Consider the following 144,179-nt stretch of genomic DNA (forward strand, 5'->3'; position numbering starts at 1 on the left):
GAGGCAACAAATTGTAGATATTTACGATGAATCACAGAAAAGGCGAGGATATGATAAAATTTCAAACAAAAAATTTTTCAAACAAAAATTTCGAAACAAAAATTTTCAAACAAAAAATTCAAATGAAAAATTTCAAACCAAATTTTCTTCTAAGCAGTTCCGGTTCTTCACTAATGAGTGCACAAACTTAAAAATTTGAAACCAAAATTTTCCAAACAAAAATTTCAAAACAAAAATGTTCAAACAAAAAATTTTTAAACAGAAAAATATGGAACAATTTTTAAAAAACTAAAATTTCGAACAAAAAATTCACTTTCGAAACAAAAAATAAAAAATTCAAACAAAAAAATTTCAAACAAAATTTGGAAACAAAAATTTCAAAACAAAAAATATTAGAAGCAAAAAGTTTCAAACAAACGTTTTTCAAACAAAAAATTTTGAAACAAAAATTTCAAACAATTTTTTTCTCAAACCAAAATTTCGAAACAAATGGTTTCAAACTAAAAATTTCAAACGAAAAAATTTCAAACCAAAGTGTCAAGAAATTTTCAAAAAAAATTTCAAAAAAGTTTTCAAAAAAATTTCAAAACAAAAATTTTCAAATTAAAAATATCAAACGAAAAATGTCAAACCAAAGTTTCAAACAAAAAAATTTCAAACAAAAATTTCAAAAACTTAAATGTTAAACAAAACGAAACTGAATGCGGCAAAGATTTGAAAATCATTAACCAATCAGATTGCACGAAAGAGAGTTATCAGCCAATCAGATTACACGAAAAATAGTGATCAGCCAATCAAATTGCATCAACAATAACTTTGCCAGTGTCAGATTACATTACCTTCTGACTAAATTTCAGTGTTGTAGCATGTATTCTCTTAAGACTATAAGTCATAAGATTCAATAAGGTTAGCTATCAGATTTCTAAAGCTCAAGGTCAAATCAATCACCATAAATGATCTTAGACTATGAGCTGTGACTAAAGTTCAAAGTATTGTTTCAAATGTCGCGCCTTATGTTAAAGTTCTGTTTATCACAATTCCCAAATTTAAAGAATACTTCTCTCGATATACCTAAGTCTTAGAATTAATCATATCATTATATGTTCAATAAGGTCAATAATGTCCGTCAATTGTTTACCTGAGTAGAACCAACTGTTTTCTACAAGTGTGTACTTAAACTTACGAAGTACCACAACAAAGGAAATGAATCCCTGTACACTACCTCATCAAGGTCAATCACGTGGTACATCGTATTGCTTACGTTTATATTTGGTCCATAGCCTGGAATAATCAAAACCAATGACGCAATTTCATTTGACAATTCTCAAATTATCCTACAAAGTTTAAATGTACTAGACTCCTAATCCCATCATAGGTCAATAACTGATCACGTGATCATACTAATATTTTACAATGATTTACCAAATGAATGAGATACTATCCAATTTTAAGAACAATTACCAATTATTGATATGACAATAAGAAGTGCACCCCTCCCAAAATTTAAGATTGGTACACAAATACACCTGTGTCTTATGAAAAAGTAATAAATCCTGTACTTATTCAATAATAAAGCCGTATCAAAAAAATAGGTCAATAACCTTTAAATTTTGAATATTTGGCCATAAGAGGAACACCAACATCTACAATGGGTCCTAGAAAACGTTTACCGAATTTTGTTATTTGATAATTCCCAAATTTAAAAGGGAACATAAACATATGAAGGTAATAAACCTCTGTACATACGCACATAACGTGTTAAATCCTTATCAAACGGGGTCAATAACCTCCGAAATTTGATTTTTGGTAGTTCTTTACCCATGAAAGGGAACGAGGTGGACCATCCAAATTTATAGTGATACATATTGAAGTCCTGTACTATGATACCAAATCCTTATATTAAACAATTTCTAAAACCGAGTGGATGAGCCAAGATACCCCTCCCAAATTTTTAAAGGGTGCATCAACGTACTCATGTCTTATGATAGGAAATGAACCCATATGCATGACCATATAACCATATAAGGTAATAGAAACTCATCAAAGAGGAGAAATTGAGCCAAAATCCAAACACGTGGTACAACATATTGCTTATGTTTATATTTTAGCAATTTTTACCCATGAAAGGGAACAAAGTGGACCACCCAAATTTATCATGACACATGTTGAGGTCAAGTACTATGATACCGAATGTTTAAATTGGAAAATTTCCAAAATTTAAGGGGGGTTGGCCATGGTACCCCTCCCAATAATTTAAAGGGGTGCATCAATGTAGCTATGTTTTATGATAGGGAATGGACCACTATACATAATCATATAACCATATAAGGTAATAGGACCTCATCGAAGGGGATACATTGGGTCAAAACAAAACACGTGGTTGTACTAAAATTTGGCAATTTTGTACCCATGAAAGGAAACGAGGTGGACCACCCAAATTTATAGTAATCTATATTAGGGTTCTATACTATAATACCAAATGTTTAAATTGGGCAATTTCCAAAATTTAAGGGGGTTGGCCATGGTACCCCTCCCTAAAAATTTAAAGGTGTGCTTCAATATATCCATGTCTTATAATAGGAAATGAACCAATATACATGACCATATAACCATATAAGGTAATAGGACCTCATCCAAGAGGATAAACTGGGCCAAAAGAACAAACACGTGGTACAACATATTGCTTACGTTTTATTTTGGCAATTTTGTACCCCTAAAAGGGAACGAGGTGGACCACCCAAATTTATCATAATACATGTTGGGGTCCAGTGCTATAATACCAAATGTTTAAATTGGGCAATTTCCAAAATTTAAGGGGTGGGCCAAGGTACCCCTCCCAAATTTTTAAAAGGGTGCACAAATATACCCATGTCTTATGAAAGGGAATGGACCCCTGTATACGCCCATATAACTATATAGGATAACACCTCATCAAAGGAGATAAATTAGGTCAAAACCCCCGAAATTTGAATTTTTGGCAATTTTTTACCCATGAAAGGGAACGACACAGACCCCCAATACTGATAGAGGTACATACTATGGTCGTAGGCTACCACACCTAATTTTTAGATTTGGCAATTTCCAAAATTTAAGGGGGTGGTCCTATGTATCCCTGCCAAAATTTAGGGGTAGGCCATGGTACCCCTGCCAAATTTGAGAGGGTTGGGTCCTATGTACCCCTAGGTCATTGACCCCGGGCCAGGGACCATGGGTTCTGAGGCAGGGACCCAGCGGCCAAAAGTGTCCTCAGATCAGGCCAATACTACTACAAGATACTGTCTCGGAAATCACTCCAGCAGGAAGTTCCATCGCCTCAAGATATTCCGCCATTGACGGCAATTTCAACTCCTAATCTACCAAGTCCACCACAGTTTCAAGACACTTACAAAGAGGACCAATTCTACTTCTCAGAAGTCGAGAACATCGCCTCGTTATGCCGATTCTTCCGATACAAACAATGAAGTTTTGAAAGATTTTCTTAATGTATTTAGAGATCTCCAAATTACGAAAATCATTTCAGTAATCAGACGCCGACTCCCACGTCTTAAAGCGACAGAAGATATTTTCATGAAAATCTCCATTCTCTGTGATATAATGGATGACATAACTGCAGATCCATAAAACTTGCATTCAGGACCAAACCCTTGTTAGGGTCACAATAATGCATTCTGATTGAATAATTAGACCGCTAATCCAGTTTCAGCATCTTTGAAACTACCCATGGTGGAACTTCATCCAACTTCACTTTAACATAACTATCGTACTCTTTCTTTAATTGCCTTGTTTATCACCATCCACTGCTCATGACGTTACCAGAACATTATTCACATCTTTAGTGCTAATCTCTAAAACATGCTAGCAAGAAACATCAACAATTACGTCACGTGAAGGTGCGACAGTCGCCCTTTGACACATCACTTTACATGCGTTCACTTCATATGCTATCTGCAGCACAAATAGGAGACAAGGGATCCGAAAGGGAACCCGGTACTTGCCACAGTGGAACCTGTCAGATACAAGAGAGAGAGAGAGATGTCGGAGGCCTGGATGTTAGTGTCAACTAGCCAAGTCGTGCGAGTTTTCACTCCGTTAAAATCGTGTTTTCCGCAAGAAAAAATAAACTTTAGGTGAAGACCTTTTTCCCTAGCAACATAAACATTACGCGAACCATTTGTAAACTAGTTAAGTGCACAGTGCTGTGATAGTCTTGTGGAGTGCATAGTTAGTATTTAGTAGGTAGTGTGTGCATGTCGCATGCTGCATGCAACAACGAACAAAGCACTTCCCACACTCACACCACGAACTGACGCTCAAAACGCAGTGATCACAGAGGGCGGACGAAAACGAAAGCGCCTTCACCTGAAAGGCTGAGCCAGCTCTAGTCCTCTCATTACAAGCAGATTCCACCGTATATCTGTGCATTGTGCTCTACGAGCATCCGGTAGGGTGCGTTGGAACAAAATGGATGTTTGAACGTTAAACGATAGTGATCCTCATAAGAATAAATACTGACTATATTGACTTACGAATCCAAGGGGAAAAGAATAATCGGCCTGTCTGAGCAAGTCTAATACGCTCGTGAACAGTGTTGTCAGACCAATACGAACTAACAAATTACTACCTACGATTCCAAAAGAGTACTGTCCAGGTCCCTTTAAGAATCACTAAGACCCGTCACTACGCGGTCCTTTTCTGAGCCAGTATACATTATACCAGTGCATATAATGTCCACGCTACCCAACAAGTGCAGGAAAACCCCCCGGGCCAGGCAAAGGAAACTAAAAAGAAGTTCAAGGGACTGCGATACACAGCACTCGGCACCGGCCCCTGCCAGCGTGTGCCCCTCCCTGCCAGCAAGCTAGACAAGTGCAGCCAAGAACTTATAGAAGACAACCTCCACAACACGGAGCTGTATGCTCCAGTTGATCCCACCGCACAAAAAGCTACCATAGCTCCCACCTGTGAAAAGTCCTCTTCTGCTGGCGACTCCAGTTCCAGCTCCCCAGTGGACCTCTCGACACTGAACATCGACGACCTGGTGGTGGTGGTGAACATGGACGACGCCACAGGCCAGGCCCCGGATCCCCTCTGGATTTCAATATCCCAGAAAGACGGCGAGACCTCCAATAGAGGGCCCCATCTCCTTCCTAATGCAGTTTAGAAACATGTTTTCCCCCCTTAATGTCAATGCCCAGAGTGATGAAAATGCAGCCTCCACGTCCCTACCAGCAGCAACAGCCAAGATCTCCCCCGATCTACATCTATAACATCACCAACAGGTTTGCTTTTGTGAAGATCTTATCTCCCCCACCAAACTGGAGCAGCGTTGCGACTATGTCAAGTTTCAATGCACTACACCGCGAGATTTCGAGAAGTTGGGCGCCTTTTGCTAGAGCCAAGGCTACTCTTATTCCACGGAACTTCCAAAAGCATCCCGACCAATTGCAGGGGTCATACGTAAGCCTCCCATACACGCTGAAACCAAGGACATTTATGAAGATCTAGTGGACCAAGAATTCTCTGTCATCTCTGTGACTCAGCTTCAAGGCAGACCTGACAGCACGGGACACTGTCCTTGCTTCCCGCTCTTTTTGGTGCGCCTCACTAAGTCAAAGGAAGGAGAAAAATCTATGATCTTCTCTATATCCTGTGCTATAGGGTGGAGGTTGAGCCCTACAAAGACCCGGACATTTTATAGTGCTTCCGCTGTGAGCGCTCCGGCACTCCCAACTGACGTGCCGAGCGGACGCTCAGTGCGTAAAATGCAGCGGCCAGCACCATAAGTCGGAATGCCCCAAAATACCCTTGAATAGCCAATCGTGTGTCACCTGCGACGGCAATCACCCCGCCAACCACCAAGAATGTGAATATATCAAAACGACCAAGAGCAGAAGAAAACAGTCCAACAGCTACACAGAACAACATGCTGCAGCACCTAACAAAAAAGCTGAAACCGCTTCCATCCCTTCAATGGCCCCCAAAGCCTAGTTCACAACCGCCAACAAGACCACCCCAACCATCAAAGGCAGCCCCTCAGCAACCGCATAAGAACAGCGACCGTGGAACCAGTGATAGTGCAACCAATGACAGTGCTAAGATTACAACAAACACCCAGCCAGTGCGACTCGCAGATACCACCGCCAAGCAATCCCGTACTAGCCAACAGACCACGCCTCCACCTGCAGAAACCAATCCAGCCAACGAACACTCGTTAGCATCCTCAATCAAAGAACTTCTAGATTTCTTAAAGGAACTAAATTTCACATCCATCATCGAGAAGCTGAAGAAAGGTCTAAGAAAGATAGTTGCACAGATACCATCACCAAAATGGCTACTGTCCTGGAAGTAGCCGCAGACCTTTTGGATGATGGGACACAATAAATTTGCTATTACCTGCAATCTGATAGTGGCGTACTGGAACGCTGCCGGGATAGCAGACCAGCGTTAGGAACTCCAGGATTTCATCACCCGAGAAAGAATAGACGTGGCCCTTATCAGCGAAACTCACCTGAAGCCCGACAAGCAATTTACTGTCAGGAACTACACAACATACCGCTCAGACTGACAAGGACCCATGGACGGTATGGCCATTCTCATAAAGTCACGCTTTGCCCACTACCCTCTCCTCACGCCGGCACTAACGTCACTTGAAACTATAGGAGTCACGGTCCACTCCCCGGATGACCCACTGCAGCTGATCTCTGCCTACAAACCTCATAATGGGCCTCCCCACCCGCCAGACCTTACTTTTCTCAGGAGACTGCGACACCGAGTGCTGGTTGGTGGAGACTTAAACAGCGAACACCCACACTGGAACTCAAGAACCTCCTCCTCTGCATTCTCCATCAGGGTCTCCGTGGCGTCGACTTTCTGCCTTCCACGCCCCGGAACCCACGCACTTCTCCCGGAATGACGGGCAGCCCGATATCTTGGACATGGTGCTTAGCGTAAACACCGCCTTGACGGACGGCCCCATGGCCATTCCGGAACTCAGCTCAGACCATATCACCATCAAGCTAACAGTGGCCCTCCGAACACATGTTCTTACAAGCCAACTACCTACACTATGACAGACTAACTGGCAGCAACACGGACCTTCTGGCAGCGTTGGTGGACCCTCGGTTCCCTTTTCGCAGCCCTGAAGATATCAACACAGCAGTAGCATCCTTAACCTCCAACATTCTCACTGCGATGGATGTGACCACTACCACCAGCAACAATCCATCACCAGCAGCAACCAGACCCGGCAGAGGCCCGCTCATCGGTACTCATCCATCTCAAACGAACAGCACGAAAACTTTGGCAGCGAACACGACACCCAGAATACAAGCGTGTATGGAACTCCATTTCCTCCAGAATAAAGAAGAGGCTCCTACGCAGGCGTCTGCAGAAGTGGAACAACACCCTACAGGAGATAGACACACCTTCACGTGACTTCTGGCGACTAGTCAGAACACTCGCTCGACCTACTGGCCAACCACGTGCGCAACCCCTCAGAGGTCCCCACGTATTGGTGTACAACCCTGAAGAACAAGCCACTCTCCTTGTGGACTACCTGGAAGGTGCTTTTCAACCCAATGATATACAACCTGACTCCGGGACGTTGGAGGCAGTTCAGCACTTCATCCACACTGCCGAACACCTTCAACTGCTGAACCACCCCCACTGGTACGCCCAAGAGAAGTGGAACAAATTGTAAAACATCTCCCGACCCATAGTGTCGCTAGACCGGGTAACATCCCACTCCAAGCGCTCAAACACGCGCCAAGGAAAGTCATAGTGCTCCTTTGCCGTTTGATCAACGCCATCTTCAACACAGGCCACTTCTCTCCAGCCTGGAAGGACGCAAGAGTCATACTCATCCCTAAGACGCTGGGCAAATCATCTCCCCATCAGTTTGTTATCTCACCTCAGCAAACTTGTGGAAAGGGTCATTCAACGGCGGCTGTAGCAGCATATCACAGACCAGGACATCCTCCCACCGCATCAATTTGATTTTCGACCAGGACACGGCACGGCAGTCCAACTGGTGCGTGTGACAGACGATATCACCCTCAGATTTAACGAACGTGGGCACACTTTAGGCCTTTTCTTGGACATAGAAAAGGATTTGACAAAGTGTGGCACGAAGGTCTCATTCATAAACTCACGTAAGCAAGTTTCCCAAACTACCTCGTGAAACTGTTACACAACTATCTGCAATCCCCCACCTCTCGATGACGGCGAAGAAGGCAACACAACGCTTTGAAGCCCTCTTTCCGCTCTTCTTGAGCTCCCAAATCACCCATGAAACCAAGCTTCACGTCTACAAGATGTGCGTCAGATCGGTACTGTTGTACGCCCACCAAGCCTGGGGCCACGTACTACACACACATCTCCGCCAGCTGCAAGTGGTTCAGAATAAAGCTGCGAGAGCAATCACAGGACACTCGTGGGACACCAGGGTGGCTCAACTTCATGAAGATCTCAACCTGGCGACGCTGAATAAGGTTAGACAACAACAATAACCTTTTTTCTGGCGCCAGGTCAGAAGTTCTGCATACCCACACATTGAGAACATCTCCACTAAAGAATCAAGAAGACATTTGTACAGGATGCCTCGACCCTGAACATCCCAGATGACCAGCACGGAGCCAGTGACAGTTGCGCCTCGAAGAACAGCTACGCCACTCAAAAATAAGCCACGCCGCAACAAACATGAAAGGCAAGGGCTCAAGCCCGTCACTTTACTAATCAACTTATTACATACTGCATGCAAGAAGAAAGAAAACACTGATCATAAATGAATTAAAAACTCCAACCAGAAGTAGGCTCTAATCTTGCAAACGATTCGAGATATTGAAAAAGTAATACAAAAAATCTCCTCTTTACGGTATCTCTTGCCGATTTTTTTTCTTATCAAGACGTCTTTCACTTGTGTCTATAAAGGAACATGTACAGATGTAAGGAATAGCAAGGACATTCATACTTATATGAGAATGATGCGCTGAGAGCCTAAGGCCGTGTCCAAAAGATACAAGTGCACATTCGAAGTACGCTTCTTTCCGGAACTGACGTCACCTAGTGTGCGTCAAAAGGTCCAAGTTCACAAGTCTGCGAGTGCATACTGCGTAGTGTGCGAGGATGTACACTAGGTTCATATACTTGTGTGCTTAATATGGCGTTTTCTCGGAAAATGATCTAATAAAATTTTAAAATGCATATTCTTAATATTTTTGTTGAAGTGAATATACTTGTGGGCTGATCTAATAATAATTTACTTGATAAATATACAGATTAGTGATTTTACAAGTGGAATATAAAAATGTTACGCAAAAAATAAACATATTTACGTTATGTTCTTTGAGTAAAAATAAACATATTTACGTTATGTTCTTTGAGTATGCAATGGAAGTGTGTAGGGAAAGCAACCAAATAGTTTCTTTAATAATGATATAAAAACATTTGTGCTTAAATATTACATGGTTTATGTAGCTTAATTGAAATAACTACACTATCAGTAATGCAGCTATTTGCACGCAAATGACAAATTTTAGTGACGTATGAATTAAAATGTTAGGCCCTAGCATAAAATAACGAATACAGTACTTAGATTATTCATTTCTCTATAGCTGCAGCTGCAAATGTTAATTCGTAGGTAGATAGGCCTATTTTTTAGTTTTAATTCTAAACAAATTCCTTTCAAAGCTACCATATTTCCTTATAAAAACATTTGTGCTTAAATATTACATGGTTTATGTAGCTTAATTGAAATAATTACACTATCAGTAATGCAGCTATTTGCACGCAAATGACAAATTTTAGTGGCGTATGAATTAAAATGTTAAGCCCTAGCATAAAATAACGAATACAGTACTTAGATTATTCATTTCTCTATAGCTGCAGCTGCAAATGTTAATTCGTAGGTAGATAGGCCTATTTTTTAGTTTTAATTCTAAACAAATTCCTTTCAAAGCTACCATATTTCCTTACACTTGAAGGATATGTAATATGCCAAGTACCGCACATTTTGCACTTTTGACACCTGCCCAAAAGTGAAATACATATCAAGAACTTCTTTCTCCACATTTATCAAAGTTTTCACAAATTCCTCTTGATAAATCTTTACTTTGGCAATTTCATTTTTTAATGCTTCGATCTTTTGTTTCCGGTTTGAAAACTTGCCTGTTGCCGTATATATGTAAGTTAGTAGCTAGGTTGGTTTCTTTCTGTACCAAAGTTTAATATTCAATTCACATAGTGTTCCCGAGCGAGCGTCAGCGAGTGAAGGCGGGTTAGAGCCTCGCAGAGCACGTTCTTTTCTGTCTTCGTTACGAATCGGTTCATTGAACGATTCATTGAATTAAATGGCCAAACCAATTGCTCTCCTCTTAATTCATATAATCCCATTACTGTGCCCACTGTGAAATGATTATAAACAAATAATTTCTTCCGTATAATTGAACATTGAGAGTCATTACATTACATACTGTATTTTTTCATGGAATCGTCTCTTAATTTTCATAAAATTCTTATTATATTAGTAGTAAGTTTTCTTTTAAAGTTATATTTGAACAAGGGGATTTGCTTCGTTACTGAACAACCTTTTTCGCAGCGGGAAACACGTAGGAGAGACAGTGGGTAAGCTATATTTCAAGAGAGATGTAGGACGCCGTAAGCGTAGTGAAGTGCACGCAAATGTTGAAGAGTATACAATGTACAGAACGCCATTTAAGCGGGCTTATAAGATAGTAACATAACATTTTTTTGTTATTTCTATCGTGTTACTTTAATTAGGGTTATTCACCTTATATGTGATCCTTATAAATTGGTATCTCATAGTGACATAATAGCTTTTTCCAGTAAATTTTGGTAGTCATATTGTTGAACTACACCACTTCTTTCCTTGTCATCCTTGTCAGAGTTAACTTTTGGTGTAGATTAAGAATATGCAGACACTATTTCGAAAATTTACGGGTAAAATATATAGATTCGCAAAATAATGAGTAACATCTAAGGAAATTCAATATTAGCGCAATATGGTAGAAATAGTCCAATCAGTATGCCTGTAGGTGAAACAATATAGTAGAACTACGACAGCTATAGTGTTATTGTTGTGCATCTACCGTACAGGAAGCAATTGTACCCAATATGAACTCTCTCCCAAAGTAGTTTTGAGCCACATTATTGTAAATAGCGCTCCCCTCGGTACCTTCGATGTTCTAAGGCTCTTGTAAGTTGCCTACTTTCACTTGCAATAAGATTCCTAAGCTACTTCGCAACAAGGTCGTCAGCGCCCTAACCACCAATGTTACTCTTCTTACGGGGGATTAATAAATATTCCCTCGCGCAAACATGTTTAATAAAAGGGAACATCGCCAATAGTTTAGTGGTTTTTATGCTGTTACGAGTTTATTGTGCACCAGGCCCGTAGCCAGCCCAAAAATTTAGGGGTGGGGCCGGCCCAATCATATACTTCATCACCATATTATAGTTGATTTGCAAGCCTACCGTGAAACTTTCTTAGGGGCCAGCCAGAGTTTGGGGGGGCCTAGCCCCCCGTTGATCTGTTGTGCACATAAGACAACACACATATATATTATATATGTACCGTATTGCCTTTACGCTCCGCTCTTGTTAATCTGCGCGCGAAATATCCGAAATGACAAATATATGCAAGTACAGCAAAGCTGAAACTGTTGGCATACATGAAAAGAACTCTTAAGTCATTTCATGGTTACCCCATATTGTCAATCTGTACTGTATATTTATCTGTAACATAACTGGAAGGTCATAGGCCTACATTTAAAAAAAAGCATGTCTATTTTTTGTAGTACGCGAAATTCTCTCTTCTTTTGTTTTCAGTGTTCCATATTCCACCTCCATTAGGCGCTGTAAGCAAGTGCGGATCAAAAGCTAATTTGACGAAGTGTACACTATTTAGTGTGCACTCCATTCGTAGACTTCGAGTGTGCATCCTCGAAGTGTGCACTATGGACTTTTGGACACGGCGTTAGTCTATATATTTAAATGCTTAGTTTATAGGTTTGTCCCCAATCCTTTCGACAATGAGATCTCGAAAACCTCAAGTGCTAGAAGCGTGCTGTTCTCGCTGGTTGGTTTTATTTTTGTGTAGATTGTCCAGTTCTAATTGAATATTTAAAAAACATGGCCATTATTTTTTATCTTTATCTTTATCTCTACCTTTATTTTTTAGGGTTACAATGGAAGTGTTGACATTTTTAGAAAAAGAGCATCATATTCTATGAGTTATACATCCCAACATAATATAGATGTATGTAGGGGTTGCATATTGTTCAGACATTTTTTTCATGACCAAATCATGATGAAAACGAAGGATAACCATTTCTCCAGGCTAAGATGAATTTTGATTATCTGGACTGTATTGCCCAACGAACATCATATATCACTGGCATTATAATTAATTGTGTATGTAATGTATTTGATTATTACATACTGCATGCAAGAAGGAGGAAAACATTGATCACACATGAATTGGAAACGCAACTGGAAGTAGATTCAATGTTGCAAACGGTGCAAGATATTTAAAAAAATAATCCAAAAAATATCCCCTTTATGGTACCCCTTGCCGATTTTTATCAAGACGTCTTTAACTTGTTTGTCTAAAGGGACACGTACAGGTATTGTGAGGAGATTCATGCTCATATGTGAATGATGCGCTATGTAGAGAGCGCAGGTTCAGCTAGTCAATTATTATAATTTAGGAGTTGTTTTGTGTTTATAAATATTGGTAGCTTTCGTACAACCTTTATTTGATTAATAATTGCATTTGTAAGATTGTAATTGGCCTAGTTATATTTCTGTTTAACGATAGGCCTGATTGAAAATTAGATTGATGTCTATTTAAGATATTTTGCAGTTTTAGCTTATCTGCTTATTTCTGGAAGCGTTGGAATTAGCCAAAGCGTCTGGAGTATCTGTCATTCCAATCTCCCCCACACCATGGGCGGAGTTATGGGGGCATTGCCCTTCCCCTCAACTTTTTGACAAAAAATAAAAATGGCACTTATAAGACGCTTCAATTCTCATTTGTGTTTACCGTGCCGCCCAACAGTCAAAAGTGTGCCCCTCAGCAGACAATTGCTAATTCCGCCCATGCCCCCCACACACATCTCATCGTTTACAACCGTTGAATGTTGGAGTTTTAAGTCATTTCAAACATTTTGCGTAGATTCTTGGATGATGCAACATCTTGGTCAAAGTTTTTCCATTTATAAGGTCGCTTCTTGCCTTGTCATTTTTATCAAAAGGCTATGACTATATGGAAATATAGTGACTGCGTTCCACAAAACTGTTATAGACGTGCTTTTCCAGTTGACGAAAGGTTCTTGGAAAGGTTCTGAAACTGGAAGTTGATAACAATAACTATATAGTTAGCTTTCTGCGAAAAAGTGGGAAAATATACGAAAAATCTATTTTTCCAGTTGTCCAGGATATTGCAACTGTAAACACAAATGATAACGAACTGAAGTTACCACAACCATTAACACATGGGAAATCAAACGTCAAATGTCGTACATATCATTTTCTGTTGATTTTCATCTATTGGATGTACGTTGAAGTTGGTAAAAAAGATCGAAACATTTAAGTATGTGTATGTCTCACTGCACCCTAATAGTGGGGTACAGTGAGGCAAATTGTCATATTTTGTTTATGAGTAAGTAGGCCATAGGTGATTAACATTAAACCAAAATAACCAATATTGTATGATAGCCAACACTCCAACCTTCTGTTCAGTATTTGTTTTATTTTAATATCTTACATGAGACAAGAGTTAATACATACGAAAAATGTGTCTCATTGTACCCCACTTTCCCCTACTTATAGAATGCGACTAATCGGCTGTCAACTGAAAGAGGTTCTATTTTCTAGGTCTATTCGATCTGTTTGACCAGCGTAGTAGGCTAGATAACCTATTTATGGAAAAGTTCTGAGTTGAAAGCAGTGATTCACATGTATCTTGAAGTAATGTTCCGTTTTGAGAAATTGAAGTGAAATCTTTCACTTCGAACCTACGTTCATGATTATGTAGGTAGATTGAAAATTAGGAGAATCTTGAAGGAATCTTGAAGGAAACGCAATAAAACCGACAACACGATGTTGTTCACCAAAAACTCACATAGCCTGGAGTCGAATTAGGGGTTCCTTGCACCAGAGGTGGATTCTATACTACTGAGTAGCCATACCTACATTGTCCGTTTTGGGAATAATGATTTGATCGAACTGTATGAGAAAAGTGAGTGCCTATGAAATACAAAGAACGATTTTTACCAAATATTTATTAACTATTTACCAAATTATGTACTAAAATAAAAATTACTGGAACAACACGTAAACGTGAAGTAACGAAAATAAACAATTTCACTATAAAGTAGCATATCATTAAAATTAGTTTATTTTTGCAAATATTAGAAAGAAACAGCTGGCCAATTTAGAATAGCTCAGGGTAGACCAAATCGACAAGCAGCATTCAATTTTGGTTGAAATAATTGAACAGAATCCAATAATCAGATTCGACCCAGTTAATTCGATTTAAGAGAATTTGAAAAAAAAAAAGTCGATTAGCCGTGCGACCAAATCGAATGAGTGAAAACGGCTGCATAGTATTCTATATGATAAACATCTAATATTCCATCACTTTTAGGACACTGTATAAGCACTACATCTTAAATCAGAAAGTCTGAAATTAATCTTTTTACCCAAAGTGTTCCTGTATTTCATGCACGGCTGTTCAGTGCATATAGTCCATTATTATATTTGGAATATTCGTAAAATATTTATCCGTCATCACCGGATTATATCTTTTACGCTATGATTATGTTGAATTACAATTTATTTACTACTACTACTACTACTACTACTACTACTACTACTACTACTACTAATAATAATAATAATAATAATAATAATAATAATAATAATAATAATAATAATAATAATAATAATAATGATGATGATAACACATGAAATTTATTTGTTGTGTAGTTAAGGCGTGGCAACACTGTCAGTCGCTTTGCATTTGTTTACTCTGTGAACAAGTGAAGTTGCTTGCTGGAAGCAGAAAATTTCGTCTGTTTTGGCCAATGGCGAACATTTGTTTGTTCATGGATTTCTGTGCCCTGCTGGAGACTGGAAAAAATATTTTGGATCTCGGACTGGAGAAAAGGTTGATTTGTGGCAATTGAGGGACTTAACCTTACAGTTAGTGGTGATGGAAGGGCTTGGAGAAGTCAGCTCAATTCCCGGTTATCCAGGTAGGGTAATATGCATATTATTGATGGCTATTTCAGCGAGTCTGTCAAATGAGCGTCATTCATGGAGCTGGAACCTGGAGTAGCCATTGTAGTAGCAGGTTGCGCGTCATGAAACAAGTATTCAGTGTTACTAGAAGATAAAAATGTGTTTTAAGTGAATTTATAGCAACTTTCTCTTATCTTTCATAAAATCAGTAATTAAATAGTGATAATAAATCGTAAAACATTGTTATTTATGCCGAATTGTGTTTTATTTATTTACGTAATAAGCAGCACGGACATCTTCCTTCCAGGGAAGAGCGTCTATTAATAACATTTATTTCTTGAACTTAGTGGAAATAATATCAATATGATGATAATCATTGTGACGATAATTAAGGCGAATGTCAAGTGCTCGTTATAAAATTAACTTCATATGTCAACATACCCTTTTAAAGTTTAAATCTTGATATAGCTCCACCCACTAGACAATATTAGATATTGTATGAAGCAATAGAAAAAAGTAAAATGCAATAATATTTATAGTACTTTGTTCGTATTGAGTATTCTACTTAGATGTCTGCACTAATAAAAGAGCTTCACTTCGTTATTGCCTATGTTTGAAGCTAAGGTGCCGATTAAGAATATGGTTACACAAAGTTCGTGGTTAAATCATTGCTTTACAAAGAAAGATCAATATATGATATTAATTTGTGCTTATGGTATCATTAAAATGAGGTAATAACGCGCATGTCAATTCAGGTAAGTAAGGGTACGTATCTCACAAGTCAGTGGTGGTGTGCTAACCTCTGATGCTGATGCAAAGATCCTTGATTCAATATCAGGCCATTTTAGTTTGTAGTGAACGATATCGTGGGTTTTTCCGAGATCTTACCCTTTTCTCCTACATTCCCATTCCATCAATTTCATAATCATTCAGTTTTATTGCTCAGCCCTCTCCTTTACCCTAAAGATCATGAAAATGGAAATTTCGTTTTAATAAATTTAGTAAAAGAGCTACCATTGTACTTTTATAATAGCGTCCAAATTACATTCCACCCGTCATCACTGAAATGCACATGGGCGTTTCCCAAATAGGTTCTCACTCTTTACAATCTCATTTGGGTAATCATGCTTGTCATTAAAATTGTCAGATTAATTCTAATGGTGGGGGACCAATACAAACCATGATATTAAATAGAACGTAATGTAACCTAACCTAACCAAAATTATACTATAGTTATATTTTTAAAAAAGTATGAATTTTTAGGAAAAAATTCTGGTCCTCCGTAATTAGAATTGTATCCGAAATGTCAATTGCGCAATTGTTGCAATAGTCAACGATGTTTCAACCTAATATGTTACAAAACTAAACTACATAAAGGTATGTACCTAATATAAGTAGAGCTATCCGAAATTGTCCTGACCTGAGGTTACGGTTTGGTGTAAGGTCGACGTTGGTAAACAACTTGTATTTTTGAGTATTAGGATTTTTTGCTTATTTGTTAAGTACTAAAAATTTTGAACTGACCGAAATTAAACTACTCAACACGAACTAGTGAGGTGTTCTGTGGCACAAACACCTTTATTCAATATTTAGTTTGGATCTATTTCATAGTACAGATTAATGGACTTGAAATAATTACAGTTCACGGCAATCATGATTAAATATTGCGATTATAAGTGATTTGATAACGTAAACGTAAAGAACAGTAATTGGAACACTGAACCAGAAGGGGTCATCTGGGGTGGTGCTCCATGGTTCGATGCCAGGTCGTGCCAGTTGTGGACAAACACTATGTGCGTGGATTTTCTCAGGGTTCTTGCGTTTTCTACTAGACTTTTCATTTCACTATTGCATTCACTATCATCATCATTTCCCTTTGCCTCGGTACATGACCGTGGGGCATTAGACACGCACATATACTTAAAAAAAATATATATATATTATATGGAAGACAATAGTAAATCTAACCATATATTTAACCCTTAACGGTTCACTATCTTTTCTGTCTGTTTCCGGCACTGCTTGCAAAACTATATATCCACAGACTACCTTCCGCGTAAAATTTACCAGAGTTGTCACCAGGAGGTAATAGCTTCTCTGGATCGCGGAAAGTATGTACACAAATAACCACAAGGAACAATACCTAAAAATAATAGTCTTCAAACGCAATAGGCAAGATCAAAACATGTGTAACCAAATGGTTACGAAAACTCGTTAAGGGTTAATATTAAAAACTAATGTTCCAAAATTCATTCGGCATTAGTGCTGTATCGCCGGACCAATTTGAAAATCGAAAAAAGTACGAAAATTTACTCCATTCTGTTATATTTGGTTCGATTATATTAACTTACGTTATATTAGGCGTGCAATATTACTATACGGATCCATAGTATAAGTAGTAGTAGGGGAGACAGGGGTTATAAGAGACACGGCCAAAAAATATCCTAAATATCAAATCAAAACTATAAAAAATAAGTAATGAAACCGTCAATACCTTTACTTTCTTACCCCACTTGTACTTATGAACTAATATGAGTTTTTATTTTATTGTGAAAAGTGAGTTACAAATGGGGAAATGATTAATATGTAACTTTGTGACTAAGGTTATGAAGATTGATGTGAAATTTTGAAAAATGCTGAAACATTGTATTTCAGGTCAATTGAGGGCATGTCTCTTATTACCCCTTTTAGAAATTTTGAAGGGGTAATAAGAGACAGCTGTCTCTTATTACTCTAGTTCAACTTTATGTTTATGTAGCGCATGTGACGAGTATGTCCTGCTAGTTTTTTGTATATAGAAAGTAAATAGGAAAATTTCTACTCTGGCAATCCAGTCAGAGTCTATGCATAGATAGTGACAGTTGAGAATATGCCTGGAATCAACTAATTTCATCATCAACTGGTGAAAGTTTGCCAGAAAAAATTGGTCCAACCAGAGCAGAATCTTGCTTAGAAATGTATTACGCTATTTACTACGATTTTGACTGTTATGTTGGAAGGGATATTGCTTTCCCAGATGAAAAACCATGTAAGATTAAATTTTTGAAAAATGAACTAAGTGGTTTCAATTGGCTGCCTACGATGATATTCAAACAATTACATCCAAATTTGTGTTTTATGAACCTATCAAACTGGATGGAAATGGGCCATTCCAGATTTCCAGAGGATAGCTCCAAAAAATTCGTTGTGTTTATAGCAAAGTGAGAAAGGACTTTTGAAACCAAAACAGAAAGATTAAGTATGACTCCTCTTCTCTTGGTAGGCCTAGGTGTGTGTTTCTTAACATTTGTTAAACTCATGCCTATATGCCAACAGTTCTTTTTGGCCTATACATTTTTCCTATGTTTGTTTAAGTGGTCCAGCCTAAGATAATTAATAAGGTCTACCTGCTATAATTATGTTATACTAAAGTTTAAATTACATTTATGAGGTTTTTAAATATTAACTTGGAGTTTACATAGGCTAGCGTAACATTTCGAAACTCGTTTCGTACATTTTTTATATATTCGTTCGACATTTTTTATATATTCGTACGTCGTAAAAGGTTTAATACTAATCTTACATATTTTTCGAAAATATAGTTTTTTACATAGGCTACATTTTACATAAAATTCAACAATAGGTTTACAACATTTTTCAATGTTCTCTTCTTGTATGATTACAATTTAATAGCTTTTTCAATCCATTTAAGTTAGCTAAAACTATTTTTCAAATGTGGTGTTTTTTTTCTTTATTGCGAATTTAGGCACTTTTTAAGTTCATTGTTCGACATTCCCCAGAAAATTTCTTGTCAGCATTCTTTTTTATTTGGTACTGTGTGTTTTGTCCATGATGTATCTAGATTACGTAAAACGCAACTATTCTTTGTTTCAATGGTTTTTAATATTTAATACTTAGGAAATTTTCCGAACAGACTATTGAATTTCATTTTTTAAATCTTGATATTTCGGGAACATAGGGCCTATGTACATATTTCAGATCTGAAAAAAGTAAATTGTTCAGAATTGTCTGAAGTTTTTTCTTAAAACACACTCATTTTCTATTCTACTTGCATGAGCAGTGAGAGCCCTGTCTCTTATTACCCCTAATGACTTTATAACTGAATTTTTCGTAATTTTTTGGCATGAAAAAGCAACTGGAAAAATGTGTTAATACATCAGCAGGTTTAATTTTTTTCGTACAATCACATATATTTTTTCCAGTTCCTCAAGAAATCAATACAAGTTCTAGATTTTTTTGTCTCGTATTACCTCGTTTGTCTCTTATTTCCCTGGCCTTCCCTATTTGTAGTTGTTGTAGAAACGGGTTAGAAGCCCCGAAGGGGTTGGTTGGGTTCTGTTCTCGACATGAAATGGGTAAATTAAAAACTTGACCAAATCTTTCTGTACATTGTACAATCTATGGATCCGTAATGTTAAAAAGTGTACCTCTCCGCGAATTAGTCCATCCGCCTCCACATACAGTGCCGCTTACAACATCAAAAATAAGCAACAAATACAACTACTTTCTTAACTTTTACTATTCCCCTTACCTGACTTTCACTCATTCTTCCTTACAAATTTAAATAAATTCTCCAATTGTCCCGGTAAATTTCCTAAAATTGGTGCGACGATACAGTACTTAACCCATTCATTCTAACGTTCTAGGACATGGCTATATTGTAATTAACCTGATTATCTATTACGCTAAAAAAAATAAACAATTACTTAGTGAGTGTATGGAACACATTTGCAGTGACAATATTATGATTTGCTGTAATGTTCCTTTAATGCTCGTTTTTAACCAATATTTCAGTTGAGTCTTATCGTGCAATTTTCATCAGGCCAGAGGGCTTAAATTATTTTCCTGTGCAGATCTTTACATACTTGTTACAAATTGGTAGTGGTACATTGTAAATAAATGAAAAACAAAAGTTCTTATAGCATCCTTATATAAGGTACAAAGGTTAAGAGCTCGTAGCTAATAAGATGTTTAAAAAAAGTCACTTCTACTGTAATAATATGTAATGATCTGCATAGGAAAATAATTTAACTTCTCTGCCCGCTAGACACAATTGAAATATTGACTAGGAAACACGCATTGAAGGAACACTACAGATGAGTCATTATATTATTGTAAAAATAAATAAATTTATTCTAACGATAATGAAACTATAATATTTTTGGTAACATTACATTAAGTAACAAGATAAGAGTTGAATATTTTAAACAACGGGTTATGTAGGGAACGCTTCATTACTCACTCTCTTTCCTCCTAATGCACTGTTGCCAAACTTCCTATTATAGACTTGGAAAAATTCAGATACGCAAATACATTTTGGCCACTACAACCACAGGAAGAAGTAATAGAAGAATCAGATACAGAAAAATCCTCAACACAGCAACCATAAATAAGCCAGCCATAACAGATGTCATAGAATCTGCTATGAAGGAAAATGAAGTTACACAAAAATTCTATCTTGGACCATCATAGTTCTCAAACTAGCATTACCTCAGGAAACGTAAACAAATCTAGAACATCCATCATTAGGGCCAACAAAGAAATCCTACAAAAACGTATCAACAACATAACCTCCAGTGGTGGACGCATTTGTGTCACATACGCTGACATAATCCAGAACAAGAACACATACAGAAAGAAAATGGTTGTTAAGGAGCAACCAGCTACCATGAACAACAACCACCAAGTAAAGAACACCAATTAAAACGTACAAACCAGCTATAATTAATATTTATCAATATTCAGGAGATAAGAGACAAAGCCACCAATATAAGCCCCGATGCCAGGATCACAAAATAGATGTTGCCGTCGTCAGCGAAACTAAACTCAACAACAAAATCTCATTCTACATTCCAGGCTACAAATACATTCGCAGTGAACTCCAAAATTCCAGTGGAGGCAAAGCTATATTCATCCACAATAGTCCATCCTATAACAAAATTCCAATACTTAAACATCCTTCTAACGATATCACCAACCCATAACAATAGTAACTCTGTACAATAAACCCAGAGATCTTATACAACTTTGCTACTCATTCCTAAATTACTTAGCAACCCTTCTTGGCCCCATGCTCATGACCGATCTGAACATCCAACATACAGTAGTTTCCTTGTGGATATCATGATAAATAACTTAAAGCACTTACTTCAATATTTAATTCAAAATAATTACATGAACATCAAGCTATCTGAACCCACAAGTCCGGCGGGACAACCTGGAGAAGATTTATATCCGAACAAAATTCTTGTCATGCCCGTGTTATATAGCGCACAGTGACAAGTGATCTGTTATCGGACCACCTCAGACTGGGGCTCACTCTTGAACTTAACAATCTCAAAAACTTAAAACATGATACTTAAAACAAATTCTGAACTTCAAAGTAGCAGATTGGGACGGATATAGGAACTACACCCACAAGAACTTACAACGTGTAATTATAAATAAAGGATACACAAACAATAGAAGAAGCTAACAATCACATAATCAAAACTCTCCAAGTAGCACCGGACAACTTCATACCAGTGGAAATAGTAAGATGTCAACGAAAAGCGCCTCCTACACCAATAATAGAGAAAATTTGACATAAAAGAATGCTACAAAGACTATAAAACAAACGCACACAGCAGAAACAAAACAGCTATTGACGTTTAGCACAAAATAAAAGGGAACATCAAGAAATTCAGGGAAGAAAATTCGCCGAATCTTGCGGGAAACTTGAAGTCCTCTTCAAGAAATACTCTAAAGCTTACTGGAAAACCATCCAAATAGAAAAAAAAAAAAAAAATGTAGACATATTAGACGGATAGCAAACCATATCCACAGAAGAATAACATAATTTTCCTCACAATGTCACACACCACGCATTGCCGAATAAATAGAAATTTTGAATAGCGCTCAACTAATCAATTTCTTCAACATCACCAAGATGGCACAGAAGCCGACCTATCAGAGCAGCACTCTGGCAACCCCACCTGCATTACTAGCAAACATCAGCACCAGCGAAGTGGGATCTACCGTAAAGAAACGTAGAAACTCTGCTTCAGGTCTGGACAAAATCACAAATCAAGCTTTGAAAAAAACATACACTGCCAGCTTGAAATCTGGATATATCCCGAGACAATAGAAAAAGGCCACCACTATTGTTACGGCTGAAACGGGTAAAGACAAGAAATGAACGGATAACTACAGGCCTATCGCTCTCACAAATACTTCTAGTGCTCGAAAGAATCATAGTTACCAGAATGCATCAATACATAGCCGAAACGCAACTCTTAAATCCACAGTAGTCTGGCTTCCACCCCGACCTCTCCCAACCTACAGTACCGTTGAGTATCGTAAATGTTATTGAAAAGACACTCAAAGGATGGGCGGCCTTCATGGACCTATCCTCTTCATTTAATAACGTTAAAAGTGATAGGCTTATGTACAAATGAACTATGATGCCACTACCAACTACTTCATCAAATGGGTTTCCCAGTTCCTCTACAACGGAATACCTGCATACGAATTGCAAACCAACAATCAGTGCCAATAGCAGTTGCCACAGCGGTGCCTCAAGGGACAACCACTGCTATATATTCTATATGTTGACGACACCGCTTACTGGACTCATAGCAATTCATTATATCCTACAAAGGTTGGAAAACAAAAAGATGCATTCAGACGATGGTGTGACAAATGGATGGTCACCCTAAATGCATCCAAAACACAAATAATAATCTTCCATCCTAATGGCGTTGGAACAAGAAAAAGATAAACACCGAACCATAAAAAATGATGCCAAAACAGTAAAACTGTTACAAAAAGCGAAATATTTAGGCATCATCCTGGATCGTTTTCTAACTCATAAACCACATAGAAGAAGGAAAGACATGGGCAGTAAAATACATACATATGATCAAGCCTCTTCTCAACAGGATGCCACTAAACCTGCCAAGAAAACTACGCCTACACAAAACCCTGCCCCCCCCCCTCATTCTTCTTTGTGGCCACATTTTATACAACGATGACATCAAACTACTGCGAAAACCTGAATATTATTTTCTGAGAATAGCATACCAAGACTTCAGAAGCAAAGCACAAGATCTATACGAAAACTCCAAACTGGATCACATACGAGAAGTCATTCTCAGAGTAAACGAAAGATATACCGGTACGAAAAATCTCCAAGTTAAATCTCTTCCACCTCAGCTTCCCTGTGAAAGATAGGCTATCAGCACAGCACCCTTGACAAGACTTAAGAACCTCCTGAACGTAATTTACGGCATAATCAATAACTTTTTCAGACATACGCACACACACACATGTGTGTATATATATAGGGTTGCCATACGTCCCTGTTTTCAATGAAAGAATTAACTGTCTCGAAAAAGGTTTTCGGGACGCCTGTGTGTCCCGGTTTTTGTTCTTCAGATTGAACAAACCAGCAAGAACTAATATATCAGCTAAAAACGTGAGGGTTTCAGAAGATCTGTGTAGCCAATTAATTTTACTAAACAAAAAACAAGTAGTTTGAAAATCACATCTATTTTTTCGTCTTATTTCGGAGGGTAAAAAAAAAAAAAAAAAAAAAAAAAAAAAGATTTTTAAAAATATTCAAGAGGGGTATATGCTTTGGCAATAATTTCTTAAATATCACTTTCAATAGAGAAGGAAGTCTTTTTCTGGTGATGGGCTTTAACTACTAGTTATTTTATACTTCAATTGGCAGCGCAGAACTGCTTTATTGTTCGAATTGTAATCAACAATGGCGATACTGATGTTAGTCGCTGCATCTTAACAGCATTTAAACTGTTTCGTCCTGTATGCCATCTTCTAAGGAACAATTTTACAATCAAGGTTTTTATCCAATGCATACATACCTTTGCAAGTGAAGTAAAATAAATTGAATGTATTTCTCCTTGTAGTGTGAAGTCAAATTTTTAGTAACTTTTAGGTCAAACTTCCGTTACAACTTACTCTAGGACAAGAAGTAGTAGTTAAACATATAAAGATACATGTTTTGTTTAATTTTCATACTGTTTTTTTCTGCCAAACTTTTGGAGAACCTGCGTAAATCTTTAAAGAGATTTATTTTTTGTTTATCGCTTTGAATTTAGCGTAAATGTATCTTTTCTTGTTAAGTGCTAAATTTGTATTTTTAGGATAGTGTTTCAGACTGAGACGATGACACAACAAAGAAAAAAAGTATCCCTTCAATCATAGATTAAGAGCAGGGTGTATCGTAATTGGTGGAATATCTAGGACATGTTAAAACACAACAAATCGGAATTCGAAATAAGGGACACAAGGCAGCTCTTCTTATGTTATCTTTTCACATTCTTTATACATCCCTTGTGGAGCTTCATTTGTATTAGCTGTGTATAGAATGAGCTGGAAGACAGGTACCGGTAATTGATTGATTCTGACCAAATTAGCAGGAACCCTTAGCCTGAAACTGGTGTCCCGGTTTTTGGTTTACTAAATCTGGCAACCCTATATACAGTATAAATATATATATATATTAAAGAAAGAAGACAAGTACACTACCTTAAAATAAAATTATACAAAAAATAATAAAAATATACTTCCAAACCCCCCCCCCTCCCATGTAAATTAACATAAATCACTCAAAATCGACAGGCATTGGCGAAACTCGAAAATCAACAAGAACATCAATAAATCCTGACATTTGGAACATTGTACTTTACGTCACAATTCGACTCCTAACCACATTACGTCTAAAGTGCTTCGCTTGGATCAAGGCAGATGAGATGTGCCTACTCGCTATTCACACATCAAAGAATAACAAATATAATTACATGACAAAGTAGCCTTTGGCTAGACGGCCATCCTCCTCCCCCCCTCAGATGGGGGTAGGTAAACTGACGACAATTCATTCATTCACTTAATAAGACGGTTGTGAGCAGCCTGTTAAGTAGTAGACGTGCAACCGTCGTGGGCCAACGTTGTTATGTCACGAAATCGCAGTGGAACAACGACCAGGGATTCGACTTCACGTTTTAGTCGGGGAAGAGGCCACGGAGACATTCGAGTCTATGAAAAAAGTCGATAATTGTTTAAGACGCGCACGAATGTTTCCGTAGTTTAAACGTTTTAAAGAAGGGCGGTTGTCGCATGAGAACGATGACAGAACAGTGGCGTATATTATAGGCTACGAAGATACCGGCGGTAGCCCTACAATATAATAAAAGAATGTTAATATAACGCGTATAAACCAATTTACGTTAGGAAGTTTATAGGTTATCTTCTTTCAATGATACAAGTGCCTCAAATGTTTCGCAAATGTGAATACATACTAAGATACGAACGTTATTCGCTTTGAATGAGTTCCACCTCGCTTTCTTACGAGATCCCATACTTTGCAACAATGCAAAAACCGAGGCTCGTGTCTGCAGCAAGAGTCATATTACTTGTTCGTATTCTCTTTTGTTCAGTTGTAGCAGTGTATTAACTGGCTGTTGGCAGATCTAGTTCTCTGAACTCATCGATTTCCATGAGTGTGGACAAATGGCATAACTAACGGGCTTGCAACGCGGGGGGGGGGGGGCAACTAAAAAGGGACGATTTAAGCTTCGAAGATTAATTTTATGATATTAAGATGTTAAAATTATGTGATGTTAAAAATATGTATATCTCACTTTTTGCCTGTGAAAATGGCAGCATCCAAGCGATTATTCAGTAAACTAAAAGTCAACAAAATATACACTGACCAGCGAAAACATTATGACCATTCGATATTTTTGAATGAAATCATTGAGCTGACGTAAGAGCTACGGGGCACAGCACAACTGCTTGCCAGACGGAGACAAGGATCGCATTCGATTAGTCAGTGTAGTGCTTGTTCGTTCAATGCAGAATGACAACGATGTATTAAGAGTTTAGTAGGGTGGTCATACGGCTGAGAACAGCATTTCGGAAACAGCGCAACTTGTCGAGTTTTCGCCCTCTGTCGTGCTTAGTGTCTTCCAATGGTGAAAGAGACAGTGAAACCAGCATCAAACCAAACCACAAGAAGAGGCGCAGCCTTACCTTATTAAAAATGTCGGACATCGTAGACTTTCGAGGTTCATACAACAAGATATAGCGAAAAAGGTGGCACAGTAGCAAACTTTAACAGATTTTAGCAGTGGACAAAGCAGGAGTATATCTGAGCACACAGTTCACCGTACATTCTTAGATATGGCTCTCTGATGTCCCACAGGTCTACTAGTGTTAATCATACGGTATAATTGATAACGACTGGAATTAATCATTGGACCGCTGAGCAATGGCACAGCGTTGCATGGTGTGATGAATCACGATACTGCCTTCATCGATGGTTGGGTCAGAATCCGTCATCTTCCAGAGGAATAGCTCCTCTAGACGTACAGTAGGAGAACGACATGCTGATAGCCGCTCTATCATGATTTGGGAACCTTCACGTGTTATTATGATGGCTAGCTACCCTCTTCTGTTACACCTTGAGTTAAAAAAGCACGTTTTGAAAGTCTCTAGACCAGTCAGAGTAAAGCATTAAGTTTTTGTTGTTGTTTCAAAATCATTAGTAGTGTTAATTATGTACGTAAAATTGGTTCAGTTATTTCCTAACACAGCGGGACATGACCATATATAAACTTTTTCTGTTTAACTGAATAACCAGTTACGTAATATTTTACATTTCTGCCACTCGTGCTCAAGTGAAATGCAATAACAATTCCATTATTTTCTTTTATACCATAGCTATGCCGAATAGTCCCACAAAGCAGTGAAAACAGGGCAAATGTAATTATCAAATGATTCAAAATCCTCCAAAATCTGCAAGGTATATACGTTGAACTTTCCACCTGACCATTTTTATTTATTTATTTATTTATTTTAAGAGGATTTTATTTAGATATATTTTCAAGTTTAAAATATTTTGTTCTGAAAAGGAGATACTACTCGAAGAAATAAATCAGGAATGAATTCTCATTCTCATCCACATCAATGAGATAAATTCCCACCCCCCACCCCACCCCAAAAAACACTATGCAGTATATTATATCCGTTGTGACAAACATAGGGTTTGCAGAGTTTTATTACTTATGAAGAGACTCTTTCTATCTGATTACGTCAACATAGTACAAATGCTTCTCTTCTACCAAAATGATTATGAACCATTACTTCTAATAACGCTTTAAGATGTTGTATTTTGCCTACTTAAGCAACACCGAGTCAATGAAGGACGGAACCTATTATTATCGTGGGGCTCAAACCCCGAACGAGACGTAAGTCCGGTGCAGTTGATTGGTGCACAAACCACCACGCAAAATCAATCCTCACAGTACAGACTATTCTCGCTATTACCCACCACTTTATCTCGTCTCCAAGAAAACTGGTTTACAGGAAATATCTTTACTTGTAAATTTAATACTATATCAGGGTGTCTACTGGTCATGAAAGTCATAAAAAAGTCATATATTTTGCTTAGTAGTCATGAAAGCCATGAAAAAGTCCTTTATTTACCCAACTGGTCATGAAAATCTGAAATCTCAGAGTATATTTTTATACTTCATACTTTTATACCTCATACTGCATGTACTGAAACAGTTGTATCAGGTCAGTAATTGTGAGAATTTCCCCCACCAGTTAGTGCTGGCGAACTGGTACTTTACTGTCTTCCTAGCTGCTCCCCATTTCATCTTCTAGTCTCTGTAATATAGTAACAACTTTTTACTGTCCAACTTTCTGATCTGCTATTTCTTTACTTCTAAGAAATGTAAATTGTGTATTTTTTGGGCCTTTAGACTTATGCAAATAATATTATTCGTGTGAGTTTGCAGATTTTAAATTTGATGATCTATTTTTTTAAACGAATTTCTTTTATAATTTGTTTTGTCTTTGGTAGAGATGCAAGGGCTCGGAAAAACCGGCTTTTTTGAAAAAAAAACGTTTTTTTTCTGCTTCGCTTTTTTGCTTGGGAAATTTTGAGCTTTTTTCAAAATTCTGCTTTAAATTGATAAAGCAGATTTTGTTTCGCTTCTCTATAACACAAAGAGTCATTTAATTAGTGATTGATGCCGATAATAATATAAAACCTCGAAAATAAACCATGAATTTCGAAAAGATATTTCAAACAATTTTACTTCTCAACATATTTACATTATGAATTCCAAAGGATTAACCAATGTATATAATAAGCATTTTTTAACCTCCTATATGGAAAAGTAAGCAGGGTTGGGAAGAAGCATGGTTGTTTTTTAAAATGCCAAAAACCCGTTTTTTGCGGGAAGTTTAAACTGGGCTTTTTCTTTTTGGTTAAACCAGGTTTTTTAGGTTTAGATATTTTGCTTTATGTATTTATATTACATATTGACAGAAATAAGTTTGTTTTACCTTGATGTTATTATGTAACAACGGGGTTATGCTGGAAGAGGTCACATAAGCTTAAAGAAGTCCGGTCAGTAAATTTCTTAAATTGGGAAACTCCCGCCCTAGCCATTGGGAAAATCCCGTCATTACCTAAATGTAAATCAATAACGGAAAAGTCCTGTTATTGCTTTGCATGTAAAATTTAAAGGTCAACGTATCATAATCAGTACGCTAAAACTGAGGTATTAAATTACAAATTTAGTACGTACATATCATTGAAAGTCCAATCCAAGCTAATGTTGGAAGCTACGTAGGCAATCGATAAATTATGCCAATTTCTATCAATATATTTAAGCAACCTTGCCTTCTTTATAAAATAAGAGGCATTCAGGCGTGCAGAAATATACAATTTGGTTTCGTTTCGTATGTTCAGGCTTAACATCCTTACGTAATACAGAGGTTATCAAAGAGAAGACTCGCTTAAAGTTACATCCGAACCGCTACTTGGTTTACGCATGAAAGAAGGTTTGTGGTTCAACCGAGAATTGAACGTGGTACACCTTGATTAAAAGGTGAAAAGGAAATAAAACTAATGCAGATTGTTTGATGTGTGGAAACGTTACCATGAAGTTCACACGATTCGCATTTTTCGTTCTTTTTATTTTTTTGGTTTAAACCAGTTGTTTATTAAAAAAAAAAAAAAAAAAACCCTGCTGGTGTAAACCAGCCAACCCTAAAAGTAAATACTTCTTTTAAAAAATACATAAACAACTAGCAAAATTCTATGTAGTATTTTTACTTCAAAATATTCCATACCCTCTTTTTGGAACAAAATAAAATTAAAATAAAACATAAGAGAAATACTTAGATTTATATGATACACTTAAAGGCTGCACATCTAGAGCTTTTGGTTCTGTATATTCTTGAAATTCTATAGTTTTATATAACCACCATCACGGTTTACTCAGTCCTCAAGTTTTCTGAATTTTTAACAAGAGAGATTCAATATATGAAGGGTATGAGGCAAGAACATGGTAACCCACAATTTTACTATTTTAAGAAATTAGAGATTTTCAGCTGCACAATCCATTTTGAAAGTCGGAAAGCTGATTTTTCACATAAGACTATACATGAAGAACTGAACGAAGCGGTATGCGTTGCTGTCCATCTGCTGCATAACTCAGCAATTGAAAATTTGTTGGTTACCATGTTCTTTACTCATACCCTTCATATCATTACGGAACTCTTCGCACCCCACCAAGAAAAAGGACTATGGAATATATTTAAGTTAAGATAAATATAACTGCACAACAAACATGACTGAGTGGAGCTTTTGCGCTTTTATCGGGAAGTTCGGGATTCAACCCAGCATTCGACCATTCCGTCTGTGAAGTAGAAATAGTGCGTGTACTGTGAGTTGGCCGACTTCCTTTCTTATTGTTAATCGTTAATTTTATTTAAACCGTTAAAATCGTTATTATTACTAATTACCAGCAGTGACGGGTTTGCGAAGGTTAGAGGGGTGGTCTTTCGGACTGAAGCCTGTTCCCCAAAATTACGGAATGTCTAAAACAAAGGAAATATCTATTAGTTATGCCTTTAGTCATAAACTTTAAGCTCCCGTCAAATAAAAATTACGAATGTTTAGAAAAACTAAACACTAGTAAGAAAAACCCCTCCCAAAACACTCTTGTAAATCCGCCACTGATTCTCAGTATAAAATGATCTTCAAGGTTGTATTCAGAAGATTATCGCTAAATATATCAACGAAACAAAATATTATGCCTGTACTCATAAACTTCAAGCTCCTCCCAAATAAAATTAGAACATTTTAGAAAACGAAACAATCAGAGAAACCCCTCCCAAAGTACTTCTCTCAATCCGCTGATTATTTGTGTAAATTAGTATTCAAGATTGTATCCGGAAAATTATTGCTAAATCGTTGCACAGCTACAGTATAACAGAAATGTGGAAGTACAGTTTGACGGATATATTGAAAAACGTACGCTTTGACGTATATATAGAAAATCATAAGTTTAACTTTTGCGCTAGAAGCTAGAGTACTAAGCTCTTGGAAATGAAACACGGATGACAAACTATAATGATCTAGAGAAAAAAAAAAAATGTCGATAACTCAAAAGTTATAGCCTCAAAAATTATCCTCAAATACTACATTCTTCATGTTAGCTTTATTTCGTAAAACATGTGCTCCATCCATCTTGATGGTGAATTTCAGAGCGAAATATGGCATAGAATTCTTATCTAACTATAGCTAAGATATCTAATCATAGGTCATGGAATTCTTATCTAACTATAGAATATACTATAAGAAAGCTATTTAGAAAGAAAAATCATAAAAATGAAAAAAGCCAAAATTTCCAAAATTCTCGTTTTTTTCCCAAAAAAGCCGGCTTTTTATGTGAAAAAAACCATCGATTCAAAAAAGCCGGCTTTTTTGCATCTCTAGACTTTGGGCAGTCTCTGAATGCTTAATTTCAGACAAATTTCTGCTAGATGGATAATTATACTCAGAATTAAAACTTCAAATACAGTATAGAGTGATTCACTGGTAAGAGCAGGCCCGTATTTAGGTAAGTGCTATTCTGTGCTCGAGCACAAGGCGGCAGAATTTCAGATTCTTTCTTTAAGATTCACAATAAGTGATATTTAAGACTAGCAACCCGCATAGTTCCGATGCACCACTGATGGTAGGAGTTTATTATTACTAATGGTAAATTTTTATCGCCATGGTCATGAAAATTTGAACAAAAAGGTCATGAAAAGTCATGAAAAAGTCATGAATTTACTTTCTGGTATTCCAGTAGACACCCTGTATATATGCTTGTTCATTTTTGGCAGAATCACTTTGTCTTCTGTTCGTATTGTGCTCGTTGGAAGAGGTATAAAATTACTTACCTTCATCTCCATATCAAAGTGCTTGGTCTCTTTCTTTCTTCCTCTCTCTCTCTCGCTCGGTCTCTGGTTATATATATTTCTCATTTGGTTATATAATAGTCTTACTTACGTTGGTCAGTGAAAACTTCAAGTAAATCCTGAGCTTAGTAAGTAAATAAAACTACTAAAACTCCACAAAAATGGAGGGACCGCATTGTCGAGTAATGCTAGTGTTCATGTCTATATTCAAGGCAGAAAATGCATCTCATTCCCTTCCACCCAAAAAAAAATAAGTAAATATTTGCTGGACAAGATGGCGTGTACAATCTCTCTAATATAAGTCCTTGTTTTGGTCGAAGGGGTCCAAAAAATGTACTTACTCTTTCTAATTAAATAATTTCTAAACAAAACTACTTACACTCATTAATCTAATATGTAGTGTAGTGTAAAGTATTAAATTGGTTGTGGTTGGGAACTGGCGATTTATGCCGCGCATGCACAGGTGGTTGGTAGTGAAATTAGCCAGACATATTAGCCAGTGCAGCAGAAGACAGTCGAATAGCAACAACGGCTAAGGTTCACTTATAGTTTGTTGAACGCAAGGCTGTACTGTAATGGTGCGGGAAGTACGAGAACATTCACGAGGTAGAACGGCATCGGCAGAGAGAGTTTGGAACACCGCCACCAACGCGTCGAATAATTGCCCATATTCACAATAAATTGAGCTGACGGAACAGTTAAGATACGCACAAGTAAAGATCTGGCTGACCACGAACAGCTGTAAGTTCAGCGTCCAATGCTGCGGTGTTGCAACATTTCACCCGATCACAGCAAAAATCAATGAACCAGGAAGCGCGCGAAAGTAGAGTGAACCGGTCAGGTGTAAGACGCGTTCTGAAAGGGCAACATGGAGTGTACATTCCAAGACTGCTACACGTGATGAATGAGGACGACCCAGATCGAAGGATGGAGTACTTTGAATAGTTGGCGAGGATGCAGAATTTGCAGGAAGATTTGTGTGGACTGACGAGACGCAATTCAACCAGGCACAATTGTGTGTGAACCACCACAATTGTGTCTACTGGGCTTCTGAAAATCCTCACGCTCATGTGGACAAGGCAGTCAATCTACCTGGTTTGCTATGTGATGTGGTCTATCAGTGCGTGGTGTGATTGATTCCTTCTTCGAGGAGACCGTAAGTGGTGATGCATATTTTGATATGCTTTAAACAAGGATTTTGCCTGCTATCCAAAACCTGGATAATGATGAACTTTTTTTTATAGGGAACAAGACGGAGGCTCGCTTTACTACCATCGAGATGTCAGGTTGTATCTCGACAAAATTACCGGACGATGGGTTGGTCGAAGAGGTCTTGTTGAGTACCTACCTCGGTCTCTTGATTTGACACCTTTAGACGAGAATGATGTGTATGGACAAAAATCAGCAACAATTGACTATCTACGTAAAAATAAATAAATAAATCGTAAACTCATTTGTTGCCATTACGCCAGATACACTAACAGCCGTAGTTCGGTATACACTTCGACACCTTGAGCATTGTAGAGAAGCTGCTGGTGGTCATTTAGAACACATACCATAACTTTTTCTTAATGCTGAAAATTGTCAAGTCAAATTTATCACGAGATATGGACTAGCAAACAGTGAGTTCAAGAGAAATACTGCACCACTCCTCAAGCATTGCACCACTCAAGTATTGTCACCGAGGAAGGAGGGGATATTTCCTCCGGTGTCTGACTTTCAGAATTTACCATAAATATTCAAAAATGTTGAAGTCAAGCCATTGGGCAGGCCAGGGAAGATGCTGTAGTTCACTGCGATCTTCAAGAAACTAAGCCGCAACAGCACCATCTGTGTGAATTGGCGCATTGACATTTTGGAAAATTTCATCATTGACGGAAACATCTGGACCACAAGATCCACGTGGGTACCAAAATTGTTCACTTAATTACTAACAGTAATGCGTTCAATGAGGGTATCACAGGACCTATGGAATACTTGAAATTCGGTACGTGACGTTTGGGCGCGAGTTAAATTAAAAAGTCGTTATGTTAGGCGCTGAATACTAAGTTCGAATCAAGGTAAGTTTCAACCAAAGTTAAGTGTGCTTAACTTTTCAAGCCAAAGGTCAGTAGACCAGACTAGATATGATTGACTACATTACATACATAGTGAGCCTATTCCATTAAAGAACTTAGAGCAGGCCTACTACTGTAGTTATGCAATCAGTGTGAATGTCAAACACATTTTTAGTGTCTAAATGATCAATATATGTACACTTAACTTTTATTTTTCTTTTGCCACTTTCTTTAATGTAGATTAAATGCTTACCATGGGACGGAAAAAAAAAAAAAGTGATACCAGAAATACGGCATACTGCAGTTCCTAAACTCAATGTCTTATACACCCTGTATTAACATCTTTCCCTCAACTCAGTGCGCGGAAATCTTTTATTGGTAGTTCTTTATTGGACTTAAGGAAGAGAAAACTTTGGCAAACGTAATACAAAAGAAAACAAATATTCGTAATATTCGTAAGTATGTACGTAACTTAAAAGAAAAAAAAAATAAATCAATGTGTTTTAATTAAAATTAACAAAATTATTAACACCGTCTGATTCCTTCATTTCCTAGCTTCCTTATATAATATAAAAATTAGATTAACATGTTGAAGCACAAGAATCGTGAACAAGCGAAAAATCAATCCATGACGAGGTTAGACAACAAATGCCACAAACGCATTAAACTATTTAATTTAGATGAATAAATAAGATAGAGATAGAAAATAGATAGATAAATGAAGTGACATAAAGATAGAAGTGTAGGAAATGAATGTATATATCTTGATTCCCGCTTAGTTTTCAGTGCCTAGCTTACTTTATATGTCGTAAATTGTGATTTTTAGTGTGTACCTCGCGCCCAAAGGTCCTGTCTCGTTGAAATTAGAGCCACCGCCATGTTTCACATTAGGGAGGAGACAGATTGGAGACTAAGCTTCTGTAGGTATCCACGATACATGAATGCAGCCTGCTGTTGAAAATAAGGTGGAAGAGGACTCGTTGAACTACACTACGTATTTCTAATCAGCAACGGTTCATTTTGCATATTTTCGACATCATTCCCTTCAACACAGGTTTGGACATTGCAATCCGACCGCGGGTGTTCAGGTTACGCAACTCACGTCGAACTGAGGTGTCGCAACATGCTGTTCCAGATGTTGATTGCGCTTCATAGTTTCTTTCACGCATTCGCTTTATGCTCTTTGATGACGATCTTCGTTACTTGTTACAAAATTTCAGCTTTCTCTGTCAATTTGTTTAGAAGTAACAAGGAAGGGTTACTTTAAATAGTTCACGCTGTATATATGTATTAAAAAAGGAATGATTATTGTATTTCATATATTGGTTTATACTCTTAAATTACAAACCGTGGGTTCTTTCCGAGATTCAGCGTGTTTTTTCTTTGGAGGATTGGTAACAGAACTGTACTGTTTTGTAATCTGTTCTTGGCTGTGCAAAGGTAAATTACTCATTTCATTTCAGACTGGCCACGTGAATTTCGTACAAATTTGATGGACCATAATATATACACCACATTATAGTCAATGAATATACAATTAATAGTTCGCACATTACTAAACCCAGTGATCGAAAATTTTCTAAGATGTTAAGATTAGTAATAATAACTAAGGAGTGAAGTCGTTTGTTATTACTTGTTAAGAAGATTTAACTTTTTTCCCTTTCTTTTCAGATAAGGATGGGAAGAGTTCAATTGCAGTCAACATGCCTACATTGTATGATTTGTTTTATGAAGCCGCTTCAAATTTTCCTGATAACATTGCTGTTATTTGGGACACATGCTCCACAAGAATGACTGTGTCATACAAGGATGTTCTCCAAGCAAGTAATTCAATAGCAGAATACTTACAAATAGCTGGGGTGCAGAATGAGTTCGTTGGTATTTATATGGATCCATCGTTAAGTTTTCCTGCTGTTTTACTAGCGTAAGTGTCCTTGTGACGACATTTTTGTCACTGAAGTGTTGCTTTTAAGAATATCATTAAGTTAGAGTGTATCTTGCGGTTATTTTGTATTCATGAACGATATGAAGAATTAATTCGATTTATAAAGGTAACCAAGAAAGTTTTGTAGCTTTTTGTGGAGGTCTGTGTTCAGTTGCCCTCACACCGTGAGTTGAATGCGAATGGAGATAAGACAAAGGTCAGTTGTTGGTGTGGGTATATACAACATACTACCTGGTTGTGGCAGTTAAGTTACACTATGAACTTGCGGAAGGACAGAGTGAACATGGGACCTCCATAGAGCGTCATAAGGGCGTGTATGCTGTACGAGTTCAAACTGGGGTTAAACGCCGCTGCAGCGTGGCGAAAGTAATGCAGGCCTTTGTTGAGGGTGTCGTGACTATGCGGACAGTGCAGCGTGGTTTAACAGGTTTAAGGATGGTGATGAAACACTCGAAGACGCACCACGTACCGGAAGACCAACATATGTACAAAATGAAGATCTTTAGGCAGCAATTGAGGCGAACAATAGCCAGACATGTGAGGAACTGAGACTACAATTCAGTGTGAGTAGAGAAACCATTCGGCATTATCTCCATCAACTTCAGAAGCACTATAAGTTAGGTCGATGGGTTCCACATGATTTGACTCCGGGCCAGAAGGCAACGCGAGACATCTGTGTTTCTTTGTTGTCTCGTCTGAGAAGGAGCCATTTCTGTACAGGGTGTTGATATGTGATGAGAAGTAGGTCTTGTACGAAGCTCCACGGCGCTGTCATCATTGGTTAGCATCCCATGAACCGGTTCTAGAGCAGCCGAACCCAGCACTGCAACAGAAGAAGGTCCTGTGTGTTTGGTGGACTGCTCGCAGCATCGTGCATCGGGAGCTGGTTCTAGTTGGTCAGCGCAACTGGGTATTGTCAGCAGTTGAGCCGTGTTCAAGAAAAGCTCAAAACTCTGGAGCCAGCACTTTTGAATCACAAAGGGGTCCTTCTTTACAGGAAAACGCTAAGCCCCACGTGGCTAGGATGACCCGAGACACCATTGTTTGCCTTGGGTAGGAAACACTATTGTATCCGCCATAGTCCCTGGTCATTGCACCGTCCAATTATCACCTGTTCCATTCCTTGGACAGTCACCTTAGAGGACGCCAGTTCAAATCCCTAGTAGAGGTGCAAAAATGCATTTGATACATTCTTCGCTTCCCGGCCCACCAAGTTCTACCGCGATGACATCTATGGCTTCCAGAACATTGGCAGAAGGTGGTCGATGCTTATGGGGACTATTTTTGATTTTCCAGGTATGTCTTAGGTGACATATCGATGTTCGAAGATGGTGGGTGAAAAAGCGACAGAACTTCCTTGGCTACCTTTATAATTTCAGTATTGACTCTGTATTAATGATCAAGATTCGTTGTATCATGTTCAGGGTTATGTTTAAGGCCGTAATTAAATGTTGCTATTCTCAGTACATTCAGTCCCCTATTCGTCTCCCTATTTCATTTTCTTGGACTTACCTTTCAACATTTTTACGCGATTTTATATAACTTCTCTTCTCTTATTTGAATGGAACGCCATCACTGTCTAAAATACTCGAAGCAATTAGTCAAGTATCTACGTAAGTAGGTTCAGTATCGCAGAGCATTTCTCTCGAAAGTTGTAAGTACATGGACTCCCGGTCTTTTAGAACAAATTTATTTTAATCCTTTTTATATCTATGTGCTGCTTGGGGTCCCGGGTTCGATCCCAGCCTCCGCCAAGTGAACTTTGTGGTGGACAAACACCGTGTGCGTGGGTTTTCTCTGGGCTCTCCCGTTTCCTTCCACTTTCTTCATTCCACCATTTCATTCATTACTCATCATCACCTCTCCTTTAGCCTAACCGGCATACGCGTGGGACGTAAAACTGAAAGATTTCATTTCATTTCATTTTATTTTTTATACTGTACCTAGTAAATGCCATACTCAGTAGAGAATATAGTTCATTCTGGAAGCTATTTCCACTATACAAATCGATTTTTTTGTAGAAAGAATTACACAGAAATGAAATTACTTATATAACTGCTTATATCATGTAATTCCGAGAACTTACTGTAATTATACCTATTAAAAGCTATTGCTGTAATACTATAAAAAAGAGAAAGAAAACAAAAATCATTTTAAGTATTTTCCACAAATACACCATTTTCAACAGTGTTGCAAAGTTTATCTGTGTTTATCATATGTCCGGAACGGTTTGGATATCGAAGTGCTGTAAACGGCAAAATAATTTGTACATTCATTGCAAACCACACGAATAACTAGATATGATACTTATCCAAGCATTTTTTCCCCTCGAAATAAAGTCTTTTTAAAAAAAATCAATTTTTCAAGCCCTGGTAAGTTCGTTCCTATTCATTCGAAACAAGCCATACCATGACCATGGTATCCAACGATAAGGTATTTTCGATGTTCATTATCCTGTCCATCTCCGTTGTGCTGCATGTGTGATAGAGGCTTACAAACTTTGGATGTTTGTGATACTATAAAATCCTTAGTTTGCAACACTGAATAATAAATGTAATATTTTAAGTTTTTGTTTGGCATGTTTATTTGAAATATATAATAATCTGGCGTAGTGCCATTTGAAAAAAAGATAACTTTACATTGGGTTGGCAACATTGTTGAGTGTTTTTGTTTAATACGTGTGATGATCCCCTTCTCCTTACAGTTGCTTCGTGCAAAGTTTCGCTTTTCTCCCTCTTTTCATTTCTCAGTTATTATGGTTACACATTATAAATGATGCATCCTATAATGTGTATTGATACTAACAAGATTTTGGAGTTTAACAAATTTATATGACGATCATTGTAGTGTATTTTAATATGTAATTTATTTTAACTTTTTATCAGTGATTAGGTCTAAGCATTTTACATTTTCATCATTAGAATGTAGATAATACTTTCGCAATAATGCAATATCAGTTACACACTCAGAGTATATTCTATTGACAGCTTTTAATGTGAGAAGAAGGGGATACATACGTAAATAAAATAACATACATAGTCGTATTACTATGTATATGATAAAAGTATTAGCTACAATGTGAAGAAAACAATCGTGTTTTCAATTTTAACGGCAGTATCCCTTCGTGTTATTTCCCTGTATTATCATTCAGCTACAGGTTAAATCGTTCGTATTTTTTGGTAAAACAAGCGGACATGGGAAACAAATTACTGTTCCATATTGAAATCCCAACTGAACGCTCTAGTTTTTTCTTCATACTTCTCATCTTACCATCTCATGAAGTTTTCAAGAAAAGAGGCTTATAGTTTAAATTCTTTTGCATTTGTGGTAGCGTTTAACTATTTTCTGGTATACATACTAGTAATATATGGTATACTACTAGTCACCTTGTATTACTAGCACATACATACTGGTATTTATGCAAATAATACAAGATGAATAATAAAACGAATTCATTTTAGTTTCAATACTACTTTCACCTTTCTTTAAAGTTTGTCGAAAGGTTCTAACTAGAGTTGCAAGAGGAAAAGAAACAGTTTTTCTCTGTATCTTTTTTGCCTGATAATTTGTGTGTTTTTTAAATTAATTTTAATGAACAAATAATAATGCGTTCTACCTTAATTTTCTCATTATAACACGATAAAACATTATGTTACTATTTTCTGAAGAAGAAGACATAAGAAGCAAAGACAGAATTGGTTATCCGATAGGAAATAAAAAGACCAAATCGATGGACGCAGTCAATTTTCTGATTCCAACGAATTGTTTGTAGAGCTATTATTGTAATGTTCAGCGCCAAAAAATGTTGTAATAAAAAGATTAGTAGTGTTAGCAGTAAATGATCTGAAAATGTATGCTTTCTTGGAACAGAATCCCTTACAATTTGTACATAAATTTTGGTTAGTGACATATTTTAGGAGGTAAAGACACAGTTTATGTAGGACTATACGCGGAACTTGCGTATTTATATCTATCTATCTGTAGCATTTATTGAAGCTATTAGCATTCTGGAAGAAGAATGTTAAAAATTCTGTCCGCAAGTTTCCAATTTAAAATATATTGGCACGAAATAACAGTAAAGAAAGAAAAATGTCTGTGAATGATGTATGCTTGTTGCCCGATTAAATAAACATCATACATAAAATGACCGTTTATGGTTTTATTTTTCTAAACTGAACTAATATTAGGTTCTAATACAATATGTGAAGCTCACAATAAAGTCTTTTTCCGAACGAGAAACGAGATGTAAACAAAAGTTTATACCAAAACAAACATGTTTTTGTTTCTATTTTTTTAACTTACTAGTTTTTTGCCTGCCAGTTTGAATTTAAGCAACCTGAAGAACACATATGACAATGTGGCTCTCGATAAGGTGGTTAGACAGCCAAAATGACATCTGTGATACGTTGGGGTGTATGTACACTGTACACTTACGGACAATCAATGCAATGGCAATTTGAAAACCACTCAAGATAGCCAGCTCTGGACTCAAGTACTGAATGTTGTAAAGACACTTTCCTAATTTGTAGGCTCTACTACAAGAGAACAAAAGTGGTACTTGAGTAAGAAAATCATGAAAAGCTATTTAAAAATCCGCGTTTTTATTTTAAAATAAGCTTTATTTTTATTTATTATTTATTTATATTTATTTTGTATTTTTTAATTTTTAAAATTTATTTATATATTCATTTTTGCATGTCTAGTGCTAACCCAGGAAAGGGGAGCTAAAGTATGTACAGGATTCTGGAGATTATCGTGTCAGAGGTCCAGACAAAATTCGGTCGAAAATTATGTAAATCTCAAGTTAATCTCTTTGTCCTACTTTGAACTTAATATTATTGAATCGTTCCTGCCCATACGCTAGGACTCCCAAAATGCTTAACATGCTACCCGTTGACTTCAATTTCTGCATCATAGGACGTACAACCGGAAGAGCAGCGAGACTTTTCATTTTATTTTCATTTTTGAATTTCTTCACAGTCTAATGCTGTCCCTGGTGAGAGCTAGTTGAGGAATTCAAGAGTGAGTCTCCATGCAAACACGCAATACCTCAGATATGCTTCCTTATTGGTTGAACTTTCCAGTTACATGTAAAAGAGAAAAACAGCTGTAATGCTACTAATAAGCCATTACAGCTTAATTAAATTAATTACTCAAGCAATCACATAACTTTTATAAGAAAAAAAGGATCGAGACTTGATTGCCCTGTATTAGAAAAACATTTGTATATGAGTTTCATATTATCTGTGTATAGATACTACAAAACTTATATAAAAAGGTTTTCTAATACTGGCTGATGATACGTGTGTATATATATATATATATATATATATATATATATATATATGCGTAAACAACGTGAAAGTAAGCTTAAAGAAGAAATATAGTGAAGAGGAATTAATAGAAACTATTCTTCACTCTGAAATATGACGATGAAAATACATAGTGAATTGGCACATTCACTACGACAGCGACACCACGGATCACACGACGACTAGGGAACAGCAGCGCCACTGCCTCACCGGAAGTGCTATATAATGGAGAGGATTCCACAGACAGATACCAGTCTCGATTGGCTAAATCCCTTACTTGGGCTTGCAGTGGAGCCAACGGTTCCTTCTCCTCCTGGCTTGCAGTGGAACCTTGTGGGAGACTTTACCTCTCTTTCTGCTTGCAGTGGAGCAACGAGAGAATCACAACACGGCCTGGCTTGCAATGAAGCAGAGAGTGTCCTACATTTCCTCACGTAGTTTGCTACTGAGGAATCCTTCCTGAGACCGTCAAGTCAAAGGGACATCCATTCCAACCTTACATTAAAGGATTTACATCATTGTAATATTTCTGTAAAAAATACTGTTCATAGTGGATTTTTATAATAAACCGGTAGTGGAAAAAGATCCCAGACCTATAATTTTACCCTACCAAGTTCTACCTACCGCTATGCAGGAAGAGCGTTACAATAGCAACTTCGTATTTGGAGCCCTCGCCTCAATTTCTGGCATCAACAAAAGTGATTATTTTTTCAGATCTTTTTGTTTTCTTTTGTTCTTTGCGATATAAAGTAGAGGAATACAAATAATACAGGCAAAGTCCTATTAAACAAAGGAAATGATTACTTTAAAGTCAGTTGTTCATTTGATTTTAAAAGAAAAGTCTAGAGAAGCATTTAAAATAACAGCTTCATTATGCATTTCTAACATTGTTTAACCTTGGTCTTTGCAGAATTTTATCCCACGGAGCGGCTTTCACATGCTTCAGTCCAAAGGCAAACACGGAATGGAATTATCATTTATTAAGCAAATTACATATTCGATGGGTGTTTGCGAGGTCACAGGCTGATATTCCAGCTATGTTCACAGCTAATTTGGTAGACGAAATTGATGTTCATGGTGAAATTCTTCTGCTACTGGAAATACTGGACGAATCCTTTGAAGGAATAACAACGACATTTGGCAACGCTGGAATTGCATATGCCATGCAAACATCAGGAACGACAGGACAACCAAAGTTAATTAAAGTCCCACATCGATGCATATTACCAAACATAACTCAGCTAAGGTGAGCGAGAAGTGTTATCATTTTAATTATAGAATTCAAGTGAAATCTTCCCTATCTGTACCCCAAAATTCATATAATGTTCTCTGTATATGACTTTGCTGCCTTATTATGTTTCAAAATTTTCATATTTGTGTTCTATACATTATACGAAGGTTACCGCAAAAATTATGGGAATTTATTCTTTTTTCTTTCTTTACGAAAGTGAAAGCGAAACAAGAAATTTTGAAGTATGTAAATGGAACGTTAGGACATATGTAAACGTCACATGTAAGGAGTTGGATGAACATACGTATCCCCATCAGGATATAGCACGAGGAAAATTAGTACAGCGAAACGCTCTTTTTATATGTGCTACAGACCATACGGCAGCGCGTGTGCAGAATCTTCTAGCGTGGTAGGGATAGGAAGTACTTTAGCATCCATCATATTAGCCAGACTTATCACTTTACGATTTCGACCTTATACCAAAACTGGAGGAGCCATTGTGTGGAACACACGCATGAAACGAGCGATTCGTTTTACTCATTTTTCTCATGCTATATCTTGACATCTTCATCCAGCTCCCTACATGTAACGTTTACATGTGTATTAACCTTCCATGTGCGAGTTGTAGAATTTCTTGTTTCGTTCCCGTTTTCGTAAAACAAAAGAGCTACCGTGACTTTTGCTGTAACCCTCATATGATTATTTTTAAAGTAATAGATTTCTTCATATGTAAATATTGTATTTAATGTGCATATTGTTCTTGAGATTATGTATCCTAAAAATGTACATTCATGTGCATTATGCTAACTGAATAGTGTTTCTAAAATTCTGCAAATATATTCCCTAGTTGATTTTGAGTAACAGCATGTCGTATTCGTTATCGTGTATCAGGGCTTATCAAACGTTTCTTTTTGTCTTACGTTATTTAAATAAGAAAAAGAAGCTGATAATAAGCAGCACCGATGTTAGAAGATTAAATTGAGTAATTGTTCATCATTACTGAATTGAGGAAGATATGACAATGTACTTTTCTGACTAGAAATAGAAGGGCTCAATTGAAACAGATTGGAAACTTTCAATATGTACTAACATACACTGTATCACAAAATCCTACAAATGTCAGTTCGAGAGAGCCTTTAGATAAGCAACCCATTTAGGCGACCGTGCGAACACCGAACAAGTTCCTCTATACTCTCCGCAAGAAAGAACTCTGGTTGTTTTTGTCTTTAAACACATCACGAACCTCATGATCGACAGGAAAACACATACTTCTGGATTTACTTCTATTGATCAAAAATGTATCGGTCACAGGAAGAGATCTGGAGTGTAAGGCGGGTGATCTATAAGATCATAGGAAAAATTAGCAGAGAGTCTGTAATAAACTTATTTGTGCATTATTTTTGGTGTGCCCAGCTCAGACAATCTAATCATTTCATTTTAAAATCTGCTACTTGTAAACAAATAGTGTAACTAATCGTTGTACGTTTTTGCAACGGATATATCAGCAACGAGGCAGACGAAGCAGCCGACGGCTTTGGTCATCGACAGTAGCCAATCATAGTCCTACCTGTGCTTACGTCACTTTGGTAGGTGAGACTCATGTGAGCAGCGGGGACAAAGAGGAAGCTGCGTGACGTAGCTAGCATTAGGCGCCAACACTTTATCAGAAGAGACGCATTCTCCACTCACTGCTGCAAACAATTCATATAAAAATGTAAAGTTTTGCATATCCATTTATATTTTTGTAATCAGGAAACATCCACATTTTCTATTGTTATAGTTTGTCCATGTCATTTGAAGAGATGTAAGTATCGAGCTTAACACCAAATATAATCACTGTTTTATGCGTATCATTGGTGTTATTCTGACCTGGAAATTGTCACCTCGCGTTCTTCATTTTGGTGTGCATGATGGAATATATTGGTATAAACGAATTCTTACTATTTTATGTTCTTTTTCAGTTCAAATAATGCTGAAGTTTATTCTATTCGTAAGTTTAAGGTGGTTGTTAGAATTTTTGCCTCTGTGTGGTTAGCGGTGAAAGAAGCTATTACTTTAGTGATAACGTGACTACCTATTGTAATGCTTACTCTACTTGGATCTTCATCCATAGGGTAAACATCACAAGTCTGCTGTTACGTTGGCAGCGTAAACAGATGACTTATCGTATAGCATAAGCACATTTCACGACACATTCCTCAACCTTTTTAATGTCTCTTCGGAATTTGTGTAAAAATGTAAAATGGCAGAGTAACGTTGAGGAGCTATTCCAACAACAGCGATCCATTGACTTCGTAAAACACTGTCAACTTGACATTGCCTGCCGAAGCAGATGACTTTGCGTTGTTTGGTCTTGGTGTTTCAGCCTTCATTCTTGACTCATCGTCCTTGAAATGTAACAAAGGTTTTATTTCGTCCATGTATTGTCGGCTGAGATGTTCCAGGCATATTCCCATCTGTATGGCTTTGTATTCGTCGGTTGGGTACCGGAGTACCCAATCGGCACATGTTTTCAGATTCCTCAATTTCCTGTGTAGAATATTGTGCCTTGATCTTCAGCTGAGGTTGACAGCTCACGTACGATTATGCGATGATTATCGTTGATCATGATATCCATAGAAGCAGTCTTTATTGATCATAGACACCTGTTCAGGTCGTGGGAAACTCATAATTCACATCCGTCCACCTTAGCACACCGTTTAAACTCTGCTTTGTTTCAAACATGAGTTTCTGTTTATCGTTTGCTCTCAACAAAGATTTCACTTGCCTATGACACACTGCTGTTGCTTCAGCTATACTGTTACTATAACAAACCATGCAGGGTTACCAGCTCTGACTGTTTCAATTGAACAATTATTATAAAATTTGCAATATGAAAAATTAAATAAATATTAACGGTTCAAGTTCATCAGGAAATATGAAGTGATGAACTTTCTTTCTCCAACAGCCACTCAGCATTTCATTCCGGTGTTCATAGCCGCATACAAATGTATTTTTTTCTTTTAATCTTAAAAAATTATCTGACTTTGAAAAATACAAAGATGAATTATGAATTATAAGTCTTCCAATATTTCCACAACCCAAACAGCAAGCACGTGTATACACCGTGATGCATCATAAGTACAGTCAAACTGGCTGAGAAAAATAGTGTGACAAGCGGATCATTTAACACGGAGGCCGCTGCTTCGTCAGTATCTTCAATCAGTTTCTAGTTATAGCGTTCATGAGTGCTCACTCCCCCTCCCCCGTCTGATAGTGAACTGTTACTCTGAGTTCAAATTCGAGCATAACGCTGCGGCACTAACCCGAAACTTTATCATGCGAAAGGGAAAGGTGCAGTGAACCATAGCACGGCAACTTGTTGGTTCCAGAAATTTCTTGCAGGCTGTAAAAATGTCGAAGTTCAGCAAGGTCCGGGTGCCCCAGGGCAACGTACTCTGAAGTCATACGATACGCCATTGAGGAAAATCAACCCTCCAGCACATGATGATTGTCAAAGTAACTCAGCATTTCCCAGTCCACTTTAGTGCATCACTTCTACAAATTTGAGAAAACCATCAGGAGCTGCTGCATTGTGCCGTATGAATTGACCTCAGCTAAGGCCCAGAGGAGAGTGGATGTGTGCCGACAAAAGGGGAAGGGGGTGTTTTTCCGAACTCCGAATGTGCAAAAAACATTGGTGAGCAAGGACTAACTTCCAGAACTGGTCGTCAAACTAAGTCGTTTCGAGCATAAAGTTATTCTCTGTGTGTGGTAGAACTACGAGGGAGTAATTCATTCATTCCTAACGGTCGTACCATCAATACCAACCGTTTTTCCGAACAGTTGAAACGGATGTATGCTGCATTATGCTAAAAATATTTTGAACTGGTAAACCAAAAGCGCGTTTTGTTGTTGCAGGATAACACGAAACCTATTCGGATAAAAAAATACAACATAAAATTAAGGAGCTTGATGGCATCGAACTGCTGCTACACCCAAGATATAGTCCTCATCTTGCCCCTTCGAATTACTACGTGTTTCGGTCCATGACACACTTCCTGAAATCACTGGAAACAGCAGTGATTGACTTCTTTTCCTATAAGGGCAAAAGTGGTATCGCGTGGAATTGACAGGAAGGTCGCTGCAGACAGCCCATCACGAGGGACTAAACTTTGAATGTTAACCTGCTTATTGTTCTGTATGCACTGTATAGTACTGTAATAAATAGAGGTACGTTGTGTACTAGAATATTGTGAGACTTATGATTCACTCGTGTAACTGAGATAACTAATATGAAAATAAATATCAGCTTTTTCTGTGTGTCTATTTCAGAAGGGCAGCTTTCAATAAATGCTGTGGAACTCTTCTGGTAATGAACTATCGATATAGCTCCAAATTTTTACTGTATCACACAGTCCTTCTCACTGCGTCGTAAGTGTGGTACCTCTTAGAGAAATCTGTTGGGTGGGTGTGCCATAATCTCAATTCCCAGTTCGTCGATAGCAGCTTGAGTTGCAGTAGCATAAGTGTTACTAAGGCGTTGTGTTCGTCTACTCACTGTCTGAATACTGAGTCCGCTTTGCTGCAATCCTTCGCAGTTACCCGCACTTACTCTCTGACTTACTCTCTGACAGTTTTCCTCGGTGAAGTAGCATGGTTGAGCAAAATGTCTTGCTTATCGAAGGATATGACCTTACCCGCACTTTTCAGAAGCTTCACCGTAATCTCGGTCTACAATTTATTTTCATTTCACTTAAATTTTCTCTCATTAAACTTAACAGTTCTATTGAAGAAATCCTTGTCACATATGCTGCAATTCCACACATATTACGTCTGAACCCCGTTTCACATGTTGCCATCACTGAGCACATGCGGTTGCTGCAATTCTCGTATACCACAACCTGTTTCGTACACAGTGTCATCAAAGAAACGCAACGGGAACCTGCATTACAACTGCAGTTTTCAAGATGGCGATTCTTCAGTCTTACTTTCATGGTAGTAATCTCTTTTGAGGTCGTGAATGAGAATTTAGCGCGGTTTCCATACTGTCACTGTACAAAATTTCTTGTGACAGTCGAAGTCAAGTTATTCTTATCATTTCGTATGTTTCCGTAATGGTCTTTAGTATAAAATAAAATTTAGTAACTATCTTTTGCTCCTGTTTTATATCCATGTTTGATGCCATTTGTGTTTAGTTCATGCCTTGTAATTTAACACCTAATTACCTTAAACACCTAGGGATTACTTTACAAACACATGTAACCAGTTATAGGTATAATTATTTAAGTATATGAATTGACACATGTTCATAATAATTTGTAAACGTGCTCTTCTATTTACTGCGTCCAATATTTAGTGTATGATTAGCTGTATTATTTCGATGCTCCCTACCACCTTCGTCAGCAGATCTCGACAAACCACAAAAATACCTTCCAACACAAATAATTGAAAAAAGATTTTCGTCAATCCAACAAACAGATAAAGAAGAAGGAACACTGAAAAGCATCTCAGTTATAGTGCTACTTCGTAATAAGTTGGCTAAGTATTATATAATGCAAACACCTATATGTTTTCAAAAGTTAAAGAAGTGTGTAATCATCGAAGTTAATGTACAATTAACGGTTAATTGTAGATGCTTTTACTTGAGATTTAAGGTTGTAACATCATTTTCACAAATGCATGTTATAAGTAGGCAAGATTTCTACAAACTAGCACAAAATTATAATAAAAACTTCCAAAAGAAAAAAATTCTAGTGCAAAAAAAAAAAAAAAAAAACCATTATTATATTAATACATTTTTTGACCTCGTCATGTTTACTGTGCAAAATAGTACAAAGTTGAGTTGGACATGGGTTTCCCATATATGCTGAGGAAGGTTTCAGCGAACACCGAAACAGTACAGTTAATAGTACATTAAATATTGAACGCAATAAATATAGTGTATAGTTACAGGCATGTAGTTATACTGCTATGCAGCAACCATTATATCCTTTTTTTTTTTTTTCATTTGCTTTTAATGGGATCAGTCTCATTGTTTCTTGTATGTTCCTCTTTGAACAATATATAGTTAAACACTGTAGAAAATTATTTGTATTATATCATTGAACGTTAATTTATGAAATCAAACTAATACAACTAATGGAATATAACTAATAGTATAGAATATAACTAATATGGCATTTCTTCTTTTAAGATCCATTTTCCAGGTTCACCCAACTGATACAGTTTTTCTTTCCTCTCCTCCAACATTTGATCCAAGTATTGTGGAAGTCTTCATCAGTCTTAGCACTGGAGCTTCACTTCTTATTGTACCTCAGGCCCTAAAGGCAGCTTACGAAATCCTTCCAAAACTACTTTTCGAAAGAAATAATGTAACCATTCTTCAAGCCACGCCCTCTCTCATCGCTCGGTTTGGTGTGAGTCAGATGAAATATAATATACTTGGCGAAAGTTCGTCTTTACGAGTTTTGGCTCTTGGTGGAGAGTGCTGCCCAAGTGTGGATGTTCTTCTTAGATGGAAGCACAAAGAAAACAAAACTTCACTTTTTAATCTGTATGGCATAAGCGAAGTTTCATGCTGGGCCTCTGTGGAAAAAATTGATCTCGACCAGTCATTTCAGTCGTCGTCACTGAAGGATGGATGTAAAACTTCAGACAATAAACTCGGAGATCAAAGTGATACATCGACGCACATGAATGACCAGAATGACAGAGAACAACAGTTGAAGAGAAACGAAACAGGTGGAGAACAAAACTACGAAAATCGCTCGGAAGATTCAACCGTTCAACCAGCAGATAAACTTCAGCGGGATGTCCCTTTAGGGGTTCCTTTAGAAGATACATTGATGGAAGTACGTAATCCAGCTGGAGAAGCCATTGCTGAAGGAGAAGGCGAAATGTATATTGGTAAGAGCAATGTTTTTATTCTTATTTTTTTAATTATTATTATTATTTATTTACTTTTCATTCTGTGTATAAGTTTCATATAGATAAGTCAGTTTTGCAAGTCTTCAGTGTTATGACCAATAAATTCATTAGATGGGGAAAACGTGTAAGAAATATTTTTGTGGGTCTCTTGTAGCCGAAAGATAGCGCGGCTAGTTAGGCTTCCATTTATTTTTGTACGGGAATCCTTGGGTGTATAGGCTTTCTTGCGGTTTTCCGGCACTCTCATTCCATCAATTCTCTTATCATCATACACTTGTATTTTCATCTGTTTGCTTTACCTTGCAGCCATATAAACGAAAAATACTAAACTATAGATCTTCCTTCATTACATTTTCTTTGTGGTGGGTTGAATTATTTCAATACCCAGCCATAGCTTCTAAAATTCCCTATGCATGTGTCACACTATTTCGAAACATTGTTAATTATACTCATATGTGTATATAGGAGTTTGTTTATAATGTTTGTACTTCTCTTTTGTAGGAGAGTTAAAAATATGCATTTTTGAACCGTGTTTATAAGGACCTTTGCTGATTACTTTACTGTTGATTTCTTGCCATTAATTTGTTGTTGGAGAATACTTACTAAATTTTGCTGTTGAGCATATAGTTCAAATCTTAAAAAGCTTACCTTGTTGCCCGACTGCCGCTCGCGTGTAGAACATCATTTTACACTATATTTCAATTTTCGCTGCAACCATTTTCAAGCGCAGGCGAGATGGAACCTAGAATATATTTATGATTACATTATTATATCACTCCAAATCTCCTAAATAGAAAAAAAAAGAAAAAGAAAAAGAAAAAAAGTCAGTCCGCGGTACATTCGTGTCAGTTCCATCCAATACTCCTGAGTTTTTATGCAAACAAACAACTTCGTAACCTCAAGTAACCACTTTCTAATGTCCACCGCTGTTGCTTAAATCCATTTACGGGCTTGCAAAATTGTACAATAAATATCACTTACCCTTTGTTCACTCATGCAATTATTATAAAAGAAAAAAACAATAGTGTCAATGTTAGCTAGGTTAAGTCTGGTTAATTATAGGAACAAAGGTGTGAGTAATCAAGTGTGACTATTGCACAAAGGTGCTTTCGAACATACAAATGACTCAGTTGACATTGTTATCGCCCTGAGTGCACAAGAGGTAAGGAATATTTATTCTACAATTTTGCCCGTAAACTGGTTTAAACAACTAACAGTGGTGGGCATTAGTGACAGAAATTAAGGTAACATGTTTGTCTGCATAAAAACTCAGAACTATTGAATAGAATTGACAGGAGATACCGTGGAATACTCGTTGCCGATTTTATGTATTTATACATATTTACAGGTTTTGGAGTGATATAATGATTTGATCATAAATAGATTCCGGTTTGCGTCACGCCTACGCTTGAAAATAGTTCCAGAGAGAATTGAAATATAGTGTAAAATGATACTCTAAGCATGAGCAGTAGTTGGGGGTACAAGATAAGATTTTTTGAGTTATTGTTCAAGAAATTGCACTCACTGTGTATCGCACAAATATATGAATGTAAGTATTTAAGTCATAAGATCAGCTTGCTTCTGTGCTAATAGTAATCATTCCTCTGTTATTCTAGGGAGCAACGATAGAATATGTTTTATTGATGACGAAGATCAAATTCCATTCCGACCTGTATTTAGAGCAACTGGTGATATAGTGAGGGTATGCAAAGGCAGGTACTTTTATGTCGGTAGAAAGGACAGCATTATCAAAAGGGCAGGCCAGAAAGTTAGTTTGAGCCAGTTGGAAATCGTGGCGTCCTCCCACGTTGGTGTAAACATTTGCAGCGCTGTGTGTGATAAGTATGGAAGGCTAGGATTGTTTGTCGTCTTGGAGTCATCATACGACATGGTGTCACAGAACAAAAAGTCATTAGAAAGTCCAGTTCATGTGGAGGAGTCAATGCTACGCGAATTACGACAGTTTCTCATGCAGAGACTTCCTTCTGTTCTATTGCCAGATGTCATATTTATCCAGCCGTCTCTTCCTCTAACTAGTCATGGTAAGTGTTTGCTGTTACGATTTCACAATGTTGTAGCTGCTTTAAGTAGTCTTACTTTCATAGAAACAGATTCCTTGATTAATTTTAATTCTATTTCAGGATCAATGGAAATGAATTTATCCATTGTATGTGATTCCGTATATGTGGATCGAAAATTGTAGTTTTCATAGCAAGAAAGTGATAAATTAGTTACATATTGGCCTGGAATGTAGGAAACCTCGAACATAATACGACCTGAAATTTTTGAGATAATTTTAATGGAAAATGAAAGCACCCAGTATAAAATATTATGATATCCACTTTCAAAAAATTATGGAAAATGAAAGCACCCAGTATAAAATATGATATCCACTTTCAAAAAATTATATAATGGAAAGCTTAAAGCTCATTTAAATTTCAATCCCAGTCTTTACCTTCTTCTCCTGTTAGTTATCACTGCGTATACAGTATTCTAATGGAATACTCTGATCGATTTGAATAGCCCGTCGAGGAGGAGGTCATTAATGTAGCGGAAACCTGCCACAGAGATTTATGGATATGGTATTAACGGACTGATATGAGAAATTCAAGGCAATACTAGGTAAAACGCTGGTGATGAAATATGTATTCATTTCATTTTCAATGAGGACAAGGCTGGAGTAGAATCAAGAAACGTAGTTGATATTCGTAAGTAGCATTCTAAGAATAATAATAATAATAATAATAATAATAATAATAATAATAATAATAATAATAATAAAAATAATAAAAATAAGAAATGAATTTATCAGGAATTCACCGAGCCAAAAAGTGTCAGAGAAAGAGTAGAAATAAAGTCACGCTACGCTGATACGGGCATATACAAAGAATGAAAGAAGAATGTTTACTTAATATATTTCTACATGTGAGAATGAGAGAAAAATGGCCATAAAAAGACCAGGAAATAAGTGACGGAATGAAATATGTATATATGAGTGTGAAAAGGATGAAAACAAGATAGGAAGAGTTTCAGAATGAAAGGTTGTGGAGCAAAAGAAGTTGTTGCAGAGACATCATATACACCCAGTTGAAATTTGCTGAAATTTGGAATTAATGATGACGATATCCCATAAATGATACGTTGTGTAATGTTATATCTAATAATATATTTTTTGACGGAGCGAGTGTGTTGGGAAGAAAAATAAGTTTAGTGGAGTATTAAAGTGTGAATTAAGTGGGTAGAGAATTTTATATTTTTCTGTCCTTTATTATTATTATTATTATTATTATTATTATTATTATTATTATTATTATTATTATTATTATTATTATTATTATTATTATTATTATTTGTATATTATACTTTAGTGTATTTATTTTGTTTTATTATATCTAGCATTCTGAAGTTAAGTAGTTTTATAACTCATTAACTCTGTGGTGAAGGTATATTACTTCAAAAACAGAAGTGCATCGTCCTGTCCTCTGTCAACCCACTTCATTCAGGATTAGTACCTTCCCAAGACGTTATTATCTTCTTTCCTTCAATTTGGCTTATCCAAAAGCTTCCGAATCGGAACTACTGTATATAAACTTTGTGCATTTCTCCTTTTCGCTTGGTGTGTCTCATTAGTCTATGCGTCGATTTCAGAATTCTTATGATAATCAAGCACATATATATAAAAAGAGAGAAAGAAGAAAAACACTCACACTCAAACTTATAAGCTAGAATATGAAATTGTTTTTCCCGTGTTTTAATTACATTTTTTGTTTTTAAATAAATAAGAAAGAAAGTGGTGAAGTTCTTTAGAAACCCACATATGAAACACGTCCAGAAAATAAGTGTATTAGATTTTTGTAGGTTTCAAAAAGTTTATTTAAAACAAAACTTTTACATGATTACATCAGCATACATGCGAACTACTTTTCCACGTAGTTGCCATCCCTCTCGATGCACTTAGTGAGACATTTTTATGATTTGGTCAAAGAAATCTCCCGCCACCTCTTTTGCTCAATTTTTTATCTCCACCTTCACTTCCTCGTCATTTGAAAAGTTTTTCCTACCCATATACTTCTTCAGGGAGTGAACATATGATAGTCTGAAGGCGCCAGGTCAGGAGAATGCGCGAATCAGTTAAAATCGACAGTCTTCTACTCCTGTGCTCATCGTGCACATCATTACGACCGTTTTTAAATTCACGACGTCATTTAAACAAAACTCGTACGATTATAGTTTCTTCACCATAAACTGATTTGATCTCGTTAAAAACTTCAGACGAAGATTTTCCCTTCATAACGATAACGCTGCAAATTCCGCACTTGACGGCAGATTTTATAGACATTTTTCACGAAAGACGCTACTGTGACCACAGTTTTGGTCGTACTGGCGCGTGATTGGGCTCGATGGAAAGGGTAAGAGCGCTTCACGGTGATGTGACCATCATAGTGATAACAAATTCCCCGTTCCCGCAAGAGCTCTAGTACACTTATTTTGTGGACGTGCATCGTACTTAGAATTAAGTCAAATAAAGGCGAGTCTTCTTTTGCCTATATGAGATCATTCTTGCAAGATGAAAGCCGGCATCAGTGGTGTGGTCCTGTAATTCATTTCTCCCTTTGAGACAAGATAGTGTGGTGAGAGAAGGCTTATATTGTGAGGATAGATCTTGCATGATGGTCTGTACACCCGCCACTGGACTTAATTCAAGCCTCAGTCATGGTGTGGAGTCCACGTTAATAGTAGTCTCGTCCTGCATAACCTCTGTGTTGTTTAAGGGTGCAAAGCACATCCTCTAGGGCCACAACATGAAAATATTCTACCCATGTTTTAAGTAAAGCCTTTTTTTATCAAATAAATAAAGACAAGACAGATTTTTTGCTTCTGGTTGGTTAAATGGTGAAGTCCAGGATTATGTTTACAGCTTTATCCATACAGTTTTCAACGAACTTAAAAAGTTCGTTACTGAATTCTCTGGCTGTGGGGTTTGTATTTTGTATTTGCGAATTTTTCAATTTCGAGCTCTCCATTCGATAGAGCATCATAAACTATGTGAGGAAGTGATGGAATTTCTCGCGCCACTCGTACCATTTCCGAGATATTGGCCGAAAAAAGAAGAAGTTCCGATTTCGGAAGATTTAAGGAGCCACATCTCGGGAACCATAAGTCATAGAGAGATAACACTGGTGTTGGACAATACTTATGAGGATGGTGAACATTTTGGTACCAAAATAGTAACCAGTGGCCACTGGCCAACTGGCGACCGTTCCCCAGATATTGTCCAAAAAAGTTCGGATTTTGGGAGATTTAAGGAGCCATATCTCGGAAACCGTAAATCGTACAGATAAGTTATTTTGCGAATTTTTGAATTTTAATTCCTCCATTTTGAACATGTGTCTTCGTAAAACAACATATCGTAGAACGTTTTAACATTCCTCCTTCCTATAAACTAAACACTTTCTCATCACTCCCGATTATACGCTTCCAGAAGTCTTGTGGCTTGTTGATGTGCGTCCTTGCGAACTCTAAGCGAGCATGTCTATTTGCATCTGTTAGTTTGACCTGCAAAGCAGAACAAATAATATGAATAGTTATTATATATAAATCCTCTATTTATAAGTGACAAATAGTTTACTATCTTTGGTTTGTTTTTTATAATTGTAAATTGCTGTAGATAATAAACAATTCTTTTTATTAAGTTCGTTTTGGCAATGCTGTTGGAGCATTCTCAACTATTTTTCTGATTTAAGTCTGTTTCCGAAAAACCCTTACTAACAAGACATTTAATACAGTGAAACCTCTCTAAAGCGGACAGCCGTGGGGAATCAAAAATTGTCCGCTATAGAGAGGTGTCCGTCTTAGAGAGGTTTCAATATTTTCTTACGTAAATTAATAAACAAGGTAATATGCAATTAGAAAAAATATTTTTGCATGAATCACGTATTTATAAATATTTCCAAAATGTTACTGGACCTGCATTATTTTGCGCCATCCAATTCGAGGCACAACATGGGAATAAGATGTTATAGTTCTCTGCACTTTACAGTTAGCGCTACTTACTACGTTTTCGGTGTGTTGTTTTAATTCGTGAGTTAATTGCAATTCAGTAATGACTTTTTTTAAAGACAATATGCGTACCCGTGGTCAAAAATACCAAACTTGTCTTCTGCCTGGTTAGAGATTCCAGCGGGACAGTAGAATGATGTGTCATTCAAAACAGTGGACAACTATCAATCACTTTTGTTTCTGAAACAGAGTGAGTGGGAGTGGTAAGCAAGAAAAGGACATAAGGGTGTCGTGAAATAGAGACCCTTCCTCTGGGTTGCTGAACAGACAGTTGAGGAGGCAAAATGTTGTCACACCCACATGTTCTTCCTTGGTGACGTACGTATGAATTACTAAAAGTGTATTTTTACTGCACTTTCCAACTTGTTTCTACAGAAGATGTCCGTAATACGGAGGTAAATAATACCTATAAAATACAAGAAAGACTATCCGTGTCCGTACTAGAGAGTGTCCGCTTTAGGGAGGTTTGCCAAAATGTTTTTTCCTATTACAATGTTTGGGGATTACAAAATATGTCCGTTATGGGAGGTGTCCGTTAGTAGAGGTTTCAGTGTACTAGTAACTATACTTTCATTGATTAAGGTTTAATGAGAACATCAGCATCGTGTAGTTATACTTTACAATTGCACAGGAAATAATATAACATTTTGTATTACAGGTAAAATTGATAAGTTTGAACTGAAATCATTGCTGGACAACTCATCAGGAACTAGAAAAAGACAGTTTGTCTCGTTCGATCCTCAGAAAGTGTTCATCATAGTTGCAGATCTCTGGATGAAATACGTAAAAGTAAGCTCAGCTCCGTTGTATGAGGACAATTTTTTGTTGTGCGGTGGAGACTCATTTCTCGCAGTTCAGTTGGGTTCAGATATCGAAGCGGCTGTTGGGTGCGTGTGTTTGTCGTTAGTGGATAAAATTCTCAATGGAACTTTCAAGGATGTTTGTGATTGTGTGTGTGAAAGTCTTTCGATGAACTCGGTGACTTTACTTGATTACAAAAGACCGAGGATACAAAGTGAATACGCGGAGAACGAAAAGTTGTCTAGGCTGTCAACGTTTAAAGTCAATGAAGGGAAACAAGCCAGTGATTTGTGGATGGCGTGTTGTCGAGGGAAAAGTATGGTTAGTCCGTTTTGTGGAAATTTAACAACAGTCGTCAAAAGTATGGACAACGTATATGTGAAAATTCATTGGAAGTTTAATCTAAGTAAGTGTATTGATGCTTCTCCACTACTTCTTCATTATGGAAGGTAAGCTGTCCATATTTGGACCATCTGATTGTTGTGCCTCATACGTATGTGTATGTGAAGATTGTGTGTGTATATGCGTGAAAGTTTACTCTTTAAATCTCCAAGTATGTTTTGTTTTTGTGATTATTTGCTGGAGCATGATATTGTGTCGTTTTAATTAGCAGTAGAGCGCTTAAAGATGATTCTGGATAGATTTTTTTTTGTCTTATTATATGTGAAAGCATTGATTCATTGATGTCAATAGTTTCTTATCATAAGCTTTGGTGCTAATAATATTTATATAATGTATTCATATGTATGTGTATATTAAGCTCAGGATCACAAAAGGCAGAAAGATTTAAAAAATTCATTTGGAAGTAAGATAGAACACAAAAATTAAATCTGATGGCTTTATAATGAAGTTGTACTAAGTTAGTCTATCATCTGCTGATCAAATATAACAGTAATTCTCTTCTTTTGAAAACCGAAAGGTCAATCTTACAAAGATCATCCCTCGGAAATGTGAACGTGATAATCTTTGAGAGTATGATGTCTGAAAATGTGGATTATCTATACAAGTTATTGAACTACGAATATTATTCCTTAATAAAGAATACTGCTCCACTTACGTTATTCGCTTGGTTTGCTGTTTAGACTTAATAATCTATAATCTCTTAAATGATTAGAAAAAAAGCGTTGACTTAATAATCTATAATCTCTTAAATGATTAGAAAAAAAGCGTGAATCCTTGACATCACATGTTACGTTCTGCTATTCCAGTATGCACGCTACACTTTGTGATACAAATGTAGCTTGCTGTATTTACAGATCACTTCATTGCCTGTGCAGTAGAAAAGTGATAAATGAGAAAAAGAAAAGCGAAAACTTATACATCACAGACCGTTGTTCTTTTTCCCGGTGTATTGCGCATTATTTTCATGTCATAATTTCGCAAAATCTTATTCACATTGTTTGTATATATACATTAATGATAACATGGGTAAAAACGGTATTGCAAAATTTTTTCGCTGTATATGATAGTAGACGAAATAACTGATTTTATATGTGCAAATTCTTAGACACTGGGTTATCTATAAGCATAACAGGAGTTGTGCAGTCTCAGTGAACGAGTACCGACTTCAAGAATGATAGAATTTATGGTTGTACAGAGAGCGGATTCGGTATCGTTATGATTAACGCGTTCTGGTGGTGGCAGTAAGCCGGAAAGGCCAGGTTCGAATAGCAGTCCAGTCATGCTTTTTTCGTTATAGTTGGGAATCTGCAAATTAAACAACGCTTGAACCACTTACAAACGTTTTCTTTCTTTTCCTCCCCCTTCCCTTTATATCTATTTACGGAACCAATTTAAACAAAAATTTCAAATTCATCTCTTAAATCATGACTGTTAGAACTCAGTTTTAGTGTAGTGCGTATGTGTAATGTCTAGAGTTCTCTTTCGTGTATTATTAAGAAAACAAAATATACGGTTCTATATTCAGTAATGTGTAAATTTCAATTCTTAAGTTTTCAGTAAAATTGATTCGAGATAAAGTATCATAGGGTCAGTGAAGGTAATTATGAGACAGGTTTCACAACTTTTCCATGTTACTCAGCTTACACTAGTTTTGAAAGCAGCTAAACTAGGCAACAGTTTATGGTGCCAATAGAGTAACAGTTTGCTGCCAAGAAATTTCCTGTCATCTCATAAGTTGATGAGTAAATGTCAAATTTGTGCAGTCTCATAATTTCCCTCCAAAAGGGTAATTATGAGACACTTGTTGTCCCCAGCTTTCTTAACATATTTTATATAAAAGTAGGCAATATGTATCTCTCTTCGGAAATCCTGTAAGTATTTTGCTGTAATTGTAAGATTTTTTGCGTAATTTTGTTCCTTATTAATCTAAGTCGACTAATAGTATTATACCGACATAATTTGTAAGGTAATTATGCCTTCACATAAAAACTTATACGACATGTCATTTTACGAAGTGAAGACACAAAATATTATGCCGCCCATTGAGAAACGTATATAGGCCTATAGAATATATGAATTCAACACAAATTTCAGTCGTTTCCGACGTTTTATTTTTCACCTCACCCCCACCCTCTGCCAATGGATCTTTAATGGAAATATAACGTCATTTGGTGCGTTACTATTCATTTCACCGACACCGAAAACTCGATTACACACTAATATCGGTTTTGCATTATTTTTACATATTACTCCTTCGAACTCCCAGAAAAAAAAAATATATATATATAGAAGCCTACCAAGCTTGGTTGAAATTGCTTCAGACGTTCCAGAATTACGCTAAAATATACATTCATACACACATTAAACTATATATACATACAGATGTACGAGCAACGCGTTCAGCGTTACCCCTGTAAATTCCCAATTCAGCAAACATACCTGAACTTGGGATTAAATGTCATTGCAATTATAACCTAATAGCTTAGCGAATCAGAAAACTATGCATTCGGCACAAGTGTCTGTCATTCAAGTCATTTTATTTTTCACCGCTTCTCATCTCCCATGTCGATAGAGGCTGAACTTGGACTTTAACGCTATCGAAGTGTGATTATTAATCTCTACAGCACCAAGGACTTGGATTTGACACGAATATTAGTCATTTAAGGTTATGTTTATATGTCAACCCCTTCCCACTTCCCTAGGTGTGCTAGTGGGAGTTAAACGTAGACTTAAATGGTATAGCAAGTATCACCAATCAACTTAGGGATCCCGAAAACTATATGTTCGACATTGATATCGGTCGTTTTTGATTATTTTTTTCGTGACACCATTTCCTCTTTCAAGGGTACTAATGAGGGCTGAACTTGGATTTAAACGGTATCGGGGTTGTCGCTATTCATCTCAGAGATTCCGAAAACTATGGACTCTACACCAATATTGGTCATTTTCGATCATTTTGTTACCCCTTCTCATTCTCTCTGTTGTGGTGGACAAACACCGTGCTCGTGGGTTTTCTCGGGGTTCTCCCGTTTCCTTCCACTTTCTTCATTCCACCATTTCACTCATCTCTCATCTTCACCGTCTCCTTTAGCCTAACCGGCATAATCGTGGGACGTAAAACTTAAAGATTTCATTTCATTTTTTCCTTCTCATTCTCACTAGCTGTGCTACAGAATTTTACCCCCACTCGGGACTGAGCTTGTCTTAATGGGCATTGGAACTGCCGTCAGGCAACTTAGGGACCCCGAAAGCTATGAATTGGACACTAATATCGGTCATTTTAAATTATTTTTACATGTTATCATCCCCTCCCCCTTGAAGCTAAGGGGGCAGAATTTAGATTTAAACGACATCAGGAGTTTCAGTTTTTATTTCAGCGACTCTGAAAACTACGGATTCGACACTAATTTTGCCCATTTACGATCATTTTACGTGTCACTCCTCCTGCTTCCCTCTCTAGATGTGCTAGAGGGTCTTATCCCTACTGAGGGCTGAATGTGGACTTCAATGGTATTGTAATTGTTAGCAATCAACTTAGGGGCCCCGAAAACTATAGATTCGATACTAATGTTGGTCGTTTTCTATTAGTTTTACACGTCACCATCTGTCCTCTTTCAGGGGTGTTGATGGGGACTGAACTTGGACGTAAACTGCATATGGAGTGTCACTATTCAGCTCAGGAAGCCCGCAAAGTATAGATTCGTTGCTAATATTAGTCGTTTTCGATCATTTTATATGCCACCCCTCCTACTCCTCCCTAGATATAGAGTGTTACTCTACTGGGGGCTGAACTTAGACTTAAAGGGCATCGGAACTGTCACCAATCAGTTTATGGGCACCGAAAACTATGGATTGACACTAATATCGGTCGCTATCACTTATTTTAATGTTTTCCCCTTCTTCTCTCCTCCTAGGTGTATTAGGAGGGGTCTTAATCTCACAGCCTTAACTGTTTTCCAAACTGTAAGGAATATGTTCGTGTTTGGCTGTAGGCGTTCTAGATTTATGCTGGAACATACATACACACGTATACATTTTATATATGTATATTAAGATACCTATGCGATATTACAACTTTTATACTATTTTAAAAAATAAATTTGAAAAATAAACTTACTTATATAATTCCAATTTAGAATTTAGGAATGATATAACCGCACAATTTAAATATTCCTATGCTTCTTTTTAACATAAAGTTTATACGTTATCCTAATTCAGGAGTATACATTGATCTTTAATGTAGTAAATTTGCATTAGTATAGGGAAGCGTAATGTGTACTCTAGAATAGAAGAACGTGGAATTCTTTAGTTACTTTTGGCCTTTCAAATTATTATTAAAAAAAAAAAAAAAAAAAAAAAAAGATCATATTTATATTCGTATATCAGTCAGTCAAGTATTATTCTTAGTAGATCAAGTTGTTCAACCGTTATTAAGTTCATAATATTCTTGTTGATGTTCGTAAGATTGGTATTTCTTTTTTTAAAAATCACTGCCATTTCCTGTGAGCATTAACAAGATGACAATTTATATGAAAAATAGAGGAATTAAGCGATTTTTTCACTCTTTCAATTTCTTGGTTTAGTTAAAGTCTGTCATGAAGTCAACAGCTTTTAATTTTAAATAGAATATGTATTCATGTCATACTCGCTAATTCAGTCTTGGCTTTTGGGTGGGTGGGGGCTTTGTCGTGATAATCACAAAAGCTAAACACTTAAAAATGTTAAGTTATTGTAATTGTTTACAATTGGCTGAGAACAGTAGAGGTAATAATTTATCCCAATTTTTTCTAAGTGGTTTTTATTACTTGCATTCATTATGCAATTAAGATAAATGTCTTCATTGTTTAACTTAAATGGTTCAGTAAAGACAGAGTTAATGTCATCCAATAAATAATAAAACGTTGCAAAAAAAAAAAAAGTTGTGAACATAATTATGTCTAGGGCTTGTGATTGTCCGACCGCACGTAAATATAAATTTAATCCTTCGTGAAACTGATAATGATATTGTAATCAATTGTCGAAATTATTTAGAATAAGTCTTTCGAAAACTCTGAAACGTGTTCACTTAATTCTAATGGGTAATTTATATGTCGAGTTTTATTTTCCGAACTTCTGGGATTTGTGAAATACTCTATTGTTACCAAATATGTGAACCTCTTTTATAACCTTAGAATACGTGTTTCCGAAAAATTCATGTTTATCTCGTACTTTCGTGACAGAATGAATTTTCTGTGCAAATTTTGTTTCTACCTGTGGTAGTGTGGCTTGGGCGTTGATAAATGAGTCTTTTTTATATAATAGTATAGATCAGTGATAGTTAATTTATAACGCTCCGCAGGCCAAATCATAAAGAGAACTATGCTTGGAGGGTTGGGCCATTTTTGTTCTTCCCTTCTATCCTTCCCCTCTCATAAAGTACTTTTCGTCAATGTGCATAAATCGTGCATTTTCTTAATCTTCGTTTTGCTGTGCTGTTAATCTTGTACCATGTCTCCAGGCTAATTACTACTTTAGCTACGAACTCTTGAAAGTTGCTAAATGAAATCTGATTTATTCTAAAATCCGGTCCGGTACCAATGGGCTTACCTTACAGAATGGGCTAAATAACCAGAAGGGTTAAAAAAAAAGTGAGTAAAAATCAAGTATATGTTCAAATACATTGTGATGGCCGGCTACACTCTTTCTGTTAACATGGCGTTAAAAAAAATAAATCATACATCATTTATTCATCGACCAATCATAGCTAGCCATATCCACTTCAAATCATATATATAAACTGTTCCTGTATATGGTCTTTTTCATACTGACCCTTAACCGTCGGATTACCAACGTGAGGCTACTTTGTGCCCCTTGTTGTCGTTTCTTTAAAATTGTAAGAAAATATGTTATTGTTCAACATGTTTAGCTAAAGCGTATACCTTACGCTGGTTCAAATTGAACGTTAGTGTCTCATGAATTTGTGGTTTTAAGTGGGTGGGCACAAAGTACCCATCCCTCCCGTTGATAGATGTGACTGTCATTTAGAAGTGTCGTAGATGGCAGCAAAATAAATAGCTGTTAGTCTTATCCTATGTACTGTACTGTTCACTTCAGTCTCTGAGAGTTTTATGAGAGTTTGTAATTTGTTTCCTTTGCAAGATATATTTTATCTTAACAGGCTCGCACAAAATGAACCCCTTCCCCCCGTTGGTAATCCTCGTTACAAAAAATACATAGGTAGTGCAAGGATTAAGATAAGAATAAAGTCTGTTCTCGAAATATTGGACAATGAGCACATTAGCTGGTAATATTTCGAGAACAGTTATTTGCATCACGACACTAGAAAACCTTCAGCTTCTAAATCATGCATTTTTCAGTTTCACTAGCGGGTCGGATGAAACATATTTGCGCCGATCCGCAAACCGCTATTTTGCATCACTAGTGTTGATTTAAGTAAGAGTGTTCCTTTATTTGTTATTACTTCCTGCAATACCCTACATTCTGATCCATTTTTCTAAATGCTACTTCGTAAGCGATGTAGTGTAAAAGTCACCGAAATTATTAGCTATTAAAACTAAAATAGATCAGAACATTCTAAATTTATACAGTTTATCATATCCTTATAAACTACATTAAAGGATTGCTATTTTGCAAGACAAATTATTTGTGTGAAGTAATTGTAGGAATAATTTGTAATGTGCTCGCTCTTAAAAATTAGCCAGATCTTGATACTAATTGTGTGCTTACTTGTCTTGTAAGCAATAATAATGAAACATAATAGTTAGAAAATAGGAATTTTGTTTCAAATTAAGAATGTTTGATTGATTGCCGAAAGTTAATTTTCATCAAATATGAAGCTTTTCGATCAGAATTGAACTCTGGAAAAGCCTGTAGCATCTACCAAATGTTGCGTATTTTCATAATTTTATTATAATAAATTGTTATAATTTTAAATGTCGACAGAAAGGGTTTTTTTCAAGTTTCGGAGATTTTTCTAAGCATAGGCCCATTAATTTTACTGTGTTTCCAAGAGCCAAAAAAGATAATTTATAGGGTGAGAGAAAAATTTGTTTTAAAGTATCTATTTAGGAGTAAAGTAGTAACTATGATTTCTATACTCTGATTTAGGAGTAAAGTAGTAACTATAATTTCTATTCACTCTTTTTTATTTTATTTTATTTTATTTATTTTTCAATCCATTGTTGCTGATGTAAAAGATCAACAGTGGATGATATCCTTTGCCACGTTAATCTGTTTAGGATTCTTATTACTCATTCCTAACATTCTAACTGGTATTATCTTCCCATTTTTTGATTGTAGAATATACCTTCCGCATTGTAAATTCTATACATTCTGGGTGTATTTCTCATACTAATGACATATCCCGCTTATCTTAGACATATTATTTAGAGTGATTCGTTGGCTCTGATAGAACGCTCATCTCTAGCGTGAGGACAGGGTAGAGTGCTTACCTCTGGTGCATAGAGTCCTTGCTCGATCCCTAGCCAACTAAATTTGTAGTAAGCAATATCGTGTCCGTTACGGTTTTCTTCGGGTAGTCCCTTTTCCTTTTAGATTCTCATTACACCAGTGCTTCCATTATCCATCTCCCTTAGCCTAAAGGGCATAATCGTGGGACATTTAACTGAAAGATCTCTAACGTAAGGGGTCTCTGATTCGATCCGAGGCTGGAGAGCATTTTTTTTTTTTTTGTGAGTTTTTTTTTTTTTTTTTCCCACGTCTGTATTTCACCAATTCTTTCATTAATAGTACACCTCCATATGGATCTTTAGCGCATATATATAAGTAATAAATGGTTTTCAGAGGAATATTATACCATTACTCATGTGGGGATGGAGAATAGTATGTGCTACGACTTCTGATTTCTAGAACTAACAACAGGTGTTAAATAATATTGATGTTTCGGAATGGGTTAGGCCAGGGTAAGTGTAGTTCATCCCATCATTCATGAAACCGCTTGAACAGTACCAGCAGTGTAAATTGGGACATTGTCATCTTGACAAATTGCATCATTGTACGGAAACAACATTTGGACTACATGATGCACATGGTCATATAAAATGTGCACATATCATTGGCAGAAATGCGTCTTGAGAGTGTTATCACAAGACGCATGGATACCAGGGAACCGCGACCTGCAGCATCACAGACGCTGCTATATTTCACAGTAGGGAGGAGACCATGTGGAGCGTTGGTTTCTTTGGGTGCCCACTGTACATAAACATGGCCTGTTGTTTGTAGTAAAGTGATCATCAGGCCATATTAGTCTTTTCCAATCATCGACTGCCCATTTTCCATGTTCTCGGTACCATTTTCTTCATACTAAAGCGTTATTGGCGGTAATTATCAGTCTGTTAGTTGCAATCTGACTACGAATGTTCAACTTGTTCCGAATGTTCAACTTGTGCCGAACTGTGAATGTGGCAATCTATCACTGAGACTGTTCCAGGCACTGATTGAGTTCCGTAGTTACTTTTGCTTCATTCGCTCTATGGTTCTTGGTGAAAATCCTCTTCAGTGCTCAGCGATTCTTGCCACTGAAGCTTCTCTTTCGTTTTCTATTGCTCTTGACTGATGTTTTGCCATGAGTGCTGTAGGATCTCGTCACCTTAGACACTTCCACACGACACACTTAACATACTGTCTATCATATATACACTTCTGCCAACTAACCGCACACCCAAAACCTTGCCTCTTTGAAACTCTCAGAGATCTTCCATTTTTCAATACCACTGTCCGCCCGAGCCAACACAAATATTTACAGATGATCCCCTAATACACCACCAACAGCGACCAGGTGTTGCACACGCATTAGTGTTACCAGCTCACACATCTCACGTGTTGCAAACTATAGGTGTTTCTATTATTTTGATTGTCTCGATTCGATAATATGTACCCATTTTGAAATTCCATATTGTGTTATCTCCATTCTCCAGTTTGTTCTCTCTTGGTATGAAGGTATGAACCTCATACGCGAAGCTTGATATGTTACATGTTATATTAAGTAAAATATTATCTGCATAGACACGATTGAAATACAACAGGCGGCGGTAACTCAGTGATAGATTATTCACCTCTGGTGCGTGTTTTTTCATCCCAGCCCACGCTAATTTGGCTTGTGTGCGTGGGTTTCCTCGAAGTTTTTCTATTCCTATTTTCTTCATTCCACCATTTCATTCATTCTCATCATCCCCCTCTTTAGTCTACCCGGCATAACCGTGGGACATAAAAAGTGAAAGATTTCATTTTATGACTGGAATACATTTTCCTCATAGTATTGCATATGGAACTTGGACTGAACAATATACACAATGAAAGGAAATTTCTGTCCATTGTATAAATGTAAAAGTTCGGCCTTACATTTTGCAGTATTTAATATTTATATAATATTTAATAATCGGTAAATATTTCTTACATTCTTAATCTAGCATTTGTAAGCAAAACGTGATCTGCTATTATATCTTTGGTGAAAAAATGAATGAACAAAGGGTGAATGTAAATCGTACATGGAATTTTATAATAGGTACACTCATGTCCAAAATTATTGTCGCATGTCTATAAATAAGTTGTTATAGGAATATAATTTGATATCGAATTCACCCGGTATTTCTTATAATGTTAGTATGTGTATAATCGACAAAGATTAATAGACAATCGTATGTGGCAAATTTCATGTCAAAAGAGCAGTAAATAAGAAAAAAAAACGAAAATAAAACTTTCTTGTCCATTTAGCAACATTTTGTTTCACTCATTCTAATTTTCGTATTTATAATTCTTTTCCTATATATACATTCTCCGATTATACGCATAGTATCAGTACTAAAAGTACCCTGCAAAATCATTATCAAATAAGGTTCTTACAACAAGACAGTTATAGATATGCGACAATCATTGTGGACATGAGTGTACATGCTACTAAATCTCATACAGATGATAATACGAGGAATAGTCAAAATGTTCCCTGAATTTGTTGTAATTTTGCCATTTGTGATGCAATTACAATGAATCTAGTACAGTACAATCTTTAGGTTGCTTAATTATAAATTTGACAAGTATGAACAAGTCATAACAATCAGTTCACAAGTAGTATAGCTAAACGGAGGAGTATGTGGTAATCAGTTGGTGCAATGTCGTATTTCGAGCAATGCATAAACATCAAGTTAATGTGCAAATTGGGGAAATATGCTTGAGATACGTGCTTTGATAGCCTTAAAATCAGTTTACGGAGACAATACTTCAATGAAAATAGCAAGGTGCTCGTACAGTCATTGTAGAAGCAGGAGCGTCATTTCAGACTTCGCTTGAGGGGGGCAAAAGCACCACAGACATAAGACTTTTCGGTTTTGTACTAGTACATTAGTAGACAATCGATTAAAGTATATGTATCTCTCAAACTCTTGGGGGGGGGGACAATTGCCCCCTCCTGTCCTCCCTAAATGACGCCCCTGTGTAGAAGACATCGAAGCCAACGCGACAGCGATCTTCGAAGATACCAAAAGAGGACTTACATCAATGTTTCCAACAATGGCAGAAGCGATGGAGGAAGTGTATGTGTTCCGACGGCGCCTCAGGCAACCTAAGGACGGTATTGTACAAGATTCATTGTGATTCCATCACAAAAGGCAAAACTACAACATTCCGAGAACTTTTTGACTTCTCGTATTTTTAAATTAACCTTTTTTAACAATTCTAGATTTGCCCGGAAGATAGTACTGTGAAATTTCACAGTGACCTACATATCATCCAATATTGTACGATTAGTAAGATGTCTATAAAACGAATGGAATGCGCCACTCGTCCGGGAAGTGCTCATAGGTTGTAAAGAGTTCTAGTTAGGAAGCCTTGGGCAAGATAAAGTTGGCAGAATCTTAGAGATATCGGCAATAAAAATGCCGACTAAATTGATTTGGCTTATAATATGATCCAATATTAAGCTTTTGTTTCCGAGGTGATATACACTTAGGTTTTTAAACCCATAATGTGAATGAGTGAGGTGATATCTATTGGCCTCAACGAATATATATTACCTTTATGATAATATAATGATCTAATAATATTGATATTACCGATTGCATTTATTTTTGATTCATTGTAAAACTTTTTTCTTTCCCTCTCCCTGTTACTATAGGAGACCTGGGGTAGCCGTGGTAGGATCTCATTCTCATCTGTTAGTAGCCGTGTCAATGGATTCCGGAAGGAAACTCTGGGATTGTGAATTGCCAGATAGGATTGAATCCTCAGCATGTGCAACTCCTTGCGGAGAGTACGTGATAGTCGGTAAGGATCTTTACACCTCAAAGTGAAATAGAATGCCATTTTCCCAGCGATCATGTTTTCATTATTAAATATAGTGATTGCATTGGTAATTTTTTACATTCATATCTAGCATTTGTAAGCAAAACAGATCTGTTATTATATATTTTCTTACGATTTTATTTTTTATTTTATTTGATTTTGAGTTTAGCGTACTTTTCAGCAGCGAGGCTGTATTAGATATGGCTCTACAGCTTAACGTAGAGTCGGGACCATATGAGCTCCCGCCGGGAATTTCATATGAATTTTAAATAGACTTAATGCAAAAAACAGAAGCTAGTCATGGGCTGGTAGCTCAATTGGAAAGCAACTCCTGTTAAGCGGAAGATCGGATTTCGAGCTTCCAGAATGTTGTCATCGTCATTCTTGCTAGTATTAAAGTGTATTTGAATAACATATAAAACTAATAATTGTATAATAGACCTGCAAACTGGTTGTAATTAAATAATAATTAATTGCACTTGCATGATTTGCGTAAAGTTAAACTCTTTTCCTCACAAATCAGAATAAGAATAGAAATAATTAAAACGAGACTTAGTATAATGATTACAGCGGGTGGCAAAAGAAACTAGCGTGATAATCAAGCTCGGGAATCGAACTTGGAATCTGTTCAGCACTCGTGCATTGATAGCTTCGCTAATATCGGCTTGAATACATACAAAGCTATCTACACACAAATGCTGTTTTCCTGCGAAGTGTGATGCGATTCAATCAAAACGAAGTTTTGTTCCAACCTCACCACAAATAACCGCAATAAACCACTATATTAGAAGTTATGGATTAGGCAGTGATAGGTAAAACATACTACGACGAACTATTACGCACACAACATGCACAGAGGAGAAATCCTGAATTAAATGCACACATGATTTAATTTAATATACTTACATTAATCATATTCTTAGCTTTCTACATACTTACACTAAGGTTAAAAAAATATTAATAATAGAAAAATTGCACTATTATGACATATAGATCCAGGGACATATAGGTCGTCACTTCGCCATCCTTCTGAATAGTCTTTCGCTCTTCTCACTTCTTTCTCGAAGGCCCGCCCATGGGTCTAGAATCCAGCGTAAAATGAAGTCTCAAACCCCTCATATCACACGATTTTTTATTCATTTCGTCTGCACATGTACTCTCATTGGCTGGAGCCTTATCATGACGTATTAACAGAGTCTATGAGAACACGTTGTCAGCTCCTTTCCCACGGGTAAGGATTAAACGTAAACAGAGAGCACATTGTAATGTAAAAAGAAAGAAAATGCAGAAAGGAAAGAAATGCACTTCTTTAAGTCCAATGCACAAAATAAAATGAATATTCTCAAAATTAGTTCATAATAAAGATCACTATATTAGTTATCTCTTGATATAATGTAGTGCTAATTAGTGTTGTCGTTTCTGTATTGAGCTTTTTTTCTTTTTAATCAACCTTAACATGTAAGTGATCTATTTTTCTATATGCAGTAATGGAGGTACTATTATTCTGTTTTATTTCAGGTTGCTATGATAAGAAAGTGTATTGCCTAAAAGCAACATCGGGAATGGTTCACTGGTCATTTGAAACTGGAGGGATAGTTAAAAGCTCTCCTGCTGTATTAAGTAATGGATCATGTGTGGTTGTTGGATCTCACGACCATTTCATTTACTGTATTAATATTAAGGTAGAGTATCATCAGTTTGAAAGATTGTGAAAAATAATTATTTACAGAAACGAACTGTCATGATTCAATCTTAATTGTAAACTTATCTAATTAATATGTCGCGACATTGTTACCGCGATTTTCCGTAGTAATTTGTAACTTCTGTGGTATTACTACTTAACAGATCCGAGCACATTTCTTGGCTTTAAATTTATATCGCTAATTGCTGTGCAAAACGCAAAATAAAAAATATATATATATATATATATATATATATATATATATATATATATATATATATATATATATATATATATATATATATATATATACTGCAGCCCACTTAAAACGAATTTGGAAATAGTGAATTGTTGGATATTACGAACATAATTGAAATCTCCGTTACACTGCCTATTTAAAACATGGAAGAAATGATCGTATATTACGAACAGTACTTTCCGTAAAGATCGCTTATAGCGCAGTTTTCAGAATGGGACCATGTTTTCCTTTCTTCTACCGCAAAACTGGTTTTCATAGTTGTCGCTGTGCAAGCCAGACATGACTCACTCCTCCTCCCTCTCACTCGGATGACAGCAGAAATCGCCTCGGGTGCAGGTATTTCTGGCAACACACGTCCACCAGAGTTCAAGAGCGGAGAAGTGGAAAATGTGAAACAACCCGTGAGTTCCAAAGAAGCGATCCAAAGTTTGTAAAACTTACAATGCTATCTTTTTGAACACAGCAACACGGTGCCGGACAATGCATTTCGAGCATTTGAATAAGTGGAAGCGGCAGTGCAACGAACAGCGGAGCAAACGTGGTTCAGAAGAAAATTACAGTCTTGTTCAGGCGTGCTTGAACAGGTAGGAAGAACTGCAGTATGTACGATAGGCTAGATGACAACCCAGATGTAATGTTATACTGCTGTATATTCTCTTTTAAATGTATCTGCTTGATATCTAATCTTTTGTCTTTTCCGTAATTTTGAAAAATACAGAAGTTTGTTTATAACGAAGTTCTGATACAAGGAACTCATTGTGTTGGTCCCTTAAAGTTCTTTATAAGTGGGGTATATACATAACCCACTATATAAGTGGGTTATGTATATATATAACAAAGTGAATTGTATAAAAATTATACTGTGGGAGGAAAAAAAGTTTACATTCGTACAATAATTCACTTTTTATCTGGTAAAGCGAGTGATATAAGGTCCGTTTAATAATTTTTGACTTGTGTGATAATATGCTCATGTTCTGTCTCTGTATGAGCTAGATAATAGGTTAACTCTGATAATTTAATGAGTTAAAGTATGCGTAGTTGTGTTGTTTTTTTTTAAGTTAAAGTGTGCATATTTTAGACACTTTCTAATAAATACAACGTTATTAATATATTTAATATAATGTTATTTATACTTAGTTGTAGTTCGTCCTCATATTTGCTAAAGACATCTTAAGGCTAGTTTTTCAGAATTTCATTGAACTACTCTACATTACGTATTAGATAATTCATTTTCGTAATTTGAAAAACGTTTTTGACACCTGTAGTTATAGTTACCAGAAAAAATCACTTCTAGCTTGCATCCCAAACAGAATCATCACAGCAAATATTTTCAGACCATATCTGGACCCTTGTTCCATGCCCGTACTACTGCTAACCGTTCATTAGAGCATGATTAGAGCAGTCGTAGGGCTTGAGAGTAGACAGCTCTACCCTTTAGAATGTTGTATGTATTAAGTCGAATCCTTTTTCTAATTTATTTATTTATTCATTTATTTGATTTTATTATTATTATTATTATTATTATTATTATTATTATTATTATTATTATTATTATTATTTGGTCTAGGAATTAATTCGTGCGGGTGGACAAGAGATGGCGCAACGAACGGAGCGTCCCACAGTTCCGTGTATCCACACATGTGTTGCAAGCCCCTGTCATCGCGTATCGTTCGTAGTATAGGGCAGTGGATTAAAGCGTCAACAACACCAGTTTGTAGTTAAGTGAACATGGCGCAATTTGTGCCTGATAAAGTGTTTTTGCGGGGTGTCCTGCTGCATTACTTTAACATGCAGAAAAGTGCGACTGAAAGTCATCGTATTTTGGTGGAAGTGTATGGTGACCATGCTCTAGCTGAGCGAACGTGTCAGAAGTGGTTTGCACGGTTTAGAAGTGGTGATTTCGGCTTGGCAGACCAAGAGCGAGCTGGACAGCCAAAAAAATTTCAAGACGAAGAATTGACAGCATTGCTCGAGCAGGATTCGTGTCAAACGCAGGAACAACTTGCAGCAGCATTAGGCGTTGATCAAACAACAGTCTCCAAACGCTTGAAAGCCATGGGAATGATTCAAAAGATGTCACATTGGGTTCCACATGAATTGAAAGACAGAGACGTTGAAAGACGAAAAACCATTTGCGAATTGCTGCTTCAACGACAGAGCAGAAAGGGGTTTCTGCATCGAATTATTACGGGTGATGAGAAGTGGATCCATTACGAGAACCCTAAACGAAAAAAGGCCTGGGTGAAACCAGGTGAACCAGGTCCATCACAACCAAAACGAGATATTCACTGTGCAAAGGTTATGCTGTGCATATGGTGGGATATGAAAGGTGTGGTGTACTATGAGCTGCTGCAACCGGGTGAAACTATGAATGGAGAACGTTATCGACGACAATTAATGCGTTTGAAGCAAGCTCTGGCCAGAACACGACCAGAATGGGAGAACAGACATGATAAACTTATTGTTCAACATGATAACGCTCGCCCACATGTCGCAAAACCGGTCAAAACCTATTTAGAAAATGTCGGATGGGAAGTTTTACCCCACCCGCCGTATTCACCAGACGTTGCTCCTTCGGACTACAACTTGTTCGATTGCATGAACAACGATTTGATTGGACAGCGGTTTACTTCTTCAGAAGATATCGAAACATGGGTCTCTGACTGGATCGCTTCCAAGGATGAGGACTTCTTTCGCCACGGAATCCGTACATTGCCTGACAGATGGGCGAAAGTGGTGGCTAGCGATGGACAATATTTTTCTTAAGGTATTTATGTATTTTGTGTTTGTACTACAGCTTCAATGTGTGCGTACCAACCGCACGAATTAATTCCTAGACCAAATATTATTATTATTATTATTATTATTATTATTATTATTATTATTATTATTATTATTATTATTATTATTATTATTATTATTATTAGTTATTTTTTTCTACTTTCTTTCTTTCTTTACACGGTGAAATTAGATACTTCTAGAATCTGCTTCCGTACAAGGAGACAGATCGGTCAGCGTCTAGCGGTACCTTGCACATTATCCCGCTGTTAGAAACACCAGCCGTGGGCGAAATTAAAGGCCAATATTCGCTTTGTAAAACCCCTCAAAAGACATTCGCCATTGCAGGGTATCTAATCTCCGAGTTTATTTTAAACTACATTTATATGAGTGTCAAGTAGGACCGCTATTTTCTTCTTTTCTATTTTAAATCACCTTTCGAACTCCGTCTATAATATGTAAAATTGTTGTAACGTTCCTTTGAGGAACAATTCTGTAAAAAGTTGTCATTTTGTGTGTCGAATATTTAATTTATGAAAAAAAAAAAAAAAAAGTATCTTCCTAGTGGCATACTCGAGTGTTACTTTGGCAACTCTATCTCTGTTGTGCATTTCGTGAGAGTGACAAATGGATGTAACGGACAATGTTTTTGTTTTCTTTGGTACAGCAGATACCACGGGGGTTTCTGGCAGGGGACAGGAGGAATGCATTATGATCAAATATCTTGTGTAGAATATAAAATAATTTGAAGCTGAAGCAATTTTACATTTGCAAAGAATGAGAAAAGAAATTAGAACAACAAATGAATGTACCTACTGTAAAGCATTAATATTGTAGTGTGTGGCTACCAGAAACTTCGTACCTAGATGTATATATTAAGGGTAATACGAAAATCTAGAAATTTTTATTTCCTAATCTCATACTTTTATTTCGTATTTAATTTTTTTTCTATCGTTTATTTTTTGTATCCTCATTTGAGGTTTTCAAACATTCAGGCGCAAACCTAGGTCACAGTTACTCATATCACTAAGCAATGTTATTAAGGATTACTTTTTATCAATATAAACTCAATATAAAATTTGATGAAAATGATGAGTGGTAATGTAAGGTTGAAGATTAATCCTTTCTTTCTTTTATATCCGTATTTTCAATAAAACTCATCCAAACTTAAGTATATATACAGGGTGTTTCAAAACAACACCGACAACGTTTGGGGGGTGATTCCTGACACCAAGTTAAGACGAAAAGTATAGACCAACCTGGGTGCACAAATGCTTTCTTTCGGAGTTACAGACTGCCGGAAATATATATATATATATATATATATATATATATATATATATATATATATATATATATATATAAATTTAAAGGTCCATAGCTCCAAAACTATGGGACCTACGTAGTCGGATCAAGAATTCACTTAGGAAATAGTATGTGCACTATCCAAAAATACATGTTTTAGAATCCTGAAGTACTCACGCAACAAGTTTTATAGAGGCAACTTGGCTTCGGGCATATAATTTGAAGTACTCACCAACTACCTCCATGAAAACTGTTGCGGAAGTACCGCAGAGTTTTGAAAGATGGATATTTGGATAGGGCACATATTAGTTCCTAAATGAAGTCTTGGCCCGACTACGGTAGGTCCCATAGTATTGGAGCTATGGACCTTTAAAGTTCATTTTTTCATGTTTTCGGCAGCCTATAACTCCGAAAGGAAGCATTTGTGCGCCCAGGTTGGTTTATCAGCGTTGCCAACATGTACGATAATTATCGGATCATATAATAATTTTGCATCATGTACGATCTACGATAGTCTATGCACGATAATACTAAAATGTACGATAATTTAGAGAACTCTAGGAACGTGTATTTTTCTTATTTAGATATGTGAAAAATTATTGGAATTATGTTTCTTGTTTTCGTTCCCTCCGAATCAAGAAGGAAAGGACAATTTTATAATGCTAGGTTAGGTTAGGATTTAGATTTCTGGGCTTTCAGCATCTATGGCTATTTAGCCCGTCACGTATGAGGGATGACGTCTCTCCGCGAGCACACAATCCGGGGAAAGGGAAGGAAGAAAGGGTGGGGGAAGGAAGGAAGCGGCCTGGGACCTATAAGTTAGGTACCACCCCGGTATTTGCCTGGTGTAAATGAGGAAAACCCAGGAAAACTTCATTCAGCGTGGCTGGCCTGAAAAAAGTTTTACACTTTTTCGACCGAGTGCTCCCACCGGGAATCGACCCGGGACCGCTCGCACCGAAGGCGAGAGTAATTTTATAATGCGTCACGCTAAGTGTAAAGAGAAAGTTCTTAAGGAGGCTGATGTAAGCTCCTTGCTTTGTGGGCTCCAAGTTCCCAATCGAGTGAAGATCGTCCCTTATAAAAGCAAGGATAGCTTTAACATGTAGAAAAGGTCGAGACCTCTCATATTCCTTTTAGCGTCGGTGATTAATGGCATGTCATTTCCGTGGAGGAAAAAAAAAGAGACCTTTCAATGTATAACACTCGACCCTTTGCCTCTTCCTGTTTCTACCAGAACTAACACGGGTTCGTAGCCAGAAAAGACAAGGCAATAAAAGCATAAAAGTGAAAATTGGATACTTCTGCAAGTCCAGCATCTTCCTGAAATAAAAGATGAGCGGCCAGTAAGACTTCGGTGGTTGTAGAAATATGCTTTGTAGATCACCGCTAGTGTACTGTTTTTAACCTGAACGTGTATAGAAAAATATATTTGTATTTCTTATTTAGTTTGTTAGTTGCCTTCTTAGTTTTAAGATAAGAAGACGTGTGCCGTGTGCGGTAGTAGTGCTTTCTTTCGTGAAATTCGTGTTTCGTGTGTTTTGCTTTTTTAAAATGTAAGCCATACCTAGTTTCGGCGCGATTTTACGATATAATGAAGAGAACAATAAAAGACCTGTTTCAGGCATCCAATGGAGAAAAATGGTCATGAAATTCGAACAATGGTGGTAATAGCCACGACGGTGGTAATGCCAGTGGTGGTAATACCAGTGAAGAGGGAAAATCTCGGTACTCCCGAGAAAATTAAGCAAAGAAGAGGCGAGTCAACAGTAAAACATGAGCACAGATGACAAAATTACAGGCAAGAATGGGAATCCCACAGTGATTTTAAGGGTTGGCTTGCCCCTGTTAGTGGCAATTCCAAAAGAGCGAAGTGCGTCGTTTGTAATACGAAATTTACAACGGAACTAACCATGATTTAAAAAAAATCACGCGAAGGGAAAAAGCACATTAATAATAAATGGGGTGTATCATCTGTTCAAAAGAAAAGTATACTTTCGTTTATTCAGCCCGCGGATACACAGCAAACACAAATAAATGAAGTGGAAATACGGATGTTCGGTTCTATAGCGGAACACAATCTTCCGCTTCGAACGGCCGATCATTTAAGTGCTATGGTACGGAAAAGTTTCCCTGACTAAAATCGCTGCTGAAATGTCTTTAGGACGCTAAAGCTACAAACATAGTAAAGCGTGTTATTGGGAAAGTGCACTCGGAGGAATTAGCACAATATTTGAAAACTCGTAAGTTTAGCATAATTGTAGACGAGTCTACAGTTATAGGCACTATTAAGACTATGTGCATTTGTGGGAGATTGTTTAGTGAAAACGAGGGGGTTGTTCAAACTCGATTTTGGCGTCTTGTTTAGATGTTTTAGGGACAGAACCCAGAAGCTGCTAATGAAGGTGCCACTGCTGACAGATTATTCACTGGAATAATCAAATCATTTGAAGATGCCAGTGTCCCTCTCGGTAATATAATCAGGTCGAGTGCAACACAATGATGGGTAAGAATAGTTCAGTGGCCCAGAAATTACGTGATATCCTTCCTGGTATTACGAGACAAAAGTGTGTGTGTCATTCCCTTCATTTGTGTGCAAGCAAAGCTTGTAAACAGCATCCAAGTGAATGCGAACTTATTGCAAGAAACATTTATTCCTTCTTTAAACATAGCAGTAAGAGGCAAGCACAATGGCAAGAATTTTAGGACTTTTCCAACGTTGATCCTCAGTGCATTTTAAGGCCTTTCAAAGTGAACAGACTTTGATTCCTAGTTTATATACAAAAATGAGCCTTGTATATAAAGAACTTCTGTGTGTGTATTTAGACAAGCATTGCGTTGTTCGAACTAATCTCGAGAAGAACGATCCAATGAATAAAAAATATTTCTCACCATTATCTAGGGGTTACAGTAATGCAAATGACCCAAAAATTAAGCTCCAAAGAGACAAGAGAAACTGTACGTTCATTTAAGACACACTGCAGGGATTTCTTTGTTGTGGCATGCTCTGAACTAAAGAAACGTTTTGATTTCTGTTCAGATTCACCATTTACGAAAATGACATGTCTACAACCAACTGCAGCATTAAATAAGGATGGTACAAGAGTGGCATCACTTCTTTCTCTTGCTGCTTTTGTACCTAGAATTCTGCCCCAACAGATATCGATCCTTTACAGAAAATCGATGATCAGTGGAGAAAAATGCTGCTCTTCAATATCACGCACGAAAGCCAACCAGATAAGTTTTGGGCAAACGACAATGGGTGCAAAGAATTCTTCGAACTAGCTTAGTTCGCCCTTGATGTTCTAGTGTTGCCTCATTCTACTGCATCGTGTGAAAGAGTGTTCTTAAGGGTAAACGTAATAAAATCCAAAACAAGAAATAAGCTGCACACAGAAACTCTCAATGCCCTATTACTTTCATCTCAACTTGGCACAGCCAATGGCGGATGCAGTGACTTCAAACCATCAGAGTTCATTCTCAGGTCAATGAACAAAAATTACCTGTATCCATCTTCTGTTAGTAGTGACACATGTGCAGAAAGTAGTGATGATGATTTTTTTAAATTAATTTTTTGTGACATAATGTATATCAGCGGCGGCTGGTACTATATGTTGTATGGTTGTGCAACCGGATATTTTTTTAATACTAAAGATATTTTTAAGTATTAAAGTAGTGCATCAGTTAAAAATAAACATTTCCTCTTGAGTGCAAAACAATATTGATGCATTTCTTTAAAAAAAAAAAAAAATACTGAAAGAAAGAGAGAGATTTACATTTCCAATTGCAGCGAGCGTTGCCACTGGAAGCAGTAACATTGAACCTATGACCGAGCTCCTATCTCTTAACATGAGGAAGTGGATATATTCTTGCATCGCTGCTCCTGTGTTGCCCTCTTCCAGTTGCTCCTTGGTCCGCAACTGATATATAGTCAGCTTCTGTAATAGTTACAAATTTCTCCGCTTGGCAGCGCTTGACTCACTTGATAGAGTGAGTGAGATATAGACGCTTGGAAGAAAAAAGTTATTCACAAAACAGAAACTCGCACAGAAACTCGAAGAATATTTCCTATTCTGGCTTATTAATTTTTTGAAGTTCTCTGACTGTTCCATATCCACATCAGATGCTTCTGAATCGGTAATCTGAAGTTTTCTATCCATTTCCCCTTTTGATGACAATACATGTATTTCAGCATCTGAAGAGTTTCCAACAGTCTTCTTGGATCCATCTTTAACAGGAATTTCAACAGCTGGTTTGCTATTATCTTCATGTGACAAAGATTCAACTCTGGAATCACTCTGTTTCTTCTTTCGCTTTCTTCTACGTTGTCTTTTGGGAACACCAGGAAAACCAGAATCCGCTCGACACTCTTCCACCGGTACTTCATCCTGCAAATTAGTCGTTGCCACCAAAGAACTACTATTTCCTCCAACAGGACATTCTACATGACTTTCAGAAACAGCCATTTCATCCGAATTCAAAACAAAATTTTTAGTATCAATTTTGTCTGTGATAAATGCCAAATCAACAGGAATCTTTCCAGAGCTACTTTGTTCCCTATTTCTGTTTAAATTTTCCATCAAAGTCCAAGGTAGTTCTCGATGCGACGAAATATCTCCGAAACCAATATCCTTAAATCCAGTATCCACTGACCGAGGCAACAAATCAGGACCCTGAACACCCCTTCTTCCAAGTTCACACTCAACCAGTGTCCGCAAATTCAATAACTGAGAGGCTGAAGGATGTTCAATTTTTAATAACTCAGTTTCTAGTTGTTCACATTCCAATTCACACTGTATCCCCTTGCTAACAATTCCCAAATAATTTACATCCTCCTTAATAAATATCGAAGCCATACCGGAGTTTTGCCCAGAAAACCAGACTAAGTTCGAAGCACCATCGTTCCGAGTTTCGGACTGGTCACCTTGATCAACTGATCGCAACCACTTTCTTTTATCGTTTATCATACGACGATAGTTCAAGCGAATTACCTTCTTTCCATTATTCAACATTATTCGATTGTTCACATAATCGATCACTGATTTGGATTCACGAAGGAAAGGAGTGCCCAACAAACAGTCACATGGAAGTTGTTTCACCACACGAAAATTAACTCGCTCGAAATGTCCGGACAGGTTGATATTAAGTAACACTTCCCTATTAGTTGAAAAGGTCAACCCAGACGGAGCATTCACCGGTCTTTCATCCACTTCCTTCACAAAATGTTCAGCCCCACAACGACGCACAAGATCTTCAGTCACCAAATTGAAACTTGATCCGCCGTCTACGCAAATATCAGTCAATTGACTATTAACTTTCCCAACAACAAAGGATGCTATAGTGCCACTTAGTTCTGACGGAATATTTCCCCTGGGCCTGGGTTTCTCTCCTGTGAAATAATTCGGCTTATTCGAGTGAGACTCTGAAGATATCGAATTTCGAGACCCGATCCCCATTTGATTCGATTTCGAATTATTTTTATTAGGATGTTCCTTAAAATTATCTTTCCCATTACCATACAATCGATTAGTTCTAGCATTACTACTAGAAAGAACAACATTTGATTTATTTTTGATATAACCCGATTGTTTATTATAATCAATTTGATTTTTATTAATCAGGACGAACTGATCAGCTATTTCCAAAAGTTCTCTTCTATCAACAGGAATATACGCATTTAACATTCTATGTCTCTGATTCGGATTCATTCCGCTCAGGATTATATTAACTAATTCAATCTCAGGTGCCCTCATTCCTAACACATTCATAGCAACCATGACTGATCGAACATAATTATTAATTAATTCATTCAATTTCTGCCTCCTATAAACACGTTCAGATATTAACGTATGAATACATACTGGTGTCACAAACTGTGTCAACAGAGAATATCGTAACTCTTCCCAACCAATGTTATCATGTAAGGCAGACAAAATTATTTTCAAGACTGTACCTTCACATCGCGAAATCAAAGCTGTCAGTATCATTCCCAAAGAATAACTAGTATCTAATAAAATTTCTTCAATGCTAACCATAACCTCAAACATCTGAATACTATCATTTCCATCTAATTTCTTAAAAGTTCTAAATTTATTCTCTAAATATTCGGAGGTTTTACTAAAAGTATGTTTAATCATAAGCTTATTCTCTACCTGAGAAACAAAATTTGCTGATGCATTTCCTGAATCACGATTATAACATTCTGGGTAATTCAAATTAGCATAGTTGATATAAGGTTGTTGCTCATTCCTAGCATTAACTACCCTAGGGGTTGAATTCCTGATCCTTGAAACTCTTTGATAGTATTGACCCAAATTCAAATACCTATTACTAAGTTCAGGATTCCGAGCCTCGATATTACTTTCTGGACACCCTATATGATTTCCTAAAGGTGGTCCATTCAAACTTTCCGAAAAAGTCACCTGCCGACAATCCCGTCCATCATTACTTAAATTGGGATTCGCTTGCCTACTAAATCCAAAAGTCGAATCATTTGTTCCAGGCATTCCCTCATTATTCTGAACTGGCGAAGGCATATGACGAATATAAAAGCTTCCTTGAGTCGGAGGTGTAAAAGACATATTAGCATAACCAAGCCTCGAATTCTGATCTAAATCTACTTGGCCAGTCCTATCCATGGTTACAAATCCTGAGATATCAATAGGCATATCAATACTAACGTATTCTCTTTCATAATTTCGATTATCCATCCTTGAGATACAATGCTGATAAGATAATATCAATACCAAAATAAACAAAATGATTTCGTTTATAATTAACATACAACCAAATTACCACTAAAATCTACAAGCTACCAGTGACCAAATGGAAACAACCCATACAAGAACTACTAATCCAATCGAAATTTCAAAATTTAATTCTAGAAACTTTTTAAAATATAAATAATGATTAATACTGTTCAAATTTCCAATAATATTACTACAAAACACAACCATCAATTATTTAACCGGAGGTGGAGGTTACAAATATTTATGAAACTACAGTATATAATTAACAAGTGAATATTTTCCAATTTTAACGTAATCAGAAAAATAACAAAATAAAAATCAAATTGGATTTGCTGTTTTGTCATTGTAACGCCCCATTCCCCAGGAGTCAAAGGTTGATTCAACTAAAAAAAGAAAAAGAAGAAAATTCAAAACCAACCCCGAACTCCACCGAAGAAGGGACTACGGTAGGTGGATCCGCGCGGCTCAAGATCACCAGATTAACCTGTGACTAGACTGTGATTATCCAGTATTCACTCTGGGATAAGGATAAACAACAATAATAACAAAAATAACCAACCAAAAATTCAGTTTTCAAATAACAAATTTTTATTTCAATAAGTATAGGTGAATATTTGCTCAAGCGTTTGAAGAACAGATATTCACCAACACGATTAAAATATCCAAAAAATTCAAACAATGAAATTAGATTCCAGAGCAATTAAGCAATTTTTCTTTATATTAAAAAAATCTAGTACTTTCAGATTGAACTTTGAATTTATATATTTCTCTCAATATTTTACGCTAAGAGCAATTCGTAATACTAGCAAAGACTCTCGAAAAAAAGAATATTTAATATTTCGCACCTATTCAGAGAAAATATTTTTCTTGAGCAAAAAATATCTTAATTGATCAATATTACTAATTAAAGAAATTCAAACCATTTAAGTGTTTTCAAATGCATGAAAATACATTCAAAAATATTTTTGTCCTTTTCTGAGTATTTCTCAATAGCTCTGCATTTTTCGGTACTCTACCTCTTAATGTTGTCCGCGGGACATTTTTTTTTTAAATACAATTTCTTATTGAGCAACACGAGGTTCTTACCACAGACTATACTAATATAACCGCAAATTAAGGAAATCAATTCCAGCTTAGTACGATTTAGGACCAAAATTTCGAATCCAGTTCAATCAATCTGACCCATTCAATTTCTTAAATTCACATATATGTATTTATAATTTCAACCCTCTTAATTGCCTCTTCATTTCTGTCTATTCAAAACATTGCAAACAGCATTTCTGAAAACCAGTTTTATTATACCCAAAACAACTGATTCCGAGTCTAATAATGACGTGAGAGAGTGTTTGCATTAAACGCTAAGCTCTGATCAAACAAATTAACATTAGAAAAGGTAATTCATTGAATACTGGACAATCATACCAAGAATTTCCATTCAAAACACCATTTAAGCATTACTAGTGAGGTGAGTCTAAAAATTGGGGGGGGGGGGGATTTTCAATTTTTCGCAAAAACTCTGAAAATATCACGCTTATACTCTAGAAAATACCCGAATACATGTCAGCGATTGAATGCAAGTTATAATAACCCATTTCCAGCTCATTAATGACACTACGTAACCAACTAAACCCATATGTACAAACTACTAATTAACTGCGAACTTACCAGGATTAAGCGAAACGCAATTTAGCTCCAGTAATATTTTACCTTTGCAGATAATATTACTTCCCTCTGGTTGAAACAGCTTATGTCCTATGGTCTAGTACTGACTTTCTGCTAAATTGGGCCCGAGACGAAGTGAGTATAATTGAATTTTTTTTTATTTTGAGGAAAAGGCGGAAAAGATAGCTTTAAACATTACAAAACATTGAAATCCAAACAATATAATCACAAAATGGAGCAGATTGGAGTCACTTTAATGGGCACTTTTGTCTGACCACCAAGGCTCACTCAAGCACCGTCTCCTCGATGCCGGTTTAACTCCATTAAATTTCAAGAAAAATACTTTCCACAAGGGAACAAAATTCTCTGAGATCACAATTACTAACAAAACACTCAACTATGTTCACTGAAAGCATTTCAATACACTCACTTCACCTTTGGCCACTTTTTTTCACTTTTAACTCTGCATTCAACTACAACCCGCGCCATGCAAGCTATGAGACAACACACGGTGAACAAGCACACGCGAGCCCAACTCCACCAGCGGAGGCAAAACAGCAAATCAGCCTCAGGAGGCAGCTGCTTCGAAAGCAAGACTCGCCATTCAGGATTGGAAATTCTCTCTCACGTTATTATCGCTCGTTACATCTTTTTTTTTTTCTCTCATTTTTTTTAAAAGAAACATTTTCTATCAAACTTCTGATATCACATAAACGTTAGATAAACGTTACTGTACGCCCACATATAACGCAGATACTTCATAATTGAATATAATTACCTTAAATATCAATAATATTTGACTAGATATTATTAATACAAATTTTGCATTTAATCAAGATTTACATTTTTAAAAAAAAATCATTCAATACAAATCTCTATTTCCATGTAGCTGGAATGCTACAGGAGGGGGCGATCGTTCGAAGTCAATAAGTTTTATTTTACATTTATAATACAAAGGTGAAAATTCTTGGGATAGGTTTTATTTTTAAAATAAAAAATATCCTATTCTGGACGAGGGGAGGCAATCGAGTCTCGAAGTAGAAAATGTCTTACCACTGTTCTAATTCCTAGCTCTGTATGTTTCATGCACATGAACCCGTGTCCGATTTCCGGCGCAGAACATTAAAAAAATAGTCTCAAATCATTCACTTTCAATACTCATCTGTCTTCTTTAGCCTAAATTGCTGGAATGTTAAACTATTTTATTATTATTATTATTATTATTTTCGAAGGAAAAAATCTTAGATTTCGTGCTTATTTGTAGTAGAACAGCAGACAAAAATATGGTTACCGAAATTGGACTTTTTGTCCCTTATATTCATACAAAGAAATGATAACAAAATGCATATTTTCGGAAGAGAGAGGTGTTTCTGTACCCTAAAGAAAACAAAGCGGAAAATATTTGCAGTAAGGATGCTTTTTATTCAGAAAATCTTGACGAGCAGCATTTCAGATTTCACTGAAGTCAGAAAAATTTGAAACAAAGAAAGATCTTCCATTTTAAAATAATGCATAGTTTACTTAATTAAATAATTTTGTTTAACTGCGTGCATGAATATATGCAATTTTCTTGCTTTTTTTCTTCTTTTTGGGTTAACGATATCATTCATGGCTATATATTCGGTTTATATCTTGTTCAATAACATGAGGGGGCGCGGTGGCTCAGTGGTAGAGAGTTCACCTCCGGTGCTTGGGGTCCCTGGTTCGATCCCAGCTCGCGCTGTGTGGACTTTGTGGTGGACAAACATCGTGCTCGTGGGTTTTCTCGGGGTTCTCCCGTTTCCTCTCACATCTTTCATTCTACCATTTCATTCATTTCTCATCATCACCGTCTCCTTTAGCCTAACCGGCATAAGCGTGGGACGTTAAACTTAAAGATTTCATTTCATTTAATTTTTTGAATAACATGAGTGTAGAAGTTTTGTATATAAATAGTGTATAAACGTACATTGATAGTGGTTGTTTGAAAAAAAAAACTAAATAGCTTATATATTAAATCAATATTAGAGAATACACTTGAAACAATGAATATACAAATAGAGCTTAAAAGGATTTTCTTCTTCATAATTCCTGAATATATTCTTTTTGGATAAGACTCAAGAATGCTGGGGAACATTTGCGCGTACATACATACTTTTGATATTGGAACATTGCAACCGGTGCTTTTACAGACCACGAGCCGCTATTGATGTATATAATGTACAGGGTATATAAAATGTTATCGTTAAGTGCACAAACAGTGAACATTATCAGTGACATATTCATAATTCAGCATCTCGCTTGGTAAGTACAATTATTATATTGTACTACTTCTTCTTTTATTTATTATTATTATTATTATTATTATTATTATTATTATTATTATTATTATTATTATTATTATTATTATTATTATTATTATTATTATGCTCGCAATGATAATAATACTAGTTAGGCATAGTAATACTTAAAATTTCTATTACAAACAAAGGTGTACGATAATTTTATGTAAAAAACGATAATTTTACTGTGTTCGTACGATAATAATGTCGTGGGAGGTTGGAAACGCTGGTCTATACTTTTCATCTTGCCTTGGTGTCAGGAATCACCTTCTAAACGTTGTCGGTGTTGTTTTGAAACACCTTGTATATATATTGAAAATATGTGTGTGTGTCTTTCACAATTCACAACGCTATGGAAACATTATATTAGTGGATAGCGATATGGATTTTTTTAAATGGAAATTTCTCGTGGTAGAAAAGGACACATTGAGAAAAACCTTAATTTATGGTATTTTAATAAGAGGACATAATATACGTGGGTAAATACCTAATTTGTGTCAGACAATAAAAAACATCTTTTGCATCATTCTGTCCTCTTTATATTTCGAAAATCGTGTTGGCTCAGTGGTAGAGCGTTCACCTCTGGTGTATGGGGTCCTTGGTTTGTTCCCAGCTTGCACCAAGTGAGTTTTGTGGTGGACAAACACCATGTACTTAAGTTTTCTCGTTTCCTCCCACTTTCTTCATTCCACCGTTTCATTCACTTCTCATCATCACCTTCTCCTTTAGCCTAGCTGGCATAAGCATGGGATGTAAAACTTAAAGATTTCATTTCATTTTCATGTTTCGGAAATAAAGTTCGTACTTTGCTTGAAAGAAGTTTGCTTTCATTTTATACAGATAAAAATATAAAGCGTTTGAAAGAAAGCTGTGGTCAGGTTGCTAATTATTATTTTATTTCGATGAGTGATGTACTGCAGCATTTGTGCGAGATTGCCTTACAGTCATAAGTATCGTAGTTATAAGCATGATAGGGGAGGTAGGCAGAAAAAAAAAAGTAACTTCGTTTGCTATATTACGTGAGTACTTACACGATTAATATAAATAGTTTTAAAATTAAATAAATTGTTTACTAAAAAAAATAGCTTTCATAATGTATTTCGTAACGTAACTGAGAGAGAAATTAATTTTTCAGCAAGGAGCTTTGGTGTGGAAAAGCAGGCCGGGAGCAGGGAGTGTTTTCTCATCTCCGTGTGTTACTCAAAGTGCAATATATGCTGCATCATTAGATGGAACGTGCGTGGCTCTGGCGCAGCATGATGGAAGACTTCTGTGGAAATTTCAGCTAGAAAAGCCAGTGTTTGCTTCACCTGCTGTTGTTGGGAATGGTGTGGTGTTTAGCTCTGTTGATGGACTGATCTCCTATATTTCTAGTGCAGGAGAATTGGTAAGCATTTTTCTTCTTTCTCTCTCTAACTCCACTCAAATTTATGAGAATCTTAGTTGTGTTACGTACATAGTGTTTAAAGTTAGGCAAATTGGACCTTAAATAGGAATCACGTGATGACTAAAATGTAGCTGTCAATATAAACGAAAGTAGTACATTTTCCTGCACAGAGATCTCCCTTGGATTCACTTTCTCTTGTTCAGGAGACATGTGGGTGGAAAATTTGTCTTTTGAATATGCTATCAGGCCATTTGAAACTGATTCCAGTGGGTTAGACGAAGAAATAACCGTTGTTAAACAACAGGTTTAAAATACTACCATGAATAGATGTCGAAAGAATTCGATTGAATTTGTCCCATCTCACCTCCTACCTAAAATTTCGAGTTTCAATTTTGGGAATTGGGATCCAGATTTCTTCGTGCTTTTCTCTATGTAATCTAGATAGATTCTGGTATTCAATATACATTTTTGTTGAGAGGTTAACTTTATGACATCCATGATCGTAAGTTTTCGCAAAGCTTACTACCAGGCTTTGAGTCATACTACCAGAAAATCACTACTACCTTTTATCAGAAAATGGCAGAGGAAGTAGGAATTCGTGTCATTCCGTGTGAAGACATTCCTGTGAAAAGCCCAGATGGTCCAATGGATTTTTGCGCATTGGACTGTTGAAACGACGTCTTCAACATCGCTGTCCGCGCATCCTGGATGATCCCTGGAAAGCTTACAGGGAGAAGTGGGACAGAATTCCCATACCTGTCCTGCGCCGGAGTTTGCTGCAATAGAAACAGCGATGCCGTGTGATAGTCCACAATGCTTGGGGTACAATAGAGAACACAATGCTGGGGGAGTGGTAGCGCTTTATCTCTTAAAATGAATACCCGTTAAAAATGGTCGGATATAAAGGGAACAACCTTCTTCTGTATGTAGTTATTTTCATTAGCCAGTTGCTTAAGTGAGTGTTACTGGTTGACATAGTTCCAATTAGCTCAGCTTGTTTTGAGAAATTATGTTTTTCCGTTCCCATTCGAAGAATGAAACTTAGAAAGGAGATATTAATATAGCCCTAGATGTATTAAAAGTAACATCTAAATTTAGTTTAGATTAAAATTAAATTACTTATAAAAATAATCCAGGATGACTCGATTACCGGTACAAACTAAGTTCCGTGACGTTGGAACCCAAAAAGGGTCGGATAGGTTTTGCAGGTTCAACTGGATTCCTATCATCATTGTTACTGGTTTTTCAGACGGGACTTACCTCTGTTTAATTAATTCAATTTAAAATTTTAAATGAAGCAGTGTTAATTTAAGGAAAAGGAAAAAAAAATGTTTCCAATAATTTGTTCTGTTGGACGTTTTGAGTCCTCTGAAATTCCTTTTCAACTACAGGGTGTCTGTGGGTCACGAAAATCACGAAAAAGTTACGAAATCAGAAAACGGTCATGAAAGTCAAGAAAAAGTCACAAAATTTAGCTTTTAGGTCGCGATTTTTCTGTCTGTACAAATATAGGTACAGACTGCAAAATTTTGTTGTACAATACGTCAAAATTCACCACCGATAATGTCTATGGTCAGCTTTAGACGCTACCAAATCGCAAGCAAAGTACGCTTCTATAGCATGCATGAAAATTGGGCCTAATTCGCTCTTGAGAGTGTTACGAAATTTTATGAATTGGTAAAGAAAAGGTCACAAAAAAGTTACAAAATTTCATTTTGGAATTTTAGTAGATACCCTGAACTACAGTGGAACTACAAAATAAAAGTTATTGAGGATAGTTGTTTCTCTTTTTTTCTTTTTTTTTTTTTCTTTCTTTTTCAAATTAATGTAATCGTTGCCCTCTGTCAGAAATTTACTAATAGTGAAGTTGCATAATGTACGAGTACACTATTTTTTCGATTAACATCTTTCGAACTCAAAGCAACCCGTAGTAAAAGTTACGGGGAGAAGTTTGTCCTCTGCCATGGAACTTGTTACCATTTAAAACCATCCTGACCGTCTAGACTAATTTTATTATACACAACGTTTCACTTGCCCATGGATTTAGCACTCTTGAAGAATTGCTAAGAACATTTTCATATTTGAAAATAACCACTATCTTCAAATTAGGGTTACCACATGACCTTTCATACGCCAACCTATTTATGGGACTCATGGAACAATATATAGATCCAATTTTTACCTAACCACCCACTGTCCATTCAAGGATTTATCCTAAACTACTCTTTTGTTTTACTCCAAAGATACCCATCAGCTACTCCCTTGGGGTTATGTGGATAGTGTACGGGCGTTTGACTTGGGAAACTTAGGTTCGATTCCCAGTGGGAGCTCAAGTGATTCGGATACCACATTAAGTTGTAAATCCACATCTCATATAGCCTCGCCACTAAACGGGACGCTAAACTCAAATCCAGTCCAATCCAAAAGGCGCCCAAAACTTCTAAATTTTATGTTATTTATATAAACAAACCTTGCAACCTGAAACGACATATTCCCCCCTATTTCCTGTTCCGGTAGCCCAACCGAACACATCTCTGTTATCACCTTGACTATCGCCTTCAACCCAATGTTCAAGCTCTCTCGTTATGACTCAAAAATGACAACCACTTTCTATCCATTTTTTTTGTCATCAGACCTCTTCTAACCTCTGAGATTGTAATTTTATTATGTACCAATATTCCGTTTACTCATGGTGTCAGTACACTTGAACAATTCCTAGACACTTCCCAAACCTCAAAAGCTAAACAACAATTTCCAGTCCAGCTAGTTTAGTTTTTCCTAAACACAATGTTAGCCCATTGCCCCTCTGTCACAATCTAGATTCATGGGGTACCAGGAATATCAGATACTACGATCATCCCCATTTCAGCTTTTCCTTTGGATTCGTGTCATAGACGTAGTTTTCTAATATGGATTTAGGCCAACAAGTACTGTAACTATTCCTACAATCTCTAAATAATAAGTGCCCAGTCAAATCACCTGTTCCTTCTCCAACTGTTTCTATCTTCAGTAGTATGGACTTCAGGCTTGAAAATTAATATCTAGGAACTGACATACGCATCAAACCTACTAACAATATGTAGTACCTCTACTTTAAGAGAAGCCACCCTTACCATGTCAAGCCTATACTCTATCCTATTTTCTGGCTATTTGGAGAATTAGCATTTGTCATTCCCTGATAATAATGATAACATAAGATCCTTTGGTGATCTCTGTCCCACCAGGAATACTCCCGCATCCACTTGTAATTAATTTAGTTATGAAAGAAAGAAAGAAAGAAAAAAAAACTTCTGCTATAAAATCCGCTGTTCCTAATTTCCTTACTCCATACCATTTCTCCCTCCGTTCCCAACAGAAGCTGATAAATTTTGCTTAACCCGTACTTCCTTCCTGTCTCATCTTATAGGAAACCGAAGAAGCTTTCTCGCCCCGACCCAAACTCTGTTCTTGAATAGTTAGCAATCTTCGCACCGTCACTATGAGAACTGGTCCTTGAAACAATCCCCACCTCCACCGAAGAAATGCTAGAAACCCGGATTCGAAACATATCGTATATTCGATACCAGTTTAACTTCTATTCCATCAGGAACATAATACGTATAAACTCACCAGTCAAATCGTTATGACCACCTGCTACGTTTTAAACGAATTCGTGGGCAGACGTAAGAGGCACGGGGCACAGCAGAACCGCTCACAGATAATGGTAATGATCTCACTCTATCAGTCAATGTAGTGCTTGTTCATAAAATTAGAAAAGACGCCGATATATCAAGAGTTTGATAGGAGCAGATTGTTATGGTCAGACGGCTGGAAACGAGCATCTCGGAAACAACGCGATTTATCTGGTGTTTGCGAGCTGCCGTAGTTAGTGTCTTCCAAAGGTAGGAAAAGAATGGTGAAACCAGAAGTCTGAGGTCGTAAACTGTCTAGATTGGTAAAACAGGCTAGGGTGCAAACTGTTGCACAATTAATAGTGAACAAAGCACGAGTGTGTCTGAGCACACAGTTCACCGCAAACTGTTATACATGAGCCTCTGCAGTTGATGTCCCACACGTGTACCAATGTTAACCGCACGGCATCGTCAATTATCACTGAAATGGGTGCATGCTCATCGTCATTGAACCGCTGAGCAATGGCACAGCGTTGCGTGGTCCGATGAACCACGATACTGCCTTCATCACATCGATGGTCGGGTCAGAATCACTTATCTTCCTACACCAACAGCTGCTCGAGATGTGCACAGTAGGACGACGACAGGCTGGTGGTGGCTCCATTATGATTTGAGAGTATTCATATGATACTATGATGGCCAGCTATACTTATCTTGTTACGCAGTGAGTTAAAAAATAAAAGCAACGAATCGTGTTAATGTTTTTCATTTTTATTCGAGTGGTGGATGAAACGTACTCGCGGGCCGTATCCGGCTCGCGGACTGCCATTTCACCATCACTGTCGTAGGGGATTTGCGTTCTGTTTCTAAGGTTATGACCATTCTCTGAAGTAGAAGCTAATACAGACTTAGACGAAATACCTGTCGATAATCCAGAGAATGTTGAATTATTTGTTAGCTTACTTCCATCTTTCTCTTCATAATTCGAGACAGAAGACATAATATCACTGGTCTGCATAGTTGTGTTGTGAGTCAAGGAAAATTGTCTAAAGAGGACAACGAACTTGGTAGATCTTTGGGTAAGCTGATTCATACTGTTCTTGCAGGGAAATTATGGTCTTATCTTTATCCACCACACGTACAGAATACCATTTGTTGTAAGTTTCGTCATACCCGTTTTCACTGACAAACTAATAGTAAATTTATGCTTCCTTTTACCTACACAAAGTACATCCTGAAGAATGAATTATGTCGTGAGATCTGTCGTTTCACTGTACTAGATTATTCAAACCTAAGGCTTCAACGAAGACAAAAACTAAGCGAACAGCAATAAAAGAAGGACGACAGTCTTAAAACAGTTTTTTTCTATTTTGTTACAGTTTAGCACGCAATAATAAAGCACACATATTCAGAACATAATTTGACTATTGCATGAACAAGTCATTCTTTGCCCCGTTTCCCCCAAGTAAATATTGAGCTCTTATTTGATGGTGAGAAAAGACATACATACTAGAGAAAAAATTCAAAATAGTTTACAATACATATTTTGTGTTATTGCTTAATAATTCTGTTGTGTTCAGAAATTAAAAATAGTGAAAGGCGTAAATCAGCTTACCCTCTCTCAAGGCAAAATTCTAAGGACCAGAAGTAGGCTCAACGTGACTTGATAACTTAATCAGCCATATATATATGATACGATGACTATTGCTAATTAATGCTCTATTTTCAACAGTTACTAACCAATAAACATGTTCCGATAGGTAAAGTATTAAATATGAACACGATTTATTGATGTACTTGCTTTGAATTTGAGAACTGAAATATATTAGAAGATACGTCTGGCATATAGTATAATACTTCTGATTACATGTTCAATTGTTTTTGATTGCAGCTATGGAATTTTCAAGCAGGAGGCAGTGTATTTTCTTCGTTTTGTGTTCATCACGCAGAGGAGCAAGGAAACAGTTTGATTGTGTTTGGCTGCCACGATAGTCACATCTACTGTTTAAGAGAAAATGGTGCTCTGTTGTGGAAACTAAAAGTGGATTCCCCAGTGTATGCAACGCCGTTTATTTTCCCCGTGTGTCAAGGATCAAGTTCGAATTTCAGGCGGAACTCTAGTGCGGATTTTTCGGATAGCGTTCAAGCAGGTACAAGTGAAAATACTCAAGCAGATTACCACATAAGTGACTATATGGCACAAAGTACAAATTCCAAAGGGTATACCAGTGACAATTTTTATACAATGGGTTCTGCCCAAGTTGATCAGAAACGCGGGAAGGAAAATAGTAGAAACGATTCGTTCTGGGTAATTGCTGCCTCTGTGAAAGGTTCAGTTTATTTGATGGATCTCATGACAGGGAAACTGAATCATTATTACTCACTTCCGACCGAGGTGTTCTCCTCACCTGTAGTGTGCAATAATCAGATAGTCATTGGCTGTCGAGACAATTATTTGTATTGTTTAGAAATCATTTAGGAAGTTACATGAATGAATGTAAGTACAAAAGGAAAATGTGTAATTATTTATGTTAATAATTATTACTGATTTGTAATAAATACACAATGTCCAATAAATGTTTTTGAACATTCTTATTTAGTGGTCCTCAGACTTCCTTCGTATTCGTTTCTTATACATAAAAGTAAAAAGCGATGACCCGTTTTCTTTTTCTAACCTCACCCATCCTTATTGTATTTGTAAAAGTGAAGGTAAACACTATTCAATTAAACTTAGGAATGCGGCTCAATTTTTATTAATACTGAAATTTTCAATGTAACCCCTACCTTCATCAGTGTTTTTTTACATCTGTTCAGTCGCATCTCATTGCTTCTGTTATACAATGAAAAATTTTAGGTACAATATGATTGAACCGTATCATGATGAATATAATAGGTTCAAATGCGCTAATGTCCCTGTTTCCATCATGGGACTTCAATTGTATTGTGAAAAATTTTTACCTTATAGTTACACTTGCTTATAACATACTGAATAAACTAAATAATTAAAGACATGCCGCAGTAAATATTTTATAATAACTAGAATAGAATACGCTACTGATTTATCACTTTCACTAATAGATCGAAATAACAGATGTGTCTTGCTTAATACTTTTTGATTTGGAAAGATTCCTTGAGCCATGGTACTCTAGATGCGATAATCTACTAGACATGTTGAATTCACTTGAATCCATTCATGGTTAAATCATAAATATCAATTTACTGTGTCTTCTTTAATGGAACTGTAAGAAACAACACTAGACTTAGTAAAACTTGTTATAAATTTTGCTTGTTTTGGTACCGAAATGCTACGTAAGAAACCACAACTTTTGTAACCCTCCTTTTCCCTCATAAATGGAGTCTCATATATATATACATTTCTTTCTATGTAAGATTTAGTTTCGTAAAGGACTTTGATACTTTGATTTCCTTACTCGTGTGTTTTGAGGCATTAAGATGTCTTCACAGGTGTGACGTGGTTGGATCGTCTTCCTTGACTACTCGTGACTGTTCTTTGATTCTAGTAGCTATGTGTCTTGATTATATCAATGTAGGATTGATTACACGTACAGTCCACCTGATAGTGTTAGTCGATCTAAGAAATACTCTTGTAATCATACAACGTTTTCCATACTTCTGATGATTTAACAGAGACATTGAAACCTAATTTTTTGGCCACCTTTTGTAATCTGTATATGAGACTTGGTCATAGTGGTAAAGAAATCCATTGATAAGTGTTGTGTTTCTGGATTGATTGATTGATTAAAATGTTTCTTGTGTATTGCCAAAGATTCATTTTGTCCCTTTTGTTAAGGTGTCCTCATTGTAACATTTTTTCCTAACTTAAGTATATTCTACATGGTTTCTCCTGTTCCTGTTCCTGAGTTATTGTGCTGAAGACCACTAGCGCAAATCCCGGGTGGTTGAGGGGTTATGTCCCCTCCAATCTTGGAACTATGGGGTCTGAACCCCCCAAATAATCAGATCCGAAATGTGTTTTTGGGGAGAAAATGTGATGATTTGTGTCCGATTGCCACAAAGGAAAGTGAGATGAAATTGATGCCCTCCCCCCTTCTCCAGAATAAGCCTCTAAACTGCCCGCCTTGCAATGTTGAAGACAACTCTGATCCTCCACAGCATTGTTTTTCAACTTCACAAATAGTTTGAACATCACTTTAAAAAAAACGCCCCCCGTGTTGAAAACAGATTTGCACGCCGTTGCTGAAAACAGAAATAATTTTTTTTTCCATACATTACTTTTGGTCAAACATCAGTGAATTAATTTCTGATAAATGTAGAAGTCATACACATTGGATTTTCTGCGAATGGAAATTAAGAATTTGTTTTCATATCCGTAAATATACAGATCAAGAAACTAAAACTGTTATTATCTGATTCGTGTTCTGACGTAAATTTTAATTTTTCATGGACTACAGTGTTTCAAAAATAATGACCTTGTTTTAGAACTTTTCATCTGTGTAGCCATATTCTGCCAATAAATAAAACTTTCAACATTTGAATAGGTGTTGCAAGTAAAATCTTTAACGTTCCAGGGTTATGTCGTTTAGGCTAAAGAAGATGAATGATTATGAAGAAATTAGCGGAATGGTACTGTGGGTCCGACACTACATTGTCCACCACAAACTCATTTGGCCAGGAGATCGATCATTGAACCCTCACACCAAAGGTGAGCGTTTTGCCGCTGAGCCACCGTGCTCCTCTAAAATTTTCAAATGTTTGCTTCTAGATGTCACTGCTAACGCTCAATTAGACGCTAAACTTAGTCGTTCCCAAGATGGTGTCTATGCGACAAATGAGACTGGTATTCTTGAATTTAGCAAGACTTGGTCCGTGATTGTGGTGTATAGACAACGTAACAAGGTTGATTCACTAGTGTCAAAGAACATCCTTAATTGATGTCTACAAATGCTAAGAAGCAGCGTAAAGGAAAGAGCTAAGTGCGACCCCTCTCCTTCAGAGGAAAATGTGCAACGAATTCAGCATACTTTTCATCGAGATCAGCATAAATCAGCTCGTCCTGCTTTTGCTGTCATCAATTATACGACTGTTTAGCGTTTGTATGTGTGTGAAGATTATGATTGCTTGTGAGGCCATACAGATTACTGCTGATGAAAACCCTTCATGCAGATGACAGTAGGAAACAGATTTCTGTTCTATGTTCTTCCAGGACATGGGAGAATCGTACCGTGGTTGATTTTTAATGATGAAACGCTGTTTCGTGAAGTAGAGTTTCAAAGTTTCACGTCACCATGTTCTCACATGAGGACTTGTGAATCCACATGAAATTGTACAGCATGTGTGTATTTTTAAAAATAAAATTAAAAAAAGTTTCATACAGTTTGTGTTAGATTAATGGCCTTTTTTTTAAAAAAAAAAAGAAAGAAAGAAAAAGAAAACTCTGCAACAAGAAATTCCGATCTTAAAATGCAGCAGGATTTTTTCTTCAACTGAGTGAAAACCCTTAAACTTTCATTTTTCAGCGAAATGGAATGTTGGCGTACCTAAGTTCGTCAGTTTTCTAATGAGACATTCAACTTGGATAGAGCGTGGAAGAGGCAAATACTTAGCACTACACTCTTGGCCCCCAAGATCTCCAGACATTAAACAATATGGGGATAAGTAATGTAGAAGACTTGCCAGTGCTTTTCCTTGCACACATATGCCTGTCTCGCACAATCTTGAATAGAATTGTCACATGGTGGTTGTTCCTCAAATTTAGTACGTAATTGCCACTGGACGGTAGTAACTGACTAACATTCATGAAATGTTGTCATACAAAACATTTGACTGCAGTTCACCGGCATTTTAGCGCACTGCGCTCCAAGCGAGGAAATGTACAACTACATAAACTGCATATCAAAGACGAAAACTGCAAAAGTATCGGTACCATGAGTGCAATTGTGTACTACTATCTAGATCTATTTATCTTTTAAGTTTTACGTCCCCCGGTTATGCCGGTTAGGCTAAAGAAGACGGTGATAAATGGTGGAATGAAGAAAGTGGGAGGAAACGGGAGAACCCCGAGAAGACCCACTAGCATGGTGTTTGTCCACCACAAAGTCCACATGGCGCGAGCTGAGATCGAACCAGGGACCCCAAGCACCGGAGGTAAACGCTCTACCACTGAGCCATCGCGCCTCCTTGTGTACTACTATGAAGTGTATTGAGCATGATAAGCAGCTGAAATCTCGATAACCATATTGAATAGTCCTATATGCATTGACACGAGCTTTGTGCAGTATAGTAGAAAGCATTGTATTGATAGCTATAGCTTTTAAACTTTTTTAAAAAATATCTACTGCAAGGGATGTAACGTTTCATATGAAATCTGATTTTTTAAAAGTATTACAGATGGATTTAATCAGAAATTCTATTTTTAATCTCCACTTTATTTTCTATATATTAGGTCTCTCTCGTGAATATATAGTCTAGGAGAATTAGACAAATAAAAGGACAAAACTTCGGAAAAATCCCAACCATGTAGATTTTTATGGAGTTCTCTATTTTGATGTCAGCATATCCTGAAAAGAATCCTAAGTTTGTTTTTCAGGAGTTTTTTTTTTTTTTTTCAATGATATCTGTCTATTTTTCGAGGAAAACAGTTATGAGAAAAATCGTAGTTGACAAAATTCTGAGCAAAAAGATCCCTAGCGGTAAAATTGTAATATAAGATTGTTTTAGATACGTACTTTGTTTTCACATTACCCTAGGGGTAGAATACTGAGCGGTTTTTATGTGGTATCCGCAGTAGACCTAATCTACATCGAAATAGAATTTTAAAAAGTCAGTGTAAATTATTCGGACTCCAGAAGCTTTTTATTTCTTCCTCAGCGATCCCACATTCTCATTCCACCAAATTTTCCTTCGTCATTCACTTGGCTTAACCATCAATTTCCCTTAGCCTAAAGGGCATAATCGTGGGACGTTAAACTAAAAGATTTCAATTTATTAATATATCCATATGTTGATTCTATCATTTCTGGAACTAAGAAAACCACTGGATCTATTTCTGTATCGATATCTGCATTATTTTCTCTTCCTTCATTCTCCACGTTTAAACATAATTGCCCACGAATGCACGAATGCACTTGAGAACAGCATAGATCTTTTTTTTTTTTTTTTCAGTTGCAACTCGCATTACAGCCTTTAGTGCTATTGTAAAACTATTATTTATTAATTGGTCAGGTGTCAGTGACAAAAAAAAAAAAAAAAAAAAAAAATGAATGAGTTCTAATCTGTTGTTAATTGTTCATCCCCAATCTTCAGTATTTTAACTCATTAGAGGAGTCCGGGTTTCCATGCATAAACAAACCCCGAGATATGCATGCAAATATGCACAAAAAGCATCAAAAATATGCATTAAAAATTTTAACATATGCACTGAAATATAAACTAAGAAAATAAACTTTCAATTTCTTATAAAAATATCTCACAATGACCTCTGTTGCTTGAACTACGAATGTCTTCTTCTGTAAACCCTCTGCGTTTATCAATGAGAAACGTTTTGTAGCTCCAAAAGTTCCTTTCTGCATCAGCAGAAGTCACTGGTACCTGTACATGTGAAAAACATCAAATGTCTTCCTGAGTTAGGTCTCGCAATTTCATATTTTCACCATTAAGTACATTTGCAATGTTACAGATTATTTTAGCACCCTAGATTTTTGCCTAATACTTAGGGAAGTTAATCTGACACTACTTTCGCAACACCGTAAGTTTCACTGAACAAACTCTGCTATACTTCGTCCAACAGGGAGAATGAATGCTGCAAAGCCTTGTCACTTCATTCCAACTGTCTGATAATTTCAGTTTTCTCCAGAAGTGGTTGTGTATGTACTTAATTTTGTTCTCAATGCCACTTGTAGAGAAACATTTTTGTAACACATAAATAGCTGTTGCATCATGGGATTTAGTTAATTTTCACTTTATTAAAGTTATTTGTATAAGACGACACAGCTTCTAGCCACAAGCCCCATCGGTTAAAACTGGTTGCGGAGGTAGTGGAATACTTTTCACAATTTCGCGTAAGATACGTACGCGCGATGAAACTTTCACAAATACTTTCTTTATATTTGACACAAGCATATCTACTTCCGGATATTGGCACTTGATACAACATTTTATTCTACATCTGCATTTACAAAGTGATTCAGTTTACTTTAAATATAACCTACTTTCTTATGATATAGGTCTGAAATATGCTAGTATCCAGTAATAAAATGCGGAACAGTGGAAATATGCAGTATTCTGCAGTTTACGAAATATGCATGCACATCGAAACCTACTCAAAATTTTCATTTATATGCACTATCATGCGTTCCAAAGGAACCCCTACAAGTCCGTCGGAAAATGCTTTCCATACGTTTCTGTATGTTATTATAAACATGCATTTTGCATATAAATCCGAGCTGTACTCATTAGCAAGCCATTTTTGCATCTGGAGATCGTCTCTAAATAAATATTGCGTTGCACTGAATGTGGGTGGTAAATTAGTTTATTAAGTGTCGTTGTCCTTATAAATGAATAGTATCTGTACTTATCAGTTGATTTTTCGTTCAGTAGAGCATTGTAGATTACCAGAAGCACATGCCCTTTTAGTAATTTATTCTTGTGAACTATGTGATGTTTTGAGACTTTGGCACAATCCTGTAAAATACTTACGATTTTGAAGAAACTTCGTAATTTTCTGTGCTAATCACCTGTCCCTGAAGGTCACATGAGGATTCAAACACAATAAATAATATACTCTATAACATTTAGTTCTTCTGTAGATCATTTTAGAGTATTTTAGAGTATTCATTTTAGAGTATAGAGTAGAGGTATTCATTTTAGAGTAAAAATCTAATATAATTTTATTACCTTGGAAGTCATATATAACTACAGTGCTGAGCGCTATTTCTGTTCATACATAATTCAGTCTGTATTTTCTAAAGATTGATTGAATGAAAAAAATCAAAGGACCTTTCCTGTGTAGAATTTTATAAACAACATTTTTTAACTATTCTATCAGGTCTTGTTTTGTAGGAGAAGGAGTGGAAGTCTGATGAAGACACAGTTATTGTGTCGAAACTGTTACGTGATTGTGTGTTTTGTTACATATTATCACATAGCCTTGCTCAGTGTATTATTGTGTTTTAGTAACATTTTTTATATCTAATTTTCGAGACAATTGCAAGAAAATTACTCCCTAAAAAATTAAAAACCCATGGCTCAAATTAAGAGTACTTTCCAGGATTTACTGAGAACCTTAAAATAAAGGTCTTTACAAAAATCCAGCTTGCCCGGAATATTTTCGAGGTGAAATTCTAATTTTATTGGGCTAATGGGATAGCGAAAGCACCCTTGACGCAAGAGATGTGAATTCGATTCCTGGTGGAAGCTGATATGGATCGGATTCAACGTTAAGCTGCGAGTCCACGTCTTTCATAGCCTCAGTGCTGAAAAGGGACATTAAACTGCAAATAAACCAACTAATGATTTTCTGTATGCAAGGTTAAAGTGTATTAAAATCTATCCGTACCTCTCAAAACGTTTGACAAACGACTAATCAGGATTATGTACAAAATCAGTTTCTAATAACTGTAACAAAAAATAAATAAATAATGCATCTACAAACAACGGCGCACAGTGTGACATTTTGCCAATCTAGGAGGACAAAATTATTATACCAAGAATCTGTCACATTAAAGTGACGCAAGGTACGTTTCTGGGGTACTGTACAGTAGTAGTAATAACTGAACCCATGCTATTGAACCCTATATTTAAAAAAAATAAATAAATAAATAATAAAATAAAAGTAGTAACAAATCCTCGGCAACAATAACAACTTTCGTAGACACACGTTAAATAAAAAGGAAGAAAGGATTGTTCACATAAAAACGACAACGAGAGGAAAGTTGATTGTAAAACACAGTAATGACCATTAGTTATTGAAACAAAGCATGGAAACATTATCTTCTTCTTTTTTTTTTAACCCTCTATTTCCCCCTGCCTTTGCCAAGTTCTTTTGCTCTTATTCATAGCAGACGCAACTGCCTCTTACCAATTTGTTCTCTCGCTTCTATTTTTTCTTTTATTTTGTTTCTTTCTTCTTTTCTTGTTTTGAAACTTCAATAGGATGAGGCGAGGTTACTATTTTTCTTTTTGGCATGATACCTTATTAGTATAGGTCATAGGCGTCTCTGGCGGGGGAACGAGGGGGTCGCCCCCCCCCTATATTTTGAAGTACAAAATATTAAATATGTTGGGCCAGGTAGCACCATTTTAATCACTTTCTTCGATGTCCCCCCAAATTTTACATGCCAGAGACGCCAGTGGTTTAGGTCATGCCATATACAGTATTTTCTCATTTTATTAATTTATAATTTATTATTTTTATTACAAAAGAAAAAGGAAAAAACACAAAGTTCATCATGCAAAGTGGACTCGCATAATTGAGAATTAAAAAGAAACAGGCTGAGAATAGAACAAAGAAACAAATACACAAACAAAAGACAATTATTTAGTATACTGACTACTTTTTGATTTCCTGTTTCTCACCACTTTTGTTCAATATTTATTAATTGTTTTCATTTATCACATAGTCCACTTTATATAACACAACACAAAATATAACATAATTTGGACTATAAAACTATTTGGACAGTCAAACATTATACTGACTTGTAAATTATTTACAGTACATATAGCGCTACTGCTGAGTTAGTTGGCCGTTGAGTCATCTGATGAAAATCGATGTTCGTTGGAAGTGTGCAAAGAAGGCTTATCCAATAAATCAAGTACCTCTCCATCGATACGACTGTGTTTTGTTTTTGGAGCAAATTGTTAACTTCCAATGACTGGATCAGAGATAATGAGAAGTATGTGGAGCATATCCTTATTTGTATTAGTTCTTGATGTTTTCCTCGTTAAGAATTTCCTGTATTACCTGTGGTGCTTATTTCTGATCTCTTGTTCTTCCTCCGAAAACTCACTAATAGGAAGAATACAAGATGAGACTTCTTCATCATAGTTCCTCTCTGTGGGGAGGCACTTCAAAGTTCACTCACAATTGAAGCAGAATACCTCTTTCTTTTTTTATCTTAAGTTTTAGTTAAATGGTCAACGACAGTTCCTCATGGCTCGTTTCTTCAATGAGAACCTTCATTCTGCGTTTCTTTGACTTTCAGCTGCAGTCACTGAAGAGCTTGTGTGGCCTTCCAACATGACCTTGGGATGTACTAGGCTGCAATGTCATGAGGTCACGGAATTGAAGACTTCTTTCAAGCCAGGTGGAATTATTTTGCAGAAAACTTTCGAGACGTCTTGATGCTGTCTTCCACTTTACTTCAAGTTTGTGACTAAAAATCCTAAGTGGCGCCTTAATAGATGATAAATCATCATCAGATAATGGAGAGTAGCCAACTGATCACTTAACATGCGTCAGTAAGGCATCAAATATCGTCAAACATGAATTCTGAACCCATATCTCAAATAAAGTGTGATAGGGAATTTGCAGCGCCATTGTACTTAAAAACCAAAATCCTTTAAGTGCGCAAATTTGCGCAACAACTCTTTTCATTTTCGAAAAGTCTGAATTCTCAGCAATAACTTACATACAATTTAATACTGGAATAATGCGGAATAATACAATAAAACTCAAAGCCCTTTTTTTACATTTCAATATAATTGTGTGTTTATCACTTACAGTTTTCCGTACCTTCTTTCGGAACGAACAAAATGTTTTGAAACGAAACACTACAATTCAGAACAGACGTAATATGACCAACAATACATCCCCACTTTCCTTTCGCTGTTACATGACTCGTGTGATCCACACTGGGCAAGCAAAGTCGCATCACAGATTTTCGAACGCGCACTACGAAACCACTGAGCAGGTGTACCGACAAGTTTGGGTTTATCTATGGACTAGATTAAATAACAGAATTGGAAACAACTGTTCTTTCGATAAACCGTGGTTATTCTATTATTGGAATAACTAGCAGTTATATGTATATTAATAACTTGGAAAAATGGATTTTGTCCTCCTAGATCATCAAAATGTCACACTGTGCGGCGCCGACTTTCCAAAATTTATGTGGGTGCATATCAATGGTGGGACATGTTATATGTTTTCAGGCGAGTGTCGATATTTTTTGATTGATTTCCTTTTAGTTAAAATCTTTTATGAACACTGTCATAAAAGGCTGTGCTCGATTATACTGTATTCACAATATAGTTTCATTTTTTATGTGGGGACTGCCTTTGACTAGGCCAGAGACAGGCAAAGAAGAGGGCAAGGTGTTGCTTAGTTGCCTTTTCATGGACACATTTGAAATAAAAATTGTTTTAGAGGTTAGAAATTTTAACTTTCATCCCAATATTTTAATTGCTTCTTATTTTTTGATAATGGCAAGTAAGAAATATTTATATTATATTGTTCCTATCAAACTAAAAATCTTGTAGATGCGCCGCATCTACGAGATTATTTGTGTGTGCTGGAGCCCCGGAGCACCCACATAGTGGGTGCCCATGCCTACAAATAAGGGAGTATTTCAAACTACTGTATCAGAAAAAAAAGTTTCGTTATAACTGAAAACCTTATTATCTACAGAATGATTAATAAGTGAAATAAAAACGGATCTATTAATGACTGTTGCTAATGATAGATTATTATTTTACATTCAACGTGAGTTTCGTGTTGATGTGTTAAATGTTCATTGGTTAAATTTCAGTATTTTCAAACGCTATTTTATGTCTGTATCAGCTGTTTATCAATTTCTTATCAATCAGATAATGACAAAGCACGATGTAGAAATATATTTAAGAGAAAGACTGTTCATTATCTATGTCAGTGTTGCCAATTAAACGACTTTGTCGCTAGATCTAACGACTTTTCATGCTCTTTAGCAATAAAATAAAAAAATAAAAAAAATAGTAGCAATTTGTGATTTTTGAAAATTTCTTTTCATAAATTGACAAGATAGCTCAAGAATGGCGCACTATCGATAATTTACAATAGTAAGACAGAAGATACCGTCATTCTGGATAGAAGTAAGAAAGTACCACTAAGATTTTCATACAAAGCTCTTTGGCGATTTCTGCAATTTAGTTTTCACAGTTTTATCTTTACCTCGTTCTAACGCAGAAACGGAACTACTCAGGCCGTCATTTCAGACTTCATTTGAGGGGGGCAAAAACACTACCGACATGAGATTTTCACGTTTTGTACTAGTATATTAATAGACAATCGATTAAAGTATATGTATTCCTCAAACTCTTGGGGGAGCAATTGCCCTTCCCCCTAAATGATACCCCTGGAACAACTATTTAGTAGTATGAGCAGAGTACAATTCAAATGGTGTAATAGGCTTGTGTTGTGTATGTTAAATCCCATGTGAAAAGTACATCATTCCTTAAAATCATTTTGTACGTACATAATGTAAATACCTACGAACTTCAACAAGAAACCATTAAACGAATTGGAACGATGGTACACTCACGTCCAAAATTATTGTCGCATGTCTATAAATATGTTGTTGGAGGAATATAATTTGATAACGAATTCGACCGGTATTTCTTATAATGTTAGTAGGTGTATACTCGGCAAAGACATGTATGTGGCAAATTTCATGACAAAAGAACAGTAAATAAGAACAATAAAACGAAACTAAATGTTTCTTGTCCATTTAGCAACATTTTGTTTTACTCATTCTAATTTTCGTATTTATAATTGAAGCGCTTGGAGGATAAAGGTGGTATGTAACAAATTGAATATGATGGGAAAAGTGACTTTCACAACGTTGTCCATTAACATACCACCTTCATCGTTTCTAAATATCTGCACTAGGACGAGGACTCACCAAATAATGTGTTAGGTAGCATGAGTAGCATATAACACGTGCATGAACAGTCAGAATGCAACATTTCGAAAAATGTAACATAACACCTTTATCCTCCGAACTCTTCAATTCTATTTCTATGAAATTTACCACAAATATACATTTCCCGATTATAGACATAGTATCAGTATTAAAAGTACCCGGCAAAATCATTATCAAATTATATTCTTACAAGAAGACAGTTATAGATATGCACCAATCATTTTGGACACGAGTGTACACACATCCTCGTATAACTCACACTTGCTACAGAGAGTGGAAGATCTGAGCCAGCAGAAGTTCCATGCGAGGGACGCTGTCGACGAAAAATATGTACGATAATCAGATTTATTTATGCAGATGCAATGAAAGTTTCTTTTTCTGGATTTGTTGAAGTGAAGGATACTGCCGTAAGGGATTTACTGATTGTTTTTTTAAATGAACTTTAAAAAGAGAAATATATTTAACTAGAATTTTAGGAATTATTTTTTAAAAAAATGGATCAAAATATTGCGATTTTGGCCAAGAATTTTAGGAATGATCCAAAAAATGTATCAAAAGATTCCGATTTTGACCAATAAATTAGTTTTTGGATCAGGGGCTACAAAATTTTTGAAGCTCCCCTAAATCGAGTTTTCGTTGTTTTTTTAAGGGTATAAGGATATCATTATGAGTTAAGTGATAGTTTGGGTTTGACTACACTATATACGGTTCTCCAGATATAAAGCCTACAAAATATTTTTGATTGAAATATACTGGATCTTTTGATCCAAAAATATGCACAACCAGGAGCTTGATAATGATTTAAACCTGAAAGACAAAAATGTTGGTGTTCAAAAAAGAATTACTGACCTCAATGCCTGAGAATTTTATGAACCATGTCGGAGCCATCCTTAAATCTCGTGATGAATGGTGCTGCTGTTTTCTCCATTGTCTTTTTTTTTTTTTTTTTTTTTTTTTAGCACTTTAATTAGACTTTCAATTTCTATTCAGGTTCCACATATAGGAGGACCATTTTGAAAATAATGTTAGAAACTTAACTGTTAAACCACTAAGTAAGAGTAGAATAGATGCTCTCGAGTTTCTAATATACTATAGAGAAGGAGTACATACATGGCTACAACCAAGGATGTTATAAAATAGAGGATCTGCCCATACAAGGAAATCATGAAACCATACGTCACAGTTTCGCCACACCTACTCTGCCCACTCCGCGCCACTAAGATCGCAATGTTTCGAGCCAACAATCATGGCGGAAATGAGAGTAGTCAATCAGATGCGCCGGCTCAGACGATGCTCGATTGTTTTTAGGCTTCATCGAGTTCATATGATGAAGATACGTATAGGTAGATCCTCTATTTTATAACATCCTTGGCTATAACTGATCAAAATTTGGCGATTTTGAAAAAAAAAAAAACAGCTAATGGTATTTGGAGGAAACACAAAGAATTTAGATTTTTTGTGTAAAGTGATGACACGGAACGACATGATGTTCAGAATAAATCTTGTGAGTAAATTTTTTCGAAAATGCTTTGAATTAACTATTTGTCCTAGAAGTAATTGGCAATGTGAAAAATGCCATGGAAGATTTAGTTCGGAGAAAGGTCTTTCAAAGTTAACTTTTATATATATATATATATATATATATATATATATATATATATATATATATATATATATATATATATATATATATATGGTTCTAGAGAGTTCAATGTCAGAAAGGTTTGAACAAATGCAAAATCACAGTGATAATTTAAAATTCACAAACAAATATGACATCTGCAGTCTTGATAAGAGGGAAAGAAAAAACTTAGAAACCGTTGTATCAATCTCCAGTTGGTTTTGACGTATGTAAACGGGCTGGAAGAGCTTTTGCTTTTGTCATTATTGCTGCCCAGAAAAGACGCTGTCCCATTTCCACATTCATTTATTGCCACTTTTTCGAATATTTTTGTTGGCTTAAGAATCTTACCATTCCAATGTCGGGTGGTAGTGAAAATGTTTTTCCGTTCTAAAATTATTAATAATAATAATAATAATAATAATAATAATAATAATAATAATAATAATAATAATAATAATAATAATAATAATAATAATACCTTAAGTCTAATAAATTTCAAAACAGTTGAAAGTAAAACAGTAAAGTACCGAAGTAATACAGCCTACTGCTTTGGGCAAAAGACTAGTGGCTGTAGTACATTTTACGTGGCTAGTAGAAGTAGCGACACGCTCACTCGCAGAAAAATTTTGGTCTTCTTTTTTATGTTAGGGGAAGTAGGTGGAACTCATAGTCTCGCATCTGTAAGAATTTTCCCTCGGACTGGACTGAGAAAGATGGTGAAGAGTTTGAAGTTTTCTTGGACATTGTTGGTTATAATTGGCCCTTTAACATATGTTTGCTTATTATTTTCTTGTTTAGCGACAAATCTTGCGACTTACAATTTTGTTTGATGACAAACTAGCTTTTGTGTATACATCTAGCGACTGTACTTGGTCTACTGTTGGCAACACTTATCTGTGTTGATTGTTTCCTTGTAGATCCTGTAGTACTTGTCTTATCTTCGGCATTATTTAATCTTTTTCACAGCTACTTTCCGTAAGAATCGTTAAATTACTTGTTTCAAGTTTTACCAATCTTCCCTGCTTCCGTTCTTAAGTCTTGTTCCTCTAATCTTCGTTAGAAAAGTAAATAAGATAACTTTTAAAATACTGAACTTTGGCATAATGAGGAATGTTCGTTAACTAGCATGATAGGAATTAACTTGCAACAGTGAAGAGCTAAAGTATCATACAATACGTTATATTGACAATGAATTGTTGTTATTGGGTTGAGTTTAACCGAGTTAGTAGGGTTACCGTATAATCAAGGCAGGACTCACCACTAGGCCCGAGAATAGGGACGCACGTTGGACAAAACTTAGTAAGTTAGACGAGAAAAAAAAAAAAAAAAAGGAGAATAAAATATATACTGTATATGGTTAAAATCAGAGTAAACACCCTCCAAGTAATAACTCCTTTAACGAATCATTAGTGATTGAAGTACAGTGGAATTTAGTGTCGCCAATTCAGGGATTTTGTCGCTAAATCTATTAATTTAATAATATATGTTAGAGACATTTGTTTAGTTTATCATTATTAAACTAGGGATTCAGCGACTTTTGAAATGTCATACAGCAAATTAACTAGCATTATTTCCATTACAATTAAGGTTTCTAGCGACTTTTCACAGTACGTTTAGTGACATTATTGTTAACGTTGTTGGAAACATTGGTGAAATCTTAGCGTTGTACTTGCAGTAGAAAGTTGCACAGGTAACGATTCTTCATTAAAATTTATACAAAAATATTGAAACAAAGATATGCATAATAAGCTTTATTTTGTTAAAGTTTTGTACGTAGGAGTAGATGTGGCAAATATCTTTCAACGTACGAGCGGCAAAACCCGTGTAAGGGAGAAGGAGGGACATTGGTACACGGGGCACATATGTACGAGGTAGATATTTTTCCACTGTGCAGAGGTAAATGGACAACAGTTTGGTGTTGGCAACATTGGTGACAAACGAACATTGTGAGGCACAGTTGATGGATGGACGTAGCTTTCTTTTCTCTGTGGAGAAAAAAAAAAAAAAACTTGATTTCTTAAAGCAAAAGTAAGTTTTCACTTACGTCTTTGTAAGTTTATATTTGTAATAAGCACTGAATATTTGAAAACTTGTGTATGTTGCATGAAAGTGTAATTATTTACAAATAATTTCATTTATGTTCAATTGCACTGCGTGGAATAATTTTTCAGTTATAGGAATTAATGATCCTGAAGTTCGGTTGGGGCACATTAGTACACATGCATGTAGGGTAGATTGGTACGGACCAATGTTCCCCCACTGCTCTGTCCAATCTACCCCGTCCATTTGTAATTATAAGGGTAGACTACTCTTTGTGCATTTCCCATGTATTACAGTTTTCATTATGATTAACATCAAGTAGAAAAGTTACTAATAATATAGGCTATCTCTTGTGTGATCGCTTGATTTCCGTAATCAAACCATAAAAATAGATCAACCAAAATAATGTGGAAAACTTTTCTTTTATTATATTTTCGACTTTCCGGAACTATAGGTATAGCCGATAGGTACACAAACTTTCAAATGGAAAATTGTTTAACCATTTAGAAGCCATTATAACAAAAATGTGAAGATTCGTCCCCCAGGTCATAACATGCGAGTGATTTTAATAGGCACATGTCTAACAAAATAAACCACAAATATATATTTGTACATGGACGCTAAAAGCCAGTATATAGTAAGCGTCATATTTATTCGACTTTTAGCAACCTATTTGAAAGTTATTCGGCGAAGTTCTTGAAACTTTAATATTATAAAGGTAACCAAGAAAGTTCTGTCACTTTGTCAGGCCTTTGGTGAGGATGTCGTGACTACGCGGACAGTGCACCGGCGGTTTAACAAGCTTAAAGACAGTGACGAAACCAGGGCCGGATTTAGCATTTTGGAGCCCCTAGGCCCAATAATTTTTTCCGCTCCTAGTCTGGTTAAAGTTACTTTCTTAAAAACCTTCATTAAAAAATATCAGGCCTATATGTTAATTGCCTATACACCACTCCACGATGCAATTTTATCTTTAACTTTCCCAACAATTATTTGTTCCAATGAACTTCAAAATCAGAATGCTTTATTAGCCTGATTTTTAAAATCAATTCAAAAAATATGTTAATTTATGGCTATTTACTTTTATTTCTAGATATTTTTAATTTTTTTTTCTCTCGGCCGTGAGCCCCCTGGGAGCTTGCGCCCATAGGCCCGGGCCTATTGGGAAATCCGGCCCTGGACGAAACACTGGAAGACGCACCACGTGCTGGAAGATCAAGACCAACACATGTACAAAATGAAGATCTTCATGCAGCAATTAAGGCGAACAGTGGCCAGACATGTAAGGAACTGAGACTACAATTCAGTGTGAGTGAAGTAACCGTTCGGCAGCATTTCCATCAACTTGGGAAACACCACAAGTTGGGTCGATGGGTACCTGTGTTCCTTTGCTATCTTGTTTGAGGAAGGAGTCATTTTTGGACAGGGTGTTGACATATGATGAGAAGTGGGTCCTGTACGATGCTTCACGGCGCCGTCATCACAGGTTAGCATCTCATGAACATGAAACAGCCAAAACCAGCACTACACTAGAAGGTCCTCCTGTATGTTTGGTGGAATGCTCCTGCCATCGTGCATTGGGAACTGCTACCAACTTGTCAGAGCATCAATGCAACTGTGGCCTGTCAGTAGTTGGTTTGTATTTAAGAACAACTCAAAACTATGGGGCCAGCATATCTGAATCGCAAAGCGGTCCTCCTGTTACAGGACAACGCTAAACCTCACGTGGCTAGGATGACCCAAGCACTATTCTATGCCTTAGATGGGAAGTACTACTGTATCCGCCATACTCCCGGACATTGCACATCCGATTATCACTGTTCTACAGCAATGGAATTCATGGCCTTCCAGAACGTTGGAAGAAGGTCGTCGATGCTGATGGAACTATTTTTGATCTTCCAAGGACGTCTTACAAGTAAGAGACCATATGGTTGTCGCGCAAATCAGATGCAGACATACGCCATCTGATTGAGCATGAAAAGATATGGAGAACACAGAAATTTAAGGTGCTAAGGGCCATAGGGAGCGGAGCGAGGAAAGAGGAAACATTGAATGTGGGCAAAATTGAAGAAAGTCAGGAATGACGGGAAAAGTTAACTTCTTGCAAACAGGGAAAGAAAGTCAACCAAAAGAAAGAAACTAAACATAACAAGGGCATCAAGGACGAAGAAAGATCATAATCAGGGTTGCCATCCGGACCGCAGTGGTGCCAGCTCTGCATAATATTGATATAGAAGATATAGCACAGTATAGCAATTCATGCACAAGGAAAAATATTAGTAACACAAAAGACAATTGAAAAGACTCTGTACACGTGCGTAAAAAGGTTTAACGATAGTCGTGAGTGAATAATGTACATGAGGGAGGACAAATATAGACATGAAAGTGAAGGGGGTATAACACAGAAACGAAAGTGTTTGGGAGCATCGTTCCATGATGATGATGATGATCGTTCATCACAGATACATTAGTGTTCTCCAGTATTAATGTGTGGCAACGTGAGAACTTTCTCCGCCTTCAGTTATTTGTTCATTACCAGTTTTCCTCTAGGCGATTCCAAAAGATGATACGCTTTGCGTTTTTGAAATGTGGCTACTCCAATGAACATCCTGGACAGTTTGAAACACCTTCCGTATATTGCTTTGAAAAAGGACTCACAGAGGAATGCTGCAGAGCCGCGTGTGACCAGCATGCTTTTATCCACTGTGCCCACTGCGAGAAATGTTTGTGTATTGACCACGCATTCATTCGTGATCTTCACGTCAACTGCAATTAAACTACAAATGGTGCGTACTGTTCTCTATTTTCCTCCATTTGTATTCACGCGAATGTAATATTCACTCACGACTACGTTAAACCTTTTTACGCACGTGTACAGAGTCTTTTCAATTGTCTTTTGTGTTACTAACATTTTTCCTTGTGCATGAATTGCTATACTGTGCTATATCTTCCATATCAATATTATGCAGAGCTAGCAACACTGCGGGGTCCGGATGGCAACCCTGATTATGATCTTTCTTCGTCCTTGATGCCCTTGTTATGTTTAGTTTCTTTCTTTTGGTTGACTTTCTTTCCCTGTTTGCAAGAAATTAACTTTTCCCGTCATTCCTGACTTTCTTCAATTTTGCCCACATTCAATGTTTCCTCTTTCCTCGCTCCGCTCCGTATGGCCCTTAGCACCTTAAATTTCTGTGTTCTTCATATCTTTTCATGCTCAATCAGATGGCGTATGTCTGCATCTGATTTGCGCGACAACCATATGGTCCCTTACTTGTTAGGTGACATATCGGTGTTCGAGGGTTGTGAGCCAAAAAGCGACAGAGCTTTCTTGGTTACCTCTGTAATAACAAAGCTCCACCTCCTTTGGAGTCAAGGGGTACGCTCGAACCAAAAGTATAATATCTTTTCCAGTTAATAGTTGAGGTATGAAAAATTTCAAAATTTTCTAAAACTGTAGATAGCCGTTGGATTATTTACTTCTATTTTTCCTTGTAGAGACAGAACCTCATTTATAGTACGTTTTTATCTTTGTAAATAGCTTGCGGAACTTTTAAATTTTAATGAGAAAACAAGTAGTGGTCGAAGTGAGACGGTATGCGGTAGTATGACATACCGCCTCTGATTCTTCAGTGATGAAGACATGCCGTCTCTGGTTTTTCACTGATTAAAACATACCCTCACTGGAAAGTAGATGCTAAATACCTTTAATAAATTCATTTTTATACATAGTAATTGACCAATTGCTTTGCACATAAAGATTTCACTTCTTTTGTTGAAATAATTTCTAAGCTGACAACATCGACATTTTTTTTTTTTTTTTTTTTTTTAACCTTTCGTTTTTAAAATGAGGTGTCTTCAAAGAAGTTCATCTTGTTAATATTTTAATGCGCCATAGTGAATTGTTTCTTTCTTACGTATGCGATTGTCTTCTTGCCTTAATACATACAGATGTTGTGTTTTTAGCATTAGTGGGTTTAAGGGTTGTCTGCTGTGGGGGGCGGACCTTCTGGGGGTTTGGAATACCCCTCAGTCGAGTGAGGGTCCGGGAGTTTTCCTGCAAGAAATTGTTAAGATAAAAACTCAGTTTTATAGCATTTTCGTGTATAATTCTTTATATTACAACATAAAAAAATATTCTTTTTATGTTTTCACAAAGTTGTTGGCGGAAGATCAAAGTCTCTCCGTCCCCCCGTAACTACAGAGAAACTCACCAATGGTTTTGAGTCATTATGTAAATAGAAATGCAATGTTTAGGCAACATACCCTCATTGTATTTCAACATTTAGATAGCCGGTATGTCTAGTCAAAATCGTAATTAAACATACCGCCTCTGCTTTTCATAGACTTCGAACACTGAACACAATCAAGCATTGGACTTTTTATTTATTTTATTTTATTTTATTTTTATTTTATTTATTTTATTTTATTTTATTTTATTTATTTATTTTTTTTTTGTAACAGGTTGAACTAGATCTGTTGAATTACTAATCTTCACATTCTTTTTCATGAAACATGGTTTTATTTTGCATTTTTGCTGCTGTAGGTCCATAAATCTATTGTTAAAATACTTGAGTTTGTGGAAGTTTAATAGAATATTATATCTCAAAATATTTCACAGAAAAATAAAACAAAAGAATTCGTCATCTCTATTATCAAAAAGTCTGTGCGATATTTCACTTTGCTCGTACCAATCTGCCGCAAGCCAGTACCAATCTGCCCCCACATGGGGAAAATTGGTACAGATTGCAGACCTTTCGTAAAATGTAATTTATACCAGGTAGGACATTAGTAGAAATAATATTGTACATTGTAAATGTAGCTAATGAATCAAAGTTTAAGTAGGAAAAGAATCATGTTTCTCAAGCTGATGATATGTTCTAAAATCTCGGGTAAGTAAACATAGTACTCATGCCCCCCCCTCTCCCCTACCCTTCAATTCGGCCCTGCATATGAGATACTTTAAAAAAAAGAGGCATATGAGATACTTTACTTAAATTTCATGAAATGATTTTATATGTAGTAGATGACAAATCTCTTAATGGTATGGAGAGAAATAAAGCATGCCTACCTGTAGAAGGAAAAATCATCCGGAGCTTTCATCAGAAAGAACGAAATAACAGAGCAACCAGATAACAGTAAGTAAAATGTTATTTCTGACAAAAGACAATGTTTGAAGGGCTGCGGTGGCTCAGTGTCAGAGCGTTCACCCCTGATGCATGGGGTCCTTAATTTGATCCCAGGTCGCGCCAAGCTTGAGCTTTGTGGTGGACAAACACTGGTTCTCTCGTTTCTTCTCACTTTCCTCAATCCGCCATTCCATTCATTTCTCATATTCACTGTTTCCTTTCGCCTAGCCGACATAACTGTGGGACATAAAACTTTAAGATTTCACTTCATTTTATGAATGTTTGAAAACAAGAAATGGCTTAATTCATCCCTTCTCCAGCGATATAAGGAATCGTTATAGAGCCAACAAAGTCAGATAATACATACAGTACAAACATTACAGACATCAGCAAACTGTAAACGTGTATAACCCATTCTTTAAATACATGCTTACTTCAAATGAGGAAGCGGAGAATGGGTGAAAAATAATACCGACTTTGTGGCAGAAATAGTTGATGAGATATAGAGTGTGACGTTGATATTTCTACGTAATCAGCACTTACTAACTATCGTTTAACTTTCATTTGAGAGGATAAAGCATCACTTGCTCCTAAATTAACTACAAGTGTTCCGCACTGGCACAAATCCCAGGGGGATGAGGGGGACATGTCTCCTAATCCTGGAACTGGGGGACTGTCCCACCCCATCTGAAATGTCTTTTTTTTGGGGGGGGAGAAATGGGATGATTTGTGTCCGACTACCACTTAATCTACATCGCCTGATATATAGGGTGGGCCATAAGTCCCTTACAATCCCTTGTAAAATCCGTGTTCGTGGAAAATAGTGAACAACAACCATGTAGTAATATAGTAGGCCGAGAGGGAAGTTGGATTGTGATGGTGACCAAGATGGCGGCCATCTTGAATTCACGTCAAGATTTTTAAATGGGAACATGGTCATGCAGCACATCATTTTAGGCTAGAATTTAAAGGCAAACACCACGGTGAAATCGGTTTGTTGGTATCTTAATCTGTTCAAAAGTTACAGTAATTTCAAATTACTAATTTTACCTGTCTCGCATGGCGGAGCGCGTGCTCTACGTGGCCCCCATCCCGAGTTATGCACAAGGTAAGTCGTTGAACCTAATTGTCCATGACCTTCAAAAGAGTTTCTAGTGAAATATCGGCACAGGCTGCAAGTATGCTTTCTTCCAGGTGTTCAAGATCCCGGATCTTTTCGGCGTATACCTTTGCCTTCAGATGACCACACAGTTAAAATTCCAAGGGAGTCAAATCTGGTAATCGTGCTGGCCATTCAATGGGACCACGGCGCCCAATCCAACGTCCAGGAAATTGTTCATCCAGATAGGTACGGACCTGTAATTCGTAATGCGGAGGGGCACCATCCTGCTGGAAAAAGAGTGGAAATGTGCCGTCCTCGGACAATATGGAAGGGAGGATGAAATCCCGCAACATATCCAAATACCGTTCAGCAGTAAGGGTACCAGGAATGATGAATGGACCAATTAATTTGGTGCCCCATTGACCATACCACACCATTAATTTGCCTGTACCTACCATTTTGCAAGGGTCAACCCACTGAGGATTTGTCGGGTATCAATAGCGATAGTTTTGCTTATTCACTTCCCCAGTGACATAAAAATTGGCCTTATCGGAAAATAAAATTTGTGTGTGGAATGTGGGATCCGTTTGCAATTGTGCAAGAACCCAGTCGCAAAATTCCACAAGACGATTAGGGTCATCTTCCGATAGATGATGTTGAAGTTGCAATTTGTACGGATGCCACTTGCTTTTCTGTAAGATACGTCTGATGGATGTACGGCTGACACCACATTCCATGGTCAGACAACGGGTACTGCGGTGTGGTGATGTCGCAAATGATGCCAGCACTGCTACTGATGTGGCTTCATCTGTTTCGGTCGTGGGTCTTCCATGCCTGGGTTTATTTGCTATGGAACTTCAGGAACTTCTGGAAGAGTTGGGCGACACTAACATGGAACATAGAATGTCGATCTGGGTGCCTGGCACTGAATTCCGCTGCTACAGCCCATGCACTCCTTCCTCCCTATGCCCTGAACAACTCCTTCCTCTCTGCTGTCGTTAGCGGCATAATTATTCACTTGCAACAACAGAAACAGTACGGTAAAATTAGCAATTTGAAATGCCTGTAACTTTTGAACACATTAATATATCAACAAGCCGATTTCACCATTGTGTTTGTCTTTAAATTCTAGTCTAAAACGATGTGCCGTATGACCATGTTCCCATTTAAAAATCTTGACGTGAATTCAAGATGGCCGCCATCTTGGTCACCATCACAATCCGACTTCCCCTCGGCCTACTATGTTACTACATGGTTGTTGTTCAATATTTTCCACGAACACGGATTTTACAAGGGGTGGTAAGGGACTTATGGCCCACCCTGTATAATATACAACAGGTTCACTTCAGAAATCAGATTCATCTACCGTAATATGAGTATCATTCCTCCCCTCCTCCGCCAGAATAAACCTCAAATCTGCCCGCCTCCCATGAAGACCTTTTTCTACTCGCAAAGTGTAGACACACCACACCAAAACGTTATCCTTCAAAAGCACATAAACATTTGTAATATAAATATGTGTTGTAACCAAATTATTATTATTATTATTATTATTATTATTATTATTATTATTATTATTATTATTATTATTATTATTATTATTATTATTATTATTATTATTATTATTATTATTATTAAACAAATTGAGTTGTGCATTTCTCAATAATTTATCAATTTGAATTAAAATTTAGGGTGGCAAATAAATGTAATGGATTTAAGATCCAGATATGAAGTTATTCTGCCACAGAAAATACAACAAAATACATTATTTGTTACTATTAAAGTAAATAAGTGTAGTCCTATCTTCAATCTGGTATTTGTGCCTGTTGAACTGCACACAGGCGACTGATCTGCGGAGGAATTGTCCAATGCAAGTCTTTAATGTTTTAATTTCAGTCAACGCTCAGTAACCTAGTTCACAGAGATATATAGTTATGAACTCCACTAGTCATTGATCTGCACAGAAGGTTTTGAAACAAGCTTCTAAATCCAGGATTATTTTCATACTATCTTTACAAGCAGGTATTAACAACGTTTCCAGCTATTGTGTGTGGTTTATTGGTCTTTACGATATAGCTTATAACTAGCTTCCTGTTCTTTTTTAGAAACACATACTGCAGCAGTCATAAATTGTGTTGATTTTGAATTTAACGTCCCGTTCAGCAGTGAGGCTGTATGAGACGTGGACTTATTGATTAACGTGGAATCCGAACCACATGAGCTTCCGCTGGGAATCGAACCCGAGTCTCCCACGCCAAAGGCGCGTATGCTAACTGCTTAGCCACGAAGGAGCTCTAGCAGTCATAAATGTTCTTTGTTTTGTTCAACGGCAGACAAAAATAATGTACAGAGAATAAAATACGACAGAGAATGAAATACAGTACAAACGTATGAAGCACAGTACCTAGGATAAAATAAGAACTTTTTTTTTTTTAAAAAAAAAAAAGAATAGATGAAAGCTCGCGTCACACTTTCTACTTTGCCAGGACACACCAATGTGCCCCGGTACACCGGTTGCGGAATATTGTACTAGAGTATCGTGAGGAGGGCATGTTTGATAACGTTTTCTTTGAAGTAGGGGTCTATACTATGTAAAAAAAATTATATCCATGTCATAATATGTGATATGAAACAAAAATGTTATTTTATACATAATTAATCTTGCTATAACTCACTGCAACACATCGAAGTTTCAAAATTGTTGAGGAAGGGAATAGCACAGAATTTATTATATAGGCCTATTATTTGCATGGGAGAGCAAAAGACAATAACTAGGCCCAGTGGCGGCGATTGGACGTTAAAAGTGGGGGGGGGCAAGACATGATCTGAATATTTGCATATCAATGTTACTTTCCTTGGTTGCTTCTAATACTTTGCTTGACGAAAGGTTGTATAACTAATAGGATACTATCTTTTTCAGTTAAGGTACCATATATCGTATTTCATGTTTTAAGTAAATTGACAAGAGCAACGCAAATAGGTACTAGCCATTTGTACTCTTAAACAACAAAATGTAAGAAAAGATTTGATTCCTTGCTCATGAACATTTTAAAATCCTGTCTGGAAAATCGTGTGATCAGATTATTTAATAACAAATTTGCAAAACAAATACGTAAATAGAAAGGATAATAGTAAGAATAATGCGGTTTGTTTTGCAAAAGTTATGTTGAAACTGGGGATTAATGAACAGCTTATATTTTTGACTAGCTGAAATATCCATTTTTCCCATGGATCAGATAAAATATCTATGTAAACATACTGAACAACGAAAGAAAAAAATATCAGTCATTTTCTACCACGTTTACATGTCATGGTAAACGCTCCCCCTGAGACCACCTGGTTTGAATTTTTAAAAAATGCTTCGTCTTGGTCTGGGGCCTGGACCAAAATACGCCTGACCAAAATTTGGTAACTCTAGGTCCACTCATCTGTTCCCCAGGCCGCACACAGACAGACAATCACACAAACAAATTCTTTATTTTATTTATATTAGAAAGATTCCCGCATGCTATTAAACGTGTGTTATTACTCTTAGAAAATGAAAAACAGTAAATACTACAAGCACATGCTACGACATTTAAAGAAATATGCAATTGCTATATTAATTGCTTTGAATTGCAATTAAAACGCAATTCCTGTAGCTTTATTAACTCCACGGAAGACAAATAACCAATACGTACTCACGCAACGGCAAATATTATATGGCGTCATTTTTTCTATGAACTAGTAATACATACAAAAACTACATTTCCAAATGAAACTATATACATTAATGGGTTATTTCGAAAAAGTGAGGGGGCAACTGCCCCCCCCTTTGCCCCCCCCTAATCGCCGCCTATGACTAGGCCTATAAATATTAAATTACTACAGACTGCCAATTGTTCGCTCCGAAAACTTATGGATACCTTGCACCCCAATATATACAAACTAGAATATAAATAGATGCTTAAGCCTATTAATATTTTTGAGGTATTATGACGTAGCACGAAATTTTTTTTTTTTTTTTTAGTTTTAGTTAACTGAAATCTAATGAAAATTAAAGGTTGTTTTTCAGAGATTAACTATTTTTTTTTTTTTTAAAGTAATAAATGCTGATATAGTTCCAAAGTAGAAAGTTGTTTCTGAGTGAATATTTTCTTCGAAATAATTTTAAAAATTATATTTCATTTTCCCAGACAGGACAAGATTTATCACGAGGCGTCTCGACTCGAAATATCGAGTCGATACAGGTATTTTTCTCGCCTTTTTTTTCGAATTTCACAAAGTGTGTCTTGTCTCATGCGCAATCCTACTCCAGCCGAAGTTTACCGAAATCTTCTTATATGTGTTGTTCATATTTCACAAATAAACGTTTCAGTAATCACTGAAGAATAATATGTTTTAGTTTAAGAAATTGGGACGAGAAATTTCAATTCCATTTCTTAACCTCAACTTTGGAATGTTGAAAATATGGCATACAATTCATAGTGTAGTGTATGCAAAATATGTTTCCTTTCACAGTATGACCATGTCAAGCATGTTTATTAATAAACGACAAATTCATAAAGGTTATGGGCCACTGCACTAAATATTCTAGCTCCAGTTGCTTAAAATAATCACGTTATGAATGATCAGTTATTAAAAATTATAATGCATTTTTGGTTATACTACTTGGCTAACAGTGTTGCCAGTGCAACATGAAGTTTTTTTTTTAATTTTTCAAATAGCACTACGTCAGATTATTACATATTTCAAATCTACACGTTAAGGATCTTCACTACAGCGAAATTAAACTACCGCTAATTTTAGAGTTTTTCTGTAGGTAATATCTTGAAAACAAAAATATTCGAAAAGCAGAAACGTAGTGAACTAGAGAATACGGTTTTGCATGTGATAACGATATCACAACTCATCTATCTTCTTTCGATTTGCAACTGTAGATAGATTTAGCATTTTTTGCGGGTTCTGTAAATAGCGGCATACTAAAAACAGATAGGTGATTTGTTGTGAAGATACCACATGCAAAATCTCATTGTCAAGTTCACTACGTTTATGTTTTTCGAATATTTTTATTTCTCTTGAAGATATTACAGAAAAAAAACTCTAAAATTAACGGTAGTTTAATTTCGCTGTAGTAAAGGCCCAATTACAATGTCACGTTTACTGTTCAGTGTTACAAACGTCTAAACGTTGAAAGCGTCTACTTATACAGCAGTATTAACACAAGTCAGATGGAAGTGGGCAATGCATATTCAGAGTACCTTGTGTCTAATTCTGTGATATGATATGGTGTATTTCGAATGAATAGAAATGAAGTTACAAGAGATCGAAAATTTTACTTTTTCTCAAAAGATTTTATTTCCAAAAACTGCTTAGATAAATATCATATTCAGTCACACAGGGGGCATCTAACTAACTCTATGGCCTATGGAACCCGGAGGTTCAATGCCGCGTTCACAAAAACTCTCCACTGACTTCTATCCTTAGCTAACTGCATCCAGTTTCTACTTTGTATTCCTATCTCTGCGAGATCCATCCTAATATTGTCCTCCCATCTGCGCCTAGGTCTTCCTAATGGTCGTTTTCCGATTGGTCTTCCATTCAAGACTTTGAAACCGTTCCTACCTTCTTCCATTCTGGCTGCATGACCTGCCTACCTGAGCCTTCTAGACTTGATGACTCTAACGATGTTTGGTAAATCGTATAAATTATGTAGTTCTTCGTTATGAAGTTTCTGCCATTCCCCTTTCCCGTTCCTCTTGGGTCCGAATACTCGTCTCAGGATCTTGTTCTCAAATATTTTCAGTCTGCGTTCTTCCCTCAGCGTAAGTGAAGATGATCCACAACCATAAAGCATAACAGGCATGATTATCATTTTATATATTTTAAGCTTCAAATTCCTCGACAGAATTCGCAACGACAAGAGATTTTGAACCGAATAGTAACACGAATTCCCTGCTTTTAGTCGACATTTAATTTCTTCGTGTATATGATTTTTCTCTGTTAATATTGATCCTAGATATTTGAAAGTATCCACTTTATCAAAAGTATTATTTAATATTTTAACACATCTATAATTTGCTGTATTACGGTCCCGATGCACTTCCATGTGTTTAGTTTTCTCTGCATTTACTTCTAAACCCATGTCCCTGCAAGCGTTTAATAAGATCTCTGCATTTCTTTCTATTGTTCTGCTATCATCCCCTATTAAATTTACATCATCAGCATATGCCATAACCTGGTGAATACAGTTCAACTTTACGCTCTGGTTGCTATCTTTGATTTTCCTTATAGCGTATTCTAGAACAAAGTTAAATAATAATGGCGACAACGCATCTCCTTGTTTCAGGCCATTTTCGACGTGAAAGCTCGTGGACAAAAATTTTCCTACCCGGACTTTACTTTGGGATTCATTTAACATATCTTAATTAATCCAATTAGCTTTCTCGTATTCCAAGTTCTGTAAGAACGCTGTATAATGTTTCTCTCCTAACCGAGTCGTACGCCTTTCTAAAATCAATAAATAGTTGATGTACTTACTGTATTCCCATTTTTTTCCTAGTATTTGACGAATGGTAAATATTTGGTCGATAGTTGATCGATTTCTTCTAAATCCGCACTGATAATCTCCAATAACTTTATCTGCGTATGGGGTCAATCATAGAATATTTGAAAGGATTTTATAGGATGTTGACAAAAGAGAAATGCCTCGGTAATTATTACAGTCAGTTTTGTCGCTTTCTTGTGAATTGGAACAATGATTGACTCTTTCCACTCTTGTGGCAATTCTTCCTTGTTCCAGGTAAGGAGGATGAGTTTGCGTATCTTGTTTCACAATTTTTCGCCTCCAGCTAAAATTAACTCAGCCGGAATTTCATCTACACCCGGAGATTTGTGTTTCTTTAATTTCTTTATAGTGGTTTCTACTTCTATTCGGTTGGGTTCTGGAATATACGGTTCTGCGGTGTGTATCTCCTTTTCTCCATGCATACTAGTTTTCGGTTGCTTGTTAAGCAAATCGTCAAAGAAATCTTTCCATCTATTTAAGATGCTATCCGTATCAGTGAGAACTGTACCGTCAGATTTCTTTAATATATATAAGCACGAGGTTGATAGCCTTTCTTAAATTCGCTGAACCCCTTATACATGTCCCGGGTGTTTTAAGTTTTACTATCATCTTCAAATTCCTTAATTTTAGCTTTCAAAAAATCGCGTTTCTTTGTTCTAAAAGTTTTGGAAGTTTCCCGCCTGGTATCTACGAAATTTTGTGTAGTTATTTCATTCGGATTTTGTAGCCAGCGTAATTTTGCCTGTTTTCTCTTCTCTGCTATAATACTCGCGCCGAGTCGTGACGCTTGGGTTCTAAGTCAATCATAGAAATATTTTGCTTGAGCTCCAACACATCGGAAAACTTCGGTACAACTCGTGGAGCCGCTTCCCAAGCGCACACTTGGGGAAACGTCGAACAGCTGAAATTCACCAACAATGTTGCCAAACTTTGAAGACATAGTAAACGAGTATAAAAAAAGGCATTTAAAAATTGCCAATAATAACACTACACAACAATAACTACTGTAACAAGTGCTCGTGGGTTTTCTCGGGGTTCACCCGTTTCCTCCCATTTTCTTCATTCCACCATTTCATTCATTTCTTATCATCACCGTCTCCTTTAGCCTAACCGGCATAATCGTGGGACGTAAAACTCAAAAATTCATTTCATTTCAACTACTGTAACAACTATTCTAAAATGGTAACAATAGCACAAATAGTAACAACGAAAATATAACGTAACAAAAAAGAATTAACAAAACGGAACTTGACGCCAATCCGACAACACTGTACTCTCGGGAGATGTTTTCCGTGTAGCGCGAGAGAAGACACTAACAAAATTTGATGGGTGGGGGTTGACGACTGGAACACACCCTCGTGTTCTATTGGTGGTGAAATCAGTAAATCTAGGTCAAGCTTCACGACTCGGCGCGAGTACTATAGTTTAATGCATTCCTGGTCGAACCATGGTTTGTTCCTACGTATTTCCACGTGTCCCAATTTTTCTTTTGCTGAAATTTTAATGCTATCTCTAATTTCAATCCAGGTATCCTCAACACTAGTGCACTCCGAATCTTCTAAAGCCGAGAATCTATTCGAAACTTCAATCTGGTATTCCTCTCTTACCTGGCTCTCTTCTAATTTCTTTAAATTGAATCTTTCCGTTTTCGGACAATGAATATTACCTTTATTCGACGATAATCTCTCTCGTATTATCGCTGCTACCAGGTAGTGATCAGTATCGCAATCAGCCCCTCTAAACGACCGGACTTCAATTATGCTAGATTGCCTTCTTCTGTCTACTAAAACGTGATCAATTTGATTATGTGTTTTTCCGTCTGGTGATGTCCAAGTGTATTTATGAACGTTGCGATGTGGGGATTTTGTACTCTTCACGATTAGGTTTTTGGATGTTGCAAAGTTTACGAGTCTAACACTGTTGTCATTACTTTCCTTATGCAGACTTTCGTTCCCTATAATCGGTTTGAAAATATCCTCTCGTCCTATCTTCGCATTGAAATCCGCTAATAGAATTTTCATATGGTATTGCGGGAGTTGGTCAAATATCCGTTCCACTTCTTTGTAAAAACTGTCTTTTATATCATCATCCTTATCTTCAATTGGGGCATATACACTCTGTAAAGAAAAAATAGCGACACCTCAATTCTTAAACTAACTTACACAGAAAACCATAGTTGCAGCCCGTTAGAAGAGGAATAGAAGGGAATGAAGAGTGGGATAGTTCATTTGCGTTATCTGTGACACCTGTGGTGTAGGACATCGCTTGTCAATTGTTTGTGTATCACTAGTATTTTCGATAGATGGCACTGAGTGCGTCTCGTAAATTACTGTAGTAAGAATTCTGCATTTTATTTGTAATGTGTAGGCTGAGGTAAATAGCATTTTATGATTGTTCTTTGCTTTCTCATTGTTTGGACAGTGTGTCAAGTGGCAAAATTTTTGTTGTGCAGTGTTGTTTGTGTGTGATATTGTTGCTACATGTGAACTGTAAACAAATAAGATGGGTGAGAAATGTGAGTTGTGGCAAATCTCTAAAAGAATAGATGGAATTCTGAAAATCCATCATTCTACGGCAGGAAGAGTAATTCACAAGTGCAAACAGCATAACAAATCGTCCCTTCGTCAACAGTGTGAAAGAAAAAAGAAAGCATCACCCAGAGCAGATTGCTAAATGAAATCAATAGCACCGCAGATTTAATGAGTGATTTCCCAAAAAATCGCTTTTGTAGTTTGACATGATCTTGGAACTGCAGTTACTTGTACAACTGTATTTTCTTGACTGTATGAAGAGGATATTACAAAGAAAAAACCGCGTAGAAAGTCGAAACTGACAAAACACAGAGGACTTCAACATGTAGTTTTGTGAGTCGATATACAACTTGGACTTATGACAACTGAAAGCATGTCGTTTTCTTCATTGAAAAGAAGTTTAGAATAGTGGGAAACGATAGTGGTGTGAAGTTGTGGATACGAACAAGCAAGGAACTTGACAAGGATTTTGTTTAAGAGATTCAAATATTCAGTTACTGAGTGATGATATGGGCATGGTTCACCGTTAAAGACGTCAGAACGACGGATATATGTGAAGGATCGTTTGATGCACGAAAATATCATCAAATTCTGGCACGTAAAGTTCTTACAACAGCTAAAGATGACTTTTCTGAAGAAGATATGGACTACTTCCTTTCCCAGGACGATAATGCTTCATGTCACCGAGCCAAAATTGTTAATACGTGGTTCAAGAATATGACTATTTAGAGACTCGTGTGGCCTACAAACTCACCCGACATGAATCCAGTTGAAAATTTGTGGATCAATATGAGTAGAAATTTCAATAGACAACTATCTCAAATAGAATGGAATTCAAGGAACAGATAATCCGGGTGTTATTCCGTGATATCGAGGTTGCATTTTGCAATAGCTTTGTTACCAATGCGGGAAGCCCATGGTGCACATACAAAATACTAGTTTGGTGTATCGTACTTCTCGATGTTTGCACACAATATGTCTTACCCTAAAGAAATTCCATTTCTTGTTTTCTGCTATTGTTGTTGATCTTTTTCAGTTTTATGAATTACTCTTCCTACAAACGATTTTGCTCAAAACACACATAGCTACTTATATATGCATATAAATTCACCAAATTCATGTCAAAAGCCTGAAACTCTGGCGCAAGTATTAAGAATGAACTGCTCATTAGGAATATGCCTTGTAATATTATCAGGAATTCATGTAAAAATTCATATTGATTAAAGTATGTTGAGAAAACCATATTAGAGCAAGTGTCGCTATTTTTTCTTTACAGAGTGTACATTTAAAACAATAATATCACACCACCGTCCCTTAAGAGTAATAAAAGAAAGTCTGTTAGTAAAAAATTCAACCCGTTTAATTGCTGGTAATATTCGTTCCTAATTGGTGATTTTTATTTCCTTCCCCGTAAAAGAACGTAAAATTTCCGGAATTCACAGCTCCATTTCCTTCCTACCTAACTTCCTGAACTCCTACTAGGTTCATCCTGTATTTCTCTAACACAGGGGGTAATACATGTAAAAATCACAATGCCATCTACTGCAACTTGACATCTCAAACAATTCCGGAGATATAGTAAACACTTGTGAAATTTGCTACACTGTAATTAAAATTGTGTAGTTTCGAGAACTAGTTGTCATGTTATACAGATAAACAGAAATTGTTTTTAGAAGTTCCCATAAATGCGCCATTTTAAGAAATAAATCAAATTTTTATCATTTTTTCATATCTCCCGAATGGATTCAGATTTAAATTGCTGTAAATGGCATTGTGATCCTTATGTTTACTAAAAACCATCTTCTTTCATATCTAAGTGCTTTCTTGATATAAAATATTTTGGGAAAAAAAATCAAAATTTCAGTTCTTTATAATCTTCTTTCTACTTGTTCGAAATACGTCATATGAAGACCATAGTATTCGACATTAAGGTATTTCGATTTATGTTACCCTGTTCGTCTTACTTGCATTATTACTGTCGAAGAAGCTTCAAAGCTTGGTTATTTCTTGATGTTTGTGATACTGTGTGTTCTTAGGCCCTAACACAGAATAAAAGTGTGCCATTGAAAGTTTTTGTTTAATATACAAATTTGTAATGTTGCCACGAGACGAGACTTCAGATTGACTCGTCTCATCTCTTTCAAAATATTTCTCTTTTCTGTCTCGTCTGGAAAAGATGTACTCGTCTCATCTTGTGGCAACACTAAAGCGGCTGAGGCAAAAAAAAAAAAAAAAAAAAAAAGAGTTGTTATGCCAAATGGTTAAAATTACAACTTTTAACCAAGCTTGGTTTGGTTAACAGCACAACACACAACATGATTACAATTTTCCAAAAACGACTGCTTAGTCTCGACTGAACCAGTAATTAATTACTACAACAGGAATATTTGTCAATATCGTTGATACAGTCGAAAGGCAAGCCTTCCCCACTTATTCTGAAATCCTTTTTCACAACCTCTGGCACCACTTCAGCAAATAAGAAAGGCTATGTGACTTTCCGATTTCAAAAATGGCCTAGGTTCGAATAACATCATAAAAGAATAAAAAGAAAAACTAAATTTTATTGTCAGTATTTTTAGAACAAGATCCTGAGACGAATATTTGGACCCAAGAGGAACGGGAATGGGGAATGGCGGAAACTTCATAACGAAAAATTACATAGTTTATACAGTTTACCAAACACTGTTAAGGTCATCAGGTCTAGGAGGCTTAGGTGGGCAGATTATGTAGCCAGGATGGAAGAAAGTAGAAACGCTTTCAAAGTCTTGACTGGAAGACCAATCGGAAAACGACCATTAAGAAGACCTAGGAGCAGATAGGAGGACAATATTAAGATGGATCTCGCAGAAATAGGAATAAAAAGTAGAAACTGGATTCAGTTAGCTAAGGATAGAAGTCAGTGGAAAGCTTTTGTTTTGCAGCATTGAACCTCCGGGTTCCATAGGCCATAGAGTTAGTTGGTTGGTTAAATTTTATTGTTAAACCAGCATCCTTTCAAAACTCAGTACCAGAAAAGGATGACATGTTTCTGTCTTTGTTAGGAACGAGAAAAATCATGAAACAATGATTAGTTACTGATGAAACTGTCATTAGGAGAACTTGTACTTCTATAACAGGATTTTTATACATAGATATCCCCACTAGCCCCCGTAATGAAATCATCTGAAAAACTGATCTCGATTAATGCTTTAACATGGTACTTCAATCTGGATGACTATCACAAAATAATTAAACTTGAATCGATTAAAAAATGGAAATAAAAATTGTGTGTAAGAATCATTAAAAAAAAATAACTTTAGGTATTCCCTGTTCTTTGTCGGATAGTCTTCATTTGAAACAATAAACGCCGATATGCATTTTGAAGGAAAATAATTTATTCCGAGTTAATAAATTTTTAAACAAATTTAAAAATTGTTTGCATTTTTGAGACACGAGATGAGATGACACATTTCACGAAACGTATCGTCTCGAAGACGAGACGGTACAAGAAGTATGCCTCGTCTTGTCTTAAAAGAGTTCTGTCTCGTCTCATGGTAACACTACAAAATATGTATAACCAGCGGCGCAAATCTGTCTTCAACAATTGGGGGGGGGGGGTAAGACCGTTCCCATATTTTTTTAAAGTGATGTTCAAAATATTTATGAAGTTGAAAAACAATGCTGTGCTATTCAGAGTTGTCTTCAACATTGGGAGACTAGCAGATTAGAGGCTTATTCTGGGGGGACATCAATTTAATCTCACTCTCCTTTGTGGCAATCCTACACAAATCATCACATTTCTCCTCTCCCCCAAAAAACACATTTCAAATCAGATTATTGGGGGAACAGTCTCCCCAGTCCGAAGGTTGAAGGAGACATGTCTCCCTCACCCCCGGGAATTGAGCTAGTGTGTATAACCTGAAGTAGTGCCATATCAAAAATATAACGTTATGTTGGATTGGAAACATTATTAATATGGTAGTATTGCAGAGTATCATACAATGTCCCCCTGTCCATATTTGCATGGTTAGGAAAATTCAATGTTTAGTTCCTATTAATTTAAAAGTTACAGGGACACATCAAGATAAATGGGCCATCCTATGTGTGTATATTTATATTCATCTGGAGGCTAGTAGGGTACTGCATCAGAAATATGAAGGAAGATCTGAATATTGTTGAAGTCACTACTCATCCTTGTTCTAGAATTTTATATGATCTGTAAAACCGTCAGTTGTTCGCCTCTTTCTAAACTATAGACAGTCCCGGAGTTCGTAAATTTACTTACGTTTCCGATGTAAGTAAAAGTTACGAACAGTACTTAACGTCTGAAATACGAGGAGCTGCTGAAAATGAAAATTTAATTACTTGTGAAAAACTATTTTAGTTTGGATGGATGCGTTGCCACACTCATCATAGTCATCTTACCTTGCGCCGTCAGACTTCCACTTGTTTCGCTTTCTTCGAAACTCCTTGCGTGATATAACGTCTAATTCTGATGAAGCGGTAAACCAGCACCTTGTTCAGTTTTTCACCGATAAAGAAAGATCCTTCATGAACAAGGAATTATGAAGCTCACTAGAAGATGGTAAAAGGTTATCGAATAAAACAGGGAATATATATTATTCTTTATATAAATGAATGAGCCTTGAAAAACATACAAAAAATAATGTATAACTTTTCCAACAACCCTACAATATTAAAAGGCTAGTATGCTTTATGAAATAAGTCCCATGGCCAGTAGTGATTTCAGATTTACGGCAGAGGAACTTTCAATACATTGAAGTTAAAAGTAGTGCTGCCAAGATACTGGTAACCAACATTGACCATAAAGGGACATGCTAGAGGGAGGGGAGAGGGATGGAAACTTTTTTTCTCGTAGACCGTTCTCCAAAATCATCTAAGAACTGATACTAATTTGTTCTGCCCGAATGAGTTAACACGGTGTCAGCAATTGACAAGATTATGCTATGCTACTACCATAGTAGAGTAGATATAATCACTGCGGTGTGAAGAAAGTACCTTTGAAGAGGCCGAACTGATAGAGCAGAATTCCACAGCATTAGATAACCATTTCAATATCTGATATCGATTTTACGTTTTTTCGCGTGCGCACCTGTTATTTTAGCAGGTGACATTATCTCATACAATACAATATATTGATGGTTTGTAACGTGCAGATGTCATTTCGAGACTATCAAACTACACATCACGAAAGCTCGAGCAACGTGCGTGCATTTATGTATTGTGTCACGCAAGGAACATCTTTCAGGGAATTAAATAGAAATATCGTTCTTTAGTAGACATACAAAATATCGTGTAATACAGGTTGTTTCAAGGATATATGTCCATTAAATATTTTTGCACAGGCAAAGGTTCCCAACTTTTCAGAGAACAAGCCACTTTTCACATTTCTTAATTTTCCGAACTAGTTCTTTCATTCAAAATTAAAAGAAAAGAAAAGAAAGAAATCGATTTATTAAATCTAATGGTATATTTTTTACAAGATAAAAGCTACTTGCATTATTATCTAATATAAAATCAAAATACGAGGGTCATTTCAAAAGCTCTGCGCACTGAAAGATATTACGGAAGTAAATAATTTATTGTACAAACTACTTTTACAGGCCTTCAATATAATCTCCATTCTTGCTTATGATAGTTCCTCAACGTTTTGGTAAATTCTGTATTCCGAATAGTTCACATTCATTGTTGAGCTCTCCGATCACTCGGGTCACCTCACTGGAAGCTTCTTCAATTGTACTGAAACGTTTTCCACTGAGTGGTTCCTTCAATTTGGGCAACAATCCTTCGTAGAAACTCATTTCCTTCTGTTTGGTAAGTTGAAATTCTGCGATTCTTTAGCGACATGTTTTCTGCTCTTCAATCAGGTCATGTGAAACCTATCTGGCAGCACTTTTCTCATCTTAAACCTTTCAGTAATTATTCTGTAAACCGAAGTGACAGATATTCTGGTCTCATATGCAATTTCCTCACATGTTTTTCGTCGATCTCCTCTCAAAATGTCATTCACAATAATCTCAGAGGTCTAGCCTGTTGCAGGTGATGGTCTTCCATTTTTTGGGTTATCCTCAGTGCTTACACGACCTTCACGGAAACAAGCTGACCATCATAATATAGTGCTATTATCCACTACTCTATTTCCACAAACCTGTCGCATAGTATTGTAAATTTCAGTTGGATTCTTTCCACGCAGAGTTTCGATTTTGAACAATGGTCACTGTGAGTAATCCGACCTTAGTCGGGTTCACCTTCCATTTTAACACTGAATTTCTCACAACACAGCCACACTAATCAACACACACAGACACAATCGTCAAGCCCAACCTCTGACCCACAACTGACATAAAGTTGAATTTGATCACACCATTCAAACGGTCGCGCATGTGCTGTGTGCAAGACTTTTGAAATGATCTTCGTACTATTAGAACTGAATAATAACAAAATATATCAACGTTTCCCACACTTTTTGGGTTTACCTCGCTCACGATTTTACGATAGCACCTCATATATACGTACTCATTAAAAAAAAAAAAAAAAGAAAGAAAGAAAAAAAACCCTCATATTTTAAATTCATGAACAATTCTGCTGCAAACCAATTTCCTGTCAGACAATGGGTGAGCAACATGATAATGACCAAAAATAAAGAGCGCAGAGAGGCCGACATAAGTCTGTGAAAAACAAGTACCCCCAGGCATCCCATTAACCCATTGCGTATCAGTGACATCCACGTGGATGTCATGAAAACGTATCCTTTGTTAAGGGTTGTATTAGTCGTAATCCTGGATATGCTGAAATTTGTTAGTGGATGCAAGACAAGACTTTGTTCTACTATTTCTCTGTAGGTGACAGTACCTAAACATTGTTCGGCGTAAGCTCTAAACTGCGATAAACAAAGCCACGTGAAACTAAATCTCGCTGATTTGCTGTTGTCCTACCGACGCTTGTACTCCTCCGCAAAATAGTTCATGTGATTGGATTATTATTTTTACTATGTAGTTCCATATAAAACTGCTACATTATTATAAATGACAAAAATATAATACGGATTATCTAATAATGCTGCAATCGAGTGTGGCTAATGAAACAATAGAAATAAACACTAAGCATGCGCAGTAATTATGGCGCCAACTCAACTGTGGACGGGTGTTCTGCTTTTAAAGTCTGAAAGATGGCTGGCATGAATCCCGGTTCGGCGACTGTTGTGGTGAAACACCAACAAGGATAACCTTTACTCACTAAGGAACAATTGTTTACCAGCGAAATTCAAATACTTGTTTTTAATCTTTCGAGTTTTTTCTTTCTTTTCCGCTGCTGCTGTAAGTATCTGGACAACACGAGACAGTATTGTCAAAAGGCACGTGTATAAGTTGCTCCTCCCCGTGGGGAGTGGGAGTGATACATCACTAGCCAATCGTATTTGTGACAAGCGGAAGGATAAAAATATTTTGTTTATCGGAGTTTAGAGCTTACACTGAACAATGTATAGTACCTTACTGACAGAAAAGACCAAAAAAAAAAAAAAAAAAAGTGTTGTCTCAGTAGATGGCAGGCCTAAAGGAGCATTCAATGACAACACACATGTGTTTGTTTTGACGATAAACAATCAGCAACTTCGAGATCTATTTCGAAATCGGAAAAGGAAAACCAATGTCTTTGATCTTCGGTCAGTGTTGCCTAAGTGAAGCAGCATAAAATCCCTTCAGAACATCAGAATTTCCCCTTTTCAGCCCAAATGTTCCACAATGCAAATAATTGTTTTTGTCACTAACGTAAATGCTCTCCTTACGCGTGCACAATAACTATGTCCTAGGTGAGACGGTATCGAGAATTTCCGTAATATTCTATTCGGATGGCGTTACGGCCGACAATGGCGTCGCGATAGCAATGAAGAACCAAGTAGCAAGAAATGTAACCAAAGCAGAACACTGCAATGACCACTTGATGTTTGTGATACTAAATGTAAAACCATTGGATATTGTTATAATACAAATGTATATGCCAACAACTGACCATGATGACAATGAAGTAGAAGTATTGCAAGATACTTCTACTTGACTTCTAAAACTTCTAGAAGTATAGAAGTTCTTTTTTTTTGGGGGGGGGGAGGACGGAGATTTAAAGTCCCAAGAATTAGTCTTGTCTCTATTGTCTCTAGCTTTTTGTCTTTTCAAACCGGATGTGGTGAAAATCTACGATTTCCGGATACAACATTGATTGCATAATGGATAAAATGAAAATAGATATAGACAACAAGTTTGCATGTGTATTCATTGCCGCAAGAATATGTTTTACTTTTAATTTTACTTCTCTATTGCAACAGGAAGTGACAGACATGAATTAGCACTTCAGGGTTCAATATTAAGAGGCCTTATCACTGCGAAATTAAAATACCGCTAATTTTACAGTAATTCTGTGATATCTTCAAATAGATAAAAGATAATCAAAAAGTGGAACAAGACCTCCCTAGACAATATTATTTTACATGAGATACCGTTATCAACACTCACTTATCTACTTTCGATTTCAAGCCATTTAGAAACCCAGCATTTATTTTCGTGCTTCTAAATGGCTTTAAACAGAAAGCTACTAGGTGACTCGTGATAACGATACCTCATGCAAAATAATATTGTCTAGGGCGCTCTTGTTCCACATTTCGATTATCTTTTATCTATTTGAAGATATTACAGAATTACTGTAAAATTAGCGGTATTTTAATTTCGCAGTGATAAGGCCTCTTAATCTCCATAGAGCAAAAACAGTCAGAGACAGCGAGTAACGCATTTTTGATATGGATTCACCATCCGAGCAACAGGTTCTATCTTTGATCTTATTCCTCGATTGTAACCAGTAGACTAGTTATAGATGCACTGTGTACTCAAAAGTTTCAGTATCCAATTCGCATAGTTTGGAAGTCGACCATAGTTTCATCTTGTAATGCGTATCTCATTTATAGCACGTGAATAGGGCCACTCGTTACGTCATTCACCCTACTTGTTTATAGAACAGAAGCAGCGAAACGAGTGCCATGCAGTGTCTTCACTGTCAGTCTCTACAAGTTTATTGTGCAGTTTGATTGAGTGAATGCTGGACGCTGATTGTGTTACAGAGCAACTTTTATAATCAATTGGAGGTAAATGTTAAGAAAAATAGCGTATTTTTAATACTTCTGTCATGTATTCTTCCTTGTTACGCTATGTAGTTTTGTTGGAAGTGCAGAACCTTCATTTTCTTATCTTCAAATAAGGTTGACTGAAGTTATGACTAGCATGATAATCGTGAAGGAACTTAAACAGGGTTGCTGACTCATTTTTCTATATATTACCAATTAGGGACCGTATCTAGTTAGGATGAACAGGGCCATACTTTTTGATTAGGGAGCCGCGATGGCTCAGCGGCAGAACGTTCACCTCCATTGAGTGTAGTCCGTGGCTCGATCCAAGTTCGAGCCAAGTGGTGGACAAACACAGTGTGCAAGGGTCTTCTCGGGGTTCTCCTGTTTACTCCCACTTTTTTCATTCCACCATTTCATTCATTCTCATTATCACCGTCTCCTTTAGCCTACTCGGCATAAGCTTGGCACGTAAAACTCAAAGATTTTTTCCATTTTAATTTTTGTACGACTGCATGCATCACCCCCCCCACACACACACACACAGACACACATTCATCCTATCCATCGTCTTATATATAATGGTGGTATAAGAAATCGATATTTTTTGTTTCTCTTTCACATGGGAAAATATAAGCGTTAAACACAGCACAAATAGAGTGAAGATGACGTATAAGAAACAGTACAAGTCCTCGTCCTCTTGCGCAGAGAAACGAACATCAGCAAATACGTCTCTGAAGAAAGAGTTGAGTGTATGCCTATGTCTAAGAAGGCAAGCGTTTCTTTCCATGATTTAACACCAACTCCCAAAAGGATTGCTAAAAATAGTTTCCGGTAAATCTAGACCTAAGCAGCGTGCTGAGCTACTAACATATCCAGAATATGTTTACAAAGCATTATCTAAAAGAGATCTCCCACGAAGAATGTCAGTAGTGTAAAAATATAAATAAAGATGGAAGCATTTCCTATCACCACCATTTGCTTCATCCTTTGGGGACTGGATATGTTGCTATAAGTGCAAAGCATGGTATCATACTCGGTGTGTTGAAGGAGAAGAAAGGAAGATCTTTACTTGTGGACGTTGTCGCACCAATCCAGCAACAGAATGAAAGAAACGTTCCAAATGATAAGATTACTGTTTTCTGTTATGCAAACTGAAGTTTTGGTTTTGTGTACTCTTTTCGTATATGATAGGCTAGGCCTATAGACAAGGGTTAATTTACGATTTTTTTTTCTGATTAAAAGAGAGCATTCGTATTATTATTAACAGACTGTTCAAGAATTTTTAGTTGTAATGTGATTGTTGTGCTACAAAAAGAAGATATTAAGACTACTTATTTGTGTTGTGTTTTCTTAAAATACATTGGAGAGAAACTTGTTGCCACCCATATATAACTATATGAATTTATGAGCATGTAAATCTATCGCTTGTATCATCTATAATTCTGAAATATTATGTATACGAATTGTATTCTACGTTTTAGTACGACTTTGCAATTTTGTGTGGTTTCAATTCACTTAAGACTTAAGACATTCAATGTACGAACGGCCTTATTCACCCAGGTATGTTAGGATGAATAGGGCCATTTGAGGCGAGTATAAATATACATTTTTATAGTATTATACAACGTTTGAAGAACATTGAACTTTGTAGTAGAGATATGGTATATTGTAATTCTGTAAAAAGTTCTTTAATAAAGCACTTAATATAGCAGCACAATATAATTTTCTTCAAAGTGGCCCTATTCACCCCTACATTCTCAAATCTTCAATAATAATAATAATAATAATAATAATAATAATAATAATAATAATAATAATAATAATAATAATAATAATAATAATAATAATAATAATAATAATAATAACAGCCATATTCTCACAACTTACATTGATTTCCAGCAAGACTTCTGAATATCATTGTGGAGAAATATTATTTCTTTTTACCAACTTTGTTCTTAATGAAACTAGAGTTCTTACTAAACAGTTAGGTCCTATTTTGTATTTGTACAGTATTTAAGCCTCATTATTCAGTATTTGATACAGTAGTATTTCTAATTACGAATGGCCTTTACTTCTGTCAGTAGCTTGCGCCCTCTTGCTCACTCTCCATACCCACAGAGTAGAACACATGTGTCAGAGTAGAAATAAGAGTACTAGAAGAGATTGATCATTTTAAATATCTGGAAAGTATTTTGAAAGACGCGTAATGCACCAAAGAGATCAAGTCGAGAATTTCCATAGCCAAAGAAGGAGTCAACAAGAAAAGATCACTTTTAACTACCAGGACTAAGGAATAAATTGGTCAAGTTTTATATATGAAGTATTGGACTTTATGGTGCAGAAACTTGGACATTACGGAAGTTAGAGAAGAAATATTTAGAGAACTTCGAAATGTGGTGGAGGAAAATGGAGAAGATAAAATGGACAGAAGAAGTAACAAATAAAACGTTTTGAAAAGGACAGGAGAGAAGAGGACGCTTCTAGCCACCATCCTTCGTAGAAAGGCCAATTGTATTGGACACATCTTGCGAAGAAATTGTCTTCTTCATACCGTCATAGAAGGAAATATGGAAGGAAAGCGAGGAGTAGGAAGCAGAAGACACAAGTGATCGATGATTTAAAAAATAGAATAAAATATTGGGAGTTAAAAGAGGAAGCTGAAAATCGAGAAACATGGAAGAAACATGTACAGACACATACTGAAAATTATGAAGAAGAAAAGAAAAATCCCTCACTAGTCCCAGGACCTGCCAAAAGTCAGAATACTTAATAATAATAATAATAATAATAATAATAATAATAATAATAATAATAATAATAATAATAATAATAATAATAATAATAATAATAATATAACGGTCTAGACAGTATTGTAACAGTAAATAAAACCGCCGTTACAGCACACACATAGGAAAATGACACCTGGAACGCAATGGGTTAAAGTGTGTTTGGTGTCAACTTGAAAATTTCAAATGGCAACATAAGTACAAGTATCGATGTGAGAAGCCATTTTCAAATTGGCTGCTCACAAGGGTCCTGTTTCAGATAAACTTGCATGGTTCACATAAGAAAGCGACATTGTGTACTGCATGAACGTAACAAAGGTTGCTTGTTCAAGTGACAATAAGACTGACATCAGAGTGGGCGTGGAATGTTAAGTTGAACCTCCTTCTAAATGTGAAAAGGAATGATTTCGAATGAACATTTTATTTGTATTACCAGAGATCTGCGTGGATACCAAAAAAAAAAAAAAAAAAAAAAACCCTACATACGGTGTAAAATTATCGTAGATCAGCCAAGGGGTGTCCCGACAAAACGTACCAGCGACAAAACGTACCACCTGAATTTTCGCGACAAAACGTACCACTTTTGACGACCTGTCATAAATGACAACCTGTCATGGTTTAATTATAGCATTTCTGATATTTATTCCACGACAAAACGTACCACTTATATAAATTACAACCTGTCTTGGACTAATTAAAACATTTCGGATATTTAATCCGCGACAAAACGTACCACTTCAAGTTTTTTTTTTTTTTTTCAGCGTGTTCACAGATTATTCTCCAGATCAAACAAACTTCTCTTAATTGTTCTGTACGTGACAAACGTAACATTAGACACGTTTATCAGCGTGTAAGAGAACACGAGTCTTCCAAAATACATTAAATCAATGTGGGTGCTTACATATCTAACAAAAGAGAACATAATGTTAAGAAGCTACTTCCTCATGAACAGGTAAAACAACGGCAGTATAAGGTTGAGAAGAACAGACAGGTAATGTATCGAGTTGTCAAAGTGCAGAAACTCATTGGTAAAAGAGGGCTCATTTACAGAGGAAATGTAGCAGCCTATAAACTGAAAGACACAGCTATAGATCATGGAAACTTTTTGGATATTATTCCTTTCTTAAGCAAATTTGATCTTCCGCTTAAAAGTAATTTAGATAAGGTTACCAAGAAGAGTCATATACGAGGAAGTAAGCAGAATAGTGGTCGCATAACTTTTACTAAACACAGTGAATTATGTTTTCAATGCTATCAGCACACTTATCAGAGAAGATATTTCGAAAGAAGTCTCTCAAGCTTCAATATTTTCTGTTCTATTAGACACTACTCAAGGTATAGTAGTTTCAGGCCAGTGCTCTGTTGTTTTACGGTATGTTGTTAAAATGGTTGTTAAACAAAGTATTGTTGTCATTGTAAAATGCATATCTACCACAGGCCAGTGTCCTTGCGGTTTACTGCTAGAAATTCTCCAGAAGTTGAACCTTGATATTAAGAAGTGTATTGGAAATTCAACCGATGGCTCAAGATACATGCAAGGACAATATTCGGATTTTTTCAATTCACCTATGATCAGTTACACCGTGATTCAGTTGATTTTGAGTTTAACGGCCCTTTTAGCAGCGAGGCTATATGAGACGGGACATACTGATTTACGGGAAATCCGAAGCACATGAGCTCCCGCCAGGAATCGAACCCAGGTCTCCCACGATAAAGGCGCATACGCTAACCGCTTAACTACTAAGAAACTCAGTTACACGTGTGGTGTTACGCTTATATACTCAATCATGTCATATGTGATCTGACAAAAATTGCATTGATTCTGTGTCATTGTTCTGCTGAATGACTGTGTGATATTTATGCGTGAGTCTTATCAGCGAATGGACATTTGGAAGATCAAATGTTAACAAAGGCGTCTTACAGTTATTTCCAAAACAAGATGATAGAAAACACACTGTTTTTCAGAAAAAGTTTGGTCATTTTTCGAACCTAGAAAGTGCTTTGTATATAGAGTTGACCATAAAATTAAGAAAATTGCTTCTACAGAAAATATCAAACCAAAAGCTAGGTGAAAGCGAAAGGATATATAAAAGATCTTCTCAAGTTCAAAACAACTCGGACAGCACAAATGTTCCTTAAGATATTTCAAGTGACGACCTCTCTGTCAAACTATCTCCAAATAGAGGGTGCTGCTAGTGTAGTCCTATAGGATGGTGCAGACTACTCTGTTCCAAGTGAAAGAGTAGAGAGATGATTTTGAATCCGTTAAGAATGCAGCATTAAGCTTTGCAGAATGGGCCAATAACAAATTTGAAGACTTAGAACGTGATTTCTTTCTTCTTTTTTTTCTATTGTCCTGTCGACAATTCGCCTTCAGAAATGGACAAAGATTTTACTGTGAATATGAATATGAAGCTGCTTCTATCCAATGACCAGGTACTGCATCGAAGCATCCAACACAATATTGGACATGGTAGTTTCGAGTATTTCTTCAAGATTCAAGAAGCAATGTACTTTATGGATTATTTGGACCCTAGACACTTCAACCAAGTAACAGAACTTCCAGAAGTGCCTTTCGATAAACTTACATTTTTTTCTGAAAAACTTCAGTAAAGAAGTTTCGAAGAATAATATAAATGTATTCTCTTGGACTTTTGAAGGACGTGGATATCCTTAAAAGTCAGTCTTGATGACGAGCACAACCGAGAAAAAATGACTGTCCTGATGGTGCAAGTGATTCAGAATTAGGAGAAAATACATTTGTTTACAAAGAAAGCGAATGCAAAACGTGTTGCAAAATTGTCCAATGTGCTGCTTTTTAATTTTGCAGAATTGTAAATTTTGCAGTAATACTTATCCAGGTTTCCAGCATACAAATTTTTATTGACTTCGCCCGTAACTCAGGTAACATGTAAAAGAAATTTTTCAAAACTTAAATAAACTGAAATACATTAAAAATAGGCTAACGAGTACCATGTCTCAGGAACATTTGAAAACATTTATGTTGATGTCTATTGAAAAAGATTTATTAAAAAATATTTCGAATGCAAAAGTGATAGATACAGTAGCATTAAAAACTAGTACACTAGAACATATGCTAATTTTGTAATATAGTATACGTTCTCCTTGAACTTCATATAATATTTTGAACAATTCAGAATAATATACTGATGAAAGAATATCAGGTTTTAATTGTCAATAGTTAATACTATTGACTTACTGTAGAAAGAAAACTGTGCAACTTGATTTGTGACATTGGTCCTTGTGGGAGAAAGCGCCCGCGCCCCTCTAATAATACATATCCGTCCCTGGTCCAAAGCCTGGATAAAGTGTGATGAAAATCAGCAAACATTCAAATATTGCATATGCAAGATTCTTGCTGGTCTGAAAAGAAACTTGCAGGTTTAGTCTTGGTGTTGCGAGAATCTTGCTGGTATGGTCTTAGTCTTAGCCTTAGTCGTAGTCTTGGTCTTGCATCGGTACTTTTCTCACCACCAATCTGTTCAACTTTTAACCTTATTTTGGCCGATATATACTTATATGCTGTCCTATCAAGTGGTACGTTTTGTCGCCTGTCATTATTTGATGGCTGATTGGAAAAGTCTTCGCAAGTAGCCCTCCAGTCAAGTGGTACGTTTTGTCACTTGTCATTATTTAAAGTGATTTTAGAAAACCCTTCACAAGCATCCCTCAGGGTAAGTGGTACGTTTTGTCGGTGGTATGTTTTGTCGCTAGTACGTTTTGTCGCGTATTCCAGCCAAGGCCCAGCCTCCTCAGGATAGCAGATTCTGAAATCATACGACATGCCTTGAGGAAACTTTATCCACCAACACACAACTGAAGCGCTTGGAGTATAAAGGTGGTATGTAACAAATTGAATATGATGGGAAAATTGACTTTCACAACTTTGGCCGTTAACATACCACCTTCATCGTTTCTAAATATCTGTACTAGGACGAGGACTCGCCAAATAATGTGTTAGGTAGCATCAGTAGCATATAACACGTGCATGAACAGCCAGAATGCAACATTTCAAAAAATGTAACATAACACCTTTATCCTCCAAGCGCTTCAATTGTCAAACCAACTTGCCATGTCCCAGCCCAATATAGTGAGTCACTTTTACGAACTCGAGAAACCCGTCAGAAGCTGCCGCATTGTGCCACATGAATGGACCCAAGCTCAGACACACAGGAGAGTAAATGTGTGCCGATAACTAGTGCAAAATTCGCATGATGTGCCTAAAATGGATTGTCACAAGCAACGAAAAGTGGGTGTTTCTCCGAACTGTGAATGTGTATAAAAACAATGGTTGGGCAGAAACGAACTTCCAGAACCGATCGTAATAGAGGCTGTTTCGAGTATAAAATCATGCCTTGTCTCTGGTGGTATTACGAGAAGATAATTTACTTCGACTTCCTTCCCAACGGTCGTACCATCAGTGCCAATCTTTCTTCAGAACAGTAAAGCGAATACATGTTGCACTATGCCAAAAAATATCCTACATTAGTGAACTGAAATGATGCCCTGCGCAACATGAAAATGCAAAATCAAACTTGGTTTGAAAAAAAAAAAAAAAGAACTTAATACCATTGAGCTGGTGCCACATCCGACACATAGACCTGACCTTGCATCTTCGTATTACTACTAGTTTCAGTCCATGGCGAACTCACGATGTTTCACCAGATAGCAGGAGATGCAAACAACAGTGACAGACTTCTTTTCCTTTGAGGGTAAAATGTAGTATCGACGTAGAATCGAGAAACTGGCAAAAGCGTTTCCTGCAGACAGTCCAGTTCAACATGAAGAGCCATACTTTGAATGAAAACTACTTTCATTGTACTGTACTGTAACAAATACAGTAGATGTATGTTGTGTGCCAGAGTATAGCAAGATTTATGACTTATCCTTGTACTTCAGCAAGGATAACTGTGATAATAATTAGATTAAGCTTATATTGAAAGAAAGAAAGAAGCGTTTTGTGCATAAGGACCAAATGTTGGTGGGCAAAATTCCTTACATATCGTCAGGGTAATAACCAAGAGAGGATGGAGTCTCGCCTCGCTCAAACGATTTTCTCGTTCCCCAAATGAGGATAGTGTGTTATCTGCAGTAGAGTAATCTGTAAACGTCCTTTTTTTTGACCTTGAAAGTACTTATACTCTATGTACATATTGTCGTTGAAGTAATGAATATTGTAATTACTTTAAGTACTCTCATTGAAGTACAAAGGTTCAATTGTAATTAAATTATTACCGGTACTTTAGGAACAATTACTGACATGTAATTATGCTGTACCGGACTGTAGTTTCATTACTTCAGTGGCGCCTGTCTGCGTACGTAATAACGACCTACATATTTTTTTGTCCACTTTTTTTTTTATATGCGTTCCTTTGTAGAGCATGTTAAAGTGACAGGATGAATTATTTTTTTGATAAAGGTTTAAATATGAAATTGAACGAAATGGTCGGCTGTGCTTGTACTTCATGTTGATTAATTATTTTTGTGTATTTTGTAACATTTTGAATGTTTAAACGAGCTTGCCCATCTTTGAATGTGGTCTTTATAAAGTGATAAGCTGAATGCATTTGTAACGAGGGTGTGACATTAGATTGATTGAATCGGCAGACTTTGTAGTGCTTTGAATTATAGCGACAAATTTAAACAAAACAACATTAGTTACTGAAAATAAATTGTTTTGGGTTTAAATGAGAAAATAATGTTAATTTAGTTTTGGGTAGGGTGGACATTTTAATATAAAGGAAGTAATTAATAATGTAAAGAATTCACGCATGGTTCTTGAAGTGTATAATTAATGTTAACCGTTTGATTTTGAAAGACTTTTTTGAAACGGAAACGCAATCCTTTAAAGATTAATTGTTTGGGGAAACAACAGGCAAACAAAACTGCAACCCGGCAGGTTTAGGACGCGACAGGAAAATTGATTCAGAACGACAAGGGTTCTTTAAGAAAAGAGACCGCCATCTGTTTTAACATAAGTGCCCGCAGGGGAGGTTGGGCGACACAGAGGATGTAATATATGAGTTATGGAGAGTGAGAAGGTTCTAGAATTTGGTAGAACTTTCTGGATTTATTTTTGTTGGTATACAAACTTTGATGCAAATCAAGTGGTTACATTTGAAGAAATAAAAGCACGATGCATTTGAGTTGGTGAATTGTATTCTATAGAAGTTAACAGAGAAGAAGAATTTATCTGTAAGTATTGGCTTTGTTTTTTTCTTGTTTTATGTTTATGTTTTTTTTTTTCGTATGAGAAGGGACATTGGAAATGAAATACACGCAAAACATTTGTAATTGTTGGGAGTATAAGGGGGGACGGAAGTGTTTGTTTTTATCGGGAATTGATTGCGGATTTTCCGGCATCGAAAACCATATGACTCGATGTACTTACATGTAATTATAAATTAACTAAGGTGTAGTGTAATGTAATATGGAGGCTACAGGGATTTAATATTGGTCATTGCACTTGGATTTGAACCAGAGCCCTCCCACGTGGAAAACCGTACGCTAAATTTTTTTGTTCGATGGAGTTTTTTACTTATATGGCACTAAAATTGAACACAATCTGTGACTTGCCGGGAATCGAATTATGATCTTCCGCGCCGAAAGCCAAAGACGATAAACAAATAGCAAGGAATTTTGGATTGTTTGGACCTCTCCGTTAGGACGAGGCGTAGTTATTATTTTACATATTAAAAGAATAGTTGTATAGACACACAAACGGACACATTTTATAATAAATATGCGATTATTTTCTTGTTCATAGGACCATAGCATATTTTCAAAATATAAGAAGTTAGTGTTACATGAAAAGACCATTAAATGATGTGTGAAACTGATTACTTATGTAATATGGTATTAATTTTTATTATTTTTGTGTGTGGTATTAACATTTACAGTAGGGGAAAGGAACTGGGTAGCCTACACCTGCTTTGAATTTTGCTTATTTTTATCTTTAGTACTATTGAACTGAACATAAGTTTGAATTTCGGTGACGAATAATATTTTTATAATTGTTAGCATATGTCAGTGGTTTCCAACCTTTTTCATTTTGAGGCGCATCTGGAAAAAATGTTGTTTGTAAAATGCAGGAGCTGAATAAAAGCTTGGTATGTGATACTTTTGTAATCATTTTATGAGAAAATTTAGATTTTTTCTTATTGTTCCTTGATGGTACAAATAATCGTATTTGATTTGAAGTTTAGCGTCCCTTTTTAGCACCATAGTTATGTGGGACATGGACCTACTGATTAACGTTGAATTAGAATCCTTGAGCTTCAGCAGGGAATTCAATCCCCACGCCAAAGGCGCGTACGCTAACCACGTAGCCACAAAGAAGATTTATTCATGTTTGAAACAGTTACGTGAACTAAAATACGGTATATAGTTAATTTCTTTTGGTAAGCTTCGTGTTTTATATTATATATTCACCTCGTGATTTACAGCGGTCCTAAACAAATAGATAGGAGTTTGTGTTGTAAATGAGAGGAGAGTATTTGAAAATGTTATTTAGCTCAAAGTCGCGTCTCAGTTTCATTAATTGAATGTCGGACAAGCGCCTTTTGTAGGTATAGAGCATATGTTTTTTTACTTTAACGTTTTAGGCTTACACTTCCTTGCTATGAAAGATGGGAAACTAGTTTAAAAAAGTAAAACGATTATTATGGTTTATATGAAAAAAGCACTGTGAATCAAACTTGGATCTACGTGTACGAAAAGCGCCCTGCTAGACATTAAATTATCGGAATATATTAGACAGTATGGAGAACAAGAATTAGTACCAAGAATGTAATTTTACGTGCGTATGTGACATACACGCTGGGACGTTTTTTATACTAACATTATCAGTGAGATTATTTTGTTTTGCTAATATTATATATCTAGGGTTTAGGGTAAAGTAGACGGATAAAAGCGAATACTTATAAGTAATTTATGAAGGGAAGAAATAATAGTGGTAGAGGGAAACAGACATAATGTTTCTTTGGATGAAAGGAAGACATTTCGTATGAGACATAACCATACTATTTTATTGAGGCATTAGGTCAGATTTTTTAGATCAAGAATTTTAGATGGGGATAATGTAAAAGTAATTAGAACATGATACGATATTAGTTAACGAAGAATCTTCTTTATTGAAATTCTGTGTATGAAATTAGTACACAGTACTAATACTGCGTACTGCAGTGTGCTAAAATGAACCGAGAATAATAAGTTGTCTAATATTAATCACGTTGATTGCATGGTTTAAAGGCACTTTTTAAATATAGAAAACATATTTGTTTCTCGCCGAGCGACTTTGTATGAGAAGTGACTAGTAAGAGGAGATATATATATAATAACAGGTAGTGTACGTCAGGGACAACTTGTAGTCATTTAAACAAGGTAGGTAGCGACACTTGTTGTTACGGAATATAAGAGATAAACGTTTATTCGGCAGCGCAGGTAACGGCATCTAATAGTGTGATTAATGTACTTATTGTTGGAATTAGCCTTATATACTGATTATAGTATTTAAGTTTATGACAAGATTTACTAGCTTTGAAATTCTGTAGGATGTCTGCAAATTTCCTGTACACTAGCGTCATGTTTGCCGTCAGATACGAGGCAGTGCAGATAATAACAACTATTGGCTTAACCTTCCTATTAGAAATTACCGTGACTGAGTTACTGAGACGCCTTGCTGTTACAATAAGGGTAGTAGTTTTAATTCAGTAACAATATCTACTGTATAAAAACAAGCAAATGAAAAGTGGCTTGTTTTAAGATAGCACTGGATAAAGCATACCCTTTAACTGGCCTACACACCGTCTGCATGATGTAACTAGTTCTATTAAGAGTTAGGATGGGTTGCATTTTAGATATAATGAAAGCTTTACGCAGTATACTTGACATTTATGCTACGTAAAAATAACGTATTTTTAAATAATGTTTCATAAGTTTCTTTTTTGGAAGTTTGTGATTTCTGTGACAAAAAATTGCATTAGGAAGTGTGCTGCAATCTATTTTGTATTTATATAATTATTACTATAATTATATTTGCTATACTTCAAACAAAATCGAGACTTAGCCCTAATAAATGACTGCTTAATATTTTTAACAAAACATATTGCATTCAAATTGTTTTGTTTGAAATATAATTGTGTTCTTATATTTGATATTGAGGAATTTCCGGCTATACTATGATCGTAAGACTTCTAAGAAGGAAGTGAAGAATAGCAAGCGAAACGAAAATGGCCCTAACTGTGTGTAAATTAGCAATTCACAACTTTTAATGCAAGTTGGCTACTAGTATGTAACTGACAGATTGTTAGATTCTTGCAGATGCTCGCTTGCTGCTAACTTAGAGATCAGATAACTTTTTAAAGTTTCGCAAGTCTAGTGCAAGTGAAGCGCAAACTTATGCTATGTAGGATGTGACATACTCTGCAATGAAGCAGAAACGGAACTGGTGGGTCACATACCTAGAACAGATAGAAGATGGACGAGAAATAACATACATTGGATTTTCTAGAGATAAGAAGCGATGTACATAGAAGACAATCGAATACAAAATGTATAGATATAACCTGCCGTTTAGCAGAAACTGTACAAATGGAAAAGATCAGCTGATGGAAACATGTAGAAGAAAATGCTGGAGACCTTCGTTCAGGAGATGATTGATATCATTTGAATACATATGAAAGTTACACTTTTATATTTAAGCTGAACGTTACAATTTTTTCTACAGCGACAGGAAAATGATCTAGCAGTTGGCAACACTGAAAAAACGTTAGAAGCACAGACGGTGGATGATTTAAATTATTTATTTTTACGTCCTAATAGTTTTTTAGTTTCACATACATTAATTGTATTTTCGTTTCTTTATTATAAACATGAACATGCAAAGCATTTTGTTTATACAGTTAGTTTTAATTATTTGATATTGTACTGATTGGTATATTATTTCAATTACTAGAAGATAGTTGAAAAGTTTTGTGTAGCTAGACGACTATGGAAACCTTAGAGTATTGTGATATGAGCATGTTTTAAGTTACAGAAGAAGGGTGAAACAGAATCATGATGAAAAGTTGTAAAAGGAGAATGTGTAAGGAAATAAGAGATTTGTGAATTTAGAGAGA

General features: G+C 36.4%; 1 protein-coding gene across 2 annotated transcripts; it reads left to right on the top strand.

Annotated features, from left to right (window-relative positions):
• The first annotated feature begins 15,035 nt into the window (after positions 1-15,035).
• On the top strand, positions 15,036-91,890 carry Aasdh (Aminoadipate-semialdehyde dehydrogenase). 2 transcript variants are annotated; one of them, XM_081752514.1, is made up of 10 exons: positions 15,036-15,275; positions 35,259-35,511; positions 41,755-42,090; positions 48,251-48,963; positions 50,601-51,026; positions 55,703-56,294; positions 67,376-67,524; positions 69,061-69,224; positions 85,433-85,684; positions 91,187-91,890. In XM_081752514.1, exons 1-10 carry the CDS (start codon positions 15,233-15,235, stop codon positions 91,772-91,774), a joined length of 3,516 nt encoding a protein of 1,171 aa, XP_081608640.1. In that variant the 5' UTR covers positions 15,036-15,232; the 3' UTR covers positions 91,775-91,890. The 2 variants fall into 2 exon arrangements, with proteins under 2 accessions (XP_081608640.1, XP_081608641.1); XM_081752515.1 differs by lacking the exon at positions 15,036-15,275 and adding an exon at positions 15,445-15,469.
• Positions 91,891-144,179: the final 52,289 nt, after the last annotated feature.

This window comes from Thermobia domestica, chromosome 3, assembly GCF_964235325.1.
Source record: "Thermobia domestica chromosome 3, izTheDome1.hap1.1, whole genome shotgun sequence".
In the NCBI taxonomy this organism is placed as follows: Eukaryota; Metazoa; Arthropoda; class Insecta; order Zygentoma; family Lepismatidae; genus Thermobia; species Thermobia domestica.

Bases quoted from the DNA above. Each gene is read 5' to 3' on its own strand.
- Aasdh (XM_081752514.1), top strand. From the start codon at position 15,233: ATGGAAGGGCTTGGAGAAGTCAGCTCAATTCCCGGTTATCCAG. The intron at 15,276-35,258 runs GTAGGGTAATAT...CTTTCTTTTCAG, and splicing joins CTCAATTCCCGGTTATCCAG to ATAAGGATGGGAAGAGTTCA. The intron at 42,091-48,250 runs GTGAGCGAGAAG...TCTTCTTTTAAG, and splicing joins CCAAACATAACTCAGCTAAG to ATCCATTTTCCAGGTTCACC.